Source organism: Colias croceus, chromosome 22 (assembly GCF_905220415.1).
Source record: "Colias croceus chromosome 22, ilColCroc2.1".
Classification (NCBI taxonomy): domain Eukaryota; kingdom Metazoa; phylum Arthropoda; class Insecta; order Lepidoptera; family Pieridae; genus Colias; species Colias croceus.
Window position 1 is genome coordinate 2257379 of NC_059558.1, and position 107700 is coordinate 2365078.

Here is a 107700-nt window from a genome sequence, read left to right on the forward strand (position 1 = left end):
TGGTTAGAATATTATTTGGGAAATACAGGTTTTGGCAACGTTAATTTATCGATTCATATTTTTCCTAACCTAGCAAATTGTATCTAAATATATTCTAAGAAATAACACGCGAGGCCGGGTTAAATATTAATTTGAATGCAATAAGAATGTACTGCGATTCTACACAGCTACCTAATTGATGTAGGTAGTTGATAACAAAACGCAGCAAGTCAACGACTATTAGCAAAGTGAAGGTAGTTGGGTCGAACGTCGTATAAACAACATCCGAGCCCCTAGGTACGATTCGTACAAATGCGCCACGAGACAAAGGAAAGCGGCTTTTTATAGTATTCGACAGCTAAGCATTTTCAGACTTGAAATAATGACAACTATGTTGACAACTATTCATCCACAAAAATATTAAATCAAAAGTTACGTCTAACAATATAATATATCTCAAACGTGACTGACTGACTGGCATTATTGCAATTTTATTCATAGGTTACACGCTCAGTCTTGCGTCAGTTCAGTCCATCAGTTTGATCCGGCTTAGACTGATGCCAGAATGATCGATAAAAAACACAGGTATTCTGAACCATCAGTCCGTCAGTCAACCGGTTAGGCGAAAATTCTCCCGTCATTCTGAGCAGACTGATGGACTGAACTGACGCCAGACTGAGCGTGTAACCTATGTCATAGTGATCTATCAACCACTGGACAGATCGAGATGAAATTTGGCATACAGGACACAGGTAGATGTAGGGCAGCTGTAGGACGTATGCATCCGCTAAGAAAGTATTTTGATCCATTCTACTCCCAACGGGATAAAATATCAGTCGAAGCTGCGGCCAACAGCTAGTTAATTCTGAATATAACATTACGTACCAAGAGAAGTAAAAAAAAATATACCGGCCAAATTGATAAGCTCCTGCTTTTTTTTTGAAGTCGGTTAAAAATGTACCTGTTTACGTAGAAGTGATAAATATTACAAAATTGTAATTTTACGATCCAGTTACTCCGTACTCGTGTTTTGTTATTTAAATGCATTGATTATATTTTCATTACTTGATAGTTTCAAAACATCATACATACTTATTGAACAACATTTTTTTTTATTGGTAATAGGGAAGCGCTTGACCATAATCTCGCCTGATGTTGAGCTAAGATTTGGTCTACGAAGAAGAAGAACGCGCTGCAATGCATTTAATTAATAAATGCATTTTTAAACCGTTTAATTTGATTATCACTTATATTAATTAATATTAGTATTTTGTAACTTACTCATTTAGAACATGCTATATAACCCAAAAACTCTTCAACACCATAAATTAATGACAGAATTAAAAAGAGAATTATACATTAATTACAAATGTTTTTTATGTAGTCGTAACGATTGTGTCGTGTTGTGAAGTCGTGAATATGAAATGGTTATTGTCATTTCGAAGTAAAATCAATCAAATATTATGTGCTGTAACGCGTGAGTATCTATAAAAAACAATATTATTTATTTATCTATGTAAATAGTGAAGTTATTTCGGGCTGATGGACCGTTCATTAAAGGTATTTAAGAAAACTAATTGCCATCAATATATTTTAATGAGAGCCAATAGCCACAAACAAGTCCACAACGACTGTTTTTATTTTTGTTTATAACGTTATTACTATTGCAATTTGCATGGAATTAGATGCAGTTTTTCTGAATGTTATCGTATTAAAAGTCTAGATCTTAAAATATTAGAATCTGTATTGTCGGGTTGAGTAGGTAGAAGTAGTTAGATATTAATACAATAAGATAGATGTTATCATCAACCTACGGAAACAAATCAATATTAACAATAATACTTAAAAGAGACGCAATTATTTTCATTACTATTCAGTCTTGTAACAAAATGAACCTACATGAGTTTGAAAGTGAGTCGTAAACATAGATAATTTTTATTTTTTTCGACGTTGACCATCTGAATTATTATTTATTATACCACGATTTTATACATTATAAAACAGACATTAATTTTTCCTAATACATGAATTATTGAACTACCGTATACCTCGTTCCCGTTCCAGCGGAATTTCCGGGATAAAATCTATCCTACGTCCTTTCTCACTCCTCAAGCTATCTCTGTACCTTTCATCCAAATCTAAACCAAGTTACTTTCACATTAACATAGTAGTATTGCAATTAATTATGTATAATATTTATAGTAAGGATAATATTATGAACCTTTAGTATTTTGAAACACATGTTTCTCTAATTAAACAAATTATTTACATTTAATATACACATTATGAAGGAAAACAATATACCTAATGTGTATCGAATTGAAATTGTGCACACTTGTGTATTTCAAACTAATAATTAATGATTATCCTAAACAATAATTAATAATTAAACATATAACTAGACTTTCAGAAGCGCTTTTTGGTCTTTTTTTTATATTATAGGACATTATTACACAAATCGACCTAGTCCCACAGTAAGCTCAATTAAGGCTTGTGTTGTGGGTACTAGGCGACGATAAATATAATATTTAATAAATACATATATAGATAATAACACCCAGACCCAAGAACAAATAAATGAGTTCATCACACAAATATTTGCCCTGACCGGGGATCGAACCCGGGACCGTCGGCTCAGTAGGCAGTACTTTACCACTGCGCCAACCGCGTCGTCCGCGTCGTCGCTTTTTGGTCTTAAATAACAAACACAAATTGTTTTATACCTATAAGTAGCTATACAAAAAAAAATATATCTAACGTCTGTCTGTGATGGATCAATAATCATTCCCAAGTGCATACCTAGTGCTAGTAATATAATACAACGCTCGATGTATAATTATGTAATTATAATACATATCAAGGTATAAACTACTTTTTTGTAATTTTAAGCTATTGCATAGCTTCTATCGCGGGCCTTGAGCGCGGGGACCGAATCGAGAAATTCCGTAACGCAAAAACCTCACGCTCCCCACGGGGACGGGCGGAGGTGTGGCTTGAAGGAATAGCATGCAATAGCGCAACCGCGGCAGTCCCCGAGTGCCGCACGTGTTTTTTCTATTTCTGTTTAAGACACAAGAAAAAGCAATATTTGGTAAAACCACCAGTGTTACAACTTACAAGTGTTTATAGGTGCGGTGGTGACCACTAAATATCAGGAGGCCCATTTCCCCCTTAAACTACTTAATACAGGCCTAATCTATACTAATACTATAAAGAAGAGTTTGTTTGTTTGAACGCGCTAATCTCAAGAACTACTGGTCCGATTTGAAAAATTCTTTCAACAAGAGCGGAGCCACGCGGGTGAAACCGCGAAGTGCAGCTAGTATGTTATATATTATGGGTACTAGATTTATATTAATGCCATAAAATACTTATAATAAAACAATTTAATATGTATTTTTATACAATAATTAAGAATTCGTCAAATTTCATCTTTTTTTCGTAATTAAAATTATGTTAATGACTTTTAACGATAATTAATTCGAAAGAACAAAATTACGATAGATTGAATATCTGAGTTGAATTGCTGTTACAATAGAAAATATCATCAATTTCAAATTTGAAGTTAATATTGGTTTTAAATACGTAAAGGCAAAAAAAAAACTGAAAAACTCGCTTTTTAACCGACTTCAAGTTCGATGCGGGATGGTGTCGAATTGGTTCCATAAAAATTTTATTCGGATAGACCCAGTAGTTTTTCTTTTATGAGCATTTTTGTCTGTATTTGTAAATGTTGCAAGTGCAAGTTTGAAGTCGGTTGTTTTTAACGCAGTTATCACTTGTCTAGATAAACTCTTCTGCTCACTAGCTCCACTCCTGTTGGTCGTAGCTAGCGTGATGATATATAGCCACAGTATTACCATATTTAATATTGTAATACTGTGATATAGCCTATAGCCTTCCTCGATAAATGGGCTATCTAACACCGAAAGAATTTTTCAAATCAGACCAGTAGTTCCTGAGATTAGCGCGTTCAAACAAACAAACTCTTCAGCTTTGTAATATTAAGTATAGATTTGTATAAAGAACCAATATTTAAAGAATTACTGTCTCTGATGATAAAAATAATTGTAAGTAGTACTTGTAGCTTAAATTGTCGTCGTTTTTTTATTATTTTAGAATTACAATATCTGTTTTATATGTAAATTACCTTATTATCTGATAGCTACCGCATCTACTTTAAGGGTCAGACATTTAATTATCACGTGAATACATACAGTTTTAAAACGTAATTGAAAACCAGAGAAAAATCCTATTGATTCTAATGATATTGTATTTCCATAATTAATATTGTATTACTAATACTCAAATTACATTATATACCCAAACTAGCTGTTCCCCGAGGTTTCACCCGCATTGCTCCGCTCCTGTTGGTCTTAGCGTGATGATATATAGCCTATAGCCTAGCATATAAATGGGCTTAGTTATTTAACACCGAAACAATTTTTCAAATCGGACCAGTAGTTCCTGAGATTAGCGCGTTCAAACAAACAAACAAACAAATTCTTCAGCTTTATAATATTAGTATAGATTAACAAAAAAATATGTTCAGAGATTATTTACGGGAAGTTTAGCGTCTACAATTTTTCAAAGTAAAGCATTGACAGCCGATGTCCATTATTTTTAAGTAGGTAGCGTGGTTTTACAAACAAACAAACAAACTCTTCAGCTTTATAATATTAGTATAGATATGACTTAACCCATATCAATAAATAATTGTTATTGTTGTTGTTGTTGTTTGTTGTTGTTGTTTGTTGTTTGTTGTTGTTGTTTGTTGTTCAAATAATTTCAAAATATCTTTAATAGTATTCTAAAAAGTGGCGGGTTTTTTCATCTTATTGTATAAAAAGTACCTAATGCGATTTTTTATGCACTCAATTACGAATCCAATGTTAAATTGTTACTCGTGTTTTTAGAACTTTATCAAGAAACTAGCTGTTCCCTGTGGTTTCACCCGCATTGCTCCGCTCCTGTTGGTCTTGATATATCCTTCCTCGATAAATGGGCTATCTAACACCGAAAGAATTTTTCGAATCGGACCAGTAAAATTAGCGCGCTCAAACAAACAAACAAACAAACTCTTCAGGTTTATAGTATATAATGTTAGTTTATATTAACGTGTTTTTCAATATATATACTCTAGTAGGTACTCACTAATAAAAAACCATCAAGATAACGATATGATAGCTTTTACAATTAGAAAGAAAGAAAGAGTACATTTACATATAAATGAATTCAATTACAATTACATTCTTTGAACAATAAAACATATTTGTTAAAAGATGGTTTAATGTGCAAGTGAGACTCAAAAATAGACCACAAAAAGGAAACAGGAAGTTTACATAAACGAAAAACAATAATAAAGTAAACAACATAATACAGGACAGTGATATTTACATAGTACATACATGTATTTATATATATATATGTTCTTAACTTCTTAACATACTATGTTTATTATAACAAACACGTTACGTATTTATTCACAGTATGTCTCCCAGTATTCAGCTATGGAAACAGTTTGGGCTGGATGTCGCCTATGGCCCTGTTATTGCAATCAAAGGACTCACCAAGAGGAGAACCACTCACTGATATTGAGGTATAGCTTATATACTCCTTTTATTTTATCATATTAGCTAGCAAACGTAATGGTTTATCCTAATGGTGCTTTTCCACCATGAGATGTGCGAGGAAAATATTGTGTAGTGCGAGAATGTGTTGCGAAGCTGTGAAATGTCTTTCATTGCTCAAAAAGTTTAAAACTACCTTGCACACGTCATTCCTCGCGTTCATATCGCGCTTGTTTTGTCTGGATATAAGCCTATTAGCCTATTTTATAACTTTGTTAGTCCGATCTTTAGGCTTCTTTGGTTTATGAAGAATACTTCTACCCATTCAAATTGGCATAAACATAGCTTAAATACCTTAATAGCATATGGAAATAGCTTAAAAAAGAGCCTGTGTGCACACGTGTCAGAAGTGAAACTTCGTAATACAAGATTCAAAGATACCCAAATCGTCGCCTTATGACATGGAGATGCTACACTTCTAAATAATTAATAAGTAAATCATCAAAATATAGCTTTTTTTTCTCAGATATCCTGGATGGCGTCTATCCCATATCTGGTGTCCGTTCCTCTTTACTATTTGTTAGCGTTCACAAGTGATAAATATGGGAGAAAAATCACATTACTTTTCTCTGCTGTTGTTGGATCTGTAAGTATTTTACTTGTATTGTTATTTTTAAGAAATTTTTTATAGTACATGTTGAGTGAAATTATTAAATAATGTCTCGGTAAGTATAATAATAATTATGGATTGATATACCTATGAGAATATCGAATATTCTGCAGTTTTCTGATGATGTTACTAACCTAGCTTTCAGTACAATGTTCAATAGGTTATAGTTGATCGAATACACTTTAGGAAATAAACTATTATCTCTTTCTATAAAGGGTATCTGGATCCTCAAGCTATGCTCCACCAGCTTCTATGCCTTCATCATCGCCCGAAGTTTGATTGGTGTGATGATGGCGGTATCCTTCGTCACCTGTCCCGTCTACATCAAGGAGATCAGTGAGAACAACGTCAGAGGAGTATTGGGATGCTTTGTATGTATCATTAGTAGTTATTGTTTTATCATATTTTGTTATTATGCTAGCGTTTTTTTTTTTTACGTTGGAATCAGTTTTGCCAGTTTTATTATGATTTTACCCAATATAAATTGTAGCATAAATCTGGTTCTCCAGAACGAGCAAAAAATCAACACGGCCGTACTATCGTTTTAAATTTTTACTATACTATTATAATAATGTAAACCCTTATGAATGAACTCTGAAGCTATTTCGAAATTGTTTATAAATAAAATTGTTTAAATAGGTGCTGTGGTAAAATTTTCCATATAACATGACCTAGAAAATAGAACCTTGGAAAAGGTATATTCCAAAATATTTACAAATTGTGGTATCTATAATATTATGTACATATTTATATGTAAATAAATAATAAGTAAAGAAAAGAAAGTCTTATTACACCTTTTAACTCAAGAACGGCCGAACCGATTTGAATGATTTTTGTTCGTCTCCGCAAGGATAAGAATAATAAGCGATAAAATTTTGAAGTGAAGTTTTGAAGTGGTATATACTTATACCACTTATACCGCGTATACCACTTATACCGCTTATACCGCTTATACCACGTATACCGCGTATACCACTTATACCGCTTATACCGCTTATACCGCTTATAACGCTTATACCACGTATACCGCTTATACCGCGTATACCAATTATACTCCTTATACCGCTTATACCACGTATACCGCTTATACCACGTATACCGCTTATACCACTTATACCGCTTATACTAACCCGTGAGAAGCCTGTGCATACAACTTGTTTTACACACGTGACAGAAGTGAAACTTCTTTGGCAAGATTCAAATATACCAAAATCGTCGCCTTAATCCATTTCAATTTTACTCTAAATGCGCTATAGAAGTTTCATTTCAAAAACTCCATACATTATTGCTAAATCTCAATTCCATAATACTCGGGTACCATCATAAGGAAAGTACCCGGTTCTTTGGAAGGCTTACGTGGCGTGGGGACAAAGCTCCAACACGCAGAGGCCTTTTAGAGAAATTTAATGTGTGGTGTTATATTATTAATGTTTACATTAATAATTGATTTATTTTCAGCCTGCTCTTTTCTACACCAGTGGTAGTTTGTTTAGCTACGTCATAGGAGACTTGCTGAGCTATACTACAATACTTTCAGTGTGTGTAACGATATCTCTTGTTGGATTTCTGCTCTGTTTGTCTTTGCCAGAATCTCCATCGTACCTTGTGAAGACTGGAAGAATTGAGGTACGACATATCTATTATAATATCAAAAGTATTTAGTAATAAGGAGTAAATAGTAGCGTAAAAACTAAATACATACTAACGTGCAATTCTTGCAAAATTTGTAGAAAAAATACAATAGGTTTTATCAATTTTTGGACGAATACATTATAATGTTGTGACTCTTTTGGTTTATTGCCTATAACATTAATTCTAAGTGCAAACGGCAACAGAAAAAAAATATAATTACAATGTAATTGCATTTAATATAATGGTATCTTGCCTGTATCTAACAGGTCAGACGACATACTGTATAGTGTATATATTTATTAGCATTAAGAAAATTGATAGATTGCGAACAATTTTATGCACACTGACGTTTTTTAAATTTCTGATTTAAAAACTTGCTTATAAGGAAAAAATCGCACCTTATAATATTACCTATTAAAGCCATATTACCTGTAGCTCCAAGCGATAATATAACGGCTGATATGATTTTTAGGAAGCTCAAAAAGTAATTCTTTGGTTAAGAAGACAATCAGTAGTGGATGATACAATACAACAAGAAATTGAATTGATTAAGGCAGAACAGAAAAGTGACGAAATATCTAATAATGAATCGCCAATAAAGACAATTTGTAAGTACTAACTAGTATAGTATTATCTGTGGCACTAATAATAATTAGTGGCTCCAATAACAATTAGTGCCACAGATAATACTGTAGTGTATCATAGTAATACTATTGTATTACTATATTTTATATCGATATCAATGAATATGCAAACATAATAAAAGGAGTAGCTAGTCAGTAATTGTAGTGACATGTAATTGGAAAGTGAAGAATGTCTGATTAGAAACATTAATTATATTTTAAATCGATTTTGTATTATTGCTATTTGTAACAGAATTAATACACGTACTTAATTTACAAGTATTTGGGCGGTAGGTACGTTAGGTAAATATCAAAATTGAATTTTCTATGCTATCAGAATTTATTTTGTAGGTATTTGATATCATACTTCCTGTATTGTTAGAAAGTTAGTTCTTTACTCGGAACTATTTATTTGTACATTTTACTAAAAACAACATATTTACAAATGTCTTTATCAATCATCACCATCATCCCATATACGTTCCCACTGGTTCACTTATGAGGAAACAGGCCTTAATCCACCACGCTCGCCAAGCATTCTTCGACATGTCGGTTTTCTCACCATGTTTCCTTCACCGTTCGAGCAGTAGTGGTGTTATACGCAGACAATTTAAAAAAATGTGTGCGTATACTATAGAAGTGAAACTTCTCTATGACCTTATTTTTCAAAAAAATAATTTACTATATCCAACTTTACAGAAATACGTCGAATCACGCGTGGTAGGGATAAGAAAAAGATGGCGCGTAACGGAAAAATGTCACGCGTAATGAAAAATCACTTAATTTTTTTCCACCCCGTTATAGAAGTTTCCTTTCAAAAAATCAATTTACTTACTACACGCTCGTCTAATCTCAAACCACCACTGTACCTAGGTTATAGAATCAATACTTTTCAGTGACCGATCGCATTCTCTTCAGAGCATTTCAAATAGCCATGATGGCGGCTCTAGCACGAGAGGTCTGTGGAGCTGTACCAGTTATCAATTTCGCTGGAAACATCTTCCAAGAAGCAGCTTCGGGAACTAAACTGGTGTTGAATCCCAATCAACAGGCAATGATGCTTGGTTCTGTGCAATGTTTGGGATCGATCCTTGCGTCTAGCCTTGTGGAGAAATGTGGGAGAAGAGTGAGTATTTATTTATTTATTTATATTTATGATTTTCCAACAAAGGATACAGTCTATATTATTTTACATAGCTTACAATTGAATACAATATGGTCTACTGCACCTTCAATAACAGGAATATACAAGAAAATACAGTAAGTTTGATAATAAGTGAATGTATTTGACTGTAAAAGATTTTTGGATAGATCAACTTATTGATCTAATCGTCCTTGGTATAGGTAGCGATACACCATAATACAAAGTCAATTTGAAACCAAGTTCTTCGTTCACACTAAGAAAATAATCCTAATTTGTTATATTCTTATAGATCTATTATAAACGTATTAATGATAAGTGTTGAAACGAAACATGCAAGATAAATTTATTAACACTCGTCTTCCAGAAAAATCAGTGTCATCGTGATCGTGTTACTTAAAATTTTCATTTTCCTTTTCAAATTCAAATTTCAAATTTATTTCAAACTAGCTTTCCGCCCGCGGCTTCGCCCGCGTTTTCAAAGAAAAGCCCGTTCCCGTAGGATTTCCGGGATAAAAACTATCCTATGTCCTTTCTCGGGTTTCAAAATATCTCTATACCACATTTCATGCAAATTTCAAAAAGATTGAGTAACAGACAGACAGACAGACAGAGTTACTTTCGCATTTATAATATTAGTATGGATTTATTTATTTCATTTTCCTCTTTGTACCCTTAAGTTTTTTTTCAGCCTCTCCTTTTCATAACCTGCATCATATCAGGGTTAAGCATGTGCCTGCTGGCGTCCTGGTTCGTTCTCAAGGACCATAACATCGACGCACCATCCTGGATCCCAGTGACCACGTTATGTATTTGCATCTTTTGCGATTCAGCTGGATTGCTGCCTCTCGGTACCGTTATAACGGGTGAAATCTTTTCTTTTAAGGTATATAATATATGTATTTCTTATTAAATACTTCTTTTTTGGAATATGAACCAAATATATTTCTTAAATCGGACAGAGACATAATAATATTAAAATTTATAAATTTGTGACGTTGTATTGGGTAATCTCTGAATCTACTGAACCGATTTTTAATATTCTTTTATCAATAGAAGGCCACATTATCTGTGAGTGTAGATCGATGCGTCATTAGTTTTTTGTCAATTTTATAGATAAAATGGAAATTCTTAAGAAAGCTAATCTTATCCAACAACCACTACTGGTAATAAATTTTATAATACTCATAGTCCGTAGTAACTTTTTTCTTTCTATCCCTCGTAACTCTCCCAATTACGCTTTCATCTTTTAATAAATGAACTGCTAAGAATCTGTTATCTATCTGTTGATTTAAAACGTTAAGATTTTTAATATTGATATTATAATAATTTACGGAATAACTATAGGGACAAAATACATTAACCGACTTGGTATTACATACCGACTTGGCTTGGCTTTCTTACAGGATTTTTGATAGCATTTATTATTCTAATTTCATGTAAACTTATCTTTCAGTATCGTGGGACAGTGCTAGCAACGTCCATGGCCTTCGCATCGCTCATAGACTTCTTCCAAGTCTTATTCTTCAAGCTTCTGGCCGGAGCAATTGGTGTAAAGGTTCCCTTCTACATATTTGGTGCTATGTGCTTACTGACCGCATTGTATGTGATTGTTAGTGTACCGGAGACCAAAACTAGACCATTGGATGAAATTTATGACGATTTGAGAACCAAAAAGGAGAAGAGGGAATTAGCAGCGCAGAACGAAGATATATCTAGATTCTAAGTGACGGACCTGTTTGGTAGAGGTATGATTGAATTGATTGACTGAATTATATAAATGCGCGTATAAAATGAATAATTTTAGAATATAGTGACTGCTAGAAATATACTATGTGACTGAACTTTATAGGCATTCAGATTGCTAGTAAAAATGTATTGAATCTCAAGAAATAAATAGAACGAGCGAAATTATGCCGCCTCATAAAGTTTTGATTGTATTATCTATAGGTAATTCGAACATCAAATTCAGATCAGGCGTTCTTGATGTATAAATGGTAAATTTGATTGGACGGATCTTTCTCTTTGATAATTAAAGAGACTAGCTATTGATATCAAAGTTTCAAATACAGTGAAAACAATTAGCGCCGATTTTTCAATCCTTGGTTAAAATTTATCCGTCCAATAAATTATTACACGAACATTTTAAAATGTCACCTGTAACTGTCAAACACGGACAATTAGAATATATTTTTGAAATTAGTCTTACGTTATTCGATGAATAAGTTCTAGCCAAGGATTGAAAAAATATCCATTTGCGAATAAGACAAATTTAATTGCAGTATCGATAAGAATGTAAAGAATTTCAACAACAGCATTTGGTAACGCCAATATAATTAAAATAGTAAATGTAGAAATTAAATGATTATTATTTGTGGTGTATTCCTTCATCCTTCCCTACATACGAGCACAACCAATCACCGTGTGCTATTTAGCGCTCGTCACGTGACCTACGTCTATGTCACGAACGACAGCCGATCTCTCCGATCTTTAGCGAGGATCGGAACTCAACCGCCGGAGAGCTTCCACGAGGCTCTCTAGATCATCAGGAATTGTGCTTTTGTAACACCCCCGGGGCACGCTTATTTTTATGTAAATAACAAATTGTTGTCCAATACATGGACATCTGGAATTATTCAGAACATGGTAAAATCATTATTTTGTAATCATTATTATTGTATTTTATATTGTAATTTGTATTTGTAAGTACCTAGTTAATAAATTGTTAAAATAAGCGTATCTATAGTATTTTATTTATTGCCTTTACTTTTCCACGGCAAAATTTTACATAATTATAATTTGAAAACCTGGATTATATTTAATGAGTTAAATCAAAGTAATATTACAGCATTTAATATAATATTAATTTAATGTTTACCAATATTTCATTGAATTTATATTTTTGGTTTTGTGGCATTCAAATGCTTTATAAATATAAATTTATAAAGAATAGAAAAAATTCACGTAAAAAAAAGTCACGAGTGGCTGAGTTGGTCAGGCATCCGCCCTGGAATGGTGCGAAAGGATGCGGGTTCGAGTCCCGCCTCGTGATCGAATTTTTTCTATTCTTTATAAATTTATACCAATATTTTAATCCAAATAAAAAGCATGTATTGCTTAAATTTATAAATCGCAAAATTTGTTCGACCAATTAACCATCTCCATGTAGGAAGAACTATACAATGTAACGGTGCTTTTACATTAACACGTTCACTGCGGCATGTCCAGTATCGGGCCATCAGCGACTACACCACAGTGCGGCGCCCAAAATCGCAGTTTTCACCGTGGTGCGGCGAGGTTTTTTATATGTTAATCAATGACTAGAAAAGAGACAAATATATTTTGTGATCACAGTTTGAAGTAGGACTCAATTTCGTTTAAAATTCGTATGGCAAAATATTAGACACACGCATAGAAAAGAAACCGTTTCTTTTGTGTGCGGCATGTCGAATATTTTGCCATGGACAAGCACCTCATGCCGCACTGTAGTGCGAGCGCACCACGTGTCAATCTCGCATAGTGATGTACCAGGACCGCACGTGTCGTTATCAAATTTTTAAATGACAATGATACCTTAGAGGCTTTAGTTTTTTTACTTTCTTTTATTTTGTAGCATAAATGCAAAAATGTGATGACAATTGTGAAAATAATATAAAACATTAAAACAAAAGTGTGCACGACGAAACGTAAATGTAAAGTACACAACTCATTTAATTAGTATAGAATAAGATAACGTATAAACTCCTGAAGGCTTACGCCTGAAGGCTTATTTTTAGTATGAATAAATGTATGTCTTATTTGAGTTCTTAAATGTAAAGTTTTATATGTTTGGAAAGTAAAGTATTTAATCTGTCTAGTATTAACGTAGAGTAAGCTCCTGAAGGCTTATGCCTGAAGGATTATTTTATAACTAAGAATAGAATAGCGAATTTATATGTAAAGATGTTTGTTAAATTGTTAGATAGGAAAATTCATGAAAGATTATGACTGAAGACTTATTTACTTGGAATTTAAAATATTTATGTCTTGTTTAATGATAGTAAATGTTTATGTTTGTTTATTGAATATTGAAAATGTCTTTGTTTATGTGTTGCCTTAAGTATACGATAATGTTTTGTCTTTCTTTGAATTTACTATTGTAGATGTTAATATTTAATGATTATGTAATGATTAGGATATGTAAATTTAATGTTTCTTTTCCCGACAGCATCACGTCCGCGACTGCGCGCACAAACCGTTCCCCGCAGTATATTTATACACCTGAAGCGGGGGACGGGGTAGTATAAAAGTAAATTTCGGGAAAATCGTGCGCGCAGTCTAAACGGGGCGTTGGCGGGATATGTTATGGATGTAGAATTAATTAGTAATGTAATAATGAATGTAATGAAAACGTAGAAAATGTAAAATTGTGTAAAAATAAAGAGAATGAAAATAAAGGATGAGGAAAGGGGCGTGGCCAGCCGGAGTGGAGGGGATAACACGTAGAGTATAAATATCGACGCAAAACTGGTTGCGTCATGGCATTCCAGTTGCTCCCGCGCTACAAGAAGAAACTAAGGAAATAACTCCGCTCCGGCTTGGCACCCTGGCCCTCTGCGTATGAAGAAATAATTGTTTGTATTATTTACAAACCCCCCCGCCACTACAGTCCACTTGAGAGGGCCTGCCGCCAACATTGGTCAGCTTCGAACCGGATCAGAAGAAAAATGAACACGAGAAGCCGGAGCGGAAGAGGAGCCACGCCATCGGTATCCGAGACGACCGCCACCGCCACAGGAACGTCATCAACGAACACATCGGAAGAAACGAGCGGCACGACGGAGACATCGGAGACCTGCACGACCGCGACGAGAACGACGAGGACAGAAGAAAAGAGCAGCTCGACGCCACCTACGCCGAGCACCATGCCCGCCGACAAGTTGCAGCCAGCGCCGTCACCCGTCGTAGGATACACAAACGCCGCTTTCGCGGCGCCAGCCGACAACGCCGACGCGCCGACGACCGCCGCTTTCGCGGCGCCAATAAGCAACGTCAACTTAAATACAAACGCCGCTCTCGCGGCGCCATCGAACGTCGCCGTCGGGTCGCCAGCACGCCGCTCGAAGACGCTCCGCCAGGCATCAGAGGTGCGGTCGCGGCGCTCCGTAGCCTCCCGCAAGAGACTCCTCGCGGAGTTGGAGGCGAAGGAACGCCTAGCCGAACTAAAGCTGGAACAAGCGAAGGCCGCAGCAGAACTAGAAAAGGCGCGGTTAGAAAGAATCCGCGCTGAAGAAGAATCAACAACGGAAGAGGAAGAAGAGGACTACGAACCGGAACGACGGGTCGAGTCGTGGTTGAAACAGCATTCAAGCCAGCCACTGCCACCCGCCGCCAACCCGACTCGCGAGCTCTCACCGCCACGCTACATAGCGAAGAACACCGACAACAAGGAAGACCGAGGATGGGGGGCCCGCCAGGAACAGGACGACGGGCAACGGGAACCGAAGAAAGACCCGCCCACGCGGTCACCAGAAGTTGCGGCAATTGTAACCGCCTTCAACGAAGTCGCAAGAAGCCAAAGGAAAGTAATAAGATACGGCGGTGAACTACCGACGTTCACCGGCTCCAGCAACGAGTGGCTATCGTTCAAGGCATCGTATGAAGAAACTGAAGAGGGATTCACCGACGGGGAAAACGTCGCACGATTGAGGAAGGCGCTGAAAGGAGCAGCCCTAGAAGCCGTCACCGCCCTACTCATATCACACACCGGACCCGAGAAGATCATCGAAGCCCTGCAGAGAAGGTTCGGCCGCCCAGACGCGCTTGTTTTGGGTGAAATGGAAAAAATTAAATCGCTACCACGAGTGTCGGACAACCCCCGGGATGTTTGCATATTCGCAAACAAAATAGCGAATATCGTCGCCACCGTCGAAATACTAGGAAAACCAGAATACCTGCACAGCCCGGAAATGCTGCGGCAGGTGCTCGAGAAGCTCACACCGATCATGAAGAATAAGTGGTACGACTTCGCCGCCGACGAACGAGACAAGACACCGCTACTGAAAAAGCTCGCAGAATTCCTGAATAAAGAAGCAGACAAGTGCTCCAGTTACGCTCCGTTAGACACAGAGACGGAGAGGATAACAAGGAAAAGGACGGAGCGCGCCTACGCAGCAAGCAACGCGAGCGAGCGAGAAACAAGATGCCCGGTGTGCGAGCGAGAACACAAGCTTATCGAGTGCCGACAATTTACGAACAGCGACGTAAATACACGATGGGAAATAGCGAAGAAACATCGAGTGTGCTTCCGCTGTCTGCGAAGCAAACATCAACGAGCAACATGCCGCGCTCGTCCATGCGGCCTCAACGGGTGCACCATGAAGCACCACAAGATGCTCCATCATACAAAGACAGCGGAAAAGAAAAATGAAGAAACGACTCAACCGCAAGCCGAAACGAAGAACGACGAAAAAGTCCTCGTGTCGGCGATAAACATCAACAGCGCTACGTCGGAGCAACCTACGCGCCGCCGCGCGTATCTGAAGATCGCCCCCATCACCATCACTGGGCCGAAAGGAAAATGCGACACGTACGCGCTGCTCGACGAGGGAAGCACGGTGACCATCATAGAAACGGCGCTTGCAGAACAGCTGGGTCTCGACGGGCCACGCGAGTCCATCACAATTCAAGGTGTGAATGGACACGAGAACGAGCACGAGTACAGCAAGAGAGTGAAGGCACGAGTACGAGGACGGCATGAAGAAAAAGATTACGTATTAGACAACGCCCGCACCGTGCACCAACTCCACGCGTTCACGCAGTCCATCCGCGAAAGTGACATCGCCCGCTGCAACCATCTGCACGACCTGCAAGACGACCTGCTGTACGAGAATGCAACACCGAAGCTGCTGATCGGACAAGACAACTGGGAGCTCATTATAACACGTAAACTACGGCACGGCAAGAGGAGTCAGCCCGTCGCATCGAAGACACTGTTAGGATGGGTACTGCACGGCTGCCGTTCATCGAACAAGCACCCAGTTTTGTTCTGTTCTCATCTCTCGGAAGCGGAGAAGTCACCCGACACACTCGAAAATATGATGAAGAAATACTTCGAATTAGAATCCATCGGCATCGAACCTAAGCGACAGCGCAGCGACCCGGAGCAGCAGGCACTCAACATACTGGAAAAGAAAAGTCAACGCCTGCCGTCCGGCCGATATGAAACCGGACTCCTATGGAGAGACGAGTCCGCAGATACACCGAACAACTACGGCGACACACTGAAAAGACTGAAGACATTGGAAAAGAAATTGGACAAAGACGGAGAGCTGAAGAGACAATATGAGGAAAGAATCGAAAATCTACTCTCGTCCGGCTATGCAGAGAAGGCGCAGACTCCGCCCACCGGCGGGAGAGTGTGGTACCTCCCACACTTTCCAGTGATCAACCCGGACAAAGCGAAGATTCGTCTGGTGCACGACGCGGCCGCTAAGTCACACGGCCGCTCTCTCAACGACATGCTGCTGCCCGGGCCCGACCTACTGCAATCTCTGCCCGCCGTCATCATGAAGTTCCGTCAACATCCAATCGCCGTGTCCGCCGACATCAAGGAAATGTTCATGCAGATAAAAATTATAGAAGAAGACCGCGACGCGCTGCGCTTCCTCTGGCGTGGCGACCGACGCGACGACGGGCCGCCCGTTGAATATCGTATGACATCGCTCATCTTCGGCGCCTCTTCATCACCGTGCACCGCGCTCTACATCAAGAATAGAAACGCGCAAGAACACGCGAACGAGAGTCCGGCAGCCGCACGCGCGATTCAAGAGAACCATTATATGGACGACTATATACATAGCTACGCGACCGAAGATGAAGCAAAGGAGATAACGGCGCACGTCGATCGCATACATCGATACGCCGGCTTCGAGCTACGTGGGTGGGCGTCGAACAAAGAAAACGCGATAAGAAACTTTACGAACACCGGGGCGACCACCGTCGAGATCGGCGGGAGCGAGACAGAGCGAACATTAGGGCTACTTTGGCATGTGAAGCAGGACTACATAGGCTTTCGTGTCAACACGAAACGTGTACCACAAGAAATAATCGAAAATAAGCGAACACCTACGAAGAGAGAAGCCCTCAGTCTCATCATGTCGGTCTTCGACCCACTCGGCCTCATCGCGCCCATCCTCACACCGGCGAAAAGGATAATGCAGGATACGTGGAAGTACAACACCGGCTGGGACGACCCCATTCCCGACGCGCTACAACACCGCTGGGAAAACTGGGTGGCGAATATACAGCATCTCGACGCGCTCCGCATCCCGCGCTGCTATGACTACGAACCCGCTGCTGAGAGAGAGGTACACACGTTTGTGGACGCCAGCGAAGAGGCATACGCAGCAGTCGTGTATATCAGAGCGACGCGCGCCGACGGATCAATACACATCGCGATCGCCGCCGCGAAAAGCAGAGTCACGCCCACGAAACCGGTATCGATTCCACGTCTGGAGCTGCAAGCCGCCCTGCTCGGAGCACGCCTCACACGAACAGTCGAGGAAGGCCACGACTTTGTCTTCAAGAGAAAAGTGTATTGGAGCGACTCGAGAACAGCACTCGCATGGATACGCGGCGAGCCCCGCACATACAAGACGTTTGTAGCGCACAGACTAGCCGAAATAGAAGATCTCACGAAGAAGGATGAATGGCGCTGGGTTCCCACGGCGCACAATACGGCGGACGACGCTACACGCAACACCCCCGCTGACTTCGACCCGCAACACCGTTGGTTCACCGGTCCAGACTTCCTCCGCTATGAAGAATGCGACTGGCCGGTTGAGAAGAAGGAAAACATCACCGACACGGGCGAAGAAAAAGAAAAATGCGGCGCGTTGAACTCGTCGGACCCCGCCCCCGCGTTCATCGACCTCGAACGCTTCTCAACATGGACTCGGCTAGTGCGCACAACGGCCCGCGTACTGCAATTCATCGAACTCTGTCGTCGCCCCAAACAACTCGTCAACGCAACACGTCGAAAACGTACAAGAAAAAACGAAGAAAAGGACGCGACGTGGAAAAGAAATACGAAAAAGAACAAAGAGAAAATCGTCTCGCGTCCGAACAACGAAGAAAGAAAATATATAATACTGAGCGCGCGCCACCTACGCGCCGCGGAAAACGTGCTTGTGAAATTAGCACAACAAGCAACGTACGGAAAAGAGATAGCGATACTACAGCGAGGAGACCCGCTCCCTGAAAAATGTCAAGGTCCACTAGCGGGATTAAGTGTCGCATTGAACGAAGAAGGAATACTGAAACTACGAGGAAGGGTGAATGAAGCCAGCGCGATCGAGGCAGAGGCCGCAAACCCGACAGTGCTCGACGGAAAACACAAGTATACGCAGCTCTACATACAGCATGTACACGAAAAGTTACATCACGGCGGCGTCGAAATTGTAGTAAATGAACTAAGGCAAAGACTGTGGATAACAAGAATACGACCCGCGACAAAGGAGGTGCTAAAGAGCTGCCCGCGCTGCCGCCTGCTGCGCGCCAAACCCGCGCGCCCATCCACCGGCGACCTGCCTGCCGCACGCCTCGCGCATCACGCGCGCCCATTTACATTCACCGGACTCGACTACTTCGGCCCGCAAGAAGTAACCGTCGGCCGCCATCGAGAGAAGCGCTACGTGGCCCTCTTCACGTGCTTAACATCGCGCGCAGTACATCTAGAAGTCGTCGCCTCGCTCAGCACCGACTCAGCGATCAACGCGCTGCGCCGCTTCATAGCGCGGCGCGGCTGCCCGGCCGAAATATGGAGTGACAACGCGACGTGCTTCCGCGCGGCCAACCGAGAGCTCACGGACGCGTGGGCCGCACTTGAAGAAGAAGCAGCAGCCCGCCGCATCAGCTGGCGCTTCCTTCCGCCGGCCGCCCCATTCATGGCCGGCGCGTGGGAGCGCATGGTACGCACCGTGAAAGAAGCCCTACGCCACACGCTTCACGAGCAGCACCCCAGTGACGAGACGCTCGTCACACTCCTCGCCGAAGTAGAAGCCACCGTAAACTCACGCCCACTCACTCATGTGGCCGTGACCCCCGACGTGCCGCCCGCCATCACACCGAATATGATCCTGCTGGGCTCCAACTGTTACGTGCCGCCACCCTGCACCATCGAAGAAGACCAAACAACAGCGCGCACACACTGGAAGCGCGCGCAACAGCTCGCCGACACCTTCTGGCGACGCTGGGTGCGAGAGTACCTGCCCGTACTCCAACAGCGGCGGGAGCCCCACGCAAGCGGCGCGGCCCCCAAGATCGGCGACCTGGTCATCGTGTGCGACTCCAATCATCCGAGGAACACGTGGCCCCGAGGACGAGTCATCGCCACGTATCCCGGCAAGGACGGCGAGGTACGAGTGGTCGACGTGGAGACCAGCGGCGGCAGAATCCTCCGGCGGCCCACCAAGAAGATCGTCGTGCTACCAGTTCGAATCGCAGAGTGCGACGGCGGGAGAAATGTGCACGACGAAACGTAAATGTAAAGTACACAACTCATTTAATTAGTATAGAATAAGATAACGTATAAACTCCTGAAGGCTTACGCCTGAAGGCTTATTTTTAGTATGAATAAATGTATGTCTTATTTGAGTTCTTAAATGTAAAGTTTTATATGTTTGGAAAGTAAAGTATTTAATCTGTCTAGTATTAACGTAGAGTAAGCTCCTGAAGGCTTATGCCTGAAGGATTATTTTATAACTAAGAATAGAATAGCGAATTTATATGTAAAGATGTTTGTTAAATTGTTAGATAGGAAAATTCATGAAAGATTATGACTGAAGACTTATTTACTTGGAATTTAAAATATTTATGTCTTGTTTAATGATAGTAAATGTTTATGTTTGTTTATTGAATATTGAAAATGTCTTTGTTTATGTGTTGCCTTAAGTATACGATAATGTTTTGTCTTTCTTTGAATTTACTATTGTAGATGTTAATATTTAATGATTATGTAATGATTAGGATATGTAAATTTAATGTTTCTTTTCCCGACAGCATCACGTCCGCGACTGCGCGCACAAACCGTTCCCCGCAGTATATTTATACACCTGAAGCGGGGGACGGGGTAGTATAAAAGTAAATTTCGGGAAAATCGTGCGCGCAGTCTAAACGGGGCGTTGGCGGGATATGTTATGGATGTAGAATTAATTAGTAATGTAATAATGAATGTAATGAAAACGTAGAAAATGTAAAATTGTGTAAAAATAAAGAGAATGAAAATAAAGGATGAGGAAAGGGGCGTGGCCAGCCGGAGTGGAGGGGATAACACGTAGAGTATAAATATCGACGCAAAACTGGTTGCGTCATGGCATTCCAGTTGCTCCCGCGCTACAAGAAGAAACTAAGGAAATAACTCCGCTCCGGCTTGGCACCCTGGCCCTCTGCGTATGAAGAAATAATTGTTTGTATTATTTACAAACCCCCCCGCCACTACAGTCCACTTGAGAGGGCCTGCCGCCAACAAAAAGTTACTGAACAAATTAAAACAAAAGTTACTGAACAATTTCCTGATAGTACTCTATCAAGTACCTTGTTTTATATGTGTTTTTTTTTGTATCGACGATTTCGTTATCTGTTAACAAACAGACTGAAATATACAAAATTGATTTATATCGATATCGATGTTTTATTTTACAGTGTTTCCCATCGCTATTACTGTAAACATGCCGTATCAACGCAGTGCGGGATGGCAAATAATTTTTCACAAAATAAGGGGTTTACATTTTCCCTCATATCTTTTAAACTATTGGGTCAAACTAAAAGCTATTTATGCGGTATATACAAGACTATATATACTATTATCCAAAAAAAAAAAATTGAAATATCTTGAAATTTCATGAAATTATTAACCTTCAAAGTCAGTAGGTGCGATGTGATAAAAATGGCTCATGACGCGCAGTGGTGAACTTGCCGATGTAAAGTATGGAAGACATGCCGCAACAACGGTAAGTTTGGCATCTTAGGTGCCGCAGTGAACGTGTTAAACGAACATAGAACTAGAGATAGAGCAAGAGCATTATTTCGTGATCTTTTAGTGTAAACGAATACTCGTATTCAGTGTTGTTCGGTATTAGAACATTGCATATAATATTTTTGAACACTAACAACAATGAAAGAATGCTTTTGCTCTAGCTCTAAGTTTACACTAAAAAAATGACATAGTTGGGTCTTAACGAGCATTCGCTCGTTTGATGTAAATGCACCGTAACATAAACTATTATAGTAGAGCCATTTTAATAGGCAACATTTGACAGTTCAACAAAATTCAACAACGTAACCTAGTAACGACGACATAGAATAACATGATATTTCGTTTTGTTAGAACTGCACATTTGCTTAACTTTTTTCAATTACGATTACATATTTATAATAATAATGACCGATACGAAGTTATTTTAAAATTTCATTTTACTGATAAACCATTCTAAACATAATAAACAATTTCTGAATTGAAGAACTGACGTCGCTACAATTTTGTGTCAATTAACCCTTTTTTCTTTTTAAATACCAGAGATGTTACTCTAAAAATCTGTGCTAAAAATCGAAATCTGACATCTAGAATCGAATGCATTGATTACTTGTGAATAAAAATCTTCATAAATTAATAAATTCGATTGACAAATGTTTCAAGTCCGTATCGATTAATTCACTTTAATCGATGTTTTTAAGCAGGTTACCTCTCTTCGAAGATAAAATTGATAGACGTCAAATGTTGCCTATTAAATTGGCTCGACTTTTTTTTATAGGAGGTATCAATTACACATGTCATTCTCAATCGCTAAATCAACTGAGGAAAATAGCTATTAATTGTTCTTAATTAACAATTTGAAATGATAGCATGATAATTATTTTAATTGAAATGCCTCTTCTCTAATTAATAGAAAGGCATTTTAATTCAAATCATGTTTGAAATGAACAAACAAATACAAAATGAACCTACGTACGTCATAAAAGAATTACCTAAGGTTGGAATTTTGAAGTAAAATAGTTCAGGATACATCGCCCATTTTTGCAAGTGACTACTATCAAGCTAATTTTCCGTTTGTAGCTTTATTTTGATGAGACACCGAATAATTTCGTGTACGTAACTCTCGATTGTGGTAGCTAACAGAGATAACAAGGATAAAAATTTTTGATTTGATGGTTCTCAAATATTTATTACTAACTGATTTTTTTTTGTTCAATCTCAAGATAATTACCTAAATTATTCGAAAAAATATTTGTCCTACAAAATCTATGGTTGGTTCAAAGAGTCCCCCTTTCCAAAGTGTATCGATAACGAGGTCATCATAAATGATTACTAACAAGCTGGTTTTTTTGTTTTCACTTAGTTAATGTTTATATAATTCAACAGACATATTGTCCTACAAATTGCGTAATAAATATTTGAGAACCATCAAATCAAAAATGTTTATCCTTGTTATCTCTGTTAGCTACCACAATCGAGAGTTTCGTACACGAAATTATTCGGTGTCTCATCAAAATAAAGCTACAAACGGAAAATCAGCTTGATAGTAGTCACTTGCAAAAATGGGCGATGTATCCTGAACTAAAACTAATTTTCCCAAAACTTATCTACACCGTTTGAACTGATAAATTATTTGTAATTTTGTAAATATTAATTGTGGGAAATAAAACAAAACTCGTTAAGAGGACTAACATCTGTCTAAAATCTAAAATCGTGATCTCCATCAACCGTCGTCGATTGGTGTTGATTGTGTTAATGTGTGCGCGAGTCACTCAAGTTCAGCTAGCTCTTGTAGTCCTCATAAAGCTGTTTTATAATCACAAAGAAGGCACATCAAGGATAATAGTAAAGACGTAGTAGTAGAAGATATTTCCTAATTATATTTGATTTAAAACATTTTTTGATACTGCGTTGGATATTATTAAGGACCACTAGGCACAAATAAAACATAATATAAAACTAGGTATATAAACTACTAGCTTTCCGCCCGCGGCATCGCCCGCGTTTTCAAAGAAAAACCCGCAAATTTCCCTATGTGTTAATTTTACCCTCTATATGTGTGCTAAATTTCATTGTAATCGGTTCTGTAGTATTGGCGTGAAAGAGTAACAAACACACACACACACACACACACACACACACACACACACACACATCGTCACAAACTTTCGCATTTATAATATTAGTACCTAGGATAATAATATTAAACACGATGAAATGCTAAACAAAAAATTACTTGCAATACACAAGTACCAGACACTTGTAATAATAGGTTATTGATTACAATATTTAAATGCCAGTTAATAGTATTTTATTTTGGATCATTTAATGCAAATTGTAACAACACTATAACATAAGTGGTAACAGTTTGGACCAAACCCACGGGTAAAGTCGCGTCTAACGTAAAGAGGCCGTATAGGATGTACTTCCTGAACGACGCTTTGTTAGTTCTTACTATGTTCTTGTATAGTTTTGACTCTCCTAAAAAAAACACGTTAATGTTAGCAAAAAAGGCCGATGACATAATCACCAGAGTATTATTGGAAACATATGAATACATAAATTAAAATACATTGTCTATAAAAAGTGAAATAAAAATCTACTATAGCGCCCGACAAACTTCTTGGCCAAAAAGTAGCGTGGTGGAAGCTTGCGCATATAAAAATGTACTAAAACTTGATGCGCAAACTTCCCCCACCACGCTACTTTTTGGCCAAGAAGTTTGCCGGGCACTATGCTATATAACTACCCGCTAAGCATAGACTAGACATAATATACTACGTTAAAATAAATAATAATAATTAATTTTAGCCATAACATTATAAAATAGTAATGTTTACACGAATAACTTTCCATTAACCCATTGAGTCCCGAGCGGCCCGATCGGCCCACGACACAATAGATTTTCTATTGTGTCTGTGATTCCGGGGGCTGAGTTATTTTAACATAGCCTTTGAGAGAGAAAATGCTACTTTTTCAAAAACAAAACTTGTAAGAAAAGACGGATTTTCATTTATTTTGAAAACAATTCACCCAAAAAAGTCAAAATGGCACACATTCACTAGTGTGTGTGTGGCTTGATAAATTTTTTCTCGGCGTTCCTTTTTAGTGACTAAACATCTATTATTAATGTTCTTCAGTTATTAAATTAAATCTAAGTCTGTTGTAAAATAAAATCTGCTGTACGTGTAAAGAAACGAACATACCAACGGGGATTTCACTAGACATACGATAGGTACATTCCTGATCAATACTCAAGATATTTTTGTAAAATTCTTCACATGATTTGACAAGCACAATAATATTCATTAGGTTCTTCAGCATCCAGATGGATACAACAACTTGAATTGTCTTTTCGATTTCCTGAAATATGAAGAAGGGGACATTAATTACTATAATCATAATATATTATGTAGTTAATCACTACATAGTATAAAACAAAGTCGCCTTTTCTGTCCCTATGCATGGGGAATGTATGCTTAAATCTCTAAAACTTCGCAACGGATTTGATGTGTTTTTTTTTTATTTAACATAGACTAGTCCAAAAGGAAGGTTTTTGTATATAATTTAGTAGGTTTCAGACAAAGCAGGTGAAGCCGCGGGCGGATAGCTAGTAATAATTATAAAACTGAAACTAAAAACGGGTAACTTACAAATTTATAGATATACTGCCCTAGTTTCGTAAATTCTATGTATATTTGTATATAATTTAATGTATGTATAAATGTGTCGAAGACCAGCCAAAATATCTGAAAAAAACATAAACTATTTATCAAAATTAAACAATTAAAAAAAACTCGTATGTAATTTAACTCCTCTGACAACTTCATTGTATTCCATGTTTCACAATAAAGTACATGAATATTACCGGCATTTGAAATATCTTCTTATAATAATCGTACGCCCTCAAAATATCCAAGTAACTAACGAACATTGATTCGTAAACGTGACATCCCCTATCCCTCTTGCCAATATCATCTTCGTGGCTTCTCAAGTACTCCAAACGTTCATTCCAATAATATAAAACTTTATTTATCAACTTCAAAAGTCGAAACGCGAAACATATTTTGATATCAAAGTAAATATTCGAAAATATAAAGAAAAACAAACTAAATGCAACATCGTACATGTACATATAGAAGGTAATTAGAATAAAGAAGACAAGTACAATGATAAAGCAGAAAAATTGAATCCAGTTCCAAATAGCAAAACTTCTAAAGTTGTTGTTAAACGAGAGAGTGTTAGAGGCCTTTTGAATGGACACGATGAATTGAATATGGCTGTCAGAATAAAGAACGTTGTTGATGTAGATCAAAATCATGCCAATCATGTTAAGAAGCATATTCAAGTAAATAAAAGCGTTCAATGGAGCATTAAAAACTTCTGTGACGTCCGATGTATAGATTTCCAAGAAAAGAAACAAAGATGTCATAACGAAGCATATTGTACTGTAGGTACGGCTGTTATTGTAAATAAAGTTATTTTTAACTCTGTACATAGAGTGAAGGAATATAGTTTCCAAAATTTGTAAAGGCAGTAGCGATGACTGAAAATCTTCGTCAATGTAATTTGAAAGAAACTCATTCGTATTTGTCGCCATTTTTTTATGTGTTAAACTCTGAAATATGTATGTTACAACATCTAACCGATATGGAATTTTTACATAAAAATAATTTACCACCTACAATACTATTCGGAATTAAATTACTCACTACTTTTATGAGATAATAAATTACTTTTGATAGAAACAAGTTTTGACTCCAAGAAAAAGAAACGACTACATTTTCTAAGTGTAAATGAAGAAATAACATTTAACAGAAGATAATGCTTACAATACGCAAGTGACTTGATAGGAATGTGTTGAATTATTAAATTCAATCACATTAAGAATGTGTCACTCAAACAACAAATAGCAATTCATAACACTAATGAAGAAGCAATTTCATTATTGACTTTTATCGATTCTTACCTAGGCAAAATGAATGGTGTAACTGAAGAACTTTTAAATAATTTTGTAGATGAAGAATTCAGAAAAATATTACTACCTATGAATGTGGTTTGCAACGCGTTATGTGTAAGAAAATTTTATATAAAAGATGGCTTTATTACGCCCAACACAAAACAGGATGTGGTATTCACAGTTCTTGGGTTGTTAATCGAATATTTCTTGTTAATCCGTATTATTGTAAGCTTCTTGGACGTTTTCGACCACAGTCCTCTTAAGTACATCTACATCTGTGTTTATAGCTGCTATGCCGTCTGTTTCACAATCATCTCCATTCTCAACTTCTATCAGAGCGAAACAAATGTCAATATTGTTTTGAAGATACAGGAAATTGAGAACTTTCTACCTAACGATAAGAAAATGATGAAGATTTTATTTTGGATGTTTTTCTTTATGACGTGCCTGACTTATTCTTTAATGTTTATCGCAAAAACGATGTGGCGGAACGACTGGAGTTTTCTCAGAGGTTTTTATATACTGTCGACTATAATTTTCGATTTGGAAATACAATATTCGATGGTCGTCTTTTTCTTCTTATCGATTAAGCTCAAAAGGTTGAACGAGATCCTCATTGTCAATAAAAATAATGATGAAAATGATCAGCACATAACTGAAGGAATGTATTCAGCGTTTAAAATTATTACGGATGCTTACGTTATGCTTGTCCAAACTTCTAAATTTAAGGTAGAGTTTTGAAATAATTAAATATAAATGTATTAGTTGCTAAAGAAGATAATAATAATGGGCTCTCTTCACAATCGAGAGCGTTGGCCTAGCAAATGATAGGTAGCGGATGTTTGCCTCCATTACGGTGATTAAGAATAAACATCTACACTGACGCCGATCATAGACATATAGGCCCTCTACAATATCGTGATCGCCTCTATTCGCCCAACGCTGCCGATTGTGAAGAGGGCCGATTAATACCCAAAAATCATGGATTGGAGTGCAATAATTGACGAAATGTTTCACACTGAGTGCACAGCTAACCTTACTAGTAACTTAAAAGCTAACCTTAAGTTTTAACTCCTAACAGCCGTACAAATAAAAACTTGCTTATTCAAACCTTATGCAATGAATAGTTATGATAAGAATAAATAAAGGAGAGTTAAGTTGTCTCAATAAAATCTTCTGTCTCCTATATATAAATTAGTGTAGATTAATTACTAAATGACATAAGCTTTAATTTTCAGGTTTTATTTCATTTTGCCGCCATGTTCCTGCTGACTTTGAGTTATGTCGAAATATATTTGTTATCGTCATTAAAGGTAATAAAGAAAACTTTTAAATATCTATCTAGATTCATACTATTTAGAAATTAAAGATTTAAACAGATTTTAAACGCGATTTGAAATCCGTTAAAAGGGGAGATTAAGATGTTATACGTCTTGATGGTCATTCAAAAATTGCTATTTGTGAACTACCCTCACGCAGTATATGGAGTACCGATTGGTATACTCGGATAGGTACGCGATTAGAGTCTCTATAATATACTATATAAGAGATACAATCGCGTGCCATCGGGATACCGTGGTATACCCACGGCCGCGGCGGTATAAGCGAATACCGCTCTAGTTTGAATAGGCCTTTATTATTTTTTAAACAATTTTCCACAGATGACTAGAACCAGTTTAGTTAATCAGCTATATAGTATTGCATTGTGGATGTTTAAAGGTTCCGTATCTGAAATAGCATTTTGTGTGGCGATAGAAATGTTTTACAAGCAAATACAGCACGCAAGAATGAATCTTATCTGCTTCACATTAAGTTCATATTCCCGTAAGTTTATTATTATCTAATTGTTTATTTCATGAAAAGGGACAACCGCAGAATTAAGTTATGTAATCCAAAAGAATACGGTAATTAGATTATACCACGAAACATATTAATTTTAAATATATAATATAATATATAATAAGAACCAAAATTCTCTTATTTACCTAGATGAAATTTCAAGAAATAGGTAATAACTAGCTTCCACCCGCGACTCCGTCCGCGCGGATGTCGGTCTTCGCGTGGATGGTTTATTTCTCCTTATAATTTTTTTTTAATCACATATTTGGGTTTGGTATCGATCCAGTAACACCCCCTGCTATTTATTTTTTCAATATTTTCAATGTACAGAATTGACCCTTCTACAGATTTATTATTCTACGAACCTATAGATTTTTTTTTTGCCAAATAAATTTATTATATTAAATATCCGATCATTGCTTCCTCCAAACCTAATTTTGAAACGAATATTCTTTACTGTTTACATATTATAAATAACATACCCAGTATCCATTTTAAGGTAGAGATCCCAAATTAATATTTTTTTAAGTGAAATTTCTTTACGATACCGTCACATCATGGAGTAAAGCAACGATTTTGGTATCTTTGAATCTTGCCAAAGAAGTTTCACTTCTGACACGTGTGCTCAGGACAAACGCTCTTTTTTTGTTTTTCAGGTCAAACCAGGAGGTACGCAAAGAATATGCTGCGAATGATAAAGTTTCGATTGACAAAACTGAACGCCTCCGATTTTCTTATAGTTGATGCTGTACTACCACTGCACTTCATATCTCTGGTTACTAATTATGCTATTGTGTTAATACAATTTGCGCTATATTAATAAAAACCTGAAATTCAAACTTTTTTTATTCAACATTTATTTTTAAAGTTATTTTGAATCATCAAATACCTATAAGTTCCCCTAAATAAAAACCCGCAGAAAGCAATTTCTTCAGAGAAAAGTCGGCAAGAAAGTGTTTGATTTATTATTTCAGTCTACACTAATACCTATACATATAGTCTACACCACAGACTAATAATAATATACTACGTATACAAGTCTACACTAATATTATAAAGAGGAAAACTTTGTTTGTTTGTTTGATTGTAACGAATAGGCTCATAAACTACTGGACCGATTTTAAAAATTCTTTCACCATTCGAAAGCTACATTATCCACGAGTAATATAGGATAGGTTTTATCCCGGAAATTCCACGGGAACGGGAACTATGCGAGTTTTTCTTTGAAACCACGGGCGGAGCCGCCGGCGGAAAGCTAGTTATATATAAAAATTTGTAATCATAACATTATCTTCATGCTTTTGGGTTGTTATAGAACTTTGAAGGATATTTACATGAAATGTTTTTTTTTTCTTGTAATTCAACAATTTACTAGAGCACCTGCTTATCATATTTTGAACTAAAAGACTAAAAGACCTTTTTATATATTTATGCCATTATCTATAAAGCCACCTTTTTTATTTCCAGCTGAAATAATGGCTATAAATAATTATTTATTTTTCGCTCCAGAAAAAAATATAAATACTTTATATTTCGCTCCATAAACATGACATCTTGTGAGTAAATTATTGCGTAAATCCAATAGACACAAAGTCCGTTTATACGTCACAAGCGGTCAATTGGTTTGCGCACATTAATTGACGAAGCCATTTCGTAATTGGTTCCTGCAGTTGCTACCGTATACAGTATCTGAGATGAAGATTCATCTTTTTATAGTTGTATTTGCGTTTTAGTTCTATGTTTTTAATAATAATAGCTGCGCCCCGCGGTTTCATACGCATTGCTCCGCTCCTGTTGCTCTTAGCGTGATGATTCGTTAAGTGTGCACAGGCGATTATTCCGTAACTATAACAGATATAAAAAAAACTTTAAACTGATATTGAAAGTACTAATGAGTGAAATGACAGTAATAACTTTTTAAAAATAAAACGAGAATTATCCAAAAATGTCACATGAAACGCCCCCATTGTTCAGTTCTTTCAGTAGATATCAGTTTTTTGATGTCTGTAATAGTTACGAAATAATCACCTATGCACACTTAACGATTACACCCTGTATAGCCTAGAGCTTTCCTCGGTAAATGGGCTATCTTACACCGAAAGAATTTTTCAAATCGGATCAGTAGTTCCTGAGATTAGCGCATTCTAACAAATAAACAAACTCTTCAGCTTAGTAATATTAGAATAGATTAGCTATCTGTTAGATGCATCGCCATCATAGTCAAAGAAAATTCACCGCGGTAAAAAGTAGCCCTAGTTAGGAGGCTAGAGAGTGAAATATCACTCTCTATTCCCTTCTGCAGACACAAAAATCATACCACAAAGTTGCTCCATTGTAATTTGACAGAAAAATAAACAAACACACACAGTTACAATTAATAAGGACGATATTACTATTAGAGTTGCTAAATAGATAATTTACAAGTGGGATAAAGTAGTCTCTCTGTATAACTTTATAAGGTTCAATTCCATTTCTACTCATGCGTAACCGACCTTTACTGAGATCACTCGTCCATTCTACACCATATGACTTCGTATTGAATAAGTAATACTCACAACTTCACAAGCTACTAGATTTTGAATTGATATAAGTCATTTTACTATGATTAGAAAAGCAGTAGTAGGTAAGATTTTAATATTTAGTAGCTAGGAAGTATTTATGTTAAAGAACGAGATTCCTACATCAGCGAGAGAATATTTATTAAGAACATAATAACAGAGGAACATACAGTTTTTGTATTCAGTCTTTCTTCAATCGTTTGCATAATATAAACTTAGTTGGATAGTAAAGCAGATTTCTGAGTTTGACTTTGATGGAGCCCCATCATTTCATCTCTATAAATTATTATAAGCTGAATCATAAAATCATAAATAGATATATATATTATTATCTGTTGCTTTGTGTGCATTATTATCTTTCTTTTTTATTAATTAGGAATTTTTATTCTTACCGGAATTTTTGATGATTCATAATATTATTAGTATCGATTGTAATTTTCTTGATAAATCTACCTACTTATTATAATTCTTCTATCGTAGAATTGTAAAAATATATTTTTGATAACTAAATAGATTAAGATTTTCTATGTATCGTCAAAATTACTTCTGAAAAAGTATGACCATATCTAGCTTAAATGAATTACAGTTTACAAAACGTGTTGCAATATTAGGATAATCAGATAAAAAGGCCAATGACACGTTATTTTCATTAAACGCAACTTTAAACTAAAATGTTTGGTAAAATACCTTTACTGATAGAGGCGGTAGAGCATCATCAGTTTTCTTAATAAATAATATTATTTTATATTTTATATACGCCTTGCCTTCAATCAAATTATAAGTAAAAAGCTGTTCAACGAAATTATGAGTAAATATGTGTAGATACTAGATACCTAGGTTACCAACATAATAACATAATATTTTGATCTTCAAAAACGGCTCACTAACGCACACAGGTTTACGTCAAAGATGGCATGTTTCAACTAATGAGCGTAGAGACAACTAAACTAAAATGTGGATAATTAGCCAGTCTTCAACGTGCCACTCCGGAGTGCCAAACCTATCTACACCTTGTTAAGCTATTGCATAGCTTCTATCGCGGGCCTTGAGCGCGGGGACCGAATCGAGAAATTCCGTAACGAAAAAACCTCACGCTCCCCACTCCGACGGGCGGAGGTGTGGCTTGAAGGCATAGCATGCAATAGCTTTACCGCGGCAGTCCCCGAGTGCCACACGTTTTTTTTTTCTAATTTCATCACAATAATATTATGTCCCCTAGTAATTCGTAGCAGTAGTAAACATATCAATCCTTGGAGGAAGGAAACATCATATATGAGGGTCCATAAATACTAATAACAATTGTCTGTCAGTAGGTTATTGCTCGTGCTATGGGTTGAAATTTTTCTTCGTACATTTAGGGTCAGAAAGATTCGTTAGGTAGCAGTTGTGAATGATGACCTTTAGGTAGGTAGTTATATGTTTTATTTGTATCGTTTTCTATGGGATCTGAGAGATTTTTATGTAATTTCATTTATGTTTATATTAATTATTGTTATATTTAAATGTTTGTAAGTAATCCTTTAGACCCTTTAATTATTTTGACTCAATTTTGACCCACTTTAAAAGGACAGATTTCATTCAAATTTTGTACACTTATCAAGGATCGGTGACCATCCAATAATTTCATGAGTTTTAGCGTGTTTATAGTTGCTTTTTTAACAATATTAATTTTTAATGATATATATACTGAATTAAATATTGCTTAAAACGGTACCTTTTTTTTTAAACCTTAAATTATCCAAATTTTAATCATTGCACAGATTCAGAAATAATTATTTGTCATAACAATTAATCGAATTCAATCTACACTCAAGTATTATCTGTTTTCGCACTTTTTTGATTATAATAAAAGATAATATTGTTTTTGAAATAGGCGCAGATTTAAGTTTATTTATAAATTATCGTAACGATATTTTAATTAATTTATCCATTTACTTGAATTTAAAGATAATACAAGCATGAAGCGTCGTATTAAGATAAACTAAGAATGTGTTTTTGATTGTAATTCTTAATTGCCTTGCATCTTGAAATAAAATCGATAAACTGACTTCGATCTGTGAAAGTTGAATATTACATTGAATACCTATATAATCATTAAGTATTTTTTATGTTATATAGATATTTTTAAAAGCTAGTAAAAAAGTTAGGTACATACATTATTACTACTACAAACGTATCATTGCCCAATTTTTATAGGCACAATATTTTATTGTACATTATGATTTTACTATTAAAATAATGTCGTTACGATATTTTATCAACGACATTTATATATAGACATTTTTCGCGCACTATTTTTATCGTTTTATCTACTTATCTGATAATTATTAAGGTGAAAATGAACTGATTTAACAAAGATAGCTTATTATCAAGCGTTTAAAATTCAAAATTTATGTATAGTTTACACAATATTTTTTTTTTATTCATATCTTTTGTAAATTAAAATGTTTACATAATATTAAATAATGTAATTAGTTTTTTCACCCGTAATATTCTAAAATATTATTTCAATGAATGTGTATCTCCCATTGCAATATGTATTTGAAAACTTAATAGTAATTTAACAATGGAGAGAAGCCTGGCTTATTACTGACAGCGATTTCTACCAGTCAACCCAAATGACGAGGATGGTAAAATTTAGATATTCAAAAAACTAAATATCATAGTTAATGTATTCATATATTAATTTTTTTCATTGCAATAGTAAACACAAATTATAGCATTTAGTATATATCTTCAAGATTAACATAAGACTAGGTTTACAAGTTTTTTTTTCTCTTAAAGAAAATAAAAGTATTAAAAATAAAAACGACGTGTGGCACTCGGGGACTGCCGCGGTAAAGCTATTGCATGCTATGCCTTCAAGCCACACCTCCGCCCGTCGGAGTGGGGAGCGTGAGGTTTTTTCGTTACGGAATTTCTCGATTCGGTTCCCGCGCTCAAGGCCCGCGATAGAATCTATGCAATAGCTTAATATTATAATCTCTTCAACAAGAAAAAAATATTAAACAAAAAACATTTTTCTTTAATTTATAGAAAAGAGTAAAAAAAAAATTTGAAGCATTTACTGTAAAAACGTCATCACGTATTGACAAATGAACTGTCATCCACATTGTAAACCGTTTCCGTATTTATTTTTTGGATGGTTGCCAACATCCAATGTATGCCAGACATTACTATTTTTCATATTATCTATCTAAAAATAATGTTAAATTTAATACAACATTCATATTCCATAAAGTGCAACGTATTAGATGGTATTTTCACTACAGCTGGAGTTTATTTATTAATTTGTTTTAGAAATTTATTAGAGCACTATTTTTTTCTAAAATATTAATTTTATAGCTGGAGTTTCAGATAAATTTGATTTAAAAAAATATTGCTATTAATTGGCTCTTACAATTATAACAATGAATACGAGGCTGGTAAACTCTATGTAGAGATTTCTGCCAAGCAAGCACGAAATGACAGAGGACCAAATATTATTTCATCTAAATCGTTTCTGTATAAAAGCTACAGAATTATAGGTTAAAAAACGTGCAAACATACAGATTGATAATACATACCTTATTCTCTCGGCGCAGTCGGGTAAACAGTTTTAGTGAAATTGTTGCTATACCAGCATTGAGATATACATATGGAGACGACACCGCCTACATCACTTATGTTCCGCTCAACATACGCCATATGGCGTAACTGCACGCTCATTTTTTATTTGTTTTAAAGTGAAACGCATCAAATATGCCTTCGTGTGTGTTACGATATTGCACAAATAATACAAATAATACGGAAAATTGCAAAGGAATAACTTTCATCGGTAAGTACCTAACTAGATAATAATTTTTAAAACTTAGTTAGAGCAAAAAAATGGCGCACAGATTTTGTTCGTGGTGTCTCCTCCATACGTAGTAATCTCAATGTATACCAGGGTGTAATTCCTTCTTTAGATTATGCATGATGCCTATAATAAGCCAGCAATCTATCTGCATACTAAAATTCATACAAATTGTTGTATTGTGTAGTATTATTTGTCGTATAAGAATGAAAGAGCAAAAATCATCCAAAAAAGTAAACTTACAAAATCTGTAATGTTAGTAGGAAAGTATTATATTTGTTTCACTTATAGGCTAGGATACGCACAGAGGATACCTATCGTATTAAAAATATTAATATCTATATTCCTATTTATTGCCGTATAGTGTAAACGCACCTTAAACGAATTGGTGATTGAAATACATTATTAGTTTCAAATGTTTAGTGTCAAATGAACCGCCGGGAAGCGCACTCGTGTTCTAACATTTATCAAAACAATATGATATACGATTTTATCTTAGTAATTATAACTCGTCCTAAAATTATATGATATTTTTAATTTACTGGAGAGTTGACAGTAGTGTGTGACACGATTTTTTGTGAAAAAAGCAAGTTTGTGTATTGAAATAAAATTGCGCGTAGTTATAGTGTTTAGTGTCATGTTGTTATTTGTAAAGTGAAATAAAATAATAAGTGAACACAAATAAATGAAGAGCATTTTATAAGAGGTCCTTCTTTAAGTTTCCAAAAAGAAATTCACAAATAAATAAACTATTAAATAACAAATAAACAATGAAAGTGTACACTCACCTTTATACGTAGGGTTGTCACAAAATACCTAAACATAGGGTTAGGTACCACAAAAATGTTTCCACGGACTCAGAGTGTGAGGTGATGTCGTCGTGGACGAAGGAACTGGACGACGCTACCATCCTGGCCACCAGGTCGGGGTGGTGGCATGTGCTGCTGTTCTATCTGCTCTGTGGTCTGGCTGCTATACCCACGTCGTTCTTGGTTTTTTCACAGGTAAGGAATTTTCGATTTTTTTTTTATTAACGCGCTCTTATGATGAGTAGATGTGCAGCTTTTCGTGTCATATTGTTGTATTCACTTGGGCATTATCACCAATACCAGTCACCTACACCATGATCATCACCGTAAACTTTTTCTCCTTCTGCTTATTTTTATTTCTATACTAATATTATAAAGCTGATGAGTTTGTTTGTTTGAACGCGCTAATTTCGGGAACTACTGCTCCGATTTGAAAAATTCTTTCGGGGTTAGATACCTAGCTCATTTATCGAGGAAGGATATAATATATTATCATCACGCTACGACCAACAGGAGTGGAGCCACGGGGGTGAAACCTACAGCCTAAGCCTACAGCCTTCCTCGATAAATGGGCTGTCTAGAACCGAAAGAATTTTTCAAATCGGACCAGTAGTTCCCGAGATTAGCGCGTTCATACAAACAAACAAACAACCAAACTCTTCAGCTCTTAGCTTCAGCTTTATAATATTAGTACAGATAAGTAAATGATATTTTCTGCTCTAAACTAGGTATGTTGAATTTAGTAGAGCTTTTTTTTTTCAAATTTAGGATCATATCTTAAGTTTTAATTTGCAACACATTGATACGTTTACACATTATAATATTATCTTGAGTGTGTTTTAAAGTATTTTAAAAGAAAGTGTCTATGATATCAACTACTAGCAAATTTTAAGTATCTCACAAATCACACGTGCAAATCCAGGGTGACGGGCTTGTCGAAAATATCTTACTCTGTCATGCTTTTGTCTTCATAATCGTATCCATTTAAACATCACGAATGCTTATAAACTAGATAAAAGAGATACTTTACACTTTATTATACGGTATATAAACACGACTATTTGTATTAAAATTAATATTTACATAACCCTTGTTTTTAGAATGAATGCAATAATATTGTAATTAGTATGTTTGTAATTAGCATTCCAATAATCATATAAGGGCACTCACACATGCGTATGTATCTATACTAATATTATAAAGAGGAAAGGTTTGTAATTACATATGTGTATGGTTTTCACGCATAAACTACTGGAGCGATTTCAAAAATTCTTTCACCATTAGAAAGCTGCATTTTCACTGAACAACATAGGCTATATTGCATTTTCAAAAAAAAATAGAGATCCGTACCAAAAATGCAATAATGTAACCCATTGTGTAAAGAATTCCTTAATAAAAATTCTGTCATCGCGTGCGCTGCGGAATCTATTCCTTGAAGTACAAGGATGGTTCTTATGAAAGAAAACGTAAACATGTAGGTACCACGGGCGAAGCCGAGGCGGACCGCTAGTAATTTCATATTTTAAAGCATAATATTTGTGTGTGTGCGTATGATTAAATAATGTACGAACGCTATCAGAATATTTTGTGGGATGTAAACTTTGTATAGAGTATAAAAAATAATACACACAAAAAACAAGTACAAAAAAGCTTTATAAATATTTTAGATAATATTTTGAAACAAAAAAATTTTTTTTTGTTATATTCGATTAAACATGTTTAAACCACTAAGGGGTTATATAAGTCGAGGTATGGTAAGGGGTTATACAATAAAAACTAAAAAAAAAATGTGTGCGTGTACCTACACGCACACATTTTTTTTTTCTTACGTGTGTACACTAGTACCTACTAGTGTACACACGTAAGAAGTGAAACTTCTTTATGACCTTATTTTTCAAAAAATAATTTACTTTATGCAACTTTACAGAAATACGTCGAATTACGCGTGGTAGGGATAAGAAAAAGATGGCGCGTAACGGAAAAATGTTACACTAAATTTTTTTCCAACCCCGATAAAGAAGTTTCACTTCAAAAAGAAATGGATATATTCAAGAAATTGACTTACTATTTTTTGCTAACTATGCTGATTTAAAGTATCCTTATGTGGCAGGATGTAGTTACAGTAGATATTATTCTACTCGAGAAGTAAATATTAACAACTATGTGTGAATCAATTCTATAATTATGTGAACTATTTATAAGTTCTTCCAAGTAAACACATTTTGGCATTAACTTGTTAAAATATAATAATAGGATTTGCTTATATTTTATCGATAACTAGCTTACCGCCCGCGGCTTCGCTCGCTTTGTCTAAAACCTAATAAAATATATACTAAAACCTTGCTCTTGAATCACTCTATCTATTAAAAAAAACCGCATCAAAATACTTACAAAAAACAACAAGCAAATTATAAACTAGACTACCTACATTATCTAGTAATACATAAATATTTTACATTACATTATCATAAATCAATAAACAACCGTTAATTAAAAGTAAAAAATACCGCATCTTTTTTTCTGTCAACAGCGTGTCGACCTCCATTCTAAATGATTTTTTGCTGTGGTAAAAAAATATGTTACTCTTCAGACGAGCTTTTGAATATAAGCACAACAATAATTAATTATTATAGCAGTCTGTAGGTATATTCTTATTTATTAATTGCATTCTCTATATATTATAATATAACACCATGTTACGTATGATTTATGTCTTGGTTTTCATAAAATGCAAATTTTCGATTGTAGAGTTTCTATTCTATTATATGTTTAGGAGAGTCATATCTCATACTAAATGTATGGGAGTGTTTAATGTAACTTTTTTGGATATTTACCGTTTTATTTTTTAAAAGTTATTATTCTCATTTTACTCATTAGGTAAAGGGCTTTTGATATCAGTTATAAGTTTTTTGATACCTTCAATAGTTACAGAATAATCGCCTGTGCACACTTAATGATTACACCCTGTATATATCGACTAGTATTTTTATCCTATAACAATACTAACTCATTCAATCTATAAAATAGGTTCATCTAAGTGTCCACGTTTGTGTGCACCATTATAAATTACGCGTAAATAATATTAACAAGTTGTTTTGACTGCGCGTACAAGTTTACACAGATAATGCCAAATAAATGTCTCGTTTCAGAGTTGTTTGTTTTTCTAAGAAATCAGTGCATTTAGATTATTGTGCGCTCCAATTATTATAAATGGAGGGTAAATATTTTTTAGGCTACTGTGTTCCTCTTCGTTATTCCACGAATCGTTTCTTTTATTACGCATTTTTAAAGTGAAACTTTTATTACATCGTCTCAAACTTTTTGGTCTGTGTAGCGCATGTCGCGTGTATCGTGGCTGCCGAGTAGGTATACCTACTCGGCACGCGACATGCGCTACACAAAGCAGTGTTCGGAACCGTTCGAACAGTTTCACTTTTACAGTGGTTTCATAAAACCACACAACATTTTTTTTTTTCTTAAAAAGATGTGCTCTTCCAATCCTTTTTAATTGTAAAAAGGATTGGAAGAGCACATCTTTTTAAGTCAGTAATATTTAAACCTTACGTCTGGACGTTAAACGTTTACGTATTTCTTCGAAACTAATAACACTTATCACTTTCATGACCTTTGAATTGTTTCCTTTCTTTACTCTGATCCCGTTTTGGTTCTGATCTAACTGGACCATATCAACCATTCCCACAAAGTTTTTTTATAGCTTAGGTATAAGTACCTATATGATTTTGCTGTTTACAATACCATTACCTATAACAGAGTTTCTTGCCGATTCTTCTCCATAGATACTGCTTTCCGAATCGGTGGTAATTGACGATCGAAAGTGCTTCTTAAAGAAATCTACTTGAATAAATAAATGTTTGAGTTTGAACAATAATTATTATCAATTTTCCAGGTGTTCACAAACGCATCTCCAGAGCACTGGTGTGCTGCACCTCCAGAACTAAATATCCTGGATCTCGAAGACCAGCTGTATCGCAACCTGACGGTACCAGGCAAACATGGGGTGTATGAAACTTGTTCAGCGTATAACGTTGATTCGGAGGAGTTCTTTAGAGTTCTTCATAAACTTATTAACAGGTATATCCTACTATCCTAGTATTATAAACATGCAAATTTGTAAGTATGTATGGAAGATTTTTTTAATTCGACCACCGCTATATAGAATTGGGCTCGCGGTAGCGACGCGTTTTTGCCATTCCGTGGCAAGCCTCTCGGGATCTTACCTGAGCAATCGAATTTCTTCTACTCTTTCTGTTTTATGTGTATAAGCGACAATACATTATTTTTTTTTTACATTTTAAAGTTTATCATAAATTCCTTGACAAAAATCGATGCAGATGCAAATGAAATTCTGTAAATGTAGGCAGTAAATATTAAACAAATAAACACGGAACGGAAGTTAACGGAAGCACATTTCTAAACATGTAGAACTGCGAATGAAGAAATAGAACAAAGAAATAATAAAAGTTCATTATTCATAATAAACATACATTTGAACTCAGTAGAGATAAATAACGCCATTAGAAGCAATTGCAGTCCCTTACTCCGCTACATACCTAGTATAAAACAAAGTCGCTTTCTCTGTCCCTATATGGGGACATAGGGACATTGTATGCTTAAATCTTTAAAATTACGCAATGGACTTTGATGCGGTTTCTTTTAATAGACAAAGTTATTCAGGAGGAAGGTTTTAGTATATAATTTATTAGGTTTTAGACAAAGCGGGCGAAGCCGCGAGCGGTAAGCTAGTAAATAATACGTAAAAGACAACACAGAACCTGTTTTTGTAAAGTTGGTCAAGATTACAGATAAAAGGTACGTGTTTTAAATGCCTTTTAAATGAATTTAAATATTATTTGCATTGGAAGTTAACGTGTGATGAATTTTGATTTGTGTGTTTGGCTTTAGTCCAAGGGAATTTGCGGGTCTTTGCCCTACATTCGTGTCTATTGGTATTATTATCTATCATTACTACTTATTCATACGTCATTAGGTTTAAAACACGTTCCCTTTGATTATATACTGTTTAATTTGTTAGAGCAGTTTGATCAACAGTTATGTATTGACGTATCTGTTGAAATCTGAGGGCCAACACAAATGGCAAATCGCTAAGGAATAGAATCCGCTATCGATACTAATAATGACATAAGATGTTTTGCTAAGGATTTGGTCACCCTATTTCGGCTGGAAGATGGCTGGAAGAGTTGCCACTTGTCTAAATGCGCTGAGCAACAACAATAATTTTATTCTTAGTCCGCTCAATTTTGATCTGGGTGCGAATTATTCTAATTTAAACTTCTATTTGTTGTCCTAATTTGTCCGGTTTACCTATCTCCGTTAATCTATAACTGAAAAGTTACATAGAGCCTTATCTTGGAACATTTCAATTTTTTTTTCGTATTTCAGATCACAACCGCAGCTAAATACGACTTATTATGAAGAAAAGCCTCAAACAATACCGGTAATGATACAATTTAAACCCTATTAATATATGTTTAAGCTCCATAATCATTGTGAAATCCATCATTGCGAATATTCGACAAAATCGGCATTTTGATATAAAACAACGATGTATCTAAAATCGAATCGAAAGTAAATAACAAATCTAATATAGACTACAGGCCCATGTTTAAAAAGCTATGGGTCATTTGGACCTCCACGTGACCTATCTAGGACGATATAAGAGCATAAAATAATAAGATTCAGCACTATGCCATCACTTGTAAGTTGTCCACCTGAGTGCAGATGAGAATAGGGCATCTGTGTCATACTATTTCAATACTGCTTTTAATCCATTATTCCGCAAAGCCGTACAAAAATCATAGAGACAAGGGGAAAACATCTCTACCTGTATTTTCTATTTCTCATCTGCACACAGGTGGACAGCTTATAAGTGACGGCATAGTGCTGAATCTTATTATTTTAAGCTCTTATATCGTTCTAGATATGTCACCTGTTCAAATGACCCATAAATTTTTCAACATGGGCCTGTAGTCTAATAGCTTTTGCTTAATATTTGGTGTAGTTAGAAACATAGTATTATTAATAGTAATTACTATTTATTTCCAGTCATCAATAATAGAAGAAGCTATATTAACAGTACGAAGTAAGGAGCCGACGCCATGTCGCCATGGGTGGACTTTCAGCTCAGAATTATACAAAAGGACTTTAGTTACTGAGGTATAAGGAAACATATTTTAAGCAATGTTTAGAACAACATTATCTTTGACTCTAGTGATTGGTTTCTACACAGTTTGGTCCGAAAAAGATGTAGAAAATATGGCTACTGTACTTAATTTCAATTTTAAATCTAGCATACTCAGGAATTTTACTTTCCATTACCTAATATTAAAAGAATTTATACAATATAGACGCATAAATAACTGAAATAAATGTTAAATTACTACTATTTTTTAGTATCTTCTGGTATGCGATAAAGACTGGGTACCTAGGACGAGCAATTCCTTATTTTGGGTTGGTTCCATCTTTGGAAATCTATTTTTTGGCTGGATGTCTGACAGGTATGAATTTATATCAATTTGATACCTAATATTGTTAACGAGTACTGGATATGTTCTATTTACCTTAAATCTGCCAGTTAAAATGACAAAAATAACGTATGAATCTTCAAATGATATTTTAACTTCATTTTTTCAAAATGTAACAAACGCAACGCTTTCGGAGATATCTTTATTCATTGGGTCGTTGTTTATAAATAAAAATATTTATTTGTGTCTCGTAAAGCTATGCTATAATTCAAGTTTATTTCACTTCTGAAAAATTTTCTATTCATTTCAGATACGGTCGTCGCCCCACAATCCTACTCATGATCTTTCTAGAAGTTCCAATATCTATTGCCACATCATTCCCTGGTAATTACTGGATATATAGTGGTCTAAGAATACTTTGCGGGTTGTTCTTCCCGGCGTTGTATCAGTTGCCATTCATTTTGGCTTTGGAATTGATGCCTCCAGCCAAAAGAACGAATGCAGGTGAGGTGCTAATTTTTTACTTTTAACAAATTTTAAATTTTTAACAAAAAACTAAACCGCCTAAAAAAACTTATATGGGTCCACACGGGGGCATTTAATAAATGAAAAAGAATCACTATTTAAACAGTTCACGCAGTAGAAAGTTCTGAGGTAACAAATCGAAAAAATTCACTTGAATTGAGAACCTCCTTTTTTTGAAGGCGATTGAAAAGAAACGAATGGATGATTTTAACGTTCCTTCCGTAAAAAGATAAATAAAATGATTCTTAATATAGTGCTGTGGATTTTTCCTAAGAATAATTAGTAAAAGGATAAAGGTCAAGAATAAGCGGCAAAATATATTTTTAACGCATCTATAATAGATAATTAATGTTATGCAATCAAAACGAGGAGGGAGGGCTTTACAAAGGTAGAGAAAAGGAAGAAGAAAAAGAAGCCCTCTTCCAACAAGCGCGGTACCGCCTTGACCGGTAACAACAACCTGCTGCGGCCCGCCATACCGACGCGACGACGCAGCTGTACGTGTCCCGCCTGCACCACTCCAACCAAGCTTCTGATGTAGTGGAGTATGTGCGGGTTAAGACCAAGTTTATCGTGAGGGTCCAGCGCCTGGAGCCGCGCAATAATTTGAATTTTAATTCATTTGTTGTGCGTGTACCGAGCGAGCAGCTGTCGACCTTCATGAGCGAGGAGCTGTTCTGGCCCCGTGGTGTCATGTTTTCGCCCGGCGGTTACGCGGGCGGCTTCGCAACACCCAGCCGAAGCCCATTCAGCGCAATAATATGACTCTGCCAGTGCCGTGAATTGTGTATAGTGTAGTGCTTAATAGTTTTAGTTATAAAATATTATATGTATGTTAGTCTATAAGGTATTTATTATATGGGTCTGTACAATTTATTGTCTGTTACCTGAAATAAATGTTATAAATAAAATAAATAAATAAATAAATAAATAAACGCATCTAATTATGTAATATTAGTAATAATTCTTAAAGATATATTTTTATAGCTAACTTTCTTGAGCTCAAATAGATATACTGGGGAACAAATTATTTCCCTAGCATAAACCATAAGAATTGAATTTAGTTTTAGTACCTAGATACTTATATTTTATTTTCAAATTAATGGTGGAGTCCTGGTAACTTGAATAAATGAATGAATTATTATTTGAATTTTGTCGTCTTCTGCCTCTAGAAGATAGAAGATCTTTTTAGAATAATTTTTTACATATTCTTCTAGAAAACAGGAACGTACTGCTGCAAAGGTTTAATTTTTAAATATAATTCCAGGTATTGTAGTGGGCATGCTCTTCGCAACCGGCATGTGCTTATTGGCTGCTGTGGCATATGTGATTCGAGACTGGTTCCATCTATCTCTGGCCACGAGTTTACCATTCGTCTTTTTATATGGGTTAGTTTCTTTCTTTTCAAAATAAATAATTAATAAAATATTAATGTATTTCAATTAATTAAAGTAGCTTCTTATAGTTATTTACCAAATTCACTATTTCTATTGTGAAAGCCTTCATATGTGGTTCTTAAAATGTTGAATATTCAGAGTTAACTAAGACGAGAATATGTAGGTTAGAACATATTACATGTGTATATATTCACAATACTTATTCATATAAATAAGTAAGTATTAAGACTTAAGAGATATAGACGCAGTTGCGTATATCGTTTCTTTATTTAATCCGATAATCCTGGATCAGACATGTCAGCATTTATATAATTGATCTTGTTATAGCAAGAACTTTCATCTGGCTTAGAGTACTTAAAGAATAGATAATTCTTATATGGTTCTTAATATGTTAAATATTCAGAGTAAACATAAATAAGAATAGGTATATTATTTATTTATTTAATCCAATAATGAATCAAACACATAAGTGTTTATATAATTGATCTTGTTATAGCAAATACTTTCATCCAACTTATAGTATACAATAGAGTATTATTGACTATTTCGAAATTTCTAGATATTTTTGGATATTACCAGAATCTCCAAGATGGTTAGTTGGAAGGGGCAGAATAGCGGATGCTGAAAGAGTATTTATAAATATAGGAAAGAAAAATGGTATTTCTTTGCCTCGTGGTTTTCTTATCACACTTCATGTAAGTCAATTTATTTCAAACTTTACTTTGACTGAATCTTAGAAATTATTAATCAAACTAATAACTATGAAACTATAGAACACCACTTAATTATTGTATTTATTATCTTACAGAAAAAAGTAAAAGACGAAGAAATGCAAGAAGACCATTTATTAATAGTTCCAAATGGAACACTAAATAGAGATAGACGAATAAGTAACATGATCACATTTAAACCTGATTTTATTAAAGTAACTGATACAAGTGAAACTAATGAACCTCATATAGTATTGAATGTAAATAACGAACTAAACGATAAAGAAGACTTAAATGTAAGTGTAAATGAATCTCAAGTATACGAAAATAGAGACACAATTCAAGAACAGACATTAAAAGTACCTATGAGTGCACTGAGAAGGAAATCAATACAAATAGTTAATAGAATATTGAGTCAAGAAGACGATGAAGATGTTATAGCAAGTAAAATTATAGACGATCAGAATTCAGAAGGTGATTGTGAAGCGTCACCTATGGATGTTTTCAGATATCCGAATATACGGAAAAAGTTTTTTATATTAACCTTCAATTGGGTGTCTCTAGGAATAGCGTATAATAGTTTAAGTTATAACACTCCTAATTTGGGAGTTAATGATTATTTGGCGTTTTTCATTGGTGAGTATGTTTTGAAACATTACGATCATGAAATATTGTAATAAACTGAAAATTAAATTAAATATCATTGGTTATTTTAGTTAAAGTAGAAAGTATAAAAAACTAATTTTAACGTTTCTTTTGTTATTGTCAGTATAATAAAAGTATTGCACAATAAATTCAATGTTTATGAGGAATTTTCGTGAGGTGAAAATCAGCAAATTTTATTGCTAGAGTCACAATCACTTTTAAAGCTTAAATTTGTATAGAATAAGCTCGAATTAATAAATAAAATTAATTAATTAAATATGTAATTTCTTTTAGGAGGTGCAGTGGAATTACCATCATATTTTATAGCGTGGCAATGTATAGAACGTTATGGAAGACGTTGGGTGTTCTTCAGTTTTATGACAATCGGCGGATTTGCTTGTCTTTGCTGCGCTTTTGTATCCGAAGGTAACATTACTAACATCTATTAAACGATTGTTTTTATCTACACTATTAATATAAAGTTGAAGAGTTTGTTTGTTTTATTAAATACGTTTTACTGGTCCGAATTGAAAAATTTACTTGAGGAAGAATATAAGCTTTAATCTATACTAATATTATAAAGCTGAAGAGTTTGTTTATTTGTTTGTTTGAACGCGCTAATCTCGGGAACTACTGGTCCGATTTGAAAAATTCTTTCGGTGTTAGATAGCCCATTTATCGAGGAAGGCTATAGGCTATAATATATCATCATGCTTAGACCAACAGGAGCGGAGCAATGCGGGTGAAACCGCGGGGAACAGCTAGTAATATTATAAAATTACATTACCGATCAATAGAAATGGTGCATTAGTAATAATTTTTGCAAAAGGATCAGAAATAAAAGGTCCTTAACATATCAAAATGTTTATTTATTAATGTTCGTAATTCATATATTTTAAAATTGATTTATAATTAAATTTGTGAACCTTGTCCATAATTTATTATACTTATTTATGTATTCCAGAATGGCCCTGGATAACAGTGTCCCTCGCGATGCTGGGAAGATTATCAGCGGCTGCGTCCTTCGCAGTATTCTACGTGCAGATCGGGGAGTTACTACCAACAGTGCTAAGAGCACAGGCCATGGGCGCTGCGTCGTTCATCTCTGGTATTGGTCTACTCGCCTGCCCGTATATTGTGTATCTGGTAAGGGATATTTCTTTTTAAAACGTTATAGCAAAGCAAATACGACCACTTGACATTAATTTCCCCAATAAAAAGAAAAAAAGGGGGCCTTCCTACTCTTTAGCTTGCTCTGCCATAAAAAAAGTCTTCACTTAAATTCTTTTTATACAAAATTTAATTCGAAAAATTGTTTTTATCACCCAAAGTGTAATTTATCTTGTCACTTAGGAATTTAAGCAGAAAAAGCAACGTTTGGTCAACGATAATAATTGATAAAACTTAATCAATATATTCATTATTTACATTAAAAACAAAGCAGAATCAAGGCAGAATCACATATGTAATACCAGGTTTCCGCCCGCGGCTTCGCCCGCGCAGTCAAAGAAAACCCGCATAGTTCCCGTTCCCGTGGGATTTCCGGGATTGCGTCATTTTCCCGGGATAAAAAGTAGCCTATGTCCTTTCTCGGGTATCAAAATATCTCCATACCAAATTTCATGAAAATTGGTTCAGTAGTTTAGGCGTGATTGAGTAACAGACAGACAGACAGAGTTACTTTCGCATTTATAATATTAAGTATGGATGTATAAATGATCTGCCTATGATAAATTCGACAAAAATTATACAGCATCCATATTGCCCGAAAAAGCAGATAGTACCTACTCTATCTGCTTTTTCGGGCAATACACACACTAAAAAAATATTATTGTTGTTCCATATTTAATTTTAAATACAATAAAAATATTGGTGAAATCGGGTCTAAAAGTTATAGTTCTTGTTTAAAATTTTCTGATACAATTCCTTTTTGTTTTACAAATACAAGTACATTGGACATTAACATAACATTATTTACATCCACAGGCAGTAATCTTCAGATCCCTCCCTCTAATCATCATAGGAGTGCTCAGTCTACTTGCCGGTTTGGCTTCCCTCTTCCTGCCTGAGACTCTGAACCGACCTCTCCCTCAAACGTTGGGAGATGGGGAAGTTTTTGGACGAAACTTTAAGATCTTCAGCTGCGTGCCGCCGAGCGATGATGAATCTTAAATTTTTAAGTTTAGATAGGTTAGATATTGTGTAGTTTCGATTATAATTATAATAAGTAAGTAAATAATGTATGTATATTTACTGTAATGTAAAACGTAGGTTAATAATTGTACATAAAAGAGTTGGAAAAATGTGGTAAAGAATCAATAAAATATAGTGTTAATTTATAAATTTAAGTAGGTAGGTATTCAATGTTAAAGATAATGTTCGTGTCCTGTAAATAATTATAATATTATAATTTATACCCTAATATAAGCCATATATTTTTTATTAAAATTAACTAATAATATGGTAGTTCACACAAGATTTCACACAAGAAGTGTTTTAGATACCTTCCAGGATCCCCTTTAAAACCATAAAATATTAAAAATAAAACAAGTACTTTTTCTATAATTAGATATTTCCAATAAAATAAATCTAAATATTTAAGATGACTACCTAATGAAATGTTTGTCAATTTAATTCACAAATCAAACATAATTTTGCTATGTCATGCAGTTTTGTTTTAAAAATAAACCAAACTTTGAAAGTTGATAGGTAATATTCCAAAGTTAACTACGAATGACTTTGCTATTTTTAATATGTAAGCAGTAATTAATATTATTACCGCATTTGAAAAAAAAACGTTATTTTCTAAACTAAAAAAAGAATGTTGATTTGAGAGCAACATGAAAAGCATCAAAGGCATTAATTAATTATTAGTTTATTTAATTGACGTGCCAAAATAAACGAAAGTACCTAAGTATTTCAATATTATAATTTTAATTATATCTAGTCGTTTTAAATTTTAATATTATAAATGTAGTACCTTATAATAAGTGTAATTACCTAAATATTATTAATGTTTGACGTAGATAGGTACTTATAAGTTATAATCTTAAAATCGAGTCAAATTCGATTTAAACTTTAGTTCTTAGAACGTTTTAATTTAACAGAATTATTTTAATTTTATTAGTGTTCAAGATGTACATATTAAATTTACCTGTTATAAAGACAAATAAATATAAAAATGGCATATATTTCTCACGCGTACGGCGTAAAGTAGAAATACTTATATTAGCAAATCCTTGTTTAGATATATTGCTATCTATATTTGGTAAGGTGTTCAAAACTTACAACAATTTAAAAAAAGTGTTGTACTATAGCTATTTTAGAATAAAAGGCCCGCATTAATTAATCCATACTAATATTATAAATGCGAAAGTAACTCTGTCTGTCTGTCTGTCTGTTACTCAATCACGCCTAAACTACTGAACCAATTTTCATGAAATTAGGTATGGAGATATTTTGATACCCGAGAAAGGACATAGGCTACTTTTTATCCCGGGAAAATGACGCAATCCCGGAAATCCCACGGGAACGGGAGCAATGCGGGTTTTTCTTTGACTGCGCAGGCGAAGCCGCGGGCAGAAATCTAGTATGATATAAAAAATACATAATATTATATTATGAATATAAAGTACAAAATATTTTCTTAAACATAATGATGTTGAATAAGTACTTGACTTTATAACGTTTTAAATTTTAATGTTATATTTATATTAATTTGTACTACTTATAGCTGTTCGGTATTGTATTCATTAATTTAATCGTATAAAAATCGTTTTAAACAAAAATTGTAAATAAACTCAGTACCTATGTACTTTGTACTTACTACTTATCTATTAAAGCTTTGGTCTAAGATTTTTGTGTTTTATTTGACTATTTATGACTACATATTATGTCTATTCAACTACGCGGACGAAACCGGGCGAGTAACTAGTTTCATATAATTTATCAATTATTATCAGCTTAGCTATTAAACGTATGTTATGTAAAAATATAGCATATGATTGTAATTTTTAACTACACATTCATCGGTTTCCGTGGTGTAGCGGTTATCACATCTGCCTAACACGCAGAAGGTCCCCGGTTCGATCCCGGGCGGAAACATACTTTTTGACTATTTTTATTTTGCACATTACCATAATTTTTCTTAAGAAAAAAATAATTAACATTAAGCAATCAATGCGTGAGTAAATTAAAATGCAAGGTTACTATTGTATGTCTGTGTTTTCACCAATTGCTGAGTACATAACATAATATACGCCTTTTCGTGGTAAATACTAAATAGTTTATTTCATGTGTATAATCACAGATAATGAATCAAACTTAAGTGTTCATTTTTACCACAAATACACAATAATTATTTATAATATCCTACATTATTCTTCAAACAAACAATTAATACTAAGTTTACTTTAGTTATTAAAATTTTAAAACAACGTGACTTAAAAGTGACATCTATTGTTAAATCATGAAACTAAAACAACTTTATACCTCTAGTTATCCTTTCCTTTAGTAATTCTACCAACTTCATTGTAGAGGGCGCTGTATTCAAAATATTTCTAGAATCTTAGTTCTATGTGGTTCAGATAGCTTCATAATTATAAATCAACTATCTTTAAAAAAGGAGAAGGTTCTCAATTCGTCTGTACTTTTGTTGGTTTGTTACTTCAGATTTTTCCATTTGATGAACCGATTGTGATGATGTTTTTTTTGAAAGTTATTCCTTTCGGCTGGTCCAAATTAAATTTTGTCCGATTTTGATAATTTTAAGGCATCGTTAGTGCAAGTTTTAAAACATGTACCTAAGTTAGATATAAAAAGGCAATTTTTTTTTTCATTTGTCTATAGACTTATCAACAGACTAGAAATAGCTGGGTATTGTGATGTGTCTAGTTTTTATTGTTTTTAATCATCGTTATTTTTATTTTTATTGTCAATAATAAGGCGCTTATTTCCTTAACGATTATTTTATATTAGTTATTATTTTATTTAACTATTAAACTATAGCGTGATTTTTGTAATAAAAATTAAAGAGGAACTTACTTCTGCTTTGATTTATTTAATATGGATAGAATGATGTTGACAATTTATTTTACAAACATGCTAATTTTCTGAACTAATACACTCTACTGACCATTGCGTTTTGCGTTACAATAAAATTTTAATCAAACATTAGTCATTAGGTACTTACCTGTATAACATTAAACGCTAACAGTATTAACAGTATTTCTCGGCAATATCACGAGCGAAGCCGTGTGTTGTATACGTAGTATATTATTATTAGTCTGTGGCCGTGTGGCAAATCTAAACTTAATAAGCAAAACAGCTACATTGTACCTACACTCTACAGTCTACAGGCTACAAGGTAGGTAGGTTCTTATGAAGAGAAAACACGAAAAAGGGGGAAATAGGGCAGAAAAAAAACTGCTGGGTCAGCTTTTTAATAAAACTCAATAAGAACCGCTAATACACAGAAACAATCTCGTGACATATCACACGATAATTAGAATTACTCACGGTTGCGTAATGATATGTCAGTAATGCCAGCGGTTCACATGGGATTAGGTGCACTATACACTAGGTATAGGTACCTAGGTAATAGATTGACAGCTAGTAAATTGCCCTGGCTTTTACCCGGGATAAAAAGGATTTAGAGCTAGCGCTCAAGAGCAACTTTTGTCTCCGCAATTATTTTGTCTCTCCCATCAACTCTATAGGGAGTTGCGTCGCTACGTGCGCGCACTTTCTTACTAGCCCATAGAGTTGATGGGAGAGACAAAATATTTGCTGAGACAAAAGTTGCTCTCGCGCGCTAGCTCTTAGCCTTTGTTAATAAGATTAACGGTAACTGACGTATTTACCGGAAAAAGCAAAATTACTAAGGGAGACAGAAGTCGAACTTGCGCTGGGCCAGCTGACAGCTCACGTCGAGGAAGGCATCACACCGCCTTAAAAGATCGGCGTCAAACTCAAACATTTATTCGATTAGACTCCTTGAAGCACTTTTGAATCGCCATAACATATTTTTAACATTTACCACCGCCTCGGAAAGCAGTAGGTATCTCAAACGAATATAAGAGCTCAAAAGATCAAAAATTTTATAGAAAAACTAGCTTACCACCCGCGGCTTCGCCCGCTTTCTCTTAAACGATTTGAGATTTAAACTATCCTATCTCTCAAGTTGGATCGAACTGCATATGTTGATGGAATTTCACTTATTTGGATGATATTTTTATTATTTTGAAATAAAAATTGCGTCTGGCACCAAAAACGCCTTGCAATAAAAAATGTATGTCTGATGGATCTATCTAAAGGCAAAAGATTAAAAATTAAGCTTTAAAAAATGACTTTAAATTAAGGATATTTTCCTGTGCAGATAAGATGCGCAGACAGCCCGGACTCTAACCGAAATAGCAAGAGGAACAGCATATCAAAGAACCAACTATACTAAAATTCTCTCTTTTCAACGTTGATACCTCCTATACGAATATATTAAGATAGCATAAATAAGTATTTTTCTAGCATAACTACAATGTCGTATAAATAACAATTAGTGGTAATTGTTGCATTAAGTATTATTACTCATGCTTTGTGCGTCATCTTTCAAGCAATTTTTAATAAAAATAAAACGTTTCTTTTAAAAAATTTATCGCAAAACACTGAGCATTCAAGTCGGTTCATTGGTTTGAGTCGTGCGTTCGTTCGTATCGAACTGAATTATAGAGCGGACTTAATTAATAAGATCCTATATGTAGGTACAACTGTCATATATACTCTAAGGTATTTAACCTCCTGGGGCCTGCGGTCATATATATATTACATAGACAATAAAAAAATATTTCAACGCCATCTTTTGCGTATATGCGAGAATAATACCTCTAATCGATATAGTGGTATGTCATCCGCTATACTAAACGGTTTTTGGTTATATAAGTGACAGTGATTTGAAGTATTCTCATTTCGAAGTTGACGGTGGCTGTACGACGGCAAACACGTGGTCAGTAATCTTACATTTCTAGTGGTACCATTCGTATATTGCAGTATATCTTTGAATATCTAATTATAAAAGATATTATTTCTGCAACCGCAATAGTTATTTTGAAAGATAAATCTAAAACTTGTGAAAAATATGAATGTTTTCTTTTATGTCATACTGGTAAGACATTTGGTCTCAATTCTTGCCGATTTGGTATTGGTTACAAGGGTCCCATGTATTACCTATATGACATTCTTTAGTTTATGTTACAGATTTCATTATAATTTTCAAGGATTATAAGATACTGAGATCTACCAACACCTGGATGAGTCAAATATTGACCTATATGATGGACCTATGGTGTTTCTTGCCGGTTCTTCTCCATAGATACTGCTTTCCGAATCGGTGGTAAATGTTAATACTGTTATGACGATTCAAAAGTGCTTTTAGAAGAAGTCTAATTGAATAAATAAATGTTTGAGATGAAGATAATCCCCCAAATGATACCGATGAAGCCGCCCAAACACCAGAAAATGAGTCTTCTTCCATTCGTCCAATGAGTATGAGTCACGTCAGTACAGAATCGTCACTATGTATGTCATCTTCAGTTGTTGGCAGACCATTTCGGGGACGCACATGACGTGGACCAAGCATTAGAGGAGGCTGAACAAGAGGATGGATTAGAAATAAGACCTAGGGGTGGACGTGACAATATAAATACACCGCCGCGCCGGTGCAAAATACTTGAACTGGTTATTTCTCACCCTTAAAAATACCTATCTTTGAACCAAGTTACAAAAAATAGATACAGAACAATAGATAGAATAATAAATATTAGGTTTCAAGTTTAAAAATATAGTATAATAACTAAAAAAACATGTAGTTTTTCTTCATTTTCATAAACTTATTACACTTGGAACTGGGACCCCCTGTAATATATAAATGACATAAAGAAAATCCAAGTTTTCCACAAAAGATTTTTTTTTCCATTTTTTTGAATATCTATAATTGCATTAGAACAGATACAGCTACTTTTTATTAAAAAAGAAAGAAAAAAAAATCCTGGGTCTCAGGAGGATAAAATGATAAAATAGTATATTTAATAATAAAGGTATGTACGTAAAGTATCAGCATTAAGCCACGCATCCTGAAAAATAATAATTATAACAAAATTAGGTCACAATTTCGATACATTTTCGTTCAAGACTGACCAAGTTTAAAATAATTACCTATTTAAGTAGTATCTCATAAACCAGAAAAACCCTTTATTGGGCAAAAATAATTTACTAATTAAATAATATATTATTATGTAAAAGTACAAAATCAAAACAAATATGACACCATTTTCACACTAACTTGACCATACTAATCAAAATTTTATTCAATAAAAACATAACACAAATTATATAATATTAAAATGGCACGCGTCTACGAATTATCTACACACACACAAACGTATCATACGTTCACACACACAATATATCCCTGTGTGTGTAGCCCTATGTCGAAATCCCTTAAATAGGACAGCCCTACTAATAGAAAAAGCCAGGGCCGGCGCTTAAGATGTTATCTATTTTTAATGTTAATTCTCCAAATTTGTATTTTATCATTCCCTTGTCTATGCGCATATTTATCCAGTTATGTAATACATAAACTCAAAGTTCCGTTATAGATTTAGAGAATTACTTGATTGGAATTGTTTTTAATTATCTCATTAAGTGAGATTATAGTGAATTAAGAAGAGTGAAAGTAAAGCATTAAGGATATCATCTAATGTAGTAGAATCATTTAAAATGTATGCTAGGCACTATTTTAAATTAAAATAAATAAAATTAACTTCAGAGCTCTCCTTAACGGTCGAGCATTATCACAAAATAATTTTCACTGGATGATGATGTCTAAATCTAGGGCACAAAATTTTTAATTAAATTAAAAAAAATGTAGAAAACGGTTTACCATATTATTTACAATTGAATTAACACTACCTACTATTTATATTCTATTGTCTCGTTGACTGATAAGTTAAGGGATTTTTTATTAAAATTTTAATTTAAATTCCATAAGTATAAAATTCATTTATTGTTGTATAGTGATACTCACTATCAATCCATATTAACGTATGTCCAGATTTTAAATAAATAAAAACAAAGAAAGTTCTAAATACGTCCCTGGTATAAAAGTTAAAAACATTGTTTGCATCTTTTACGATTTTTAGGTCACGCACCTTCTGTGTGTGCGATGTGATAACTATAATATTAAAACTATTCAATTATATCCGTTTTGTTATCATTGATAGACCTATTTTAGGACACATTTCTTTCGCATTGGCATGTATAAACTAGCTGTCCCGGCAAGTGCTGTTCTGCCTTATTTGGGGTATGTGAATTAGATACTGGCTGATTCGCAGATCTATCCAATAGGTACAAAATTTCAAGAGAATCGGTACATCCGTTATTGGATTATATCATGAATTTTCTTCAGTCTCTAGGGTTTTCTTAAACAAGCAATATTAATGTAAAAAAGATAAGAGATAGTAATATTTGATGGGAATCACTACATAGTATAAAACAAAGTCGCTTTCTCTGTCCCTATGTCCTTTTGTATGCTTAAATCTTTAAAACTACGCAACGGATTTTGATGCGGTTTTTTTAATAGATAGAGTGATTCAAGAGGAAGGTTTTAGTATATAATTTATTAGGTTTTAGACAAAGCGGGCGAAGCCGCGGGCGGTAAGCTAGTATGATATAATCTAAGGAAAGATTACTTCAGTTTTAACATTTCACCTGGGCTTTTCCATGTGGTTTTTAGTAGCAATTTCAAATCGTAACCGCATTATAATCACAACACACAAGAACTTATTTCATACGGCTTAAAATCACCAATAATAATAATAATAGTTTAGTTTTATGGATCTTGTTATGGATGATCTTACATTTTTGTATGTGTTCGGTGCATTTGCATCAAACGAACATAGAGCTAGAGCTATTTTTTTTTGTAAGGTGTCTCTCAATGTTAGCCAAAAGGGCTTCTACATTTTAACGCGGACGCGGGGGTGAACTGAAGGTTCACCCTGGAGCTAGAGCTAGAGCAAGAGCATTCTTTCGTGTTCTTTTAGTGTAAACGAAAACTCGTATTCAGTGTTGTTCAGTATTAGAACATTGTATAGAACGAAATAATGTTCTACATGTCTCGCTTGCGCTAGAAGAATTTGATATAGTGGGGTTAGAATGAGCATTCGCTCGATTGATGTAATTTCACCGTAGATGAATTTAGTTCGGGTTCTATTAAACTGTCATTACCAACATTTTGATAATTATTATTGACGTTTTATCTATACTAATATTATAAAGCTGAATAGTTTGTTTGTTTGAACGCGCTAATCTCAGGAACTACTGGTCCGATTTGAAAAATTATTTCGGTGTTAGATAGCCCATTTATCGAGGTAGGCTATAATAGGCTATATAATATCGTCACGCTTGGACCAACAGGAGTGGAGCACAGCTGGTATTTGTATCATCATCAACTCATCTAACTAGGAAGTCGACATGACATGTCTAAGAATCAACGACGACATGTGACATCTGCCAACCCGCACTTGACCAGCGTGGTGGATTATGGCTGTACGCTCATAAGAAGCCCGTATCCCAGCAGTGGAAACATATAATGATGATGATGATGATGATGATTGTATCAATATTGTATAAAATTAATAAATGCAGCAAACATGCTTAATGCTTATACTGACCGATTAAAATGTTTGTTACAATCAATTTGCGACGTTAGCATTATTCACAAGGCAAATAGACAATTGATGTAAATAATACAAGATTAACACACAATAATGTATGTAAATACAAATTGGTCAGTGGCCTGATGACCTGAAGCTTCAGCAATTGGGCCATCTTGGATAAGTGAGTATTAGTCAGGATTTGGAATCATTAAGAGTTTCCTATGTACATAATATCTTTATTTATTTAACCTTTACTGTGCAAGAAACAAAATATACATACATATAAAGGTTACAAAAATAAGATTAAAAAAAAGCACAAAGGGCGACCTTATCACTATGCAGTGATCTCTGCCAGGCAACCACGGGGAGAAAGGCAAAGAAGCGCAAAATGCTGTAAAACAAAATAAAAACATATTTTTTATATCTTTACTGGAGACCAGCATAAATCTCACCATAAAATAACATATTAAAAAAGGTTTCAAAAATGCGCTGAAACGCATGACATTGCACGCAATTGTCATTTGTCACCGATGACGGATCCTTGATAATATGTACAAAGAATGAATTACTTAAATCTGTCCGTTTACATTCAAAATATACAGGGTGTCCTACTATTGGTATACTAAGCGCGAAGAGACTTTTAGTTTTGCATACACTGATCACGTAAAAAATACAAATTATGTCAAAAAATTTTTGCTAAATTTTTCCTGAAAATCCATGTTTTCTTCTCTAGCTTCGCGCAGCCGGCATGTACCGCTTCTCTAATGTGAACATTTAGTCTATGAAAACATAATCTTAAACGATAACTCACGTGCTGGTGGCAAAGTTGGGTGGGTTGCTTGTTGTGGGTGTAAATATAGAGTTTTCAGAATTCATCTATTTGAAAAAAAAAATGCGTCTGGAATTTTATAAGTGTTTTTTACGTACTCAGCGTATGCAAAACTATAAACTCCTTTGAGTTTAGTATATCAACAGTTGGACATCCTGTATACAGGAAATGTTAATAAAAGTGTGTAAAAAATAAAAAATATGTTGATCATATTCTGTATGGTCTACAATTTTAATTAAAATCAAGATTATACTTTGTCAAAGAGAGAACTACTATATTAAAAATTATTTCAATTATTAGGCCTTACATAAATAACCAAACAGGTTCAAATTTACCTACTTTTAATTACATAGCTTCTTACATTATATAATAAACCAAATTATTATAATGACAAAACAAACAACACGATTATTTTTCGAAAATATTGGGTTCTTATTTAGATATAATTGTTCTACGAATGATACATTGGTTACTCCTTTAAGCAAATACAAAATAAAAACTGTCTATATTATTAAAATTTCAAGAGAGATAGTCATTATTCAAATTCTAAGCAGAGATAATTATCATAGGTCTCAAAACTAGTATCGCGTAGGCATGGCATACTTTCGATGAATATCATATACCTACTGCGCGCTAGAAAATCATTGTCTTCAGACTATCTTTGGTGACCTAGATTTTAATTCATTGAATTTGAAATACGGATACAGATGAAGGATGAAGGAATTTAAGCTAAACAAAATTGTAACAATACTGAAAAATCGCCAAAAAATGAATTTTTTCATACGTAAATAAAATATTATAATAACTGAATATACTAGTATTCAGTTATTTATTATACTGAATATATTATATAGTTCCTAATCTCTGTAGAATTTCCTTCATAAAATAACAGGTAGGTATTCCATTGAATTTATTATTATTTTTTATTTTGTTAGTTTAGTGTTACCGAAATAAAAACTAACTTTTACGAAAGTCAAAATTAAATAAATATAAACCGTAATAACATTCAAAGTACCAGGTATGCATAACACGAATGGAGTCAACGCGGATGGCTAGACTCGGCCTCCGTCGCGAAAGTGAGAGTGGGTTACGCAACGTGTGCCCGATTCATGCTACCCTGGTACCGCTTAACGTTAACCTAATGTTTTTGTCGGACGATCTGTAGGTGTGTGTGGGCGCGATATTTACTTGATTTTGTGGTTATTAATTTAAACCACACTGTCAAAGTTCATGAGTTGCGGCTTGTTATTAAATAAATCATTATCGCGCTTAAATCTTGTAGGCATGGGATTGTGTTCAAAATCTTGCATACTGTTAATCAAATTCAATATTGAATAAACCTCGTTATATCATGTCTAATAATTATCAAAATTTTTAATAAAAAACTATTCCTATCAAATAGAAAAATTACAATATTACAACGACTCTACATTAAGAATCGAATCTTGTTCCGTCCACAGCAGTCTCTGCAAAGAGTTGGAAACGTCGCGGTCGCGAAATAATAATACAAAATATTATTTATACCTAATGAATAAATCGCGATTGAAATCGAAACAAAGTCACATAAAATCAAAGACAGGAATAAACCAGCATAAGTATACAGAAATACTCTACATTCTCACTTGACTCTGAACCATAATATTATTTTTTTTTAATAGTTTTTCGACTTCTAACCTAATACTTGACTATTTTTTTCATTTATTTTTCTATGACTGTCTCTCTACTACAATCTATAATATACTTATAAATTGGATAACTTTGCAAAAATGAATCTTGATCATATTCAACTTCACACGCGTGTGACATCATCGATGCATCATAATATAATGATTTATTATTTCTTACCTCCTACAATAGCAGGTTAATAGTTACTGTTCAGTTAAACGAATTCACAAGGTAGGTTGAAGTACTTAGTGCTGATACATAGTATTACGAAATATTACACTTTAAACTATATATATATATCCAAAGTAAATAGTCGTTATCTCTTCCACAGCCTTTTCTTATAATCCCCTAAAGAAAAGAACGTGGAAATTTAGAACGAGCCTGTAGAAAAGAGCTTTTAGATAAATATTTATTTCCTCTAGTCTTTCTTAGTAGATAATTATTAAAAAAAAACACCAATGCAATGCGGTCATATGAAAAAACAATCTGAATTAAAGACAAGAAAAGTAGAGTTTAAAAAATTATAAAATGAACGCTAATGAAATAGTAATGATTATGTTACGGAGAGAATCTGAGCAAAATAAATAAGGACTATTCTGATGGAAAATATCACGTTAAAAGGTTTAATATTTTAAATTTCACCGTAACTCGTAAAATTCACCTGTGATCAGTTGTCACGTTTTAAACATAACCCTATATAAACTAGGATACCCACCAACAGTTTTTGGTTATCTAGTATAAGTTGTTTTCGATTAAATATATCTCCAATCCAGCATAAAAAAGTACTAGTAATATCTGGTTATTTGGGAGAGGATATGCTACCTCTATCCGGGATAACATCCTTATCGTGTACTCCAATCCAGGATAAAACTAGTTGTCTGGGATAATAAAGAATTCCGGTTATCTGGGATAACAAGTTCTAGGGACTACGTAGTGTAGTAGGTTAGCAGCGCGGTTGCGTCACTGTTGTTCACTTTCTGCTGTCGCTTGCCTACTTACCCAGTCATTGCGACGTGAGTTCAGTCTGTATTGGCGTTTGTGGAATATTCCGTCGTGTTGAGGGATATATCCTTGTAAGTATTGTTGTTGATTGGTGTATAAAATATTAGTATATATATTTTTCTATTAATCGAACATTTCATCTGTAAACAATATATATCAATTTCAATCGGCTATTGTTGTTAAATAAAGAAAAATCACTACATAGTATAAAACAAAGTCGCTTTCTCTGTCCCTATGTCCCTTTGTATGCTTAAATCTCTAAAACTACGCAACGGATTTTGATGCGGTTTTTTTTTGAAGATAGAGTGATTCAAGAGGAATGTTTTAGTATATAATTTATTAGGTTTTAGACAAAGCGGGCGAAGCCGCGGGCGGTAAGCTAGTCAGTTATAAAGTATAGATTTAATACAAAACTGGCCAATTCGCACTGCACTTACAATACGATATTGCGTCATAGAACCTCTCACCACCCCACTCCCTGGTGGGGATGGCTGGCTCTGTCTTGAACAGAACAAAGATTCAGATACGTATTATGTATTGTATTTGATAACTAGATAAATCCTTATTCTATAGCTATAATACTTTACTTACGTATGTATTAAAATTCAAATAACTTATTGAATAGTGAATACCAATACATTTTTACATATTACCAACCTTATGCAGGTATTGCAATACAATCATATTATATTGAAATTACATCATATTATCACATACATTTAAATTTTCCAATAATCAGATTACAAAAATAACAATCATATTTGATTTGGTGGTTTTGCCAAGGTCCTGAATAGTGTAATTTTGGAAAAATTAATTTAAAAATATTATGATTAGTTTAGACCTTTATACAGTCCTAACTTATTTATTTTTTCCACTGTACAAGTTTTGATAGAGCTTTTCAATCGTCATAATTTCACTGAAAGATCGCTAGCTACTTTTTGATTGGCCAGTTACTAAATAAAAATTTATAAAGAATAGAAAAAAATCGATCACGAGGCGGGACTCGAACCCGCATCCCTTCACGCCAATCCGGGGCGGATGCTTGACCAATTCAGCCACTCGTGACCCGCCCGGCCAGTTACTTTCAAACTTATTTTACTCAAAATTATACCACCTAAATAGTAATCAAAATTGTTAACAAGTTCACAACTTACGAAAGAATGAGTCCATGTTTAATTGGCTATATAGATTAATACATAAATAAAAACGCGATTTAAATCCGTTATATCATACAATACGTGCAACGAGGCACGTGTGCCTGACCCATACATTTAATATGGTGAATACCTCTAACAGTTTTGCTTGTCCTTGTGATATATGATCGTATTTTAGTATAAGCATTTGACTCCAATTTCCATTTATTATATTAAGCCATTAAAATTTGTTGTAATTTCTATTTATGATTAGTTTACTGTTGTTCTTTCGTTTGCAAAATCTTAATAGTGAGTGTTGATGTTCATGTTCATGATATAATAAGTATGAAAGTATCATAGTTCTGGTTATAAATTTTTGTTCAAATATTTAATACGGCACAACTATAGCGAAACTTTTCACTGAATAGGCAATTCCATTCCTTTTTCCTCAATAGTTTGAACAATTTGTCCATATTTAACTCTCACGTGCGTTCTAATGCACGTATCCCCATGAATCATACATTGGACAAATAACACATTAACATATATAAAAATAACGGTATTACTAGAATCTCAATACCTAAAAAAATTGCTGTAGTCTCTTCCCGATACATAGGTCATAGGAGCCATAGAGCAATACTATACTAAGATTATACTACACTTGCTTTCCGACCGCGGCTCCGCCCGCGTTTTAAAGAAAAACCCGCATAGTTCCCATTCCATTACCCTCTATACGTGTGCTAAATTTCATTGTATTCGGTTCAGTAGTATTTGCGTGAAAGAGTAACAAACATACACAAACACATCCATCCTCACAAACTTTCGCATTTATAATATTAGTAGGATAGAGGGAAAAATTACTTACAATAATTAAAGGTGTATAAAGTATTTAATACACTGATATGCATCAGTGTATTAAATACTTTATACACCTTTAATTATTGTAAGTAATTTTTCCTAACATATAACTATCAAATATTTGTTGATACACAAAAATATTTAATGCAATACGGCGACCCATAAAAATTTGGGCATACTCCTTAAATAATGTGAAATTGGTCAATCACTTATGCAGTAAGTAATTTCTTAATGGCCAATACATTAAATCACTTACTAATAAATTACTGATAATTAATTATTATTGTATCATGTACTTACTGGTAATTCTGAGATATAACCAATTATTTTTAAACGGGTAGTATTTAAACGAGTGTCTGTAAATTAAAGTTTTAGTTATCAAAAATAATTAATTGGGGTAACAGAATTACTAAGTGAGCGACTGACTGCGAGCGACGAAAAATTAATAGATCAGCAACTAACAAACATTAACTTGCGTTACATAAAATACAAAATGAACAGCTTCATAGTATTTGAGCGACCTAATATTAATTGTTTGAGTGACAAATTTACGTCCTGTATTGTTTTCATTATATTATTTGGCATATGATTTATTTATACTGAGTGGCATTTTATCTTAATCGAGGTATTTCGAATAGAAAAATTACTTTGAAAAATACTAAGTATAATGGACATAGTAGGTACTATCAGTTCAATTTGTTTTTGAAAGTTTTATTAAATAACTATTTGAACAATTTATTCTGGTGTTTTTAGTCGCTCTAGATGAGCGTAATTTAGTCGCTCACTTAGTAATCTATTCGCTCATATAGTAATGTAATCACACAGTTAGAATTCTAATATATCAAATGGATTAATCACAACCCTCCTTTAGTACGCTCAATCTGTATTTTATTATCAACCAATATTCGTTGCTTGTTTAGTTTATTTGTCAATTACTCAAATTCATACCGCTCAAGTTATTAAATCAGTATCTCATAATCAGTCGCTAACTTTATTTTCAGTCACTCGTTTTATTATTCCCCTTTTTAAACAATCCCCTATTCTTACTATTAGGGCATGCCTATTAATACTATCAACTATGTAATATGTATTTATTTATGAATCTCCAATGGCGATCGAAACCAAAAGCTCTATATCTTTGTAGCGAGGCGACTCTATGTAAAAAAAAATAATGTTAAAACCTCCCTAATTCTAATATGTGCACTGTGCAGATCAATATGCTAATTCAATAGTGATTAGTCTTTCATTCAAACGAACTCTCATTGATGAATCGTCATACCTCGTACGCTATAAAGTACGCTAAAAAATTACATAAATTACATAATTATTAATATTTAATTATACATGCACACGCACATACAGTATCAATTCCAATGCACAGTGAGCTAAAAATAATAAGCTTGAAAATTAAAATGAAACATTTCGTTTTTAAACTCAAAATTCAAAACACTCACTATACTCAAAATCTGTCAAACTCAAACTCAAACATTTTATTCAATTAGACTTCTAGAAGCACTTTTGTCATTACATATTTTTAATATTTACCACCGATTCGGAAAGTAGTATCTATGGAGAAGACTGAAGAACATGTGACGTCGAAAGAAAATGTCCCCAGACGAAACGGCCCTAAGGATGAAATTATCGATTTCAAAATGACGAAATGATTATGTAAACTATGTATCAACGCGTATTCGGTTGCACGTGCATTCGTGCTTGATTCGATTGATTCGATTATGAATCGATAAATCGATAGAGATGCAGTGATAACGCAGGTTGTTGGTCGTGATGATAACTGATAGCGCTATCGTTTCTCGGATTGTTCTGGGGTTCATGTAAGGGTGTTCACATTGATGTATTTTTTGTGTTTTTGCGCTTAGGGTATTTTACATTGGGGTCGGGAGTTTTATTGTTTTCCTTATGAACATTATTTAATTATTGAAGAAAAATCGAGCAATTTCGAGGAATGATATAAATATTTAACTACTGAAATGGGCAAAATTCTTCTTTGTCGAGAATGTATTCTTATAAATAGAGCGGAAAAACATAGGTACATATTTGAAATTATCATGAAAATAAATAAGTATTATATAATTAATTTTCGTAATACAAATTCATACTAAATATTGTTAAAAATCATTCATCATCATCAATAATGATAAGTAATCAATAATCAAAACACAATGATAACTTTGGTAATAGAAATTATGTAGAGCATAATAAGTATATTATTTAGATATCAATAATATTAAGTTCCTAAACGAAAGTTTATTTCCTAGAAATTAAAGGTACCTACAACATAATATTTCAAAAAAAGAAATCAAACCAATGCAAGTCATCATAACTGCGACGCATTTTTTTTTTATATATCTATCATTTTGATAATTATTTTTTTTTTAATTCCTTTTTTTTAATAATTTAGACTCTTATCGGCTAAAGCACTGAAGTAACGTTTATTGAACCTTACAAATGAATCACAGATATTTTTCTTGATACTTTTTTCTTGTTATCATGAGTTAATCAGATATTTGCTGTATTAAATGTAACTTAATAGACATTTAATTCAATGAACTTTACTTTAATAATGTGTTTAAAAATAATCAGTCATATTTATTAGTTTAAGAACCTAAGTACATATAAATATTATTTTATACGAAGTATTTTAACGCATGACCGATTTATTTTTTCTTAAAACTAATTACATTTATAAGCTTAATGCTACTAATAAAATAAACACTAATTCTAATTTAAATTTCATTTTTAAGACATGTAAATATTTCAAAATATATATTTTATAGATAAATTAATTACACAAATTGCACATTATATTTTTAATTTATTAATCAAAAGGCAAGTAATACAAGCTCAGTAAATAATAATGAAACAAACTCTAAGCTTGGATTATTATAGCAATGATGATAAAGTAATTATAGGCGTATCATGTTACAAAACATTATATAAAATTAATTTTCAAACGTATCAAATATAATTATTATACTGACGATCATTATGAGCAAAAAGCCTATTTAGAGCACATCGTCAAATCATAAATTAAGGTAACATCATAATTTGAGAACGAAAAATCATTACGCTCGCAAACGCTCTATGAAAATCATGAATCAACCGCACAGTGAGCGCGTCGCTTAAACTTTTACTTGTGAACTTTCAGCTACAGCTTCCTTCCGGGCAACCTTGCTCGCGCGGCCAGTCAGCGCCCGACCGCCGGAGCGACAACACTTATACGTGATAACCGCGAGTGCAACGCCACGCGACCCGCATGTGCTCTAGTGATTCTTAGTGCTCTGAAGTGGATACTCGAAACGGAACCGCTGGGCCGATCGGCCCCGGCGGTATGGAATCACCGCAAATGTACGACGCAGCCGCGGCGCCGCCGCCGCCGCCGCAACCAGACCTCAAGAAAGCGAACGATGACAAGCGCACCCCTTTCCCGCCTCCAGACCTGGACGAGCTCAATGGCCAGGAGATCAGCCTGGACCTGCAGCACCTCATCGAGGACCAGTTCCGAGGCGAGGAAACGATGGCTCTGTTCCAGGAAATTTTGCCAGGAGGACGATCCCCGCAACAGAGGCCGTTCGCGCGCACCACCCTAGCGTATATGCCGCAGCCGGTGCACTCTGGCGCATCGTACGCGGCCCCAGTGCAGCCCAATTCACACGAACAAGCTCCACCGATTAAAGAGGAGCCCCCGGAGCCGCATGACTTCAGACGATCGGTGACTTGTGCGCAATATACAGGACAGTATAACCCACAACCACCTGTCGGTGTCAGCGGCCCGTACGGGGGAGGTTTCACTCCATTACCACCCTTGGGTGCACCACTCTTACCACCCCTGTTAAAACACAAGCCAGCGCCACCCAGACGCTCGTCGTCAGGGAAGGTGATAGACAAAGGCACGGATGAGTACAGAAGGCGAAGGGAACGCAACAACATAGCAGTGCGAAAATCGCGCGAAAAAGCAAAAGTGCGATCCAGGGAGGTGGAGGAAAAAGTGAAAACGTTGTTGCGGGAAAAAGAGGCTTTACTGAAGCGGCTCGAAGCCGTGACCGGCGAGCTGAGCTTGCACAAGCAGATGTACGTCCATCTGATAAACTTAAACCATCCAGAGATCACGGAACTGTGCCGGTCGATGTTGCAGCTAGGAGCGCCGCATGCGCCCGATCACACACTCTGACCATAGGTGAGTGTGTGCGTTGTTGTGTGTGTGTGCGTGTGGACACATGTGTGAAAGTCGTAAATGTTAGAAAAGGATTAGATTTTATGGGACGTTACGCAATGTTATGGCGCGACATATTTATTTGTATGTAATTCGTTAGATTTGTGGTAAATTGAATTTGGTGCATGATTGTTATTGTGTGTTTGGTGCATGTTTGAATTATATTTACATAGGTGTTATAAAAATCGTATATTTATTATTTGTGTTGTCTACGTTAACTTTCCTATTTTTATACCTAGGTAATAACAAATTAGTCAATCTTGCTGTTTTTAACAGAATTCTATTTATATCAGTACTAGGTATTTTGATATATTAATTAAATATATAATTAGATAAATATATAATATAAAAATAAAAAATATTCGGAAAATAAAACAGTGTAATGCATGTACCATTAACTCTAGTCATTAACTTTCAACAATTTGGATAATAAATGACAAATCCTAATACTAAATGACACGTAATAATTAATTAATGCCCATTAATTATCATTAATAAATAATTTATTTAAATCGCTATCGGAAGTAGTTTCTATCTAAATTAGGACACATTTAAATTTATAATAAGATGTTTTTTGTAAAAAAATATATTTAAAAATTGATAAGCACAATATGATACTATTTCGGAAAAAAATGATAGGTTGCGCTTGCGCCTCAAGATTAATTTATTTTCATTATAAAGTGTGTAAGATCATTGTGTGATTCAAACTGAAACACACCTACTATCATATTATTATAATTCAACGAAGTAAGGTACATATTGAAATGAATTAATAAAAAAGCGAAACACAACATATAGGTAGGTATACTAGAATAAATTTTATACTTAATACAAAATTTTCAAAACCATATCCCACAATATTAAATTAATTTTTATACCCTTATAATTGACAAACAAACAGACCCCAATAAAATTTTGCCTAAAGTGATAACGTAGGTATGTACTACGTATTAAACTCAATCGGTTTTAATTCGCAATCTCTTATTTTCCTCACACTATGCCTTTACTGATTATCCCGCAAATCGCATGACAAAATTCAACCAAATTCGTTCAGTAATTTTTTACATAAAAGAGTGACAAAGTACTATCAAAAACTTAATCTAAAGTAATATTTTAAAGATGAAATATTTAGTTTTTAACTTGCTTTTATACAAACATACATCACCTGTATGTTTGTATGTAACCGATTCCTTTAGACTTTGTTTTGACCCAATTTAAACGGACAATTATAATTCAAACTTTGTAGGAACACAAGACTTGGTAGGAGGAAAGGAGAATGGCGAAACTGGGCCTAACATAAATAAGGCCTTACAGAAATGATAATAAATTTAAAATTCATTATGTTATTTTTAATAATTCTTGGTAAAATATTGACTTCTGATTCTATGGGAAAACAAATGTTTGAAAAAAAAGATAATATGTTCACTAACGGCATTGTTATTTAGATTTCTATGACTACCGGTCTTATCAAGCAGAGATTGTCAGTGCTGTCAGGAGTAAAATAGTCGATATATCGATTTAAACGAATGAATATTTATTTTCATTTTTAGTTTTATACAAAATTCAAATGCTTTATGAATCAGAAATATAAGTTGACTGCGTTACATATTTTATTTTTAACTTTTTAGCACGCTATTTATTTAGGTAATCCGTAATTCTATACATTTTTACTCATGGCGGCCGCACTTTGTAAGAATATTTCTGAAATGTAGCTGGCCGCTTCAATTTTAATTACAATGTCATGTTTGTCGTTTGACTTTTGACATTTGATTGAGGTTTTTCGTTACGTTACATTCGACTTTGTGCTTGTGGTTAACTTATTTTCTTCATCTTTATCGACTTTCGCTACGTATTACGGACACTGACGATCTCTGTTATTACTACCAACCAACGCTTGCACACCGGACTTTGATTACATGCCTTTACGACTCACTACTGCTACCCTACCTGGACACCGACTTTGCATCCGATTTTTCATTTACAATTAATATGAACTGCATCAACTGTGGTATTAATGCTAATCGTAACAATGCTATACGTATGCATTTGTTACAAGATAACGCAATATTATCAATTATACAACGGTGGGCTGCTCCTCTAACGGTTAGTGGATTAGTATTATCTAAGGTATTTAGTACTAGCTATTGAAATCAAACAAAAATGTAAACACACATTGTTTTATATATATATACTAGCGGTCCACCCCGGCTTCGCCCGTGGTACCTAAATGTTTAAACTATCCTATCTCTCAAGTTGGATCGAACTCCACAAGTTGTGCGAATTTTATTATAATCGGTTAAGTGCTGGTTTAGGAGTCCATTGAGGACAAACATTGTGACACGAGATTTATATAGGGGTTTCTTTAGTTAACTGCCGCACGTATTGTAGGTTTTTTGTGGGAGGGGAGGGGGGAGGAGGAGGGGGGACCCTCCCCCCAAAAGGGGAAAGTTAGGAAACCAATAGTTTTGGAGAAAAATCAATTTTCCTATTCTAACCTCAAAATGTATGGAATTGGTGTAAAATCATTTTAACTAAGCATTAGACGATAATAACAAAAAATTTACGATACATAAATAAAATACAAACAAGTTGTGTAAACCTACGTAGTTTTTTTATTTGAGTCGGAATCGCCCTAAAGTCGCTTCTGGCGGCAGTTCAAGAGTTAAACTAACACGCTCGTCGCTTCGCTCCTCGCTACCTATTTGGATATTAAAAATAAAAGTTTAATAGTTTTTTAACCTACGTAGATTTATTTTTTGTTTGAGTGGGAATCGCCCTAAAGTCGCTTTTGGCACTCGCCGGCCGCTGCATTAAGTCACAGTACAGTGAAATGGAACGTCTTGGTCCGCTTTTTTTGCACAACAAAACGGATAAATGCGCTTTTTTCGCACAAAAAATTATTAACTTTAAAAATTAATAACTAAAAAAGTACAAGTTTCCTAACGATAATATTTTGGAATTACAATCTTACATTACCTAGCTAACTAACAATATAAATATTTCCAACAAATTCGTGCGGCAGTTAACTAAAGCCAACCCTTTATATATATTCACTTTCTTTTGTCCAATTGTAATATTAATTCTTTATTTGTAGATCACTCACTCTGATCACATATTATTTGATGCATGCTGGAAACTTGCAAATGATTCTTTGAGGATTGAAAATCATGAAGATGACAATGCAGTTGGTTTCCTTAGGTTCATATCAAATTAAGCAAGCAAGGTCCTATTATGGTGAGCACATAAGAAACGATGGCAAATATGTTATAGAAGTGTGCCGTGAATCAGACAGCGACATACAGAGAGCACTGTCAACATCAAGTACTACATGGCTTTTAAGAGGTCGCATTCAATCCAGGCATAGAAGTAGTAAAACTTATTTTACTTATATTTTAGTCGACAGTGCTCTCATAGGAAGGGAAGCAATAACAGTCTATTATTGTAATTGTTTAGTAGGAAGAAGAACTGTAGGTTGCTGCTGTCACGTTATGTCCATAATATGGTACCTTAGCTGGGCAAGGTATCAACCAGATTTAATGCCGCCAGCACAGTTTCTGGATGATGTGTTAATTGTTTATGATGATAATGATGAATAAACGATTTATGAAAAAACGTGTTTTATTTTATATACTTACTTATAAGTACCTACGATGTTTTGGTAGGTACTCTAAAAGAATAAAAGTTCGATCCAATATCTCTATTACCTAACTGTTCTTCTGTTACACTCTATCTAAATAATATATATTATAGGATATAAACTTACCTCTACTTAGAAAGAAACAAAGCTATTCATTGAACTCGAGCAAACCTAACCTCAATTTTAGTGACATTACATGCTCAATATCTCTGCTAACCCATAGAACAGATCTTTAATTGTTATATTTATAGAATCTGTATATTTTTATCTATTTAACCCCACATAAATCATCAGTGTAACGATCAGGCCCAAAGTCCTATGGGAGTTCGCCATTCTCCTTTAAATTTTTAAAGATCAGCTTCACCTATTTCAAACTTCAAAATCAGTGTTATGGTTAATCCTTAAATAACATATTATAATAGACAGACAGACAGACTTTTTAATTAATATATTAGTATTTTGAATTCTACTTTTTTCTATTTTCTTCTGACTCATTTGTCACGTTTCAATGTTTTTATCACGTGCTCATATCGGATGTTTAAAATATGATTGTATTATTGCGTAATAGTAAGTTAGACCTATTGTTTTATGTAGAGCCGTTCTTGATATACCGATGGATAGATGAAATAAAATGTAAGAATGATTCTCGGTAGAAGCGATTCTTTACTTTCTAGTAAAGAATCGCTTTAAAAAATTGTATTCAAAACGTAAAAAATAAACATGAATAAAAACTCCGAGTTTAAGTTTAAAAATACTTCTTAAATGAAACAAAGTGAATGTATGTACTGGTATAAATGATTTAAATTTAATACAATATATTACCAAAAATAAATAAAAAATATCGCTTTATATTAATTGAAAGATAGTGAAGTTGAAGCTTGCTCTACATCAAACTTTTCTTCGTTTATTACATAAATATAGTGATCAATTATTATATTGTATCGTAGGTCGTATCGTATTGTCCTAACTTGTAAATCCGCATGCCAATGATAGTATTAATAGGTTCTATAATATTATCTAATACATATTATAGTAAATGGGTACATACAACACATAAAGTTTCACGTATAGTTTCTTATATTTACTAATTATTTACTTTTCAATATGAAGGTCTTCAAGGAAAGAGTAAACAGGTACCTTCCAGGGAAGCGCGCTCCATCTTAGGCCACATCTCAGCTTACCATCAGGCGAGATCGTGGTCAAGCGCTTCCCTATCATACAATAAAAAAAATTATTCCATACGTTTAAAAATGAAAATTCTTGTATATTCAAGGTAAGAAAATTCACTATTATTCCATTTCGTATCATACAATAAAAAAATTATTTCATACGTTTTAAAATGAAAATTATTGTTTTTTCAAGATACGGAGATTCGCTATTATTTCTTGAAATGAAAATTCCTGTATTTTCAAGTTATTTTGAAAATATCGTTTAAAGTAACAACGTGACTAAACTCACGTGGTGAACATCAATCGTAGTTCCTTATTGCTATTACTGTAAGGTTCAATTTCGCACTTAAAAATTATCTGTTTATGTTTGGGTCACTGTTTTGTCTGCTTAGTTCCTAGCATTTCAATAAATTTAAATAATCGGGTAAACACCTAAATAACTGAGGAAAATATTGAATTGATTAGAATCCCTATAAAATTGTACGCAGTATTTTTGCAAACACATTTTTTTTTTTTAATTTTTTAGTTGAAAAATCTGTCCCAACGAGTGACATTTTTTCGTTAGCCCTTTGCCTGATTACTCAAAGGTTTTATTTTAATTGTTCTTTCAAATTGTTTCACATTTCGCACGATATAATAGTTATATAAGGGACTTTTTGGGTGAAAATTGACATGTATAATAATTAATAGACAATCGATCTAAACTATAATAATTAATGTTTATATAAAAAAAAATCTGATTATGCGGAGCTGTAAAAACTGTTTGCATGCCAGAATGGCGCATGGCGAATGTGCTGTACTTTCCTTATTGTAATAATTTGTAAACCACATTTGAGCAAATAAAGATATTTATTTATTTATTTATTATGATAATTTTACAAAAATCTTGTTCAAAATTTTCAGTCATGGCGGCAGTGCCATAACTATCTACTATTACCTTATTGAAAAGTGAATTTTCCCAATAAGGACAATTAAAAATACCTATATACTATTTATACCAATTAGGACAATAATTAAAAATATGTACTTACTACTTCTTTGTACAGCATTAAATTACTATAATTTTTCATGAATGAGTGACAAAAGCGGAATCATAAATTATTTTTATCACATCGTTAAGGTCAGCCCGTATCCTAAATGATAATAGTTTGTCCCTTAATAATTGTATGTTACGCATATTTTATAACAGACAAATATATATTCATTCATAGTTATTTAAACCATACTAATAAGTAATAACACTAACTCTACCTAATCACTACATAGTATAAAACAAAGTCGCTTTCTCTGGTCCTATGTCCCTTTGTATGCTCAAATCTTTAAAACTACGCAACGGATTTTGATACGGTTTTTTTTAATAGATAGAGTATTTCAAGAGGAAGGTTTTAATATATAATTTATTAGGTTTTAGACAAAGCGGATGAAGCCGCGGGTGGTAAGCTAGTACTTAATAATAAATAGTTTTTTTTGTACGTTACAAACATAAAAAAAACACTGGGGTAATCTTCGGAAGTACTGAAGCGATTTTGAAATTTCTTTGACTAACATAAAGCTACAATATTCAATATTAAGCTTCACTAAAAAGATATAATTTTTTTAAGGGTCGGGAAGGATACTATTATAACCACATCGCACGATAAATATATAAAAAAAATTGTTTATTTGTTACCATAGAGATAATATTTAATATGTTTGTTACTCACTTTTTTTATTTGGGGTACCTATTCATATTTTTTCCTTAGAACATTAAAGATACTTTGGAAAATTACCAAACATTCATGGCGTAGGTACGAACCAGAATCAGACAATAAAAACATGATTTTATTCTTTTGGTAACATAAAAATATAGAGCACGTAGAGTTAATAATGTAGGAAATGTTAATAAATGTTTTTTCTTTCTTTCTTTCTTTCTTTCAAAATGTATATTGAAAGATGTATCGACCAAATTATAAGTGAAAGTTCGTCACATCCCACGGTTTATGAAGATGAATTTAACAAACAAAACCAATAAAACAACTATGTAACATATAACGGTTAAAAAACAAACATATATAAACTAAAATGAAAAATATCCTCTAATTCGTAATAAATAAAATAAGAATTACGATTTTTTACGTAAACACAGAGAACAAATTTTTTGTCAACGATGAACGTTACACTAAGACGTTACAAAAGAAAAAAAATATTAAAAATCCAAATACAATTTTCAAAAAAAAATATTTATAAGATTATAATGTATTTCATATGAAACTGGTTCACAGGCCGTAGTAACCGACCTACCGCACAAAGCTTGAAGAATCGTGAATTTTGTATTCAAAATTGTGTTCGCAAATCGGCATATAACTTTCATTTTCGTTTCTTAACACTGAGCGAGAATGGACTCTAATGAATCGTAATAAGAGTTATAATAGTGTGCTAAGTGTGGAAATTTTCGCTGTGTGTCCTAGTTTCTGTGTCGATAGTTCGCTCACAATACTTTACAAATATCCTGGGTTTTATTCATTTTCAAGCGAAAATACTTTATTGGCTTTTTCGTGAATAAATCGTAGAGTACTGTTAATTTTTATTTTTTATAATCTTGCCTGATATCCTAGTTAATGAAAGGGTACTCTTTGTTGTCATTTTATTTTAATTTAAAATCAGAACAATTTATTATGATTATTCAACAAATCATGACTTTACATAGTAAACAGTATTAATTTATTTAACCGGACACAATATTGCGAGCAAAACCACAGGATTCAATTAGTATAATTGTTAGGTTCACTAATTTTGGTTACCAGAGCGACATGAATTGTAAGAGGTGTCCAAAAGAAGTCCTAGTACTTCCAAATTAAGAAAAATAAACACAATAATTTACTAATAAGGTTTTAGGTGAAAGTGTTACCTATACGTTTCCATTCTGGTTTTCATTTTAATGGGAAACGAAAACAGACATAAAAATCAAACTTAAAAGGTTTTAGAAAGAAGACAAAAGTGTGGCAGACCTTTAGCAAAAATTTTTAAAAATTTTTAGTGATATCTTGCTGGTTATATAAAAGCTGTGTCAAATTTTATTTATATAGAAAAAGAAACAAAGGCTGATCGAGAAATATGTGTGGTACGCGAATTCAATTAGGTACTATAGGTATTCAAAATATAATTCTCTATTTTTGAAAAGAATAAAAATAATAAAATAATATTTTTATTCTTTTCAAAAATAGTCACTCAACGGCTCTATCGAAGCTAATAAAACTTTAAACCAATATTTCATCTATGAATTTAGATTGAGTCATTATTGCGAACTTGTTAAATTATGAATAGTCCGATTGTCACATAAACAATCGTATTTGAATAATTCATGAATAATTCGACAAATCTATTCACATTTTGATTCAGAGCTTTTTCTAGTATTGTAATACTACTAGTATAGTATTATATTATACTAGATTTCCGCCCGCGGCTTCGCCCGCGTTTGCAAAGGAAAACCCGCATAGTTCCCGTTCCCGTGGGATTTCCGGGATAAAAACTATCCTATGTGTTAATCCAAGTTACCCTCTATATGTGTGCTAAATTTCATTGTAATCGGTTCAGTAGTTTTTACGTGAAAGAGTAACAAACATCCATACATCCATACTTACAAACTTTCGCCTTTATAATATGAAACAAAGTTTTCCTCTTTATATAATTATAGTGTAGATATTAAAATTTTGTGGTAATAATATACCTTCTTAATTTTAGGTTAACTTGTGGGTAATTTAAATTATTATTTGTTAAAACCAACGATTCTTTTTTGCATCTGTCCATCAGTAAGTATTTTTATTTGTCACATACTCGGTTTTTGTTTAGCTTGACCTATTTAAAAAAAAAGGAGGAGGTTCTCAATTCGACCGTATATATTTTTAACGGCATTGATTGGAATGCATCTAAATGATATAATTGTTTGTATTGTAATATATTATGCGGTTAATATTATATCATATAACATGGACCGTGCCTTACCCTGTATATTATGTAGTAAAATGTACGAATATGCTTCTTATACAATTGTCAATCAATAAATCATCAACTCGAATTCAAATCAACATTCCGGTAACAACACTAATTTATAGTAGCAAGGATTTTGCTAATTATACAAATAAGTTCCTACGTTATACAAACGATGATTCAGAATCGTGTATGTGTGCGTTATTTGTGTGGGTGTGCGTACCGGCTTTCACTTTTTTTCGTTAATATGCCTTTTGTGTTTTGGATGGCGGTATGCGAAAGCGAATTTAATTTATACCATGTGGGTTTTATTATTTTTCAATTCATTGAGTTTTTTGGATAGATTAGAGGTGACGAAATTTACTTGTTTTTAAGTTGATGAAAAATAAATGCGATTTCTATTTGTAGCCTTTTAAAGATTGAATATTGTCGGGATGTGATCATAATAATATTTTAATTTTATCGTACCTATGCATTTTTGATTTTACACTTTTATGTGGAAATTAATTCGCAATTGTTGTAAATTGAATCATCTCATTAATGAAGGTGATATCATCCTACTAGTAAAAAAGAATATTTTTTCTTTTTCTATATCCCGTCCCAAGTCCCAACTCAGGCAGAGCAAAAGCCAGCGACTTAATTCTAGAGCTTTTGCCATACGGATTTTCCTTTCTTTCCAATACATTGCGACATTGGATTTGCGTACGATTTATGTATTAATTACTGAAGCAGTTAATTAAAAAACGTTAGGAAATGAACCTTCACAGGGCATTGATCTGTGACTAGTTCAAACGATGAACGTAAAAAGTGCTAGAATATATATTTTCCAACAATTAAACAAACAAACCAAGCAATAATTGTAGACAATACATCGCTTGAAGCGCTTAAAAAATTTGCAAAGACTGTTTTGAGGTAATTGTGAATCGATTTTTACGCTGTTTGATTTAAATTTGCGGATGTGTGATTACTCGTTATGCAGATTCAACAATTTGAATATGGACGTTGAATGATATAATAAATTCAATGAATTCGATAATTATAATGCAAACAATGTAAATAGTATATTCTGAATAAGATATAATTGAACTAAAAAGTAACTTGGCAGATGGCAATTAGATTGCACTATTTAAACAACGATATGTTTGGTTAAATTTGTACATTTAACAATTTTTTGTACATAAAGTTAAAAATAAATTAACCCTAATATTATAATCATCTTCATTGCTGTCTTCTTTTATGAATGCGTATTTTACAGAAAAAACATTTAAAATACGCAGCACTTTTTTTGCTACAACTTCTCATGTCTGACTAATTTGATTGATAATTAATAGGCTCCTGTTTGGGTAATTTAAATAGCGAGTCAAAGTTGAAATGCAGCTTATTTCTGTACAAATATCGTGCATTAATTTTAAATTGTATGATATCCGTTCTCTATTTCCTTATTTCCTATTCATACTATTTATAAACAGTGAATACCGAAAAAGCGCATACCTAAAAAGCAAATGCTTAAGTTTAAAGTACTTATATTAAAATTGAGTCTTAAGGAGCCAGTGAAACAAACAGGTGAAGCTAAGTGTGTTAAAAACGCAGCGCTTCAATCACTACAAGCGCCACTACATTAAAAGTGCATACGATATTTAAAAAACATCTAGCGCTTCACCGCTGCTAGGGTCAATTCATCAAAAGTGCAATGCAATATCAAAAAATGCAAAAATCCAGCGCTTCATCGCTGCACGCGGCAACAACTGACCGCGGTGCCAGACTGCGCCCGCGCCGTTTCGCAACCCGCCGCTATGTGTGTCAAACGATCGACTTATATCACGCAAGACAGAACCAGCTAGAAGCTGTCACGTGTTTTGTTTATTTTCGTTTTCACTTTCCTTTGTTGGAAGGTTTGTATTGGTAGTGTTGATAGTATTGGTAGGATAGGGAAATGGGTACAAATATTATGTAGATGGTCAGTGCGGTTTATAAATTTACAACAACAAAATATAATTCAAAATTAACGGAGGACTACAAATTTATATAATTTGCAAATTTGATAGGAATGTCTACGTGTATATTGGGTAATTATTTAAAACAATTTTCTTACAATTAATTATTGATTGTCTTGAAGAAATAAAAACAATAACAATCTTCATTCGAAGCATCAGCCTTCTATTTAGTAATCTTGAAGACACTTAAAGCTATAAGTAACTATTTAATTGATCATTCAAGCGAAATATAAAAATTCAATCCTAAAAAATCCAAAACGTAATTAAATATTAAAAATAGCTCCATATTGCATAAAGCTTGCGCAGGAGTACGCCCGTTCGAAAGTTCGGCAGTACCGGGGGAAATCGGACATGTTTCATTTAACTTGAACGAACCTATATTGGTTTTAAATATTACGGATTTTTAAAGTGACCTTTTTTGGACAAAAAAAGCTGATTTGTGAAAATTAATAGCACATTTTTATGTAATCACCTAATTTTTATAATCACAACAAGAGCTGAAATGATATCCGCAGTTTGTACCATACTCAATCAATACGTAATAATAATAATTAAGTGAATTTCTATGAAATTATCAGTGTCTACTGTATAGTATTAAAATTGAATACTTAGTAAGTAATATTGATCCGGTACATTTATTTTTTGTATAACACTTTATAAAACGACTAGCTTACCGCCAGCGGCTTCGCCCGCTATCTCTAAAACGATTTGAGATTTAAACTATCCTATCTCTCAAGTTGGATCGAACTGCACATGGTGTGCGAATTTTTAACCGACTTCAAAAAAAAGGAGGAGGTTATCAATTCGGCCGGTATATATATTTTTTTTTATGTATGTACACCGATTACTCCGAGGTTTCTGAACCGATTTACGTGATTCTTTTTTTGTTCGATGCGGGATGGTGTCGAATTGGTCCCATAAAAATTTTATTCGGATAGGCCCAGTAGTTTTTATTTTATGAGCATTTTTGTCTGTAGGTATTTGTAAATTTTGCAAGTGCAAGTTTGAAGTCGGTTGTTTTTAACGCAGTTATCACTTGTATTATAATCGGTTAAGTGGTTTAGGAGTCCATTGAGGACAAACATTGTGACACGAGATTTATATAAATTAAGTATCAACCGGTATAAACAAATTTAAAAATGTTTTAACTTGGAAGTTTCGCGATCTGAATATACGTAGAACCCAGTATAAATGCTAATAGTAGACAACAAAAAACCGGCCAAGTGCGAGTCGGACTCACGCAGGAAGGGTTCCGTTATTCCGTACTATGGGGATTAAGTAATTTGTTGTTATACCGGCAACGGAAACACATCATTTGTGAAAATTTCAGCTTTCTAGCTATCACGGTTTATGAGATACAGTCTGGAGACAGTTAGACAGGCAGACACAGACAACGAAGTCACAGTAATAGGGTCCCGTTTTACCCTTTCGGTACTAAAAATGTACAGGTTTAAAGTTTCGCGATATGAAATTACGTAGAGCCTTAAATGTGCTAATAGTAGACAGCACAAAACGTGTTCCAAATTAACGTGACTGAAAAAACTGGAAAATTATGGAAATGGTTGAGGAAAACATTTTCGTCACGCGGTCCGTCACGTTGTTGGACCTCTGTAACGAGAATAGTTGAAGTTTATTTTATTTTTAAGAAAAACTTTTTCGTAGGGAAACTCTTGTTTGGGTTCCCGTCAGTGATTAAAGGTAATGTTATGTAATTTTAATTTGAATGCCAAATTTCTGAGTTAAATTTTTTCTCATATAGAGGGCCTGATGTTATTTTTTATTTATACTATCAAACGTATAATTTTTTCGGTCATCTTTTTAACTACAAACTACCGTACATCTTTATTCAACTCAGGCCCGATTTTTCAATCCTTGGTTAAAACTTATCCGTCCAATAAAGTATTACACGATAATATTAAAATGTCACCATTAAACTCTCAAAGCCGGACAATTATTTTCCGGCATTTTCGAAATGTTAGATTAATACGTTATCCGAAGAATAAGTTTTAACCAACGATTTAAAAATTAGCCCTCAATCAAATCTCGATAAGTACATATTTGGAGCTAGCGCGCAAGAGCAACTTTTGTCTTCGCAACTATTTTGTCTCTCCCATCAACTCTATGGGCTAGTAGGAAAGTGCGCGCACGTAGCGACGCAACTCCCCATGGAGTTGATGATGATGGGAGATACAAAATAGTTGCGGAGACAAAAGTTGCTCTTGCGCGCTAGCTCTTATACAATTGAAATACATATTTAATATTGATGTTTTGCATTAAAACAAAACATGTATTATGTGTCGAATAAAACACACAGCGTTGGATGAAGAAAGCAGTCTATGAATCCTATATATCTCTATGCAAATTGGGTCACCTTACCAAATATCGATGGATCTTTCACCTCACTAGCAAGAGCGCGTCCCTAGTATGGCATCTGTCATCATCGCCTTTGAAGCGCTGTCATCTTCCAAGCTCCATAGCATCTTCATCAGCAAGCAGTAAACTGCAACGCTGTGTGTTTTATTCGACACATAATACATGTTTTGTTTTAATGCAAAACATCAATATTATGTGTCTTTCTAAAACACACAGCGTTGGATGAAGATGTGTTTGATATCTGCTGGTGAAGAAAGACATACAAACGCTATGTTGAAAATAAATTATCTTGTTAATATTGTAATACCTAAGTGCTGTATTAACAACTTAAATTTCATTCCTTACAGAATGTTAAATGAACCTTTTGTATTGTAAAATAAAGTTATATTTTAAATTCTAAAAACAATACAAGGGGGTTATGTAATAACAACAAAAATTGTTTTTCTTTCATATTGTAAGAACTAACCATATAGGTATCCTCTAAATTTTAAATTATTCTCCTCAGATAATCTTCTCAATAAGCCAATACTAATGAACTAAGTCTTAGAACCTAAGAACTGCTTAATTATTTCTCTATATCTTTGATACAAATCAAAGTTCAAATAATAACATAAAAATAAAATTTTAAAAATTATAACTCAAAGGAAGATCAATGTCACCAAGGATAAACAATGGAGCCTCTAAGGCTAAATACTACAGTAAATAACATCTGTATATAAAATAACTATAATAAGCAATGTTAACACAACTGTACCTTAAGCAATAAGCATGTTTGTTACACATTGATCATTACTATGATCTTAAATTAATTACACTGAATTAAATAATAAATTAAACAGTTTCAGGTTACCTTAAAGTAAACCAGACTCACTGGCACTGGCTAAATTGACTGATTGACAGTAAAACTTTTATAATTGACTGTATGGTCCTTCCACTGCCTCCACGGGTTGGTGCCCTTACCACATTCTTGAAGCCACTGCTGGACAGGGCTGCTACGTTTACTGTTTTTAAGATCTGGAGGGACCTTAACTAGCCAGAGATAAAGGTTTGTGTTGCAAGGTTAAAGGGTCCGCCCCTTTATAGATAAGAATCAATTATCTACTTTTAAGATTGAAAATCAGTCCTTTGTTACTTGAACCAACCTTTCCACATGGGTCACTGGGCATATCTATGTGTCTGAGTTTCCTCACAACCGACCACCTGATGGATAATGTGTTGTTGTATCCATTTAGTATCCAAATTCAGGTCAGGTTATAATCTTATCTTGCTGTGATAAAAAACTGTATTTTGAGGTTTTCAGAAGTCATGTTCATGTCATGAACAGGGTCAGCTTGCTTATGATAGACTTAAGCCAATTAAATAAAATCCCTGTGTACTAGATTACATGCATTCTTTTTTTTTTTTTTTTTTTTTAGCATTGCATTATGAAAGTCACCTCCTGCTTGGAGGGTCATATGTTGGCACTGTGGAGGGGCACCACTACTTAACTGCTCTTTCCCTTTGCTTTACAATGGGCTGTTTTCTCCCCCCCCCCCCCCCCCCCTTTTCTGACTGAGCAGTTGGGGGGCCATAAGGCCGTAAGGCCATTCACCAATGGTCTGAGTGCTCATGACTTCCGGGTCAATAACCATATATAACCATAATAGTCAATAACCATAAGCCATCTTTAGGCGCTTGACATTGAGTTGCGGAGAAATGCCCGTATATTATTATTATTTATTATATCAACCATAAGCCACCCTTGGGTGCTATGTATCTGCCCCGGTCCCGGGGTGCGAGGTGCGCTAGTGCACTTGGAGGATTATCCTTGAAAGGGAATATTCAGTCTAGGCGTCAGCTCCATCAACGACTGCAGATGTCGCAAAATTCGGAGCAGGCTTTGGCAAATATGCCTTGGCACTAAAGCATTCCTTTGGATAGCGAAATGGACCATATCAGGAGCTTCCGAAATATTATATTTCCTGTTGTACAAGGTAGGAGAAGCCACTCCGGTACAGGTTGATTTCTTGAGAGGCAATCTAAATCAAAGGCCACTTAGGCGTCCTGGAAGCGTGCCAAGAGTTATTCTCAACTTTTCAGCTAGGTACAGTTACTCAGTTGTAAGAGCTAAGAGAGTCAGCAACCTTTGTATGTGGGCGACCAAAGTCTGATTGATAGCTTGGGCTACAGGATGTGCGCCCCTTGCAATTTACTCAGAAGCACTTTTATTGCATATCTGGTACACGACATATAAGTCAGAAGTTCTAATGCCAAGTCCCCTGCTTCCCTCTTCATTTCTCTGACAGGTAAGTACTGTTCAGATGTCCTACTCAGCCCGCATCCGCGGTATCTGTAGTTAGGAAGTAAGAAACTTGTTCTTTTACAAAGACTATTACATTTCTGTTTATGTTTCTTTTCCACAACTCTTAAGTCTTGTATAGCATGTAGAGGGAAAGCCTTTCTCTCTTGGTCTGCTGTGCGCGAAACTCTAGAGAAATAACTGTACAGTCCTCTCAGTGTTAGATGTCTAGAACTGTCTGCAACTCTTATTTAGTGCAAGACATGGTCCTTTTAATGACTACCACAGTATGCTCTATCTTTGAGGCTTTTGGGACTGGCAATAACACAGACATTTCTATAGTATCACACATGAGGCACAAGTATCCAGGCTTACAATGTACACTTTGTAATTGATGTGCCAAACCTGCCTTCCCAAAATCTCTATGGTCTCCGGGACCTGTAGAGTTAATTGGAACAATCCTTGTAGACGAAAAGATAATTGTCTAACTAGAAGGCTGTAGCTCATTCTGTGGCTTTACTAAAATCTCCATGGTCTCCGAGACCTGTGAAGTTAAATTATTAGAATAATCCTGATAGTTTAACTAAATCAGAGGGCTGTGGCCCTTTTTGTGATTGGAGTGCCAATCAAGCTCTACCAATATCTCCATGGTCTCCGCGACCTGTGAAGTTGAATTGGAATAGTCTTGTCAATCAGGCTTTACCAAAACCCCCATGGTCTCCGCGACCTATGAAGTTGAATTGGAATAGTCCTGCCAATCAGGCTTTACCAAAACCTCCATGGTCTCCGCGACCTGTGAAGTTAAATTGGATTAGTCATGGTAGACCCAAAAGATAATTGTCCAACTAAATCAGAAGGCACTTTATGTGGCTGTAGTGCCAATTAAGCTTTTCCAAAATCCTCACAGTCTACAAGATCTGTGAAGTTAATTTTGCAACGGTCTCAATAGACCAAAACTTAATAGCTTAAATAAAACAGAAGGAGGGCACCTCCAGCCTGTAGGGTCTCCGCGACCATTTGAAATGGCTGCCATATGCAGGCAGAAAATAGGCCAATGATGCCTGATTGCACAAGCCAATCCTGGCCTTGTGAGAATCTCATTACTGTTACCAATGATGTCTAATTTTACAAGACAATCCTGGCTTTGTAAAAATTTAATTACCGTTATAATCTGTGATATGTATCAAAATTACCTGGTTAATACCTAGGTGTTTAGGTGTCTCAGGTTGAATATCAACCTGGGGGAGCCATCAGCTCTTATTGCCAGAAGCATATCTGAATGTAAGTATGGCATATATTTTTCTGGGTCTTTCTGGACACAGTTCTTTCAGCATAACCATACTAAGCTAATCATGGCTAAGGACGCCTTGTACATATTTTCAGTACATATTTTTGTAGAAGATACAAATAAAAAATACAAAGATTTTGCTTACTTTACTGTTGATATTATAGAATTGTTATCACACCTGAGTGTTAATTTTAAGGCAAGCTCTTTCACTTAAGTAAGAAAGGAACTAGATAAACAACATTATCATCGGTAACATTATAACCAAGAATGATCTCATTCAACTGTTCGGGGATACAGTAAATATGGGTCCTTGATGATGATAATGTATATAAACATATCTACCTCTTATAATCTGCAATGTCTATTTCTTATGATCTTTCACTACTATTCAAATAAGTACCCATAGAATCAAAGCTTATTCTGGTATCAATTGGCTATGAAAATAAGCTCCTTATGTTAAGAATTATTTACCGTAAGATAAATTAGGTAATCTCAACTTGCAGTAATAAGTAGCTCCTACTGAATATTGTGTGAGACTGTTGCTCATATTATACACTCTATAGTCTATATCATATCCTATAATAAGTAATGTAAAATCTATATGTGACATGTATCAATATTGAAATAATATTAAAATAGTTAATTAACAATTTCTTCTCTTTAGAATATTGTGATAGACAGGTTTTGTAACTAACTATCTAAAATCTAAGTACATCTTAATTGTCTTGAATTATTTATGTAGTCAGTGGGCACTAAGTAGTAGGTACTCACTTTTGTTGAGGTAGTTACAATTGAATGGTCTAAGTGATTGAGATGCCTCACTACCTGCTGAGTGCTGGGGCTCGTTAGCCAGAGGGGATCACGGTGGATTCCTTATACCTAAGTACCTTCTACCTAGGTAGCCTAACGCTATTTCACAAGTCTGGTTAAAAGCAATACTTGACACAGTAACCAATGTGCCTGTGTATGATAAAGAAACCCGATGATAATGTAGTGATCTCATTATAGGCATGCATTGTGTTTTATTAATTACCTACATCCAAATATTGATGTATTTGTGTCAAATACTGTGAAATGTATGCCACGTGCTGGATGAAAATCTATGCACGAGTCCGGACATGTTCTGACAAGTTTGATTGTACTTACGGAATTTCTCGTCTCCCGGTCTCTTGGGCAGTGACGAACCATTACTTCTCTCGTCCTCCGAGGACGAAAAAGAGTTCCCGCCACTATTATACATACCAAAGCACCGGTTTTCGAATTTCCTTCCGACAACGTGGTCTTTTGTGTTTCATATTGGAACTAATTCCGTTTTTCACTAGAAAAACACTAAAATTTAACGCGTGTGTGTTTTATCACACTTAATATTCGAGAATTATAATTATATATATTCGAATTCGAGAATTATATTCTGCGCGATGTTATTGCGCACGAATTCATAAACGCTATGGAGCTTGGAAGATGACAGCGCTTCAAAGGCGATGATGACAGATGCCATACTAGGGACGCGCTCTTGCTAGTGAGGTGAAAGATCCATCGATATTTGGTAAGGTGACCCAATTTGCATAGAGATATATAGGATTCATAGACTGCTTTCTTCATCCAACGCTGTGTGTTTTAGAAAGACACATAATACTTTAAATACATATTTTTTGGTTCACTCGCAATGCACAAACTTAATGTGATTTGTGACAGATATTAATTAAACATATGAATTACATTATTTATTGACCAATCCGAACTAAATATTGAAATTAAACGAATGATTAAGATTGGTAAAACTGCGATGATTATATTTTTGTATCATATATTTTCACACACTTGATACATAAGATACATAATAAAAAAAAACGACGTGTAGCACTCGGGGACTGCCGCGGTAAAGTTATTGCATGCTATGCCTTCAAGCCACACCTCCGCCCGTCGGAGTGGGGAGCGTGAGGTTTTTTCGTTACGGAATTTCTCGATTCGGTCCCCGCGCTCAAGGCCCGCGATAGAAGCTATGCAATAGCTTAAAAATATCCTTTTCCAATATAAATACCTTATCCTAGTAACTAAATAGTTAACTGCGTGTAATTAATAATATTATCACTATTTACAAGACTTATATCAGCCCTTCCTGTTAACTTATCAATTCGTTATTCATTTAAATAAAATCATTTATATTCGCAAATGGAATTGAACATATTTTCTTAAAAACTTTATGTACCTAAGTACGTAAGTGTGTAAATTTCAAGAATCAAATTATGCACTGTTTTTAGGAAAACATATTTAAATACATTATATCTATGAACAGTAATAATTCATAGAGCAAACAAAATTATTAGGGTTTGATTGATTTGATTTTTCAATCCTTGGTTAAAGCTTAAACATCGAATAACGTATTAAACTACCATTTCAAAAATGTATTCTAATTGTCCGTATTTGACAGTTTACAGGTGACATTTTAAAATGTTCGTGTAATACTTTATTGGACGGATAAATTTTAACAAAAAAAAACCGGCCCTAATAAAATTAATCCAATATCGAATTATGTTTTCCAGGGTTATTAGGTATATTATATTTATTATATAACATATCTGCTATATATTACTCACTTTGTATAAAAAAGAGAAATGTACTATGTACTTAACTCTATGGTCGCTGGTCTTTGTTATCTGTAAAGGAGTCATATATACAGAGAAACTTTCAACTTTTATAAAACAACGAAGGTCTGGCCGTTATGGGCTCTTGCTCTATTATAATAATACTAGTTTTCCACCCGCAGCTTCGCCCGCACAGTCAAAGAAAAACCCGCATAGTTCCCGTTCCCGTGGGATTTCCGGAATAAATCTATCTTATGTCCCGGGGTAAAAAGTAGCCTATGTCCTTTCTCGGGTATCAAAATATGTATCTCTATACCAAATTTCATGCAAATTGGTTCAGTAGTTAAGGCGTGATTAAGTAACAGACAGACAGAGTTACTTTCGCATTTATAAGTATGGATGTTCTATGACATCGTTGCTCTACATTCTAAAATATCTAATTAAGTTTATCTTTGTTTATTAAACAAGCTCGTACATATTGAATAGGTTATATTAGTTATGTTAAGTAAATATATGTGTGTGGTTTGATCGTATGTCTAAATAGGTTGTAGTTGAACTCTTTATAACTTTGAATTTATAACTTTTAATACATCTTCGTTAAAAACTATTATTGTTTCCATACAAATTCTATCGATACCATATTATTTCACATTATTTCATACCAATTTGTTTTATTTACACACAAACAATACAAGTTAATTTTAAAATAACGCTGGATAACTGGAAAATTATTATGAAATCGAAATTTCGAGTAAAAAGGTTAATTTGTTGGAAATTTCTCGATTTTGTACGGCTTCTTCGAGTTTGTGAGACATCACGTGGCCCCCATCGTGGTTTTGGCACGTTTGTTTATTATTTTGTTTTTGTTTTTTTGAAACAAATTTGTCGAAGCTTGAGGCTGTGACTTTGCGCGCGTAACTAAGTGAAAATTAGCCTATATTGTGTGTGTGCGTGTAATCTATGTATTTGCAAACATACAGATGCGATTAATCGTTACAAATTTTAATATTTATAATAAATTATATACTAAAACCTTCCTCTTGAATCACTCTATCTATTAAAAAAACCAGATGAAAATCCTTTGCGTAGTTTTAAAGAATTAAGCATACAAAGGAACAGAGAAAGCGACTTTGTAGTGATGTAAGATTTAAGTAGTGGGGTAGGACATGCCGATGCCGGTCGTCCTGACTCTACACGGATTTGCCTATTAAAGTATTGCAAAATATTATGTCATTCAAGAAGACAGTATCATGTGTTTGTTGTTCATGTTACCAATAAAATGTAATTCGTGAGTTTTTTCTTGATGAAATTATTTTCAAAATCTGTTTAGTAGTTTTTGAAATTATCCGTAACAAGTGAAAATCTGTAATATTTTCTTTTATCTGTTTGAGAGTAGAAGAAATTAAATTTATTGTACTTTTATCTATTGTGTGAACAATAAAAATGTTATTGTTTTACTTCCAAATTTCTAGGAAAATCGAGCGTCAAACTATGACTTTTTTATTTTAATTATTTCTTAATATTAGTGCCTATGGATTTAAGGCTAGAGTTAAGAAATACTAGTGTTCAAACTTATGGCTGCCACTCACGTTACACCAATTCATTAGATAATAAGGTATCACTCTCAACTATGTGTACAATATTTTTCATAGGATTCTAGTAAATGACGTCACATTTCAAATAGATCACAACTCAAGTGGTGTATGTAGGGCGCATAGCAGTGACATAAATACGTTATCATAAACAAACAAACAAACATATCAGATATCGATAGATGGTGAGATTTTATGAATTACTGATTGAAAGGTATGCTGTATAGAGTTGTAACGCGGGTTTACTTGATAAATTGATAGATGAAATTTTGTACCGTATACATAACTATTATATAGTTATTGATCACTTTTATTCAGGAAAAGTCTCAAAGTAAAGTTTGTGACGAAATTTTTTTTTGTGCGTTTGTTGTTTTGTGAATGTGGGTGCATTCATCTCTAAAACAACAACATAATATTTAGCCGCTGTTTTCATTAATACATTATAACGACCTTTTTTATTTTATTTTATCATTCTTATATTAATATATTTTTGAAACTTTAAAGAAGTCATAAATACAACTGTACTAAAAGTAGAGAAAATATTTGTTTGTTAGCTTTTAACTGATAAAGTATTCGATTGATGTAAAACTATCTTTTACTAGAAGAAAGCTACATCTTTTCCGAGAAACATAGGTTTTATTTTATCCCCAGCCGAAACCTCGAGAAGGGATCATAATAACATAGTATAATATGTAATTAATAATACCATAGTATTATGATAATACTCAAAAACTTTTATTGTATACTCTTAAAAATCCGCTCCTAAAAGATCAAGCGAATGAAATTAAATTATATAATATGTATATGTCACATTGAACTCATTTAATAATTACAGGCACATAGTAATATATTATGTAGTTATACGAAATGAATCACTATCCGGTACTCAAGATAACCGATAGAGTCTGGGAAAATAGTTGAGTAATAGGGCTGTGCTATGTTTATAAACTCAAACTCAAATCTAAACTCAAACTCAAGACTTTTTATACAGACAAGCGTTGAGAGTAAAATTTCAAGGTCGCGTCATGGCAATACCGTCACGTCCATATAAAGGCGACGATTTTGGTATCTTTAAATCTTGCCAAAGAAGTTTCAATACTGACACGTATATTCGGCACACACGTTGGAAACTGTTCGATTGTTTTGAAGTGTGTGTTTCTAAAAATATCAATGATTGGAAATGTCCAATTACATAACTGGTAATAATATGATGGCTATTTATTTAATTTCTTTTTCATATTTTTTAATGATTATTTAAGATCTATTTAATGTTGAAATTACATTATTAAATTTATTAAACTATTCTTGCTTTGTAGAGATATACAAATATTTTTAAAAATTAAAGACATAGTTAGATTTTAATATTTCTAAACCGTAATTTTTAGGTTTGTGTTTATTTTAAATACACAAACTTGCATAATAAATTAATGTAGGTAGATACTGCATACAAATAACTATGTACAGAGTAGAGGTACTGAATACAAATTTTACTAGGTATGTACAGTAAGCATCAAATATTTTAAGCTACGCCTACCTACATAAAAAGGTAAATCTATACCCACACATTGACAGTAAAGCTTCACACACACATACATTTATTTTTTTTTTTCTCTGTTCTCGTCCCGCCTTTTTAGTGACCTCTTTGCTTGTTACCTTTTACCGTGGTTGCCTGGTAGAGATCACTACTTAGTGATAAGGCCGCCAAGTTAATTGTACTCTGTTTTTAGATGTAATTAATACTAAGGTTTCCTATTTGTACAATTAATTAAGTGTAAAAATAAATAAATAAATAAATTTATATGTTCATACAACAATAGAGTATAGGCTTACAAAGCATATTCATATTATTTAAAACAAGTACTGTAAATGGATTTAATACCTATCTTATATCACCAAAAAAAAATGTGTGCGTGTACTATAGTGTACACACGTAAGAAGTGATACTTCTTTATGACCTTATTTTTCAAAAAATAATTTACTAATTTTATGCAACTTTACAGAAATATGTCGAATCACGCGTGGTAGGGATAAGAAAAAGAAGTTACACTTAAAAAAGTAAACAAAATACATTCAAAAACCAGTGCTGATAAAATTCAACAATCTAAATAATATTTTATAATTTAATAACAAATTAACAATGCTTTTAAAACAAATATTTTTTATGTGACGTGCAAAAAGGATCAGCCTTTATAAACATAACACAAATACAAAGGAAAAAAACACAGTCTCCGTGTTTTATATCCTTTATCAAATTGTTTAAATACGTTGATTCATCTTGGTTTAGATATGAGTCAAGTATAGTATCTTCTGTGATACAGTAACAGGCCTGCTTCAGTATCCATTTATCTACACTTAATATTATAAAGCTGATGAGTTTGTTTGTTTGAACGCGCTAATCTCGTGAACTACTGGTCCGATTTGAAAAATTCTTTTGGTGTTATATAGCCCATTTATCGAGGAAGGCCAAAGGCTATATTTCATCTCGCTAAGGCCAACAGGAGCGGAGCACTGCAAGTAAAACCGCGGAGCACAGCTAGTCTATATACAGCGTGTTTGTATTTCGAAAAAATATATAAAATTTAAATATTTTTTAATTACTTTAAATTGTACTTTACAGCTCTCTTCAATGAATAATCCAATCGTTTAATATTATATACCATCAATTGTAATATGCGTGGTGTGTACTTTTTTTGAATATTCATTCGAATGTAATACCTATATAATAATAATGCAATAAATTAAATAGTATAATGGCTTCATTCAACCAAAAATTCTATTGAACTATTCGTAAACAAATGTATTATGAAAGCGTTAATACTTAATTGTAGGAAGTACTTATTAGTGTCTATATTTTATAAACACACTTCAAAACACAGTATTTGAATTAAAAACTCCTCTGCCTGTTTCATTTAATTTACACACTTTACTGTTTGTATAAAAGTAACATTGTTTAATATCAACAGAGCTCTACATTAAGAAAAAATAACTCTATTCTTAATGTTAGTAAGCGTAAAAAACAATTTTAGTTTCTAAATGTAATAGGTATTAAAATAAATGTAAATAACACACTACAGGTTCATTTTAAAATGCAGGTAAATAACAACTCAAACCCAAGGAAAAAAGATTGACATTTTCTTTTCCCTTTTTTATCTAAATACGTAATAACACAAAAAACAACAACAAGACACTCCATTCATCTCATTCGCCATAAACTAAGGGAACCATAAAAAATCAGTGAATTAAGGTCATCGCCCTCTCCACAAGGCAATGCACTCTACACTCCGTGAGTGCAACTAAAAATTTTTGATAAGTGACACTAAAATGGGTGTTCGGCTGTTAATTAATAAGGGAAACTCACACAGTGATAAAGTATTTGGTACTTTTATGTACGGGAAGTGTAAGTTTGAGATTATAATGATTAAATGAGACAATAATTACGAAAAATAAGTATCTAAGGGCCGATTTTTCAATCCTTGGTTAAAATTTATCCGTCCAATAACGTATTACACGAACATTTTAAAATGTCACCTGTAAACTGTCATATACATATTTCATTTGAAATTGTAGTTTAATACGTTATTCGATGAATAAGTTTTAACCAAGGATTGAAAAATCAGCCCTAAGTATAGTAATCATTTGAGTGTTGATAGATGATATGGATTCGTATTAGTAATAGGTAATTGTAAGATTAGTTGGATATTATACAGTAAGTACCTATACTGGAATAGGAATCGATTAATCACGATAAACTCATAAGCAGTTTTATTCACGTAAGAGAAGTAGATAATAATTGTACTGAGTATTATTGTAATAAGTTTAAAGGTATATGACTGACTTATTAGTCAAAGTTAATTTTGTATCTAAATGACCACTTACTATGAAGAAGAATTAATCAGCTCGATAAATGAATATACAGCTAGTTTTTAATGCAGAAAGAAAAACTAAAACCAATAGTGACATAGGTAGTAACGGTAGAAAATGCATTTGAATATTTAATACAAAAAACCGTTGAAATGAGAAGCTCCTCCTTTTTTGAAATCGGTTATAAGGTAAATAAATATTACAAAATGTTTCCATAATGCGAACAATAAAATTAAATGTAAGAAATGTTAATTTTACGCAACATTCGCAATGTTACATAGGTACTTTATTCTTATTACGAAATACTATAAATCATTTATTGATAGTCATTATTCTAGTTTTCTATTGTATTTTATAGCACTGATTTAAATTACTGTTTTATTATACAGGGTGTCCCACTATTGGTATACTAAGTGCAAAGGGACTTGTACATGGAAATTCATGTTTTCTTCTCTAGCTTCGCGCAGCCGTCATATAACGCTTCGATAATGTGAGCAGTTTGTCTATGAAAACATAATTATAATCACGTGCGGGTGGCGGGTTGCTTGTTATGGGTGTACACATAGAGTTTTAAGAATTCATCTATTTGAAAAAAAAATGCATCAGGAATTTTTGAAGTATTTTTTACGTAGGTACACAGCGTATGCAAAACTATAACCTCCATTGAGCTTAGAATAGCGACGGTGGGACACCTGTATATTACCTAGTAATTACGAAAAGTTTTGAAAACATTCATTTTGTCATCATTTTCTTTTCAGGAATATGTATTCTAACCCCATTACCATTAGGTCAAATTCTTTTAGTGTAAACAGACGTAGAGCATTCTTTCGTTAATCATAGTGCGTTCGAAAAGATTCTATGCAATGTTCAAATACTGAATACGAGTTTTAATTTAAGCTAGAACTAAAAAGATCATGAAAGAATGCTTTCGTGACTAAAAGATCACGAAAGAGCTCTAGCTCCATGTTCGTTTGATGTAAATGCACCGTTAAACAAAAAGGACGATGCAAAATCTTCACGTCTTTATACCTCTATGATAACGTCAATGAGAATGAAATAAAATCCGCGGAAGCAGTTAATAATAAATATGTATAGTGTATACACTAGTTATTACTTCCCCGGTAAAATCCATAGACATTAATTCAAGAAATACATCTGCTCTTGCCCATTTTAACTTTCCAATATATCCAATATTAATTCAAATGTTAACTTCAACACCATTTCGCAACATTATAAGCTGTTATTTAATAAGCTAATCTCCATACATCCTATTAAGCACAATTTCTGTTCATAAAAGTTCCACCTGTCTTTCTGTAAATCATTTTAGAGACCACATTCCATAACCACACATCTATGCTTAATATTATAAATCTGAGGAGTTAGTTTATTTAAACTAAACTCAGAAACCACGGATCCGATTGAAAAATTCTTTCACTGTTAGATAGCCCATTTATCGAGGAAGGCTATATAATATCATCACGCTCAGACCAATAGGACTGAAGCATTGCGGCCCTGGGTGAACCTTCAGTTCACCCACGCGTCCGCGTTAAGATGTAGAAGCCCTTCTGGCTAATATCGAGAGACACCACCGGGGCACATCTGTAGTAGCTAGGCAGTAGTAGCTTTTGGTTATGTCTTTGATCATCAGCCACGGGGCACATCTAGTAGGCTTTTGGTTATGTCTATGACCATCGACAATATCACTACTACAACGATGGTTAGTTGCCATAGGAGTAGCCTTTGTACGTATCATACGTATGTTTAAAGATTCTAAATCAATCGTCATAACTTCCTCAACATCCGCTATTTCCTTGAGCCCCAAAAACCCATTTCGAAATGGTTACGTCAACTTGAACTAGTACCGATACCGACTTCGCACGTTCTACTTTCTATAACATTTAACTAAACCGCCAAAAAATAAAGGCTTACATAACCCCGTGAGTGGGTCTCTGGGTTCGTTATGCAATGTTCTTGCGTAAATGTGAAAGTCAGTCGGCTAGCTTCCGCGCGTTATGCAATATTTCTCGTCTTACTGACACACTTTTCTAAATCTTATTGGCCGTTTCGGATTAACGAGGAAATACTGTAGTATATTGTAGTATTATCTCATAATGTAATATGCCGGATATAGTCAAAATTGTGGTCCCAAAAATTGTGAGTCAGCATGGTTTTAGTTCCGTAGCGTACGAGTGAAAAACTACTTACTACCCATTGTACTAAGTACAAATTATGTCATTTATCCAATACAAAGATCCTGAATGGTATTAGAATAACGTAAAGTACAAATTTGCTAATAAATAGAAAAACAGCATTGTAAAAAACGTATCTTCAATTCGTTAAAGTTTGGTAAAAAATATTGTGAAAAACTGATTGACGCGCGGGGACTTATAAATAATTCTAAGAATTTGATTTCTCGATAAATTTCGGACCCTCTAAAACTCTTAATGCTTTTAAACAATTTTTAGCTCATGGTGGTAATGGCCCTGGTACTCCTGTCACCAATTATACTTAATTAGTGATGTCCTGTTCTACTTTTATTTATCCTAAAGAGATAGGAGAGCATCATTTTAACTCTAACATGTATAGAGAATAATATTTATTGTAAATAAATGCATAACAACTAACTGCAAAGTTCTGAAACATATCACTTGGTAAATTGATTTTTTTATAAAATCGACAAATGTTCATATACATTAGATATCTACTTTATAATAATAAATAATATTATGTTAAATTTAATACCAACTATTGAATAAATTTTTGAACTGACGTTCCCAAAATGTCCACAGAGCATTTTATTTTATTTGTTTTTTTTTCGCCCACTTTGTCTAAAACCTAATAAATTATATACTAAAAACTTCATCTTGAAACACTCTATCTATTAAAAGAAACCGCATTAAAATCAGTTGCATAGTTTTAAAGATTAAAGCAAACATAAGGACATAGGGACAGAGAAGGCGACTTTGTTTTATACTATGTAGTGAAGAATGTAGGATTGTATGATTGTCTTGTCTAAATTTATGGAATAAGAATGTTTCTTTTGTTTATCGCTGAAAAACACAGTATTAAATGTATGTTTGTTTGTTTGTTACAGATCGAGCATCGGCTGGACATCGAGTGATATCGTGCATTATGTATAAACCTGTAGTTAGGTTATAGTTAGCAAATTCATTTTGTGATTTTAACTTTATGTTTGACTGCATTTTGTGGAAACGACCCTTGTATTTTTGTGACTATAGTACCTAGTATGTTTAATTCAGGAGCTACTTGCTTGTAAATTTTCCGTACAATCTGTTACGTTTTTCTTTCATATTTTAGAAGTAAAAACTACAAATCAACTTACGGGAACTTAACTTTTCATCAGTTTCTTACTTTTCTCAAACAATTTTCATATCAAACTTTAAGAAAATTGTTATTAAGAACTTTTCAAATTTCTAGTGCATATATTTGGGTCCTTTTCATAAAATACAGATTATTGTAGTCTGGTTACAAGGATGTGATCTCAAATGTGAACCAGTACTGCCAATGTAAGGGTATTGCCACACGAGCGGTAAACGCGGCGTTTTTATTCTAAATGGAATATGTAAAGTGGCGTTCGTAAGTCGCTAGTGTGCCACTGCCCTTTGGTTTTCTTTTTGTATATTAATTGAGTACTATTTAGTGCTAGTACTATTTTGGTTGTCCTAATTAATATCGATTTACAGTACCGTGAAAACTTATTTTTAATATAATTTATTCTTTACTCCTTAATACTTTTACACAGTTACGTTTCTTTTAAAACTAAGTTCGTTAATTAGGACAACATATTCTAGTTTATACATTATTACATAGAAATAGGACTCGAACGGAATTTAGAGTTTTACAAAATGTATACACTTTTTTACTTACATGTTTTACAATTTTATTTAAGAGATGAGAGCTCAACGAACACTGCCATTGAAGTCTCGAAAATATTTATTTTTATTTTTAAAAGAATCCCCAAAAAATGCGATGTGTTTAATCATCAACATGTCATGTGTCAAAATAATGGACTAGATGTCGCTAGCTTCGCTCAACATTTAAATTTTTATACAATAAAGACGTATATTCGTTTTGAAATTGTAACATAGTTTATTTTAGTATTGTAATTATTATGTAAATTGATTGTATATAATCTTGGATCGTTGCTGTTGTAAGTTCATTTCACTTTTCTGTTTCTTGTTTAGGAAGAAAGCAGATGTATTAACGATGGCACAAAATTAAGGCGTAAACAACTGAATAGAAATATCTGCTTTCGATAAGGCTAATTTAATCTTTCGTTACGTGAAAATGTCTGTAATCGACTGATACAGCAATTTTTAATATGCCCACTTGCGGGTGTTTTAAAAGTTTACTTGCGACATTTTCACGAACACAAACGCACTAAATACATAATTATATGTACATATTCACGCTAAGCGCATAGGGTTAGATTGGGATAAGTGATTTTGTTGAATACTAAAATGTTTATTCCTATAAAGTACCTTTAAATTTTATTTTCATTGATGTTAAATTAGGATTAAGATAATAAAAACACGGTCTGGGCACTGCCGGATGAGAAGTACAATAAAATCATAATAAATCTACTTAAAATCACGGGTTTGAGGCTGCTATTATCAAATATCAGAATTTGATGCTAATCCTGTACTGCGATATATTTTATAAGGGTTGGTGATTGAAACGGGTCTTGAAACATATAGTTACCATGTTGATCCTACGATCATATATATGTAAGACATTCGTACACTAACGATTAAAAAGTCCTAATGAAATTGAAGTAAAGATGACGCAGTCTGAATGTAGATGGCGCTGTAATAAAACATTTATTCAAAGCTGTTTATGAATTCAAATATAGATGTTATATTATTTAGGTGCTATATTTGGAATTGTAATACGAAAGTGAACTTTAGTGTATGAGTGTTATATACCTACTTATTAATATATAGTTGTTAATATAAACGAAACTCCGTCCCGTTTACATATTCTTATAAATGTTTGTAAAAATATATTTAAGAGGATTTTAAGAATATATTTTCAATACCTAAGTATACACACAATTTTTATAAACGATCGTGTTTTTATTTTTAATGTATATTTGGCTAAGAAACGCGGCGGTCTGCCGCAGGTATGAAAGGCCTTTAGAAACAAAGTTTCTCCCTCTGCATTTTCTTAGCGTTTAAGAGGTTATCTGTGGTAGAATCAAATAATCAACATATAAACTATTATGTATAAATCTCGATCTAATCCTGTAAAAATATAATACTTGTTAATTGTATTTATAGTCTGTCTCAGAAATTGTGCACATTTTATAATAGTATTAGATCGATATTTTTGTAAAAAAATACATTAATAATTTTAACTTTTTCTACGTGTTACACACACAGACTATAAATATCAGCGTTGCCACAGATAATTAAACAAACATAAGTTTTTATTTATTTTTGCGACAGATAACCTCATACGACGCTATATTGTTATGTTTTTAATATTCTATCTTTTATTAAAATGGTGCTACGTTTGAAATTTTTTTTCTACTTAACTTCAGAGCCAAAGACTTATTTGTTTTCCATCTTGTTTTATTTTATTTTATTTGTTGCTTCAATCCTTTCTAAGAAAATTTTGGTGGCCTTGACAATGTCTGACAATAAACAGTTTAATTGCGTTAATGTTATAGGTGCAATTAAATATAATAAATTTATTTAAATAACAATTGTTTTCTTTATCCCCTAATACCTATAAAATAGAGAATGAAATAATGATAAATCCTGCCTCAAAGGCCGGCAACGCAACCACAATACTCCAGAGTCTGTGGTTGTTCTTGGGCGGCGCCAATTATCGCTTTCTGTATGGTGACGGGCAAGTCTGCCAGCTTATACATAAAAAAAAGATAATCTTTTTATATTTGGGTATTAATGATATTCCCTTTATGCCTGAAATCTAAAATACGGATGATATATAGCATTCAAATTCTTAATAAAAAATAAATAAACTGCTAATATTCTATTCGCATTATCACAATATTAACATAGGCGACACGATTCCAGTAAATTCAGTTAGAACTCTACAATTCCAGTAAATTCAGTTAGAACTCTACAAATTAGGTAATATATCTTCGGCTCTCTCGGCTCTTGTGAGCAGGAGCTCATTTGGGAAGTATATACGTCGTGTTGAGCTGTGATCAAACTTAAGTATTGTATAAACGTATATACTCGAAGTCAATTTATTTGTCAAATCTTCACTGATTGTTTGTGAAAAATTAAAAAAAAATCCCAATCAAATTTTTAAGAAATGTTTTGCATAAAAAACTTAAAAAGTTTGTTTGAACACAATAATATGTATTATGTAGAATAGTATAATATTTGTAAGCTGAAAATTACTATATATATACAGATGGTTCGTGATATAAATTATTAGTAGGTAAGTAAGGCACTTAAAATCCTAGAAAATACATATAATATTAAGTCTATTATTAACAATAGAGGCAACCTACAATAATTACGATACAATCTAAGACTTAAATGTATCAAAGAAAACAAAGTAAACAGAACATGCAACGAGATCTAAGAGTGAATTAAATGAATTTAAATCATTCCATGAGTCACAGTAGACGCGGACAGATGCCAAGTGACCAGTCAGCGGTCAAGGGTTGGCTGAAAATATAAATCGGCACACTTCTCTATATTTACTATGTAATTAATATTACTAAGACTTATTGTTATTTATTTTTTAACAATACTATAAATCTTAACTAATATTATAAATGCAGAAGCTCTATCTGTCTGAATGTCCTTTCTTCACGCCTTAATTACTGAACCGATTTGAATTAAATTTGGTAGTAGTGCGAAATTTGTGCTTGCTTGCTTGCAGCTTGTGACCTGAAAAAGTACATAAGATAGACTTACTCCGGAAATTCCACGGAAACGGGAAGTTTAATTACGCGGGCGAAGCCGCTGGCGGAAAGCTGGTTAAACATAAATGCATTATGCAGCATTATCGCACTTTCATCTTAGGTTTATCTGACTTTTAATAGTGCTTTGACAATTCTTTTATTCTTTTATATTAAACTAGCTTAGTCGCTTATGGTAAGCGATCGCCGCCCATGAACATTTGCGTAGGAAAAGCCGTTTTTTCCAATGATAAACAATAATGAAATAATGAAGGAGGGGAATTGTGGATTCTGGGAAGAGTTTAATATAACAGTTCTACTATTTGATGCCGATTATCTGAAGGGTGCAAAACCGAACGGAACTAGCTAACTAGCTAGTAGCTAATGGTGATCTTCTGTAGGGGTGGGGTTCCTTTCCTGGTACGAGCTGGCCAAATTCGTGAAGCAGCACGCCTTACTCCCACGTGAAATAAGCTGAAAAACAGTTGTTATGCAATTTATAAGATTACTAGTGGTCCGCCCCGGCTTCGCCCGTGGTACATATTTCGCAATAAAAGGTAGCCTATGTCCTTTCTCGGGTATCAAAATATCTCCATACCAAATTTCATGCAAATTGGTTCAGTAGTTTAGGCGTGATTGAGTAACAGACAGACAGACAGAGTAACTTTCGCATTTATAATATTAGTATGGATATATTAGTAGGTCAGAATAACGTCTGCCGATGGAGATATAATAACTTATTAATTAAAATTAATAATATGTTATTACATAAAAGTTTCATTGCAATCGATCAATTTATTTATCTGTAAAATCAATTTAGAACCTTCTTTATAAGTCCGTAGATAACCAAATTACCGCTTTTGTTTGTCTACTCAATATTAAAGAGAGAGAAAAGCACATGAAAGTTCAAAATCGCTTTTTAATATCAACTTGTTATTAAACTAATCAAATGCAGAACCACGTTAACCATTGTCCTAGTTAACTGAGGCAGTTAAAAATAACTGGCATTCCCGTCATCTTGCCAAGCATTTAACCCTGGTCTGCACGGGGCTAGTGACCCGATGAGAATAATATTACAAAGTACTACATCATAAGTTTTTTGAAGTGAAACTTCTTTAGGCGCGTTGAAGTTAAAATTTCAAGGTCGCGACATGGCAATACCGTCACGTCATGGAGTAAGGCAACGATTTTGGTACCTTTGAATCTTACCAAAGAAGTTTTACTTCTGTCACGTGTGCTCGGCACACACGCTCTTGTAAAAACTGAATCGGCAGTATTTTCCATTGAGTATAGAAGCAGACTAACAAAGCTGTAAGCAAATATGTGTGGCAGGACATTAGAACAAGAGCATTAGGCAGATATCCAGACTATTGCCAACAAAAAAAAAATACATCTATGAAATGTAATAGTTCTTCGCTTATTAGATTTTGTGGTAGGTACAAATAAAATTGATATTTGTAAAATCTGAATGCTATTTTGTGCTGCCGCTTCCAGACTTCAAGAGCAAGAAAACAATATGCTTACTTTAAACTGACGACAAACACTTCTGATTGAGAACTGTCTTAGAACCATCGGCTAAAAATATATGTTCGTTGAAAAATTTACCAATAAGACTAATGCATTATTTTAAATAGTAAAAACTTTTAGAAAAGCTTCCGCAGTGACAGCACAAAACGAATAATATTGGTGTTATAATAACATTTTGATATAAAATTTAATGTATTTTTAATAAAATAAATCGATCGTAACTCTGCTTTACGTTTCCTTGCGGTTATAGACCGTAATGTCCGCTGTTTTAGGGTTGTCACTTTGTGAAATTTATATATTAATTAGTTTTTTTTTATAATATTAAATAAGCGTAATTCTCAGTTGTAGTATATATAGTGTTGTTGTGTTGTTGTAGTTTAGATTTTTTTTATAAAAATATAGTTTTTTTTATCCGTTGCTATTACTTAATAATGGTGGTTTATTAAATTATTTATTTATATAAGCCGCTGAGGTCAGAACAGCGTTAGTACATATTTAGATTTTTTCAGAGATCTATAGCAATCTAACAATGATTCCAATTATTTCCTCAGTCTCTTATTCGTACCAATATTATAAAAGCGAACATTTGGAAGATTTTTTGGAAGTTCTCTCTTTCAGGCTAACACAAATTTTGATGAAACTTGGCAGTACTAACCTTCTGTAATACATTAGGTTTGTAAATGCTAAGCTAATATAGTCGAACTAGCTGTGCTCCGCGGTTTTAAGCGCAGTGTTCCGCTCATGTTGGTCTTAGCGAGATGATATATAGCCGATAGCCTTCTTGGATAAATTGGCTATCTAACACCGAAAGAATTTTTCAAATCGGACCAGTATTTCCCGAGATTAGCGCGTTCAAACAAACTCTTCAGCTTTATAATATTAAGTATAGACAATAATTAATCATAATAGTAGTTTTCTTATTCCGCGGATAAATCCAAACAGAGTATTTCAATAAATTCTATATTAATCGGTAAATAACTGCACACCGCGTCCCTAACCAATGCATGTGCAGTGTATTTATACTGACCTATTTTCTAAAGTGGGATGCGTTAGTGGGGCAGCCCTGGGCCCTCTAGTTGGGATTTCGTTTTATGTTTTTAATTTTTATATACTTATTACTTATTAGTATTTATAGTGATATATCCATATGTACATAGCGTGATAGATCATGTAGAGATTCTATGTGTTAATCCAAACTAAATAACTATCTTATGTGTTACCTAATCCAAGTTTTCATTGTATCTTCTTTCATTGTAATCGATTCAGTAGAATTTGCGTGAATGAGTAACAAAAACACACACATCCTCAGAATTCACAAACATTCGCATTTATAATATTAGTAGGATAGTATTTTAATTCTTCGAGCAGTGTGTGTTACCAGTGATGACCTACGGAACAGAGACGTGGCCTCTAACCCTGGGCCTTGTGCACAAGCTCAGCGTCGCCCAACGTGCTATGGAAAGGGCTATGCTCGGAGTTTCCCTACGAGATCGAATCAGAAATGAGGAAATCCGTAGGAGAACCGGAGTCACCGACATAGCTCGCCGGATTAGTACGTTGAAGTGGCAATGGGCGGGGCACATAGCCCGTAGAACCGATGGCCGTTGGGGCAGAAAGGTTCTGGAATGGAGGCCACGAACTGGACGACGAAGCGTGGGACGACCTCCCACAAGATGGACGGACGACCTGGTCCGAGTGGCAGGGAGCCGCTGGATGCAGGCCGCCGGTGACCGGTCGTACTGGAAATCCTTGAGGGAGGCCTTTGTCCAGCAGTGGACGTCCCACGGCTGAAACGACGACGACGACGAGTATTTTAATTATTAGTAGGATAGGATAGGATTAGTAGGATGAGGATGGTAGTATTTTTGTATAAATTTTTGGCTTGGATAAAAGTGCAATGATTAATCGGTTTTGGAAATTGTTTTAAATATAGTACTTACTTAATAATTATAATATCAATACAAAATAATATAAACGTTTTATTTATATATTTAGCGCATTTTTATTTATTTAGTATAAAATGTATTCGTATTTCTTAAAATGTAGAGATCCAATTTTGTATTATCATAAATAGACAGTCTTTCCTCTCTAGAAATAAGATTTGATTAGGTATATTTATTTTACCTATTCACTATAATTATTAATAAGCGGCGGAGGCTAAGGCGATCTGGTTGACGTGGCAGGAGGTGAAGAGCGTAGCCCAAGACAGAACGCGATGGCAACGCGATGGCGGCGCACTGTATACGCCCTCTGCCCCTATGCCACAGGACATTTTTTTTTTTTTTTTTTTTACTTAGGATAGGGAAGCGCTTGACCACAATCTCGCCTGGTGGAAAGCTGAGATGCGGTCTAAGATGGTACGCGCTTCCCTAGTAGGTACCGGTTCACTCTTCGCTTGAAGACCCCCATATTGTACTCGTCGGGGACATTAATACTATAATACTATTAATAAATGCTATGTAGGTAACCAATTTTTAAATGTGTTTTTTTTTATTCACCAACAAAATTTCCCCGTACAAGAAAGCCTCATAAGTACACTTTTACTTAATAAAATCTTAATATATATATAAATCTCGTGTCACAATGTTTGTCCTCAATGGACTCCTAAACCACTTAACCGATTACAATAAAATTCGCACACCATGTGCAGTTCGATCCAACTTGAGAGATAGGATAGGTTTTATCCCTGAAATCCCACGGGAAAGGGAACTATGCGGGTTTTTCTTTGAAAACGCGGGCGAAGCCGCGGGCAGAAAGCTAGTATTATATAAAAATAGGTATTAGATATTATTTTCGACATATCTATTTTCGGCTTCTTAAACCCAGCATCATCGATCTTCTACTCACTTTTCTGGTCACATAAAAATTAAATTATTAAAAAAGAATTATCAAAACAATTACTTAACCGGGAAACAAACACCCGGAAATCATAAAGCCTTGTGAATAACTAATTAATGGGGGATAAACAATGGTTGTTATTTTCCGATGTCACATCACGCGATGTTTTTTTAATAATTCCTTTGCAAATAATGTAGGACTATCGTTAGAAGGTTTGAATCGATAGACTTATAAATATTGCTCTGGTGCGTTCTACGGGAGATCCCGGAGTCCCCGCTACCATGCTTTGTGTTTGGCCGTCGAGGAGGTTTTAGTTGGTAAAAATCCCACATGCTTTCTTTTTCCCCCAAAAGAGAGTATCTTTTGAAGATTTCCTCCCCGTTAGCAAAAAACTTATAAATACAGGAATTGTACATACATTTAAATCCCAAGTATATTATTATAATGCGAAAGAAACTCTGGCTCTGTATGACTGTAATTCCTCGCGCTTACATATTTTAATCATTGTTCACCGAATAAAGTTTAAAGATATCTCGTCACAACATAAATAAATAATAAAGATGTACCTAGGTGCATTTGTAAAAAATGCGGTATAGTATACCGAAAGAAAATTATATTTTTTTGTCTGTCTGATATTATTTTCCGTGTTTGTCCCAGTGAATCTCCGATTATGATGAAAATTGCATTGACATATTAATAAATGGTATTTATCTGTTATTCGTTATCGTCATCATTAAAAATAAGGTAAAATAATATTCAAAAGCCTCCTTTCCAGTCAAACCAAATACGGATATGCTTATCTTGGCTTTAAAGTGAAAGTTATAAACGAAACAAAACATCACATAACAAAGACATCCACATTGTTATTGGTGTGTTACCGACCTTTAAAAATACAATTCTATATATGTATAACATTTTCCTATTTTATATTCCTTATCCTACCTAATAATGAACATACTACTTCAACTCAAATTGGCTTATTTTTTTCTCCCATTTATTTTGTGAGCTATAACAACCACGCCATAATTATATAAATGCGTTAAAAATAAATAATTTACAAAAATATAATATACAATATGTAATTCACATACATTATTAATTCATCTATGTAGACTCACAATAATAAGGTCTAAGTTGTTAGAATAATAGCTTGGCCTAATAAAATTCGTATACATTTCCTTGAAGTATTTTCGCTTACCCCTACATGAAGATAAGTAAACCTACTAACATCAAAATAATCACAATTAAATCTACATCCACACAGGCGTGTTTATAAAAATCAAAACTATGCAAATACACACACGTAAACAACTACATAATAATAGAAAAATAGTTCAACACACACATACATATACGAGGAAATCTCCAAAAATTCCACGCACACAATTACATATTGAACGCATGAAACTATCATCGAACTCTATTCTACACACACAGCTACGAATCCTTCCAAAAGCGTCACCCACACATGTAAACTTCAAAATGTATACTAATGTTAACACACACAAGCAAACATTAGATACAACAAACTTCGTACACACACAACAATTGGTTCCAAAATTCCACGCACACAGACTTCATCTAACTCCAAAATGTACGCACACATGAACAGTTTGTATTGGTTGAATGCATGTAGATGCATATCTGCCCACGCGCACACATGCAAAATGCGTTTGTGTGTAAGTGGGTCACAGAGATAGGCGGGACACGTGGAGAGCTAGCCCTTTTTTAGTGAGCCCTTTACTAGTATTATATAATATTAAGTTGTTTTAGTATCAATTTTAGTAAAAATAAAGAACATATTTAAAAAATTCTGGCTGGCAACATTAATGAATCCCTTAAAAAAGGATGTTAAATCCATTTTTCAATATATTATTTATAATAAACACCTAAGAATAACTTCCTCTCTTTGAAATTAGTATAACTTATAAATTGTTGGTCTAATGTTTCGGACTTTGATAATATTGATAAGCACTTATAAATCACTACAAACAAGGAACCTATAATTATTCGCTCTAGACCACAATCTATACCATACTTATAAGTTTTAGTCTTAGGTTTTAGTTAAATCCATTCAGTACTTTTTTATGAATAAGCAAGAAACAAATGCATACATTCCTTTATGAAAAACAAATTTACGAATAATTAAACCATTTCCTGTTTGTCTATGATCCGGAAATCAGATATCAAAAGGTAGACAGTTACAATAATTATTATTGTTTTGGTCATTAAAGTTAATAAAGCAAAAAATAATACGAGAAAATATATTTATAAAAAGCGACAAGGAAAAAACGTTTTCCTCAATAATCGCTTCAATAAATCTTTATTCTATTGTAGATATTTATTATAAACATTATGGATGACCATTTAAAAAATTAAATTATAACTACGCAGAATTTAAAATACTTTAATAACCGTAAGAAATAAAAATCTTTATTTTTTAATTCAAAATAATAGCTGTCATTTATTTCTGTTAAATAAAAAATAAAATAGCTTTGCCCACAAACTAAAATTACCCATACGACATAAAAAGCATAATACATATCAGTAAAAAAACTATGAAAAAATCTAAAAAATAAATTTAAAAAAATCAAGCCCTATAGCACACTAATAAATGCTCTGCGCGGGCGCACGGGATGGCACGAGATCGTTCACCCGGCCCTTTGGCGGGAAATTTACTTTTCATGCGGTCGAAAAATTATATGCTTTTTATTGATAGTTAATTATGAGGTTATTTTACATTTTTGCATTGCATATAGTACTTTTGAAACGGTGTAACGTTTATATGTTAAAATGTTGACCAAATCAATGTGAAATCAACGCTAGAAATATATCGAGATATCGATCCTATAAACTTTGAACAAGTACCAATGAATGACATCAAAAATTAAGTAACAAATAATTTAATAGGTAGGTAATGTAATCAAGTACTTATTTAATCAAGTATATATTATTATAATACATATTATATGAAATTAAATTCAAGATTGTTGGAGAATGTAGCCCTGTAGAGTTAATTCTGTAAAACAGACTTTTCGTCATTGTTCAGGATCCATCGCCCATTTTTGCAAGTGATTACTATCAAGCTAATTTTCCGTGAGTAGCTTTATGTACAAGAAATTATTGGGCGTCTCATCAAAATAAAGCTACTCACGGAAAATTAGCTTGATAGTAATCACTTGTAAAAATGGACGATGGATCCCGAACTATAAGATACCTTAACTTAGATACCCACATATCATAATTATTATGATAATTGTAATTATTATGTTTTAATCATACTATGTTTTTGCTGAATGTAAGAGAATTAATATCACGCTAAATTGGGCACTATACAGTATACACTACCTACTTAAAATGGCATGTATGTGGGAGTTCCTAGGTTCTGTCACGGTAATAAACGATACTTTTTATTCCTAAAGAGAAAGAGATTCTGCAGGGACTTGAAACTCAAATCCTCAACGTGGCCTATCCTTAACAAAGAGAGCGGAACAGACAATTTTAATTTATTAATAAAAAATTTAAACAAATTCTTGGAATAAGCGATTTTTTCCTGCATACTTCCTAAGTCCTACCTCATTAAGAAAATATCCTATTTCCTAGAATAATAGCAGTTATAGTCTTGTCATAGTGCTACGAAGTGTACTGGGAGTTTATAAATATAGAAGAGCTAGAATTACGTACAGCTGTGAAATTTGTCAAAGCGTCCTTGGTACGCTTTTCATAGAACTCTTCGATGTTATGAACGCCTGGTACTTACTATACGGTAGAGTTTGCATAATACAAAAAATTAATGCTTTATATTTTTTTTCTTATAATGTTCATATTTTTGAATTTTATGGTTGATTGCGTTAATTTTATATTTAAAAACAAAATCACATATTTTGCATGCATAAACACTTATCAAACAGAAAAAGTGCACCGTATTGTCAACGACTCGTGCACAATAGAATTATTATATAAATGACAAATTATATATACCTATACACGGCTTCCTTTATTTTCTTGAGTGTCTTATTTAGTAACTTCATATAAAATTAACTGAAATAAAAAAAAATGTGTGGTTTTATGAAACCACGGTAAAAGTGAAACTTTTTTTCACGCTATAGACATTTAACTAAAAATTATCGTATTTGTACGATAATTATCGTACGTATCGTGCGTCACGCGACATGCGCTACACAGACCAAAAAGTTTGAGACGATATTGTAATAAAAGTTTCACTTTAAAAGTAGCTTTTAAACGCTATTTATAAAAACATCATTTTTTATTTGATTGTCAATAATTGTCAATATTAGTTTTGTCGTTCCAGACATTTCAAACAAAGGGTTGTTATTATATAAATACTCTTCTTACAAAAAAAGGAGACGATATTCCCGGTGACAACAAAATTACGATTCATTGTTTCATTTAATTCTAAAATGTCCTTGTCGATTCTACAATACGAAATATGATACATCAGCATAGGTACATAAAGATTGGTTGAACCTTAAAATTTTATAAGTATATATAACACTGTGATTAGCCGTATTATCCTATTCCCAAAATTAAAATAACCTAAAACAAAACCAAATAAATTATAATACATACAATTAAATTCCAGAAATATCTAAAACTTTCGCAATATTCTTAATTATCTCGGTTGATATTATAAAATCAGAATTCTAGCCCGCGTAGTGGGATTTAGAGTGGGGACTAACGCCAACCTACATTCCTCCCCCCATTTGAGCGCAAAGATATTAAACTTTGCAGATACTGCAAATTGTTAGCTACCTAAATAAAATTCGTGGTATAAAAAAATGGAAACACAAAATATTTCCAAATACTGTCCAATTTAAAAAGGTTAAATATCAAAATGGAAAAGAAAGTACATATACTATTAAAATACAATAGCTCAAAACCACGTACATTTATTGATAAGGAATAAAACGTGTGCTATCATAGTTGTTACAATCTTAAGAAAATGTGAATAGAGACTTCGTAATATTCAGTAAAATTATTGTGTAATACTTTCATATTAATGTAATAATGTAAAATATAACTGGAAATTTCTAGATGACAGTAACGATGATTTAAATAAAGATTTCTTGGGAGTTATTCATTATAAATTAAAGTTTAAGTATTTATTACATTAAAAAAACGAATAATATCGCCATATAATGGCAAAAATAAATAACAGAAACGATGTTTGTGTTCGTATTTCCTAAAAATTTTCAATACTTACCATTGGTCAAAGAAAAAATTCAATACTTTCACTGTGCAATTTTGTAAATTGCCCATTTAATAATCCATAAGCTTAAATTATTGTTACACTTACCCCGTTTGTTATTTACTAGCATCATATTTAAAGGACCTTTTAAATAACTTGATCATACCTCCACACCGCATCTGCATAATTATTAATCTATGCTATGTCGCAAGTCGCATCTCGTATACTTATGCAACCTTTCTCTATTACAAAACTGCTTGACCGACATTCGTTTTGCAATATTATGTAATACTGCCGAAGTAAGTCAAGTTAAAATACTTAATTTATACTTCCAAAGTTATTTTTGACCCCATCATATCGAGATTAACGTGACGAGTGGCAAAGATTAAGATTTTTTTAATAGTTTTTTTTAATACTGACATGATTTAAAAGAGCAATTATTATTACCGAGTTTCTGTCCGATTTTTCTCCATAGATACTGCTTTCCGAATCGGTGTTAAATGTTAAAAATATGTAATGACGATTCAAAAGTGCTTCTAGAAGAAGTTTAATTGAATAAATAAATGTTTGAATTTAAGTTTGAGTGAAAGTTTCGACGTCTTCTTTTTAGATGCTTATAAATGCCTGAGGGAGCGTATTAATTAAG

The 107700-nt window shown here is 33.8% G+C and overlaps 6 protein-coding genes and 1 non-coding gene across 7 annotated transcripts; 6 read left to right on the plus strand and 1 right to left on the minus strand.

The window, feature by feature from the left end:
* Nucleotides 1-1350: 1350 nt before the first annotated feature.
* Nucleotides 1351-11341, plus strand: LOC123701950 (facilitated trehalose transporter Tret1-like). The gene is made up of 10 exons (XM_045649585.1): nt 1351-1456; nt 5469-5578; nt 6076-6195; nt 6435-6590; nt 7678-7845; nt 8324-8459; nt 9371-9600; nt 10307-10514; nt 10732-10781; nt 11072-11341. The coding sequence occupies exons 1-10, from the start codon at nt 1399-1401 to the stop codon at nt 11339-11341; spliced, it is 1506 nt and encodes a 501-aa protein (XP_045505541.1). The 5' UTR covers nt 1351-1398.
* Nucleotides 11342-14321: 2980 nt separating this feature from the next.
* LOC123701951 lies at nt 14322-20138 on the plus strand. The gene has a single exon (XM_045649586.1). It carries the CDS (start codon nt 14322-14324, stop codon nt 20136-20138), a length of 5817 nt encoding a protein of 1938 aa, XP_045505542.1.
* A 3801-nt stretch (nt 20139-23939) lies between these two features.
* On the minus strand, nt 23940-26228 carry LOC123701953. The gene is made up of 4 exons (XM_045649587.1): nt 26087-26228; nt 25476-25654; nt 24835-24991; nt 23940-24109 (listed from the first exon to the last, which is right to left on the minus strand). The coding sequence occupies exons 1-4, from the start codon at nt 26226-26228 to the stop codon at nt 23940-23942; spliced, it is 648 nt and encodes a 215-aa protein (XP_045505543.1).
* Nucleotides 26229-35256: 9028 nt separating this feature from the next.
* Nucleotides 35257-47870, plus strand: LOC123701938. The gene is made up of 12 exons (XM_045649572.1): nt 35257-35824; nt 39537-39721; nt 41051-41105; nt 41714-41824; nt 42062-42165; nt 42443-42636; nt 43925-44045; nt 44614-44749; nt 44863-45400; nt 45704-45835; nt 46374-46555; nt 47396-47870. The coding sequence occupies exons 1-12, from the start codon at nt 35693-35695 to the stop codon at nt 47579-47581; spliced, it is 2076 nt and encodes a 691-aa protein (XP_045505528.1). The 5' UTR covers nt 35257-35692; the 3' UTR covers nt 47582-47870.
* Nucleotides 47871-49440: 1570 nt separating this feature from the next.
* Nucleotides 49441-49513, plus strand: Trnav-aac. Its single transcript has one exon. It is a non-coding gene; the product is annotated as a tRNA-Val (tRNA).
* A 15301-nt stretch (nt 49514-64814) lies between these two features.
* LOC123701930 (CCAAT/enhancer-binding protein) lies at nt 64815-93811 on the plus strand. The gene is made up of 2 exons (XM_045649559.1): nt 64815-65797; nt 93671-93811. Exon 1 carries the CDS (start codon nt 64952-64954, stop codon nt 65789-65791), a length of 840 nt encoding a protein of 279 aa, XP_045505515.1. The 5' UTR covers nt 64815-64951; the 3' UTR covers nt 65792-65797; nt 93671-93811.
* A 6579-nt stretch (nt 93812-100390) lies between these two features.
* LOC123701954 lies at nt 100391-100760 on the plus strand. Its single transcript, XM_045649588.1, has 2 exons — nt 100391-100559; nt 100621-100760. Exons 1-2 carry the CDS (start codon nt 100391-100393, stop codon nt 100758-100760), a joined length of 309 nt encoding a protein of 102 aa, XP_045505544.1.
* Nucleotides 100761-107700: the final 6940 nt, after the last annotated feature.

Coding starts and splice junctions, on each gene's coding strand:
- LOC123701950 (XM_045649585.1), top strand. CDS start 1,399: ATGAAATGGTTATTGTCATTTCGAAGTAAAATCAATCAAATATTATGT. Junction 8,460..9,370: donor ATCGCCAATAAAGACAATTT/GTAAGTACTAAC, acceptor AATACTTTTCAG/TGACCGATCGCATTCTCTTC. Junction 10,782..11,071: donor TTATCCAACAACCACTACTG/GTAATAAATTTT, acceptor CTTATCTTTCAG/TATCGTGGGACAGTGCTAGC.
- LOC123701951 (XM_045649586.1), top strand. CDS start 14,322: ATGAACACGAGAAGCCGGAGCGGAAGAGGAGCCACGCCATCGGTATCC.
- LOC123701953 (XM_045649587.1), bottom strand. CDS start 26,228: ATGGCGACAAATACGAATGAGTTTCTTTCAAATTACATTGACGAAGAT. Junction 24,992..25,475: donor TAATATTCATGTACTTTATT/GTGAAACATGGA, acceptor TTCATATTTCAG/GAAATCGAAAAGACAATTCA. Junction 24,110..24,834: donor GTCTAGTGAAATCCCCGTTG/GTATGTTCGTTT, acceptor TGTTTTTTTTAG/GAGAGTCAAAACTATACAAG.
- LOC123701938 (XM_045649572.1), top strand. CDS start 35,693: ATGTCGTCGTGGACGAAGGAACTGGACGACGCTACCATCCTGGCCACC. Junction 35,825..39,536: donor CGTTCTTGGTTTTTTCACAG/GTAAGGAATTTT, acceptor TCAATTTTCCAG/GTGTTCACAAACGCATCTCC. Junction 45,401..45,703: donor TTATTTGGCGTTTTTCATTG/GTGAGTATGTTT, acceptor AATTTCTTTTAG/GAGGTGCAGTGGAATTACCA.
- LOC123701930 (XM_045649559.1), top strand. CDS start 64,952: ATGGAATCACCGCAAATGTACGACGCAGCCGCGGCGCCGCCGCCGCCG.
- LOC123701954 (XM_045649588.1), top strand. CDS start 100,391: ATGACCTACGGAACAGAGACGTGGCCTCTAACCCTGGGCCTTGTGCAC. Junction 100,560..100,620: donor CGACATAGCTCGCCGGATTA/GTACGTTGAAGT, acceptor CCGTTGGGGCAG/AAAGGTTCTGGAATGGAGGC.